The following is a 141,734-nucleotide window of genomic DNA, read 5'->3' on the forward strand; positions in this document are numbered from 1 at the left end:
ACCAGCCCTCGGCCCCAGCTATGGCTAGAAGGAAGTAGTCAGAAAATCCAAAATGACCACAGAGGGGAGGAGGCTGGGGAGTGGGGCTCCACAGGGAGGGCACACAGTGACATTTCACGCAGAGGGTGCCCCAGGAAGGCTCAAAAGCAATCTGTAGGGAAACGGGCTCTGGGCTCAACTCAGTGAGGGAAAACATTGGGTTAACCAAGTTCTTTACTGGAGGACTTCTTGGAACCTCAAATATGCTGATGTGTATTGTGAATCTATAAAAAGGGGACGTCTGGTGCAGCGTTTCCCAAACTTATTTAACCACAGAAACCTTTTTTTGTTTGTTTTTTGGCAGAGAGCTTACTGCACTGCACAGCTTAAAACCCTGAGCTTGAAACCTCAGGTTTCCTACCCTGCACGGGGCCTTGCACTCAGTGCTGGGGACACTGGAATACAAAGACAAGGTCCCTGCTCCCAAGGAGTGCCATCTGTGGAAGGTGGCCACGTGCAGGGTCCCATGGTGGTAAGCCAGTGTGCAGGGCAGCCCTGAAAAGGAGGCAGGGAGCAGGCGAGGAGCTGGAGCTAGAGGACGCTTGGGCTCCCCGGGTGAAAGGGAGGTGCTAGGAAAGTGTGGCAGGACCATTTAGAAGTTGAGAGAGGTGGGGTGGGAAGCAGAGAGGGAAATGTGGACAACTTTCCCCCCTCCAATCTTCTTGCCTTTGAATTGGCCAAGCTGGTTGGTCTCCACTCAAACAGTCATGGGATTGTGGGGGGTGGGCCCTCTATCCCTCCCAGCCCCCACCCTCCACCACATCTATGCTATTCAACTTGGGCTAACATCCAGAAGCCAGGGAATAGCTATTCACAAATTCAGTAATTGGACTCATTAGCACTGACTCAGAAATCTTTTTTTTTTCCTAAGTCTCTCTCTTGGAGAAGCTTTTAAGATCCTTTACATTGGCCGGGCGCGGTGGCTCACGCTTGTAATCCCAGCACTTTGGGAGGCCGAGGCGGGCGGATCACGAGGTCAGGAGATCGAGGCCATCCTGGTTAACACAGTGAAACCCCGTCTCTACTAAAAAATACAAAAAAAATTAGCCGGGCGTGGTGGCGGGCGCCTGTAGTCCCAGCTACTCGGAGAAGCTGAGGCAGGAGAATGGCGTGAACCCGGGAGGCGGAGCTTGCAGTGAGCCGAGATTGTGCCACTGCACTCCAGCCTGGGCGACAGAGCGAGACTCCGTCTCAAAAAAAAAAAAAAAAAAAAAAAGATCCTTTACATTGGTTAATGGAGAGTTTAGGGATGAGGACAGAGCCTCAGCTTTCAGCTCCCCCTGCCCATCTCCCTGGCTCTTCCCAACACATTCAAGGACAAGAGTGATGAGATAATCCATTATCTGTTTTATTAAACACCTAGACATTTCTGGCACGCTTCCCAAACGGGGACCTCAAAATCTACACTCTCCGGCTTTAAGACTCCTAGCATTCAATCTACATTTACTCTCCCATGGGTAGGACAGTCATAACGCTTTCACATAAAATTGCATTGTGAACTGATGGACAAGAACTCTGGGCCAGGAGTCAGGAGGCCCAGGTCCTCATCCTGGCCCAGCGACTCATAAAGTCACGCAACCATGAGCATCACTGCCTCCTGGGCCAAAGTGAGCACAAAGGTCCTCTCTGTGGTGAAATGCCCTTGCATTTGTCTTGTAAGGTAGGAGGGCAGACACCATTGCCTTTGGTCTACAACTGAGGAAACAATATAGGGAGTCAGGTCACTGCTTCAAGGTGACATGGCCAGGCAAGTGGCAGAGCCAGACCTGGGTCTTCACACACTTTCCTCTTCTTGACTGTACTGGTGCAGGTGCTTAGGGTTTGGGGAAAGGTGGGTGGGTAACTGGCCTATTCTTCGGGACTCAAGTTGTGATATCTCTCTGAGAACCCACAGGCTCTATCTTTAGGGCTGAGGTGGGAAGTTCTGAAAGTCAAGCAGACACATCCAGGCATTTGGGCAAGAAACTTCTTCCTTCCAAATCAAAGGTGATATGAAAACGATTATGAGCCCATGGGGGATGAACAGAGGTGAATGGTGGAGGTAGTCTTGAGGATGGCCTAATTCAGTGCTTCCTAAGTGTCAGCCATTCACGGAACCACCGCTATGATTTTTGCTACCTCTCTGGATCTGTGCCCACTTTTACGTTATGTTTTTCTTTAAACTGAGTCACTATTTTTTTTTACAGTTAGCTTTATCCTAGACAGAACATCTATCAAACTACAGGTCAATATGCTAGTCGCATTTTTTATATTATACATTAAATATATAACTACTGAAATAGAAAATATTAATTTGAATACCACCTAAAATCTTCTTGTGAACCAGGGATACACAAATCAGACATTGGCGAACAGTAGTACAGATTTAAATGTGGGAAAACCGAGGCATAGGAAGGAAGAAGGTAAGTTATTTGCTCAAAGACAAAGGCTAAGGTGAGCACCAGGGTCTCTGGACCCTTCAGTAGGGTTTTTCATAGGTCACTGAATGCATCCTTTGGTGCACAGACCAGAAATGACTGTGAATGCATCCAAGACTCATCTGTGAGGCTACCAAGTGGGGGGAAAGATCAGTCACTTACTAGCCATGTATGTGAAATTGCTTGGGAACCTGAACTCCCGCTGGAATTTCTACCTGGAAAGCGTTGCTGATGCTCTATTTTTGTTATCCAACCTCCTGCCCCCTCTGGCCCCTAAGAGGCACCAGTGACTATGTTTTATCTCACCTTAGCCAAAACCTAGTCTTACAACACTCCTTTCCAGTGGGTAGGGGTGTGGGGGAATAGCCCTGCTGGAGGCTTCCAGGCTGGCTCCGAGATGCCCACTTCTGCAGAGGAGGCCAAGGTTCCCTGTGCTCGAGGCGTGTGGTAGGCGTGAGGTTCCTGCTAGCAGGGTGTTCAAGCTGCAGAGGGAGGGGCTGGAGAAAGACTTCAGTCCTGTAACTGTCAGGTCGCTGTGCCCCGGGGCTACAAGAAGAGGTGAGAGCAACTCTTACTCATGCTGTATATTCTTGGATTCCTACTTTGGAGCCAGCACTTCTTCAAGGGCTTGGTTCCTCAGGCATTGTTAACTCCCAACCCCAGTGACTTATGAGTGAGCAGGGTTCTCAGAGCCCTAGAAGGGTAATTCAGGCAACCTTGGGATATTGTCTCTCCTACCAAATCATCAGAGCAGCTACCATTTGTTCAATACCTACTGTGCTGTCAGGCTGTGCTAAGTCCCTTAGTGTCATCTCATTTCATCCTTATGACAACTTAATGAGTTAGGTGCTACCATTACCTTCATTTTAAGAGGTGAAGAAACGGAGGCACAAAGCCATGGAGTCCAAGTTCAGTGACAGTGGGAGTTAAAACTCAGGTTTGACTGGGCGCGGTGGCTCACACCTGTAATCCCAGCACTTTGGGAGGCCGGGGTGGGTGGATCGCCTGAGGTCAGGAGTTCGAAACCAGCCTGGCCAACATGGTGAAACCCAGACTCTACTACAAATACAAAAAATTAGCCGGGTATCGTGGTGGGCACCTGTAATCCCGGCTACTTGAGAGGCTGAGGCAGGAGAATCCCTTGAACCTGGGAGGCAGAGGTTGCAGTGAGCCGAGATCGCGCTATTGCACTCCAGCCTGGGCAACGAGAGTGAAACACCATCTCAAAAACAAAACAAAACAAAACAAAAAAAACTCAGGTTTGTCTGACTCCAAAAGCTGCATTCCTTTTTTTTTTTGAGACAGAGTCTTGCTCTGTCACCCAGGCTGGAGTGCAGTGGCGCGATCTTGGCTCACTGCAAGCTCTGCCTCCCGGGTTCACGCCATTCTCCTGCCTCAGCTTCCCGAGTAGCTGGGACCACAGGGTCCGCACCACGCCCAACTAATTTTTTTTTTTTGTATTTTTAATAGAGACGGGGTTTCACTGTGTTAGCCAGGAGGGTCTCGATCTCCTGACCTCGTGATCCGCCAGTCTCGGCCTCCCAAAGTGCTGGGATTACAGGCGTGAGCCACCGCGCCCGTCCCAAAAGCTGCATTCTTAGCTACCACTGGGGTTGGAAATGACTAGGAGACCAGAGACTACTGCTACCTACTTATCTGTCACAGAGTACTGAGCTCAGGGAATGAACCTGTTGGCTTGGACTTGGGTCTGTACCTGCAGCCTCCATGGAAAAGAGGGCTCGCAGCCTCTCCTGGGCAGCCTCATTTCCCAGAGCAGCTGACTGCCGGTAACATCTCAAGGCCTCTCCCAGATTCCTCTGCACACCAAGGCCTTTCTCATAGCAAATTCCAAGGTGGTACCTGCTCTGTGAGTCCTAAGGAGAAAATGGACAGACGAAAAGATACACACATGCAGGAATGAGGAACTGAAACACTAAGGCAGGAGGAAGGTGAAGTCAGGCATGCCGGGACTTCATCCACGCAGGGTCAAGGCCCAGTCCTGGCCCACCCCATAGCAAAGGATCTCAACTACGAAATGCCAGAGGCTCAGAGCTCACCCAACACAAAGGAGAGGGGGATCCCTCCACCTGGGGAGATTCCAGCCAGGGCAGTGTGGAGGCTTCTCTTGCATAGGCTGGCTGAAAGCATGCACAAGGAAAGCTACCGGAAACACTCAGCCCGGTTATAGGAAACGTGGGAGTCGGGCTCCTACGTTGCCCTGAAACAGCATGGAGGCGAGGGTGGAGGGTTGTCTTCCCAAAGGCCCTGTGCCTTCCTGAATCTCTGCCTGGGAGGGCTGACAGAAAAAGAAACTCTTCTCCTTTAAAAAGCTATGCTCGGCCTGGGCGCAGTGGCTCACACCTGTAATCCCAGCAATTTGGGAGGCCAAGGTGGGCAGATCACGAGGTCAGGAGTTGGAGACCAGTCTGCCCAACATAGTGAAACCCCGTGTCTAAAAATACAAAAAAAATTAGGCGGGTGTGGTGGTGTGCACCTGTAATCCTAACTACTCAGGAGGCTGAGGCAGGAAAATCATGTGAACCCAGGAGGCGGAGGTTGCAGTGTGCCGAGATCGCGCCACTGCACTCCAGCCAGGGCAACAGTGCGAGACTCCGTCTCAAAAAAAAAAAAAAAAAGAAAAAAAAAGCTATGCTCTTTGCCCCAGCTCTGGATCCTTGATTCTCTCTCCTCTCACTGAGAACTATGCTCCTGGGAGGAATAGGAGCAGGTAGAGGCTGGGTGTCCAGCTGCATAGTCAGACTGTCTGTGCTCCCATCACAGACAGGTAAGTGGCCCTACCACTTACCAGCTGTGTTAACTCAGGCACGTGACTCTACCTCATGGTGCCTCAGTTTTCTTACCTATAAAGTGGGATACTAATAGCACCTACCTTATTAGGTTGTTGCAAGGATTAAATACACTATATGAAAAGTGCTTACATTCACTATATGAATCATATTCACTCTCCCAATTAAAAAAACAAAACAAAACACTATTGACTCCCAACCACGGTCCCATTTCTCTTCTACCCTTCACAGTCAAATTTCTGGGAAGAGTTCTACACATTCTCCCCCTGCTTCTATAACACACAGGCCAAAGTCTCTCCAATAAATACGGCAGACTCATGCCTACAGACCAGGTTACAACACAGCAGTGGACACACGTAAGGCCAAAACACCACCCCTGCAACATTGCTCAGTACAAACCCAGAAAGACACAATTCCCTGTGGGGTGGAAGAGTGTTGGGTCTGAGTCCCAACACAGCGTCACACAGCAGGTGACAGATATCCTTTTGTGCATTTCTCCTGCTAGCATGCTGGTCTGATTAAAGCAGGCCAGCATGCCCACAGTCTTGCCCTGTACATGGATGTGCAGACCTGCCCAACTTTGGAAGGCTCTGTGGGGCTCTTTCAAGGCAAGGCAGGTACAGCAGTGGATACTTGTTGGTGACATTGGTCCCCTTTTGACAGCTACTACAGATACTTTGGGCAACACAGAGTAGACAAGGAAAAGCATTCTGATGCCCAAGAGTTCAATGAAGCTATCAGTGTGTTGGCCAGTAAACAAAGGAAGCAGCAGTCCCCTATGTAGGGAGATTACAGTTCACGCATATATTGCTTGATTTAATCCAAGACTCCTGGTCCTTCAAGATGCAACTCAAAAGATATACTGGTCAAATACACTTGAGGAATACAGCAAATTACAGATGGCTTTTTCAGTGATCTACAGTGACATAAAGCTTTGAGACTTCCTGCATTAACTGTTTAACTCAGTATTTCCCAAACTCATCTAATCATTTTTTTTTCCTCTTATGACTTATAAACATCTCAGAGAACTAATGCTTCATGGAACACATCTGAATTGTCTGAATGCTAATGACCCCAGTTCACAGACAACCAGACATCCCCACCTACCCCAAACTGAGCAGTGTTCCCTGTTTACTGTATCCACTTGATGCGTCTTCTGATTTCCCTGGGTTACCATCACTTGTAATGATACGTTTTTCATGTGTACAGGTGTCACAGCACTGTCACACCTGTTAGTTATCTCAGCTAGATTTTGATCCTCACAACCACCCTGTGAAGTACTGGACAGGTAAGGCAAGCATTATTATGCTGATTTTAAAGATAAGGAAACAGGTTTGAATCAAGAAGTGACCATGCCCAGTAGTGTGCTGGTAAATGTCGAACAACTGGCTCTCGAGGAGGGAAAAAGCCCTGTTTTGTGGCATTTAGCAATTTCTGTGGTGCAAATATTCCCACCATAGCAGATTTTAAGCTGCCAACAGCTCTCACAGCCTGGTGCAAGCCAGCTCTGGCGTACTACTGCAACTGCCCAAGGGTCACACAGTAAGTCAGTGAGCGCTAAGGCTTGAAGCCAGGCCAAGGCTCCTATCAAACAATCTCCTAAGCACAGAAGAACTCAGTACCAGTTCCAAAATCACTTCTCTTATCAGGCTTCATCCCCAACATGCTTGTCCACTAGAGATCTCATACCCCATTGTTGGCTGCAAGCCAAAGATATTTCACAGCTCTCTGCTCATCCAGGTAGGGCTCCTTGGTGAAAAGCACCCCGAGGAAAGCTTGGGCCTGTGGTCAAGGAGGAAGGAAAAAAAGGCATCTTGGTCACTTTCAGGTTCCACAGGCCTCAGAGACCTTAAACAGACCCTGCCAAGGGCACTCACCTCTCTCAAGCCTGAGTCTGCAGCCTGCTTCAGCATGGCCACTGCCCTCTGCTGCTCAGGGTTCCACGAAGAGGCTGGGTCTCGTAGTAGGCACCTGGCATAGCGGTACTGAGCCAGGCTGTGGCCCTGGCTGGCAGCCAACTGATAATAAAGGACTGCCTGGGGCAAAGGGAGAAACACCCAGTCGGCTGGCAACTCTGTAAGCATCTTTTGCACTCAGTGAAATTTTTAAAAATTATTTTAATTAAATAATACATAATAATTATAGACTAGTCAGAAAATTCAGATAAGCCAAAACTTAAAAATATAAACCAAAAATAGAAACATAAAATCCCAAGAAATTCAGCCTCCTAAAGATCATTCTTGCTTAAAATTTTAGCGTACAGCTTTGCAAATATCTTCTCACATATATGTGTTAGACATACTCACACACATACATTTTAGACATCTATGCATTTGCACACACATATGTGGGGGGGGCAAAGAGAGAGAGAGACTTAGATCACACTATACTACTTTATAACCTATTTTTTTAACTTTAATAGTACACCATGAATGTCCTTCCCTGACATACAGATCTAGCACATCATTTTAAGGCCCAAATAGATGTAATTAACCAGTTTTCTACTGAAGAAACTTTCAGGTTTTTTTGGGGGTTTTTTTGCCTTCACATACAACTCTAAGAAATACATTCTTATATATAACCTCTTTGTGCTCTTATCCCACTTTTTAAAAATTAATTAATCCATTCATCAAGATGTTATTCTAGGCTGAGGATATAGCTGCAAAGAAGAAAGGCAAAATCTCTGCCCTCCCTGAATTTTGAGTCTAAATTCCTGGAAGTTAGGAGCTTCTTTCTTATTTTTCATTCGCAGCTGGGCTAGAACCAAGTGGAGAAAAGAAGCCAAACTTTCCCCCACCCCTGCCCACTGCTCATTTCTAGACATCAATCTCAGCAGCCCAGCACAGGAGGCGGGCTTGGGGGCAGGGGAATACCTTGCTAATGTCCCTGGGGGTGCCTCTGCCATGCTCATGACACAAGCCCGCATTGTACTGTGCTTTGCTGTAGCCGCTGGCTGCAGCTTTCTGGAAGCAAGAAAAGGCTGCTGTGTGGTCGCCACTCTTCACGTTCTCTGTTCCTGTAAGAAGGCACAGGGCACAAACACAGCTTCCTCAGTGAACTTCCCCACATCCTCAGCCAGGTACCTACAGACTCCTCATCTGATCCTCCTCCCTTTCTTTTTTTGTGCCAGACACTTTACATATATATACATATACATATATATATATATATATTTTTTTTTTTTTTTTTTTTGAGATGGAGTCGCTCTGTTGCCCAGGCTGGAATGCAGTGGCGCAATCTGAGCTCACCACAACCTCCACCTCCTGAGTTCAAACGATTCTCCTGCCTCAGCCTCCCAAGTAGCTGGGTTTACAGATGCCTGACCCCATGCCTGGCTAACTTTTGTATTTTTAGTAGAGATGGGGTTTCACCATGTTGGCCAGGCTCGTCTCAAACTCTTGACCTCAGGTGATCCACCTGCCTTGGCTTCCCAAAGTGTCGGGATCACAGGCGTGAGCCACTGTGCCTGGCCTTTGCATATATTTCTATCTTCTGAATATTTCACTGGTTTGCCATAGACAGCAGTGGGTTCTGCCCTACTATAAACCATTCCTCCTTCTCTTGGTAATAGCACCTAGATTTCCCATTGGGAACAACCCCTCCCCTAGTGCTGTCAATCAATGTGCTTGTGTTCTTCCTAACCACGGAGGTTCTTTCTCAGGAATCTGAACCTTGATCTTGTTGGGACAAGGAGAGAAAACAGCCCTCATAGGTTTATTCTGACAGCAGCATTCTGAAGATACTGTCTATCAGCTGCTGCCTCTTAGGTCTCTGGAGCTTCCCTGATTCCTGTCATTTCTGAGGCTTGGCAGGTCAATAGATCCCAATAGATTCCTTTTGTGTTTAAGTTAGCCAGAGTGGGTTTAGGTTGCTCATAACCAACAAACCCTGACTGATACAAGTGATACTGTTAATCTTGTTTCATGAAGAAATTGGGAGCGGTAATACAGCAGTGTCAAGACCTGAATGCAGGCACGTCCAACTCCAAAGCCCATGCTCTTTTCACCGCCCAAACAAAAAGGAAACAGGAAAGGATCAGGGCACAGCCAATTCTCAACTCAAAGCCTTTGCCTCAACTGTCTGTCCTGCCTGGGATCTCTCTTTCAGCCTCCACCATCAAAGCTCCCATACTGTGTCTGCTCTAGAACCTTCAGACCACACTCAAACTTTAAACACTTTTTTGGCACTTACTTAATATACCAAGCCTTTTTCTACAAACCAAACTGTTTCAAAAGTACAAGTCCTGTCTCCTCAATTAGACTTAAAATCCTGGAGGCAGACGCAGAAAAAGAATGTAGAAGAAATAACTTTGCCTAGGGTGAAGGCGCCATACAAATGCAAAACATGATTATGGCTTATGCTCCTTTTGCGTTCTGCCACCGTGCCAAGCACTTGCTGAATAAATGAATATATGAATGAAGGGATGGGCAAGAAAATTCTGAGAAGAGACTCTTTGCCCATCAAAATCACATAAAGCTAATGAGGGAGAAACCAGGTTCCATTCATCCAGCAGTGAATTAAATAAAGTTGCCTCCCTGCTGCCTGAAAACTCACTGTCCAGGGTTGACAGAGCCCTCTGCCCTTGGGGAGAAGACTCAAGATTGCAAAGGATCCCACCATCCTCCTGTTTCCCACCTGGCTCATTAATATAGCCAGATCCATCTACTCTTCTTGCTCTCTTCTTTCTCTCATCTAGACCATGCCACTGACACGTTTTGTTCAGCCATCACCAACAGCGCCTACCTCGTCTCCTTTTTCCCCTCTGGCAATCCTACAATCCATGTCTGTCTACATGGCAGCCAGAGAGATCTTTGGAAAAGTACATCAGATCATGTGACTGCCCCCTTTCCTGCTCCTGCTTAAAGCCCTCCAAAGACTTCCTGTCTCCCTTAGAAAATCCACACTCTTTACTGTGGCTCCGAAGACCTCACCTGATCTGACCCCTGCCTGCTTTTCTGGCTTTATCTCCTTCCGCCCTTCCCAAGATCTCTAAGCTCCAGCCACACTCACCTTTCTTTTGTTCCTTCAGCAATCAAAATCCAATCCTGCCTCAGGACTTTTGTGCTTACGGTTCCCACCACTTGGAAAGCTCTTTCTCCAGATTGAAACAAAAGTGGCTGTCTTTGTGACAGGTCTTAGATCAAAGGTCTTCTGCTCAGTGAGGACTTCTAAATCAAAAACTGCTCCTTGCTCAAGTCACTAACACATTCCTTTGTTTTATTTTCTTCATAACATCTATCAACATCTGAATTCTCTTTTTGTTTCTCAATTATTGTTTTTCTGCTCCCTGAGAATAAGGACTTTGTCTTGTAAATCACTGTATCCCCAGTACCTAAAATAGGAACTGGCAAAAGATAAATGCTCAATAAATTTGTTGTGAATGAATCCCAGCCTCTTGCCTATCTGCCCACTAGACCCCAATAGATGCTGTGGGAAGTCTGAGTCTCCACATTAGAAGGCCTAAAATGAGCCAAGTTACTGCAAAGAACAGGACAAATAGTGGAAGGGTATTTGGAGTCCCCACATGAGGGTAAGAGGTTCCTGTTCACACATACAGGATCTGCTCCAAACCCCAGGAGCCTGTTCTTTCCTAGGTGTGGCAGAGAATGGTACGTGCCCTCCAAGATTTATTTTTTCCTTCATACACAGTAACTAGTCTCCTCTGTGGCGAGGTGTGGCCATGTGCCTATATTCTGGACAAGGATTTGTGCAACGTCTAGATTAAAGGGAAGGAGTGATCCTTCAGCTTCCCTACCTTGCCCCGTCCAGCTGGCTAGAATATGGACAGGAGGACAGAAGCTGGAATTGCCAAACTGCACCTCAAGATGGGAGCCAGTTTTAAAAATGGCAGGCCACATTTGCATAAGAATGGGTCCCTGCCATGCCAGATTTGGTCTACCTACCTGGGAGAAAATAAAATCTCTCGTTTAAGCCACTCCCTATCCTGACTATATTTGACCTACCTCATACCGTTTCCATTTTCCCACCCTCCTGCCTTGGGGCAGGGTCCATTTGGTTACCCAGGAAGTTGAAAGCGATGGAAACACTGAGCTGGAAGAGCTGCTGAACGGAAGTCACAGCCTCCTCAAGGGAAAGAGTTTTTGATTTATCTTGTTCCTGGGAAAGAAATATAAAAGACTCACCAAGGGATGGTTTACCGGGATTGCCACCTGCCCAAGAGAATGTTATGGGGATCCAGGTGGCCAAATCTGGATAATACCTTTTCACCAGTGGGCTGAGGCTGGGCTGGTTTTGCCTTGGACTCGATGCTACTACTGGCATGCAGGAAGCCAAAATCACTGGGACCTGCAAGGGAAAGGCCGACACCCAGCCAGGGCAAAGGAGAAAGTTGTACTTCTTTTCTCCGACTCTCCCAGTCTACCCAGGCTTTCCAGCCAGCACCCTTGCCAGGAACCGAAATAACCCTGAATCACCTCACAAGGCATGGGACCTCATAGGAGTGCCAATTCCCTTTGCAGCAAACAACGTCCATCTGCCTAGCTCGCCACCACCGCCCCCTGCCTTCTGCTGATTCCATAAGGCAGGGACATACCTTCCTCAGAGGGGTCCTGAGGATGAGCTGCTCTCAAAGAGTTGTGTGAGAAGTTCCGGGGCTGAGCTGAGGCTTCTTCCTGGCCAAGCCTGGGTTCCCTAAGGCCAGTGTGCCTGGGAGCTGGGCCATCAGGGCTGGGGAGGATGTGTTGTCGCAGTGCTGGAAAGAGCCAGCAAGAGTAGTCAGGTCTGGGCCAGGCGCGATGGCTCATGCCTATAATCCCAGCACCTTGGGAAGCCGAGGCGGGTGGATCACCTGAGGTCAGCAGTTCAAGAGAACAGCCTGGCCAACATGGTGAAACCCCATCTGTATTAAAAATACAAAAAATTAGCGGGGTGCAGTGGCACACGCCTGTAATCCCAGCTACTCAGGAGGCTGAGGCAGGAAAATTGCTTGAACCCAGGAGGCGGAGGTTGCAGTGAGCCAAGATCACACCACTGCACTCCAGCCTGGGTGACAGAGCAAGACTCTGTCTCAAAAGAAAAAAAAAGAGTGATCAGGTCAGAAGAGGATCAGTGCAGGCTGCTCGGGCTTGACTGAGTCCTCCCTGAGGTTTTAGAGGCCATAGGAAGAATTTTGAAACTCCTGTGACACTTCCTTCACACTCCTCCTCCTGTTTCCTTGGCTTCCCTCCAGAGGAGTCTAGAGGGGCCTGTATTTGTGCTGATCTCCCACCCTAAGCATCAATCACTCCTCTGCCTAAATTCTTCAGTGGCAGGGAGACATCTACCTTACTCACTGTTGTAGCCCCAGTACCTAGCACTTTCTTTGATAGCAATATTGCTAATGATTATCATCATAATAAGGACAAGAACTAATGCTTAAACTAATGATTACTACACACTTACTATGTGTCAGGCAGTGCCCTAAGTCCTTGACATGTATTAACTCATTTAGTCCTCCCAAGAAACCTATGGGGTAGTTTTATTATTACCCCAATTTATAGATGAAGAAACCAAGGCAGAAGGAAGTTAAAAGTGACTTGTTCAGGGACATAAGACTAGTATGCAGTAATTTTGGGACTTGAACCTCTATAATCTGACTCTAGAGCTTCAACCACTAGGCTATGTTGCCTCTGCACCATGGCACATAATAGGTGCTCAATAAAGATTCCTTTATTGATGAATGACTGAGTGACTGACCAGAGAATAATTTAACTGGTTGAATGTGGGCCAGGAAGCCACACCCAGAATCTAAAGTAGTCTGGACCCTGTGGGCCTCCCTCAGTTGGAGGTGATGGGAGGAAATGGAAAGACACTGAGGGGCAGGTGTGGCCCACGCCCTGGGTGGATAGAACTTCCCCACATTCCTCTTCCTCTGACTTCAGATAGGAAAGGCAAGGAGTCGCTGATGGCTCTTTTCCTGAGGTGTGTCCAGAGACGCTTCCTGGCCCAGAGAAACTCCCAGCCCAGCCCTCCTGTCCCCAGGACTGAGAACTCACAGGAGCATGGGTGCCACAAGGGAGATGAGAGGAAACGGTCCAGGGGACTGTGCCAGGAGCAGTGTTCTACCCGCTGAGGTCCTGCTGGCAGGGATGCCTGGAAGTGGATTTGCCTTGCCAGCTGCAGGGCCAGCACGGCCAGAGTGCCCTGGGAAAGACGGCATGTTTAAGGACACGGTCCTTCACCAGTCAACTCCATCAGACCCTGCCTTACACTCAAACATCACTTCCTCAGGAAATCCAGGTGGGGCAGCTCCCCGACTACAAACTTTCACAACACCCTAACTTCTCTGGAGCCCTGAACACACTGGCATTTAAACAATCATCTCTACAGTTATTTATCTAAGGTCTGTCTCTCCTGTTAGTCTATAAGCACAACATGGGCAGGGACCAAGTATGTTTTACTCACCAATGTATCTCTGGTGCCCAAGTATAGCACAGTGCTAACACACAGTAGGGACCTAATAAGTACAAATTGAATAAATCCTTGATCAAGTGACTAAATAAGCGAAGACTAAGCAGGCAAAAAGATAATGGGGTAGGTTGGCACCTAATTGCAAATATAGCAACAGGTCAGAGTTCCCCATTAGGCTCTCTTTCCAGTCTTGCACAACCCCTCCTTCCACCAACTCCCATTCCCCCAATGAAGTCACCCCAGCACACACACATCTCCACGTGTAAGCTTTGTAAAGCTGTTTCTTCTCTGACAGGTCTGCAGAAGACCTGAGCTAGCTCTTATCCCAGAGACTGCTTGGTTTTCCCTGTCTCTTGTCTCTCCTTATGTTATGCTTAAGAAGGTTGACCCAGGGTCTGGTGCAGTGGCTCATGCCTGTAATCCCAGCACTTGGGAGGCTGAGGCAGGCAGATCACTTGAGGCCAGGAGTTCAAGATTGGCCAACATGGAGAAACTCTGTTCCACTAAAAATACAACAGTTAGCCAGGCATAGTGGGGCACACCTGTAATCCCAACTACTCAGGAGGCTGAGGCACGAAAAATTGCTTGAACCTGGGAGGCAGAGGTTGCAGTGAGCCAGGATCACACCACTGCGCTCCAGCCTAAAAAAACACACAGGTTGACCCAGATACTTACTTGTTGCTCCAGGCACTGCATACAATAGCAAGTAAGACAGACATAATTTCTGCCCTCATGAAGTTTACATCTTGTGTTTAGAAATACAAAACACAACTACAGAGAGAAATACAATAACTACTAGTGATGTTAAATGCCAAGAAGGAAACTAATCAGAGAGCTACACAGAGCATAAGAGGGGTCCTGACAAGACAAGGAGTCAGGGAAAGCCTGTCTGTGGGGGTGACGTGTGGTCTAAGGCCAGAAGAAAAGGCATCAGCATTGTGAAGAACAGAGACAAGTATCTATGGTACTGAGGACAGCTTGCGTGCAGACCCTTTCATATGAGCAGTAGTGACAGAGCACAGGGATGGCATTGGGACTTCTGGAATCCAGGCCCACTTCCTACTTCTCACTATGGGACAGCCCTAGGGCTCAGATCTTCTTTGGCAACATGGGAAAATGCTCCTCTCTTCAGCGTATGATATGGCCTTAGTCCACAGCTCCCCATAGGGGGTAACCTTGTCATGGAGACATTCCAGGCTCAGCTCTGCTGATGACACCAATTTATAGATGTGAAAGCCAAGGGTCACAGAGGTCAAGTCATTTGTCCAAAGTACACAGCATGAAAGCAGCAGGGATGAGCTGTGACAAACATGAGAGTGATGTGTGTGTCAACTTCATTCAGAAGACCTCATAAGCAGAACTTCTACCTGGAACGTTGCCTGAAAAGCAAAGACTCTGCCCTATGAGACCTAGTGTTCACTAGTAAGAATCTGACCTTATAGATCAGGTTCAACAAATATTTATTGAGCAACTATTACGGGCTAGGCTCTGTATTTGATGCAGCAACCAAGCAGTAGAACATGAACTCCAGAGTTAAATCTGGCTCCTCTACTTAACAGGTATCTACGCCTGTCACCTAATATTTCAGAGCCTGAGATTCCTCATCTGTAAAATGAAGGTGATATTTCCCTTGTAAGATTTTTGTAAGGATTACACAAGATAATGCATGTATAATACTTTACATTAATAAATAATGCTATGAGGCTGGGTGTGGTGGCTCACTCCTGTAATCCCAGCACTTTGGGAGGCTGGGACGGGTGGATCACTAGGTCAGGAGTTCAAGACCATCCTGGCCAAAATGGTGAAACCCCGTCTCTACTAAAAACACAAAAATTAGCCAGGCGTGGTGGTGCGTGCCTGTAATCCCAGCTACTTGGGAGGCTGAGGCAGGAGAATTGCTTGAACCCGGGAGACGGAGGTTGAAGTGAGCCGAGATCATGCCACTGCACTTCAGCCTGGGCGACAGAGCAAGACTCTGTCTCAGAAAAAAAAATAATAATTTTAAAATTAAAAAAGTTAAAAAATGATGCAATGTATTATTATTTATTGTAAGATCCATGAAGGCAAGAATATATCTATCTTGTTCTCTGCTATGTCCGTAGTGACTAGCAAAAATTCCTGGCCCAGAGGAGGTGTTACATGTTTACTGAATGAAATGAGGAAAACATACATGGCAGGGGTGGGGAAAGTGGCAATATCTCCTTGAATATGCTCCAATACCATGGGTTACTTGTTAAATGGACACAGTGATTCCCTAGCCCTTGTTCCAGGTTAGGCTGTATACCCATGCAAGATCATTCTCATCTACACTGAAGGTCAAGGACGAGGCTGGGGAAGCCTTACCCAAGATATGGCATCCCATAGGGTATTCGGGGAGACACGGGAAGACATCCACTGGAAGGCATCCTTCCATCCATGGGACCTTGGACCCCCGCTCGTGCCTGGGCCATGGGGACCTGACCTAGATGATGAAATAAGAGGCTGTCAAGTAGGGCCAAAGGGAGACCAGGGACTGGGTGCGGTGGCTTACACCTGTAATCCCAGCAATTTGGGAGGCTGAGGTGGGTGGATCACGAGGTCAGGAGTTCAAGACCAGCCTGGTCAAGATGGTGAAACCCCGTCTCTACTAAAAATATAAAAATTGGCTGGGTGCAGTGGCTCACACTGTAATCTCAGCACTTTGGGAGGCTGAGGCGGGCGGATCATGAGATCAGGAGATCAAGACCATCCTGGCTAACATGGTGAAACCCCGTCTCTACTAAAAATACAAAAAGAATTAGCCAGGCGTGATGGTACATGCCTGAAATCCCAGCTACTTGGGAGGCTGAGGCAGAAGAATCGCTTGAACCCAGGAGACGGAGGTTTCAGTGAGCCAAGATTGCGCCACTGCACTCCAGCCTGGGTGACAGAGCGAGACTCTGTCTCAAAAAAATAAAATAAAATAAAAATTAGCAGGGTGTGGTGACGGATGCCTGTAATCCCAGCTACTCGGGAGACTGAGGCAGAGAATTGCTTCAACCTGGGAGACGGAGGTTGCAGTGAGCCAAGACTGCGCCACTGCGCTCCAGCCTGGGCGACAGAATGAGACCCCGTCTCAAAAAACAAAAAAATTAAAAAAAATAAAAGGGCGACCAGGGGAGGAAATGAGTGGTAAAATGGCAGTATCTTACCTGTCAAGGTTAGGCACAGGAACCAGCAAAGTGGAGGAGGTAGTCTGAGGCCCATCTGGGCTGGTGGACTTAGGAGTCACTCTCCAGAGGCTAGGTCCCAGTGTACGGGGAAGAGCTGTACAGAACAACCAAAACTCAGGCACCTCAACAAGAACCCAGGAATCACTGTCATCTGCCTCAGCAGAGGTTCTTAAACATGGATACACATGGGAATCTTTTGTCTACTACAGATTCTAGGGTAGTACCCCAGAACAAACAAACTAAGATTTCTCAGGGTAGAGCATCACATTTTTTAAAAGCGCCCATGTGATTCTGCTGCTCTCCTGTGGATGCCAACCACTGTTCTAAGATGATCAAACGTTCATACATGTACTCTCACTAATGTTTGGGGCTCTTTGACTCTAAACCTCTCCTCTCTTCACTGGCTATGCCTACTCCATTGGCCCCTAATCCTCTTTCATTCATTCAGTACACCATCTCCGGCCATTGGACTCCTCCCCTTCCCAACAGTCCCACCATCTCCTTGGACTCCACCCTCTTCTAGCTAAGCCCACCCACATCTCAAATTCCAACAGCCCCTGACTTCCCCGCCCTCTTTCAGGCCCCGCCTTCCTTAGCTCTAACCCCGCCCACGATGGCTTCGGCTGTTTCCTCGGGCCCGCCCCCACTCCAGTTCGGTCTTTGCGGCCCAGAGTGACGCTGGTTGCCTGGACGTCCCTTACCTCGGCCCAGGAGTCCCGGGAGGCGCCACATGTCGCTGCCAGCACCACAGACAGCTCGCAGCCGAAAGCGCGAGGCCAAACCTCGGGAGAGCGGCTAGAGAGGCCGCCGCGATGCCCGGAGTGGCCGAATCCCCGAGGAAGCTCGGAGCTGGCCAATTAGAAGGGAGCCCGGCCGGAAAGACGGCGCTGCAGAGAGGAAGTGCAGGGCGGAGGCGTATTCGGTGCCAGCTGGGAGGTGACATGCGGCAAGGGCATGGGGATATGGGCCCAGGCTTCCGTAGGGGATGTCCTTGGCGTTCCCAAGCCGAGGCAGGGGACCGCAGGTGGCGAAGCGAGCCGCCCGGAAGCGGGACCCTTGAGAAGCGGGGCTGGAGCGGCTTCAGGGGAGCAAGAGGACCTTGCAGACCGTGAGGCCGCGAACGAGGAAAGGCTTCCCCAGGCCCTAGGCTTGAGGAGGTGGGAATAACCAGACCCCGTGGGCGGAGGAGAGGACCCCCGGGGTCCCACAAATGAAGCCAGTAGGCCGGGCTTCCGTTCAAGGCCACCTGCCTGAAGAGGCCAGGCCAGGGCCCGACTGCGTAGGCAATGAGAACCGCACAGGGCAAGGCTTTGATTCTGGGTTCTAGCTCCGGCCCAGCTTTATCTCACTGTGCAGCTTCATGCCAACCCCTTACCTTGTCCGGGCCGCAATACGCGCCAGATAGGGTCAAATGGAATGACTGATCTGACAGGCTGAGATTCTTGGGTAGCTCCTTTCAAAATATCTGAGACACCACCCGCGCCCTATTAGAACCCTCGTCTTCAGACGTGGCAAAAGTTATGTATGTGTTTGTTCTTTTGTGGAAAAGAATAGTTCCGGTTGGGTGCAGTGGCTCACGCCTGTAATCCCAGCACTTTGGGAGGCCGAGGCGGGCGGATCACCTGAGGTCAGGAGTTTGAGACCAGCCTGGCTAACATGGTGAAACCCCGTCTCTACTAAAAATACAAAAATTAGCTGCGCGTGGTGGTGGGCGCCTGTAATCCCAGCTACTCTGGAGGCTGAGGCAGGAGAATTGCTTGAACCCGGGAGACGGAGGTTGCAGTGAGCCGAGATCGCGCCTGGGCGACAGAGTGAGACTCCATCTCAAAAAAAAGGAAAAAAAAAAAAAATAGTTCTTTTCACCACACTTGAATCCGTGAAATAACGGAGCTCACATTCAAGTGTAGTAAGATGTTTAGATTTCCTCCCTATCCCCTTCCTCCAGGTATGTGACTTTAAGGTGGGTGGAAGTCGCTACCTGGGGTAAAAGTGTACTGGGGGCACTTCTAGACCGAGGCATGTGGCTTGAAAGTTGTATTAATATGTTAAACAACTTTTTTTTTCTTTTGAGACGGATTCTCTGTCGCCCAGGCTGGAGTGCAATGGTGTGATCTCGGCTCACTGCAACCTCCGCCTCCCAGGTTCAAGCGATTCTCTTGCCTCAGCCTCCCAAGTAGCTGATATTACAGGCGCCCGCTACCACATCCTGCTAATTTTTGTATTTTTAGTAGAGACGGGGTTTCACCATGTTGGCCAGGCTGGTCTCGAACTCCTGGACCTCAGCTGTTCCTCCTGCCTTGGCCTCCCAAAGTGCTGGGATTACAGGCTTGAGCCACCGCGCCTGGCCGTTAAAGAACTTTTGAGCCATATATCAGCCTGTCCTAGGATCTGAGAAGACAGATGAGGAAAGAGCATTTGTGGCCTCCAGGACCACGGTCCAGTGGATTAGTAATGGGCTTTGGAGTCCCACAAATCTAGGTTGGAATCACAGCTTGCTTACTTCATAGGTATGTTATCTTGTGCAGGTTGCTTAACCACACTAAGTCTCAAGAGCTTCATCTGTAAAATAGGGAAAATACCTCATGCAATTGTTGTGAGGTTTAAATAAAATAATGTGTTATAAATGTTTAACTTGGTGTTTCGGGTATACCCTTCAAAAAATAAAAAATAAATAAATAAAAATGTTTAGCATAGTTCCTGGCACATAGTAAAAGCCCAGTAAGTGTAAGTTGCTATTAATTATAGTAGTAGGAGAGGTAAGTAGGCAAGTGTAATAGATTAGATTCCCATAGAAGCATGAGCAATGGGTTGTGGGATCCCTAGGAAGGCTTCAGAAAAGTAGTTGCATTTGAGCAGGGCCTTTAAATATGAATAAGAGCTTGCTGGATGGAGAAGGAAGAAAGGCATTTCAAGCGGAGGAAACAATAAATAAAGGCCCAGAAGTTTGAATGTTGGGCAGCTATTCAGAAATAGCCTCGCTTGGGGATTTGGGACGGCAACCTTTCACATTCCTTGTGTTGCTGTCCCCAAAATAAAGTAACAAACGAGTATGCTGGTTCAGCTGTGTTCTTCCTCCTGTGTCTTTTGTACCCTCCTTCCTTTCAGACTATCCATAGTTTGTGTCATTTCTCAAGGCTCAGCCCAATCCCAGCTCTTCAGTGTAGACTCCTCAACTGTTTGAGCCCTCCCTGCTCCCTACTTTTCCCAGTTCCTATAGCACTTACTTTCTTACTACACAGTTTAGCAGTAATTATATGCTGTCTTGGTATTTATCTCATTTGTGTAACTCTAGCCTTCCCAGTTCTCTCCTTTGAGGACAGGAATAGCATTTTCCTATTCCGTGTCCCACATAGGGCTTGACGTAAATTGTCAGCCCAAAGAATATGTCCAAACAATCCCTGTTGACAGAACATCTTGTACTAATGATTATTACAGCCAGGGGTACCAGACCCCAGCCAGGGATTTACTGATTTGAGTGGAAATGTATTCATTGCACATACAAACATTCATTGAGGGCTCTCCCTGTTTGAAGCTAGTTGAAAAGTTTTGAAGGAGAGACTAGGACATCTGTCCCCATGTATAGAATGGCATTATGGCATCTCTTGTCCCCATAAACGGAGACATCAGCAGACCACTTGTGTGAGGGTAGATGGCGAGGGTGGCTGGAGCCCACAGCAGATCACCTGTTCAGTGCAGGTCACGGGAGCACTGTTGGTTGAATGGCAGCTGCCTCAACTGCCAGACCCCAAACTCTGTGGTTTTGGATTGTGGCTCAGTCCCTCTACACAGTCCCTCAAGTTGACTCAATCCCTCCACAAAGGTAAACTGACATTGGGAACCTATTGCCTGCTATCCAGTTAATCACCTTTCATGATGACTACACATGCCATTGTGTACTTTGTGTACTCTCACTACAGTGAGTATTCTAGATACTTGTTGCCTTCATTTTTGTAGGCATTCTTAATTTGCATTAATCAAATATATGATAGCTTATTTAGTGCTAAAGGATATGCTAAGTACATAACAATTTTAAAATGTGGATATGGGCTGGGCGCAGTGCCTCACGCCTGTAATCCCAGCACTTTGGGAGGCCGAGGTGGGTGGTTCACGAGGCCAGGAGTTCAAGACCAGCCTGGCCAACATGGTGAAACCCCATCTCTACTAAAAAAAATACAAAAAATTAGCCAGGCCTGGTGGTGCGCATCTGTAACCCCAGCCATTTGGGAGGCTGAGGCAGGAGAATCGCTTGAACCCAGGAAGCAGAGGTTGCAGTAAGCCAAGATCGCGCCATTGCACTCTAGCCTGGGCGACAGAGCAAGACTCTGTCTTGAGGAAAAATTAAAAAAAAAAAAGATCATGGATGTGGTCCTTGCCCTCACAGAAAATGGCCTAGGAGTGCAAACAAAGTCAGTAGGCAATTAAAATACAGAGTGGTGTTTTAGTTACTTATTGCAGCATAACAAACACCCCAAAATTGAGCGGCTTAAAACAATCATTATCTCTCACAGTTCTGCAAATTGACTGGGCTCAGCTGGGCAATTCTGCTGGTCTCACTTGGGGTCTGTCATGAGGTTGTAGTCAGACGGCAGTCATATGAAGACTCAAGTAGGGCATTGGAAAGGCTGGGCCTCTTTCTCCATGTAGTCTCAGGTCCCGTCTGCTCCACATGACCTCTCCAGCTGTGTCGCTGAACTTCTTACACAGTGGCTCAGAGCTTCCAAAAGTACACAAGTGGAAGCTGGCAGGAACTGGCATAGCATCACTTCTGCACTCTGTTGGTTAAAGCAACTCACAGGGTCAGCCCAGAATCAGTGTGGGAGGGGAAAACACAAGGTCACAAATACTGGGAAGTAGACTTTGGAGACAAGCAAGTGCTGTGGTGAAGAAAGTACAGAGTGCTATGGGAACACCCAGGGAAGGCCCATAACCTAGGCATAGAAGTCAGGAAGACTTCCTGGAAGCAGTGATGCTAAATTAACCTGAATCATGAGGCCTGGAAACTAACCAGGTGAAGAAGAGGAAAAGAAACCCAGTTCAGGCAGGGAACACAGCTGATAAAAAGTTCCAGAGAGGCAAAGAAAACACAATTTAAGATCACTGTAGCTGGAGCCGGGAGGGAGGCATGGAGTCATGGCGATGGGGTGGTGATAGGCCTTTAGTCCGGAGAGGTAAATAGCGGAAGGTCATAACGCCTTGTAAGCCCGTAAAACGTTTGGACTCTGTCCTGAAGGCACCGGCCATCTAGGAAGGGTTTTGGCAGGGGAGTGACCAGGCCAGAGGGATCCAAGAAAGGCTATTGGCTGCTGTGTTAGTGGGGGTCAAGCCCTCATTTTCACCCTGTCCCTTCTAGGCCAGTGACCTCACCTTCAGCACTGAGAAAGCTGAGTCATCACCTCAGCACTAATACTAGTACTAGCTCTTCTTGCTTTTGCTTTTTATTAGTGGGATTTTGTTTTTATTTATTTTTTATTTTTTTAGATGGAGTCTTGCTCTGTCGCCCAGGCTGGAGTGCAGTGGTGCAATCTCAGCCCATGGCAACCTCTGCTTCCTGGGTTCAAGCAATTCTACTGCCTCAGCCTCCTGAGTAGTTGGGATCACACACCCAGCTAATTTTTGTATTTTTAGTAGAGACGGAGTTTTGCCATGCTGGCCAGGCTGTTCTCGAACTCCTGACCTCAGGAGAGGAGGTCTGACCAAAGTGCTGAGATTATGGGTGTGAACCACCGCACCTGGCTGGGATTTTTCTTATAAAACAGTGCAAATGCCTTTATACAAATTTTTTTGTTTTAATTGCTTTTTAAAGAACATATCATAGAAAACCTACCTGGTAGGGATCTGGACATGGGGTTGGTCGGGGTCAATTTATTTTATTTTATTTTATTTTATTTTTTGAGTTGGAGTTTCGCTCTTGTTGCCCAGGCTGGAGTGCAATGGCACGATCTCGGCTCACCGCAACCTCCACCTCCTGGGTTCTAGCGATTCTCTTGCCTCAGCCTCCCAGGTTGCTGGGATTACAGGCATGCACCACCACACCCAGCTAATTTTTGTATTTTTAGTAGAGACAGGGTTTCACCATGTTGGTCAGGCTGGTCTCGAACTCCCGACCTTAGATGATCCGCCCGCCTCGGCCTCCCAAAGTGCTGGGATTATAGGTGTGAGCCACCACACCCAGCCAGGGATCGATTTATACTTAAGTGTGACGTATATTAAGGAAGAGCCCACTGGCAGGGAGCATAGAGCAAGCCAAGCTCAGTGGATTTGACCCCTCAGATAAATAATGGTCGTCGAAAAGCTCCTACTCTAGTAAAAAGTCAAATAATACTAAAGGCTTATATCAAAAGACAGCAGACCTCTGCCACACGCTCTCTACCCTCTAATCCTGCTCTCTAGAGTCAATTATTTTCAACTCTGTGAAGTGTCAGAAAGCAGCACAGGAGAACAGGGGTTCTAGAATTGAATTGTCTAGCATCCAACACAGCTGTCTCCCTTAGCAGCTGGGTTATCTTGGTCAAGTTCATTATAATATCTTTTCCCTCAGTTTCTTCATCTGTATGATGGGAATGATAATTGTATTCTTCTTATGAGATGACACAGTTAAACTGCTGGGCACATGGTCTATAAATGGTAGCTGTATTTGATGATGACGAAGAAGAATCTAACTTAATAGCAGCTGTGAGTACACCTAGATGTTAGCTGCACACTAAACAAATAAATGTAAGGCATGTTTATGATTTGGTGGAAATGACAAGAACACAGTCTCAGTTGGAGAGGTCTGTCTCTTCCCTTTGTCCTAAGGCTAAACTCTGTTTGTTCTCAGTCCCATTTCCTTCCTGTCCCTTTTAGAACTTTGTCTCTATAATTATCCTGACCCTCATGCCAAAGCATACATCTTTCTCCTACCTTTTTTCTTTCCGCCTGTGAAATATACACAGGCCTTTCCAATCTTAGGGGAAAAACCCTTTACTTGATCCTCCTGCCCTTTTCAGCTACCATTCTGTTTCTTTCTCCCTACTGCCAGATTTCTTAATTAAGTAACACATATGCTACCTTCCATTTCTGCATGACTCCTTCACTTTTCAGCCTTGTCTCCCAGCTTCCATCTCTGTTCTTCTGATACAGGGGTCACTAGGGTCATCAAAGACCACCTCATTAACCACCAGTGGACCTTTGCTCAATCAGACACCTTGACCCAGAGCACTTGACTCAGTTGACCATCCACTCCTTGAATCTTACACACAAAACCTCATCATCTGCTTCCATTTTTCTGCTATTGTATAGTTTCCCCAAGCCACCCAGGAAAAGAATCTTGAACTCATTGTTGGCTCAACTCTTCCTTCTCTGCCCTCCCCAATACTAGTTTTCTGTTTTCTTTTTTTCCTCTGGTTCAGGTTTTCTCATGACCCCACACTAGTTTTGACTCTTACTTCAAGTATTAGAAACTCATTGAAGCTAGCTTTCGAAAAAGTTTTATCAGGGTATGGAAGAGTGGACAGGACATTTAATGAACCCCAAGGGCAAGAGACAGCTGGGACCCAGGAAAGACCAGAATTATGGACTCAGGAGGCAACAAAGTGAGCCCTTTCTCTCTGGCTTTCTGTCTGGATTTCTCATGATCTGCTCAGACACCCCAAAGGTGTCAGACACTCCCATACCCAGCTAGTCACTGGATCCTGTCAAAATCACCTTCTTTTGCATCAGACCCTTAAATCTGTCTCCTCTTCAGCTTCCCGGGTCTCTACATCTCTCTAGCAGTGCTTCTTCCTCCTTCTGACCCCGAGTACCAGCATTGTCCAGAGGTCCATTCTTTCCCTATTGCTCTTAAACTCCCTCTGTCCTGTTGACTCTTAAATGAAAATACAGTGGTTAAGAGCTTGGGTTCTGGAGTCCTGATAATCAGGGTTTGAATCCTCCACCACTTTCTCAGTTGTGTGCACTTTGGGAAGTTACTTGAATTTTTTGAGCTTCACTTCCTCATCTGTGAAATGGAGCACATGTAAAGTGCTTAGTTAGCACAGTGCCTGGCACACAGAAAGAACTCAAAATGGTGACTATCATTAGCCTTACCTTTGTCCTCTTTCCTGAGTTCCAGTTCAGTCCTCCACCACCTGCTAGATTTATCCATTAGATGTCATGCTGTGACCTCAGATGCACCTGTCAGAATTCCCCAGATGCTAGTGGAGGATGCAGCTTTCTGATAGCTGGAGGGTGGGAAGACTTGAAAAGGCAGGTGGTCCCATCGGATCCTCAAAGGAACCCCCTACCTGGCCTCAGCCAGGCCTCAGCAGAGAAGGCCCTGAAGAACAGCTCCCAGAAGCCTCCAAACCCTATGCTGGCTGACTCTTGGGTTCTAGGAGGGCAGGCAGAGCTGTCATTACGAGAGCAAATGGAGGATGTGAATTCAACCTTTAAAAAAAGCCCCAGGTGGTGAAGGGAGGTGTAGCAGGATCAGTGAAGTTTGGAAGCAGGTGAGAAAGGTGAGAGCAACACCCTCAGGGCGCTGAGCTGAGTTTAGGCTGGGGCCTCCCTCAAGCACTGGGGATTTGGCAGCATGGAAGTCAGAGATGCTCCTGTTTTTAGCTGAGCTGTTGCAGGTCCCCTTTGCCGCCCTTGTGAACATTCCTCATTAAGTGCCAGGTGTGGCCCCTCAGCCCTGCTCTCCCTACCTCCTCTCTGCTCTTGGGTGGTGGCAGTCCTATTGGCAGGAACCCAGGAGGGACGGGGCCGTACTCTACCCAGCACAGAACTGGAGTCATGAGGGTCGGAGGTAGGTAATCTCACAGCTGTTTTCTCCAGGCAGTGTGACCAAGTGGTTCAGAGCTCTGGCTCTGAATCGGAATGTGTGTGCGCCTGTTCGAATCTCGCTTCTGCTTTTACTCTTTTTTTGACACTAGGCAAGTTGTTTAAATTCTTTTTGTCTCATCTGTATAATGGGGATGATAATAGGCCTCTCTAATAGTTGTGAGTTTTAGTTAGATAATGCAGGTAAAGCACTTAGCTTAGTCCATCTATGCCACTTGGAGCCAAGGGCCCTGTCCTTGTAGGAACAACCACCCCCATTGCTGTCTTCACCCCATCTGTGTTGTCCTCTGTTCACATATCCATCTCTGCCTTTGAACTACAAGCTCCATTAAGTCAGAGATTGAATTGTATGAGTCTGTGTCTCTAGTGCCCAACACAGGACGTAGCATATAGAAGAGCTTAATAAATGAATGTTTACTGTTGGAAGGAACTGGTGAAACAATGTAGAAGACCCAGGATTCCCTCTGGCCTGAGTCCCACCATCCCCTCTGGGTCATTTACCACAAATGGAGAGCCTAGGCCAGTCATGTCCTGGGGACTGAGGATACAGAAGTGAATGAGATAGGCTGGGCTCCTGGCCTCATGGAGTGAATTGTCCAGGGGGTGATGGACAGTAAACATAACAAAACTGATGATACATTTCAATTAGGAAGGTTGCTAGGAAGGAGAAGGTGGGCTGCTATGAGAGCATAGAGCAGAGGAACTATATTTTGGGCAGAAATGAATCGGGAAGAATTTCCTGGACAATGTGACAAGTAAATTGAGGCCCAAAGAAAGGGCAGGCTGGGTTGAAGCAGAAGGTGGAAAAGAGCCATCCAGGCAGAGGGGACAGCAGATGCAAAGGTCCTGAGGCAGATAGGAACTAGGCTGCTCAGTGGAAGTCAAGGTTAATGCGGCTGGAACCCAGTGATGGAAGGGATCAGTGACCTCTCCAAGGCTGCAGAGCTAGGAGCATGGCTTGTAAGAGCCGTGTAGGCTATGATGAGAATTTGAATCTTTATCCCTGATTATAATAGCTAACATTTATACAAATCGTATGTATATGTGCACTGTGTTTATTTCGCATGGTTTCTCATTTACTTTTCACAGCCTCCCTGGGAGACTGGTGCTATTATTCCCATTTTACAGATGATGAAATGCTGGCTCAGGGAGGTAAATTTCTTCAAGGTCACATAATTGACGGTGGCAGAGTTGATTTGGACCCAGATATCAGGATCCAACGCCTGCCCCTTTAGGCCCTGCGTGGCCCAGCTTAAGAGCTAAGTGCAGACTTGGATCCGCAGTACACGTTATTCAAGGCCTAGGTTCCTCTTTCGCCGCCTCCCTTCCCCCGGATTGGGGAAGGCAGGTGCAGTTTCGCCCTGACCAGAGGAGCGCCCCGGCGGCAGGCTTGACTGCCTGCGGAGACGGCCCCAGAATCGCCCGGGGCCGGGCCGCACCCACGTGACGGCCCCGCGGCTGAGCTGCCGAGCACCGCCGCAGTGCAGTGGGCGCGGGCGTGTGCGCGCTCCTGCTGCTGCCGCGGCTGTGAAATCTGGAGGGAACCGACCCCAGACGGCGGCCCGGGGCCTGGGAGGGAGGGCGCCCCTCCGCGCCCGGCAGGGGGCTCTCTCTCCCCACGATCCCGGGGCCGAGCCCGAAGCTCCATTGCCTGCATCACGTTCTCTCCAGCCTTGAGGGGGAAAGCAGCATTCATTTCTGATTAAAAATGACTGTGTTTAATGGGCTTCATTCTTTATTTCTTGCTGTCCTCTCCCAGGGCTAGAAAGAGGCGGAAAGCGACGCTGAGAATCCATTCCAAACGAGCAGCCAAGAGGAGACGCGGCAGCTCCCAGATGTTGATGTTTTGTTTTTTGACATAAATCTTTGCACTCATATGGGAGTTTTCATTGATTCATGTTCCCATCTGCTGAATTTCCTTTTATTTATTTAATATGGCTTTGGGGGGAAATCTTGCTCCGAGGCTCTGGAGGAACAATAACTGTGGCAACTGTTGCACCCCACCCCCCAATCCCAAAAACCTTGGCTGCTGGGCGAGGGAAATTTAGTGGCATCCTGCGCTCATGCCCTCATCTTGGAGGCAAGCGCTCTGGGCATGCGTTTACGTGGCTGTTCTACTTGGGGCCTGCCCGAGGCTGTAAACCCAAGAAAGAAACAGCATGAGAGAGCCGGGGATCATTGAGTCTCTGTTCCTCATCCTTCCTGCCCACCCACAGCACCGTGTTTCCTTCATGCTAAAACACACTTACTCCCTTTTTAACAACTTGGACATCAGGAAACATCTAACAGCGGATGTATTAAGTGTGTTAAAAGCATATCCTCCTCCCCCCACTCATTCTGCACACCCCCATCCCACTAGTGAATCTTAGCAATGAAGAACTTCAGCTCTGGAGTCAGACTGCCTGGGCTTGAATCCTGACTCCACTTTCTCTAATGAATTCTTGAGCAAGCTAACTTCTCTGAACCTGGGATTCGTCATCTGTAAAATGAGGATAATAACTATCCCTTTCTCAGATATAGGTACATTTTACCAATGAGGAAACTGAGGCTGAGAGTAATTCAGAGATTTGCCCAACTAGGGCAGAGCTAGGAAACACCTCCTAGATCTTTCTGATCCTCACCCTATCCTACCACCTCTCCTACACCCACAACTCCCTATGTATCTCACATCCAGTCCACCCTTCTCTGCATGTACTACATGGGACTGTCTTTGCAGGACAGGATATGGCTGGACATCTAAGACTCTATAAATTGGTTCTAAGCTTACCCTGTGGGTGCACATACCCTTAACCCTTCAACTGGAATTGGAATTTCCATACACGGTAAGCAGTCAGGATGCCTTTGCATGTGCTTAGTATCTTATGGGAAGTAAGCCCTCAAAATATGTTTATTCAAGAAAATTTGAGGCTGGGCGCGGTGGCTCACACCTGTAATCCCAGCGTTTTGGGAGGTTGAGGTGGGCAGATCACTTGAGCTCAGGAGTTTGAAGCCAGCCTGGCCAACATGGTAAAACTCCGCCTCTATTAAAAATAAAAAAAAAATTAGCCCAGTGTGGTAGCGCACACTTGTAATCCCAGCTACTTGGGAGGCTGAGGCAGGAGAATTGCTTGAACCCGGGAGATGGAGGTTGCAGTGCACCAACATCGTGCCACTGCACTGCAGCCTGGGCGACAGAGTGAGACACCATCTCAAAAAAAAGAGAGAGAGAAAAAAAAATTTGATGGTGTAGAAGGGCATTTCTGCTCACATTGCCCAAAACCACCTAGAAATGAAATTATTGCCTTCTTGAACTAAAGCCTACTCATTGGTTCCATGATTTATCATTGAGGTTGCCATGAGATAGAAAAGAAGGGGAAATTATTAATCAAAGTAAGCAGGAAAGAAATAACTCCAGAAATAATGGGAGGTGGGTGAGTAATACATTGTAGCAAAATGGCTAATTATCCACCAACATCCATTCTCTCCTTCTTCCACGGTATTAGAATTCAGCTGGGATGTGGCTGTCCAGTCAGGGTCTACTTTTTCTAGCCTTTCACAAAGATAAGAGTAAGTTTAAAAAAAAAAAACTCAAAAGAATATGTACAGTATGATCCCATTCACTTATATTTCAAAAATAGGCAAGACTAAATTATATTATTTAGAAATCCATATATGGGTAACAAAACTACAAAGAAAGAAAGGGAACGTTCTTACAGATATATATGTAATAGATATATATAAATATATTATAGGTTCATATACATGTTTTAGACATCTTCTGTATATATGTTATATTTCACAATTACCTTTTTAAGATGTTACTTACCTGGCCAGGTGTGGTGGCTCACACCTGTAATCCCAGCACTTTGGGCGCCCAAGGCGGGTGGATCATCTGAGGTCAGGAGTTCGAGACCAGCCTGGCCAATATGGCGAAACCCCATCTCAACTAAAAATACAAAAATTTGCCGGGCGTGGTGGCGCACGTCTATAATCCCAGCTACTTGGGAGGCTGCGGCAGGAGAATAGCTTGAACCTGGGAGGCGGAGGTTGCAGTGAGCCAAGATCCACCATTGCACTCCATGCTGGGTGACAAAAGTGAAACTCTGTCTCAAAAAAAAAAGAAAAGAAAAAAGAAAATGTTACTTACCTTATAGGGTTATGTGGGAACTGAATGAGGTGATGCATTTGTAAGGCTCGAAGCTTAACTGCTTGGTGCATTGTAGGTACTCAATGGAAACAACTTTTTTCATTTATTATTTTTTATTTTTTTAATTATTTCATTATTTTACAGATGGGGGTCTCAGTTTGTTGCCCAGGCTGGAGTGCAGTGGCATGATGATAGCTTACTGCAGACTCGAACTCCTGGGCTCAAGAGATTCTCCCTCCTCAGCCTTTGCAGTAGCCGGGACTATAGGCACATGCCTCTGCCCCTGGCTGGCAGTAACTCTTCATGTTGAGGGAAGGATTTGAGGCCTTGAAGAAGGCCACATAATTAGCCAATGATAAGATTTTAAAAAGGTCCTACTTTTTTCTATGAAAGACATTGACTTCAAATATATATATATATACACACACACACATACACACACACACACACACACACACACACATATATGGTTTTTTTGAGAAGGAGTCTTGCTCTTTCACCCAGGCTGGAGTGCAGTGGTGTGATCTCAGCTCACTGCAACCTCTGCCTCCCAGGTTCAAACGATTATCCTCCCTCAGCTTCCCAAACAGCTGGGATTACAGGCATGTGCCACCACGCCCAGCTAATTTTTTTTTTCACTTTTAGTAGAGACGGGTTTCACCATGTTGGCCAGGCTGGTCTCGAACTCCTGACCTCAGGTGATCCACTTGCCTCGGCCTTCCAAAGTGCTGGGATTATAGGTGTGAGCCACTGTGCCTGGCTGACTTCCTATATTTGTGTATATAAGTGTGTGTGGATAGGGGTGGTGATTATTGATTGATTTAGGGTTAATTGATGGTCACAAACTTAGTGAAGACTTGAAAAATTTCACCCTTCCCTTCAGAGAAGACACAGAGGAGAAAAGGAAAATTGCTTGACTAGAGGAAGCCTGCCCCTGGATGAGAAGAGGTAAGAGCAGTGAGGATAGAATTATATTTGTGCTGGCTCCATATGAGAGGCCCAGGCAGGAGGCTCCATCCCCTGGATGTCCCACCTACATCCTCTTGGGTGCATCATGCTTCCTGCAGTGTTGATGAGGCCTCAGAAGTCAGCACAGGCGACAGTGGGATGGCCCAGACCCAGCTCAGCGATGCTGAGGGAAGCTATTCTGCTGACTGTGTGCCCTAAGGCACCGTGGAAGCAGCCAAGAGCGAGAGCAGTCACCAAGCCAAAAGGCACTGGGATCAGCCAGGGAGACCAGGAAAACCTGGCCAGAGTCTTCCAGCCAGGCCATGCCAACAGAGCTGTGCACCTCTGGATGCCATGCCCCAGGGTCTCAGAGCCAAGACTACTCTGCTCAGTCTTGGTCATCAGCTCCTAGAGGTGCCTCCCCAAGGGGAGCCCAGTCTGGGGCCATGGGGATGGCCTCCTTTCCCTACCATAGTTTCTTGATTTCCACACTGTGGGCTGATACATTTTGTTGTGCAATGGAAGCCATGGGGATAAGGGGGGTTAAATGCTGCTCCCACTGCTTACACTGTGGATTCTTGGGCTAGAGGCTCCTTAAGATTTTTCCCTTCTACTCTGATCCCTTCTAGTTAATCCAGTTCAGTCATTCAGTTCACTCTATATCAGGCCGGGCGTGGTGGCTCATGCCTGTAATCCCAGCACTTTGGGAGGCCGAGGCTGGTGCATCACCTAAGGTCAGGAGTTCAAGACCAGCCTGGCCAACATGGTGAAATCCCGCCTCTACCAAAAAATATAAGAAATTAGCCAGGCATGGTGACGCGCGCCTGTAATCCCAGCTGCTCTGGAGGCTGAGGCAGGAGAATCGCTTAAACCTTGAGGCGAGGTTGTAGCGAGCTGAGATCACACCACTGCCCTCCAGCCTGGGTGACAGAGCGAGATTCTGTCTCAAAAAAAAAAAATTCACCCCGTATCTACTGGGCACGTGTAAGGTCAAGGTGCTTTTTCTTTTCTTTTCTTTTCTTTTCTTTTCTTTTCTTTTCTTTTCTTTTCTTTTCTTTTCTTTCTTTCTTTATTTTTTGAGACAGAGTCTTGCTCTCATCCAGGCTGGAGTGCAGTGGCACAATCTCAGCTCACTGCAGCCTCAACCTCCCAGACTCAATCTATCCTCCTGCATCAGCCTCCCAGGTAGCGGGGACTACAGGCACGTGCGCCACCACACCCAGCTAATTTTTTATTTTTTTGTAGAGATGGGTTTTTGACATGTTGCCCAGGCCTCAGCCTCCCAAAGTGCTGAGATTACAGGCATGAGCCACCATGCCCAGCCTCAAGGCGCTTTTTCCAAATGCTAGCATTATGATGATGAAGAAGGAAGATATGGGCCCTGCCCTCATGGAGTTTACAGTCTATGGGAAAAGAGGTGCAGGATAAGCCATTACAATTATGACGTATGTTACAAAAAGTAAAAGGCTCAGAGATCTATGGAAAAGAATCAATACGAAGCTTAACATTGTTTAGCAATGTTTCTCAGAATATGGTCCCTGGACCACTTGCATCAGTGGTATCTGAGGTACTTGTTGAAAATTCAGGTCCTGGGCATCATGCCAGATATACTGAATCCAAAGCTCTGAATGTGGGGCCTAAGGAACTTGCTTTTTTAAAAAATTTAGAGGCCGGGCGCAGTGGCTCACGCTTGTAATCCTAGCACTTTGGGAGGCCGAGGCGGGCGGATCACGAGGTCAGGAGATCGGGACCACAGTGAAACCCCGTCTCTGCTAAAAATACAAAAAATTAGCCGGGCCTGGTGACGGGCGCCTGTAGTCCCAGCTACTTGGAGAGGCTGAGGCAGGAGAATGGCGTGAACCCGGGAGGCGGAGCTTGCAGTGAGCCGAGATTGCGCCACTGCACTCCAGCCTGGGCGACAGAGCGAGACTCCATCTCAAAATAAATAAATAAATAAATAAATAAATAAATAAATAAATAAATAAAATTTAGGTAAAATCTGCATAACAAAAAATTAGCCATTAAAAGTATACACTTCAGTGGCATTTAGTACATTCACAATGTTGTACAATCATCGTCTCTATCTAGTTCCAAAACATTTTATCATCTCCCAAAGAAACTCCTGACTCATTAAGCAGTAACTCCCATTCTCCCTTCGCCCCATCCCCTGGTGACCACTAACCTTCTTTCTATCTGTATGAATTGACCTTTTCTGGATATTGCATAGAAATGAAATCATACACTACATGATCTTTTGCGTCTAGCTTCCTTCACTTAACAATGTTTTCAAGGTTCATCCACGTTGTAGCATATATCAGTACTTCATTTGTTTTTATTGCTAAATAATATTCTATTGTGTGGATATACCGCATTTTGTTTATCCATTCATCCATTGATGGATATTTGGGTTGTTTCCATCTTCTGGCTATTGTGAATATTGCTACTGTGAATATTTATATACAAGTGTTTGTTTGAGTACCTACTTTCAAGTCTCTTGGGTATACCCCTACGAATGAAATTTGCTGGGTCATACGGCAATTCTATGTTTAGCATTTTAAAGAACCACCAACTGTTTTCCACAGTGGCTGTACCATTTTATGTTCCCATCAGGAAGGCCCAAGGGTTTCAGTGTCCCCACATTCTTGCCAATACTTGTTCTTTTCCTTAATTATAGCCATCACAGTGGGTATAAAGTGGTATCTCATTGTAATTTTGATGTGCATTTCTCTAATGACTAATGATGTTGAGCATCTTTTCATGTACTTTTTGGCCATTTGTATGTCTTCTTTAGAGAAATGTCTGTTCAAGTCCTTTGCTCTTTTAAAAAATTGAGTTATCTAGGCCAGGCATGGTGCTCACACCTGCAATCCCAGCACTTAGGGAGGCCGAAGAGTGTGGATCACTTGAGCCCAAGAGTTTGAGACCAGCACCAGCCGGGGCAACATGGCAAAACCCCATCTCTACGAAAAAATACAAAAAATTAGCCTGGCATGGTGGCACCTGTAATCCCAGCTACTCAGGAGGCTGAGTTGGGAGGATCACTTGAGCCCCAGGAAGGTTGAGGCTGCAGTGAGCTGTGATCTTGCCACTGTACTGTACACTGGGTGACAGAGTGAGACCTTGTCTCAAAAAAAAAAAAAAAAGGATTGTCTTTTTGTTATCAAATTATAAGAGTCCTCTATATATTCTGGATACTAGAAGTTTATTGGATATGTGATTTGCAAATTGACAAATGAAGTGAAAAGTGTCTTTTCACTTTCTTTAACATGTTCTCTGATGCATGAAAGTTTTTAATTTTGCTGAAGTCCAGTGTATCCATGCTTACTTTTTGTTGCATGTGGTTTTGATATCATGTTTAAGAAACCATTGCCAGGCCGGGCATGGTGCCTCATGCCTGTAATCCCAGCACTTTGGGAGGCTGAGGCGGACGGATCACCTAAGGTCTGGAGTTCAAGACCAGCCTGGCCAACATGGTGGAACCCCGTCTCTACTAAAAAATACAAAAATTAGCCGGGCATGGTGGCCAGCGCTTATTCCCAGCTACTAGGGAGGCAGAGGCAGGAGAATCATTTGAACCGAGGAGGCGGATGGTGCAGTGAGCTGAGATTGAGCCATTGCAGTCAAGCCTGGGGGACGGAAGCAAGACTTCTCTCAAAAAAAAAAAAAGAAAAAAAAAACCATTGCCAAATCCAAAATCATGAATATTTACCCTTATGTTTTCTCCTAAAGGTTTTATAGTTTTTGCTCTTACATTTAGGTGTTTGATACATAATGAGTTCAAAATTTTTGTTTGTTTTTTGTTTTTGTTTTAGGCCACTAAGTTTGTGGTAATTTGTTACATAGCAATAGAAAGCTAATACAGGACCAGAGCAAGAAAAGTTTCTGAAGCTATTGCAGGTACGATATAAGCTGCTTTCCTGCTTGGGCCTTATGACCCAGCAGATTCAACAGTGCTCCAAGCATCTATTGCAGATAGGAATGCTGGCGAACCATCTGGGAATCCCTAATAGAGGAATCACGATGTAGACTCCTAGAGTTTTTTTATTGCAGCTGTGCCTTTTTATACAAATAACTCATTCACACTTTGAAAAAAAAACACAGCTCCTGGGCTTGTTCATGGGCTCTGGTGGAGACAAAATGCCTGACCTAGGACGCCAAGTGAACATGTAGCATTTACCCATTTATCATAAGGGGTATTTTAAAGATGAACAGCCAGATGGAAGAGACGGATAGGGCAAGCCATGTGGGAAGGGGCATAGAGCTTTCATACATCTCTAGGCATGCCACCTTCCCTCCAAGTTTCTTCATGTGTTCAGCTATCCAGAAGCTACTTAGTGAGTTAATATTTGTATATGGTATGAGGTAAGGGGTCCAACTTTCTTCTTTGTTCTTCTTTCTTTCTCCTTCTTCTTCCTTCTTCTTCTTCCTTCTTCTTTCTCCTCTTCCTCCTCCTCTTCCTTCTTCTTCTCCTCCTTCTTCTTCCTTTTTTTTATGTGGATATCCAGTTGTCCCAGCACTATTTGTTGAAGACACTATTCTTTGCCCATTGAATGCTCTTGGCACCCTTGTCAAAAATCAATTGACCCCATAGCTGTATTAGTATATTTTTGGACTCTCAATTCTATTCCCTTGATATATATCTCTATCCTTTATGCTACTATCACACTATTTTGATTACTGTAGCTTTGTAATACGTTTTGAAATCAGGAAGTGTAAGTCTTCCAGCTTTGTTCTTCTTTTTCAAGATTGCTTTGGCTGTTTGGGGTCCCCTGCAATTCCATATGAATTTGAGGATTGGCTTTTCCATTTCTGCATTGAGTCAAAAGCTCTGAAGGTAAAGCCAAGGAATCTGCTTTTTTAAAAAAAAATAAGTTTTGATTGTGAGTAAAATACACACAACATAAATTTTACCATTTTAACCATTTTCAAATGTACAGTTAAGTACATTCACATTTTTATGCAGTCAATACCCAGAACTTTTTCATCTTGCAAAACTGAAACTATACCCATTAAACAACCCCCCTTTTCCTCCTACCCCTGGAACCTGATAACCACTATTCTACTTTCTGTCTCTATGAGTTGGACTACTCTAGGTACTTCATATAAGTGGAATCATATAGTAGTTGTCTTTTTGTGACTGGCTTATTTCACTAATGTCCTCCATGTTGTAGTTTCATCCATGTTGTAGCATGTGTTTGAATTTCCTTTCTTTTTAGGGTTGAATAATATTCCATTGTATGGACATACCACATTTTTTTACCTATTCAGCTATCAAGGAACATTTGAGTTGCTTCCACTTTGGCTATTGTTGAATAATGCCGTTATAAACATGGGCACACAAGTATCTCCTCAAGGCCCTGCTTTCAATTATTTTGAATGTATATCCAGAAGTAAAATTACTGGATCATATGTAATTCAATTTTTAACTTTCTGAGGAACCAATGTACTATTTTCCATAGCAGCTGTACCATTTTATCCTTCCACAAAAGCTTCAGTTTTCCACATCCTCACTTTTTTTCTTCCTTCTTTTTTTTTTTTTTTTTTGAGATGGAGTCTCACTCAGCCACCCAGGCTGGAGTATAGTGGCGCGATCTCGGCTCACTACAACCACGGTCTCCCAGGATCAAGTGATTCTCCTGTCTCAGCCTCCCGAGTAGCTGGGATTACAGGCACCCGCCATCATGCCTGGCTAATTTTTGTATTTTGGTAGAGACAGGGTTTCACCATGTTGGCCAGGCTGGCCTTGAACTCCTGACCTCAGGTGATCCACCTGCCTCAGCCTCCCAAAGTGCTAGGATTACAGGTGTGAGCCACAGCCCCCAGCTTCTTTCTTTCTCTTTTTTTTAGGGGGGGATAGTGTGTGGTGATATTGCATTGTGGTTTTGATTTCTGCATAGGAATCTGCCTTTTTAAATGAACTTTTTATTTTGGAATAATTTTGGATTTACAGAAAAGTTACAAAGATAGTACAGAGAGTTCCTGCACATCTTTCATTTGGTTTCCATTTCCCCTAATGTTATCATCTTACATTACAATGGCACTTTGACAAAACTTGGAATCTGCTTTGTACTAAGCACATGCGTGCTCACACATACAAGTGCATATCACTTATACTCATCATTTATTTATTTATTTGAGACAGGCTCTTATTCTGTCACCCAGGCTGGAGTGCAGGGTGTGATCTCAGCTCACTGCAACCCCCACCTGCCAGGCTCAAGTGATCCTCGTGCCTCAGCCTCCTGAGTAGTCGGGACTACATGCGCATGCTACCACACCCAGCTAGTTTTTTGTATTTTTCTGTAGAGACAGAGTTTTGCCATGTTGCCCAGGCTGGTCTCGAACTCTAGGGATCCACCCACCTTGGCCTCCCAAAGTGATGGGATTACCGGCATGAGCCATTGCGCCTGGCCGTGATTCTTACTTGCACTACAGTTTGAGAGCCACTAATCTAGGGATCAGAAAAGTCCTTCCAGGGAAATACATTTCAGCTGTTACTTGAAAGATGTGCATGAGTGAGTAAAAGGAACAGTGTGTGATCCAGGCAAAGGAAACAAACTGTGCCAAAGCCTGGGGGTAATAAAGAACTTGGAACATTTAAGGATAATCATAATAGCAGTAATAGTAATTTATTGACACTTACCATATGCCAAACACTGGTAAGCACTTTAGAACATTATTTTACTTAATTTTTCACAACAATCCTATAAAGTGGAAAATACGATCATTTCTATCTTATAGATGAGGTGACAGAATTGAAAGAAGTAACTTGCCCAAGGCCACACAACTGTAATGTGACAAAAGCAAATTTGAACTTAGGTCTTTCTTTCCTGATTCCTTTTCTCCCACTAGGCCCCAGTAAATTTTATTCACCTGCTTGCAGCAAGAAGCAAAACATTAAATATGTGGCTTTTCCTCCTTCTGGTCTACTCTTCCCACTCTCTTTTCCAGACTTCTCATCCTTCAGGGTTCAGAGAGGTCTTCCCATTCCAAAGCTATTCCTTAATGTTATTCTCTCTCATTGCATTGAAGTCTAAATTAATGAATAAATATAAATAAACAGCCTTAGCAACAATTTGCAATTATATATTCATTCATGCATTTATTTATTTAATGCCTATCTTTCCTGCTGTACTGTAAACTTCAGAAGGCAAGGATCCAAGCTGTCTGGTTCACCTAGTACCAGGAGATGCTTACTAAGCATTTGGTTTTGTTTTTTTTTTTTTGAGATGGAGTCTCGCTTTGTCATTCAGGCTGGAGTGCAGTGGCACCATCTTGGCTTACTGCAACTTCTGCCTCCTGGGTTCAAGCGTTTCTCCTTGCTTCAGCCTCCTGAGCAGCTGAGATTATAGGCACCTGCCACCATGCCCAGCTAATTTTTGTATTTTTTAGTTGAGATGGGGTTTTGCCATGTTGGCCAGGCTGGTCTTGAACTCCTGACCTCAGGTGATCCGCCCACCTCCGCCTTCCAAAGTGCTGGGATTACAGGTGTGAGCCACTGTGCCTGGCCTAAGTATTTGTTGAATAAATGAAGAAAGATAGGAACTCAAACATGTTTTGGATGTTGAATGAGTGACTTTTATTTTTGAGAAAGAAAAAAATCAAATGGGTTGTTGAATATCATTTAAGATATGAACCATAGGTTCCCTTTTTCTCTAGCAAAAACCTCAACATTGCTGTGCATGGTGGTTTATGCCTGTAATCCCAGCATTTTGGGAGGCCAAGGCAGGCGATCGGTTGAACTCAGGAGTCTGAGACAGCCTGGGCACTGTGGTGAAACTCCTTTAGAAAAACAAAACAAAATAGAAACAATTAGCGGGGTGTGATGGCACAGGCCTGTAGTCCCAGCTACTCTGGAGGCTGAGGTGGCAGGATCACCTGAGCCAGGGAGGTGGAGGCTGCAGTCACACGAGATCATGCCACTGCACTCCAGCCTGGGTGACACAGGGAGACCTTGTCTCAAAACAAACAAAAACCCTCAACCTTGTTTATCCAACTGTCATACCCCATAGAAAGTGACAGTGGTTTTGATTCCCTGGAGAGACTGACCCGAGTCTGACTGACCTGAGAAACATCTCTTTGTTGAGAAGTTCAGATCTGAAGACGGGGGTGGGAAGTCTCTATTCCTGACGCAAAAGGTCAAGAGTATCATCAAGAAGAAAATACCATCCTAACAACTTCATAAAGTCAACTGGCTGCAAGGAGGCAAGGGGGCAAGTGACCTCCCCAGGTCTTTTTCTACTCTGGGGTTCTGCTTTCCAGAATAGCACCAGAGTGCTAGCAGAGTGACCATGCTGTAAGTGAAGGCTAACTGCTCCCTACTTCCTCTGGCTCCCCCATTGTTAAATTAGCTTTATGTCAATATCACATCAGCAGCTGGGATGAATTATTGAAGCTCATTCACTGCAGTGAGCCCGGGTTCCACTTGCTTTATGAAATGGAAGTGAATGTGACCATATTATTTCTATTTGTCTTGTTGCAGTCAGTACATCTTCAGTCTGTTGTTAATATGAAGGGACTCAGCCCTGGCAGGCAGATAATCCCAGCCTCTGCTTCTCATAAGAGCTACAGAGATAAGCATAGTGGGAGTGTCAGAGCACATAAAGCGGGAGGGGAGGAGTTCAGGAACACATCTGCTGGCTCCAAACTCACAGGGGCTCTTAGTTATCACAATTTACATGGTAGTCCCCAACACCTATTCATACACACATAAGCACAGTCAACACACACATACACACATATATGCATATGTACATTCAGAGTCTTAAAGCCACACTCACCAGGGGCCCAGGAACAAAAATGTGGAGGGTGCCAACATTTTAAAGAATTATTTTCTCAAAGATTGTGCACATTTTAAAGCCTTCTCCTCCCCCCACCTTCAGCACCAGTCCTTCTCTAGAAGTGCTGGCTAGCTTGCCCCTGACTCTTGGCAGAGATGGCTGACCTGGAATGTCTAAGGTCATGAACAGGGAACCCATTTGTAGGAGGCTCCTGTGTGCATGTGGAAGAGCAGTCTTTCCTCTCTGCTCCCCTCCAACTCCCTCCTGAACTGATGTATGCCTGACTTTCAAGATATATTTCTGTTGCTTGGCCCAGATGCCAAAATTATCTGTTATAGCTCTGCATCTATCCATATACACTTGCACTGACATTCACAGTCACAAACATGCAGTCACACTCCTACACGCCCATGCTCACACACACACACTACATACCCAGAGCCAGGCCTCCTAGCCATATGGATTGGTTTGAAGGCTAATAAGAAAGCCTCCTGATCCTATCTGCTGGTCATAAGCCTCTCAAAGATTCCACCATTAAATATTTATCATTTTGGGAGTACTCAGCTAAGAATTAAGACCTCCAGTCAAGGCAACACACCATAAAGTTTTCATCCAACATTTTGGCAGGAGCCTACTTCTACCCAGAAACTTCTTTCTCCTTGACTAGCTGACTCTTACTCATTCTTCAGGTCTGACCCAAACTCCCCTGCTCACCCTCAACCCCTTACTATTGAGGGATGGTAAGTTCCCCTATTATCCATGCTCATTACTCTCTGTCATTTTCCTTCCGTGCACTGATTAAACCTGTAATTAAATGATTATTTATGTGATCACATTTATATGGTTTGTGGCCCCAATAGAAAGAGAACTCCAGTTGGTTAGGAGTTGCCTTTCTCTCTGTTCTTCACTATACCCCCAGGGCTAGCACAATGCCTGGCAAAGAATTGATGTTCAATAAAACTTAAATGGCTGGGCACGGTGGCTCCCGCCTGTAATCCCAGTACTTTGGGAGGCTGAGGCGGGTGGATCACGTGAGGTCAGGAGTTTGAGACCAGCCTGGCCAACATGGAGAAACCCCGTCTCTACTAAAAATACAAAATTAGCTGGGCATGGTGGCACATACCTGTAATCCCAGCTACTAGGGAGGCTGAGGCAGGAGAATCACTTGAACCTGGGAGGCCTAGGTTGCAGTGAGCCGAGATCACACCATTGCACTCCAGCCTGGGCAATAAGAGCGAAACTCCATCTCAAAAAATAATAATAATAATTAATTTTTAAAAATGAAGTTGGATGGTTTGCGGAAAGGACATTAGAGAAGAAGGAAAACAGACAGAAAATGTCAGAACAGATGGTTCCAAATCCTTCTGATCTTGGGCCTCTGAATAACCAGTATCTTCCTTTCTCACCTGCCAGGGTGACACCATGTAACTCTCCTGGGGCATGTTAAGATGCCCAGCAGAGGCCAGGTGCGGTGGCTCAAGCATGTAATCCCAGCACTTTGGGAGGCTGAGGCAGGTGGATCACTTGAGGTCAGGAGTTCAAGACCAGCCTGGTCAACATGGCAAAACCGCCTCTACTAAAAATACAAAAATTAGCCAGGCATGGTGGCACGCACCTGTTGTCCCAGCTACTTGGGAGGCTGAGGCACACGAATCACTTGAACCCAGGAGGTGGAGGTTGCAGTGAGCCAACATCATGCCACTGCACTCCAGCCTGGGTGACACAATGAGACTCCGTCTCAAAAAAAAAAAAGATGCCCAGTAGAACTACACAGGGACAGCACTAGGATTGAAGCAGACCGAAACTTCTCAGCTGGAGGAAACAGGCTCGACGGGCATCCTGGCCTGGTCTGGCTCTGCACTTTTCCAGAATGTGACTAAGAGCTCATAGTTCTAGACCAAGCTTTGTGTGAGGAACCTTCTATTCCAGATGTTTTCTGGTAATTAAGATGGGAGATGTTTGTTGCCAAGAACATATGGTATTGATAATAATAACAAAAATCCTATCAGCTACCATTTATAGAAAGCTTACTATATGCCAGGCACTGGGCTAAGCACTTTATATATAGTTACACCTAATTAATTAATCCTCACAACCATCTTGAGAGAAAAATGTCCTACTATTTCCATTTTGAGAGTAAGTAATTTGCCCAACATCACACAACTGGGAAGCAACTGAGCCAGGACAGGACTCTGAAGCCAAGCTTTTAACCAGCAGGATAGGCTGCCTTCAATTTAAGCCCCGAGGAGATACCAGACCACCTCATACTCACTCAACAGATATAAAGTGGTGCCCTTTAATGGACTTGGGATTTATTTGCAATCTTAGAAGCTGCCACTATTCCCTTATCTTAGAACCACCAGGACCTGGCTCCTGATTCCTGGAGTCACAGAAGAGAGGTGCCAAAACATCTGGAATTGCAGGAGGAAGCAAATACAGGCAGCTGGAAGGCAACTGATCCTTGGCCTTCTACAGCAAAATACTCGTGGGTCCCTGGCCCTCCTGCTTGGAAGATGGGACCACTTTGAATCTTTTCCCTCTGTATTTCTCTTCTCCCAGTGATGATCATGCAGGCTCATTTCTGAATGATGATGGTCTTGAGGCAGGTGACAAGTAAGCCACAAAGGGCCACATAAACCATGACCAGCCAGTGTGAGAGAGACGCTGCCACTGAAGGTGGGCCCTATTTACTTGGGGCTGCACTCGCGGCCTTCTGTACAGCCACTTGCAGGAAGTGAGAGCTCCAAGCTTTTGACATCGGGTCATGGTGTCTTCTGTTCCCCTCTCTTCCCTGTGCACTGACTTCAGCTTTGTCCCTTTAATGATTCTGAGTCTGACCTCCATGGCTTCAAATTAGGTCTGGAATCATTTTAAGACTACTACGGGACGGATGCGGTGGCTCATGCCTGTAATCCCAGCACTTTGGGAGGCCGAGGCCGGCAGATCACCTGAGGTTGGAGGTTCGAGATGAGGCTGACCAACATGGAGAAACCCCGTCTCTACTAAAAATACAAAATTGGCTGGTGTGGTGGCGCATGCCTGTAATCCCAGCTACTCAAGAGGCTGAGGCAAGAGAATTGCTTGAACCCGGGAGGCAGAGGTTGCAGTGAGCTGAGATCGTGCCATTGCACTCCAGCCTGGGCAACGAGAGCAAAACTCCATCTCAAAAAAAAAAAAAAAAAAAAAGGCCCCAGACTCATGCCACTTAAACTTGGTCTGAAAGAGATACTTCCTGGCTCATCCTTTCAACCTGCATTTATTGTGGTGTTATCTCTCTAGTCTGTGGACTCCTAAAGGGCGGGTTTGTATTGAATATGGTCAATTGGCATGCATCCTCTATTCTTATTTTCTTCTAATGTGTTACAGGGACTGGGGAGCTAGAATACATTTCCATGACTCCCTTACAATTAGGCACACTTGTATGACTGGAAGACAGAAAGGAGGAAGATGACTTCTTTCTGCTATTTTGGGCTTTCTGTTGGCAAGCAGGATCCTGGAGACATGGGGTTTTCCTGCAACAGCCATTCAGCTTCCTGATCTCTGCTTTCTAATTCCTGGATGGCAGATCTCTGACAATGTGTTCTTTAACTCAACAGTTACAGTAGTGGCCTTTTGATTCCCCATCTTACTAATCATGCCAAACATATTCGCCCTCCTGTTGCAGTTTTAGGAAGTCCATTCCACAACTCTTTTCAATGATTGTGTAAGCACTAATTCTCTACACTAAGTTCTCCTCAGTTCAAAATACCTAGAGTAGTTTGTTTTCCTGCACTGAACCAGGCCCTCAAATAGTTGTGAAATGACTCCTTGGAGAAACAAAGAAAAAAAAAGTCAGTGTTGTGTTGGAGAGAAAAGATTTCTTTTCTCATCCACTTCTAGGTTCATGGCCAAGATTCCAATAATAAAAAACAGATTAAGAAGAGAAAGGTATGCAAATGTATTTAGTATAAGATTTACATGACACAGGAGCCTTCATAAGGAAATGAAGACCCCCCAAAACAGGAAAACTTGTGTATTTATTTAGGCTTAGGTTTGAGGAAGAGTAGAAGTGGTCACTCATGCAGAAGTGTGATAGGACAAAAGGGGTGTGATCTAATGGTAATAAACTGCGGGTGGGGGACTTAGCAAGTCCTGTTCAGATTCTTCTGTCTTCAAGAACAAGGAAGTCCCTTTTCTTCAGTATAGGGAGGTTATCTCTGGAATGAGGATTTCATGACTTACTTCAGGAAAGAAAGGAGGGAGAAGGTCAGAGAGTGACCTTCCCAGTTTCTTTTCTTTTCTTTTTTTTGAGATGGAGTTGCACTCTGTCGCCTAGGGTGGAGTGCAGTGGTGCAATCTCGGCTCACTGCAACCTCTGCCTCCTGGGTTCAAGTAATTCTCCTGCCTCAGCCTCCCAAGTAGCTGGGATTACAGGTGCCCGCCTCCATGCCCGGCTAATTTTTTTTTTGTATTTTTAGTAGAGACGGGGTTTCACCATGTTGTCCAAGCTGGTCTTGAACTCCTGACCTCAGGTGATCCACCAGCCTCAGCCTCCCAAAGTGCTGGGATTACAGGCATGAGCCACTGCGCCTGGCCAACCTTCCCAGGTTTTATGGCCTGCTTCAGGAAAGAAGGGAGAGGGAAAGGTGAGAGTGGTTCTCCTGCCTCTGCTGTTTTTTCACATGCCAAGTTGCCATATTTTGGAGTACAGTATCCTGAACCCCATCATTCTCCTGTCTGAAACTTTCCCAAGAGGCTTCACAAAAACTGAGTTGGAAGATTATTGCATAACCCATTGAACCATCTCTCAGTTCCAGGAATAACTCAGTCCAGTTAAATAGTTAACAGTTGTATCTTATTCCAGTTGTTAGCTGGTATTGCAGTCGGGCTTCTGCCAAAGTTAGGCCTCTATGTAGTGTAATCAATCAGGCATTTAACAAGAGGCATTTCCAGACAAACAATAGAAAAACAAACATTAACAATTAGAGCAACCCATAAACTCAGTTTTTGAGTCTGGAAGACAGCCAGTCAAAAAAATTTCTAGATTTGAGCTCAAAGCATCTTGAGATGGTAGAATGGGGACAGGCAGTGAAGGACAAGCTGACAGATTTTCCTGGTTTGCAGTTTGCATGAGGTGTTTGGGGAACTTTCTGAGTAGCACATAGAGCAACAGGTACAAAAATTGTTCATATATGGCTGTTGTGATTTCTCTAAAGTCTATATGAAGTTGTCCAGCTTTAGCTTGCACGGCTTTGGGAAAAGGGCAGTTTTAATTTTTAGTTATTCTCAGTCACAAGGTGGGAGAAAAATTGGAAATTGTTTGGAGAGTGATAACCAGATATTGGAGGAAACTAGAATAATTTAAGATCAAGTCCAGATTATAGGTAGATAACAAAACCTCAGGGCCAGGCGCGGTAGCTCACACCTATAATCCCAGCACTTTGGGAGGCTGAGGTGGCTGGATCACGAGGTCAGGAGATCAAGACCATCCTGGCTAACACGGTGAAACCCTGTCTCTACTAAAAAACACAAAAAATTAGCCAAGCATGGTGGCGGGCGCCTGTAGTCCCAGCTACTCGGGAGGCTGAGGCAGAAGAATGGCGTGAACCCAGGAGGTGGAGCTTGCAGTGAGCCGAGATCGTGCCACTGCACTCCAGCCTGGGCGACAGATCAAACAACTCCGTCTCAAACAACAACAACAACAAAACAAAACAAAACCTCAAAAACATGAACAGGACTAGAATTCAATAATAGATACACTTTAGTTTTCTTCTGAAATGTAATTTTTAAACCTACAGTCACCTCTGTTTCTACCAAAGATGATCAAAATAAGATGAATTTGTTTGCAAAATAGGCCCAATCTCATTAAACTTAACCTGATTATTTGCATAAGTGCAGCAAAACAGTGATTGCCATATAGGCTCATTTAAGTTTGCTTTGCTGGAATTTTTCATAAGGAATCTCAAATTGGACTTTTAAAACCCTACTCAAGTCTAGGAAGCCAAACCAATGATTTCTCATCATACTTTGCCTATAATACCTATAGATTTTTGTGAATTCCTCTCTTTTTTTTTTGAGACGGAGTCTCGCTCTTGTTGCCCAGGCTGAAGTGCAATGGCACGATGGCACAATCTCGGCTCACTGCAACCTCCGCCTCTCGGGTTCGAGCAATTCTCCTGCCTCAGCCTCCCCAGTAGCTGGGATTACAGGCGCCTGCCACCGTGCCTGGCTAATTTTTGTATTTTTAGTAGAGACGGGGTTTCACCATATTTGCCAGGCTGGTCTCGAACTCCTGACCTCAGGTGATCTGCCGCCCTCGGTCTCCCAAAGTGCTAGGATTACAGGTGTGTGCACCTGGCCGGATTCCACTCTTCTTGAAGTCCCCAAAATACCCTGAGTTTCCTGGGCCTGTCAAAAAGTGGCATTACTTACTTACCTGTAAGGCAACCATATAGGGGAACCATGTAAGGGAACCATGTATGCAGACTACCAAGCCAGTTTTTCCTAAGGGGCTTTACTAGATCAATAAAGTCAGCCTTAGCCGGGCGCAGTGGCTCACGCTTGTAATCCTAGCACTTTGGGAGGCCGAGGCGGGCGGATCACGAGGTCAGGAGATCGAGACCACGGTGAAACCCCGTCTCCACTAAAAATACAAAAAATTAGCCGGGCGTGGTGGCAGGCGCCTGTAGTCCCAGCTACTCGGGGAGGCTGAGGCAGGAGAATGGCGTGAACCTGGGAGGCGGAGCTTGCAGTGAGCCGAGATCGCGCCACTGCACTCCAGCCTGGGCGACAGAGCGAGACTCCATCTCAAAAAAAAAAAAAAAAAACAACAACAAAAAAACAAACAAACAAAAAAAACAAATAAAGTCAGCCTTAGTTCTTTAAAGTATTCTGGTTATATCTGAAAATAGGCATTCCAGTCAAAGCCTTGGTAATATAGCCAATATTTCCAATGTGTTCTGCTACAAGGGGAACAGATTATTTTTGAACTTATGCAAATAACTATATTGCCATAAAAATAAGGATACTCACTAATAGTTTCTGAATTCTGGAGGAATCAGGAAAGGATACTAATAGTTTCTGAATTCTGGAGGAATCAGGAAAGGAGAAAAAGTAATGACGTCAATTCTGTTTATAAAAATATGCTTTACCAAGTGGCTTTAAGCTATAGATAGCTTAAAAGTGAAAAAAAAAAAAAGTTCTTAAATATGGAAAACAAAACATTAAAGAACCAGCAATGTTTCAGACAAAAAGTCATCCCCCAAATCATCCTCATTAGTTTATTCAGTCCCATGTAATCAAATCTTGTTCTGTTTGATCTTGCTTAGCAGTTTCATGAATTTATCAGTTTCTTCATTAGAGTTTTGGAAATTCTTACCTAGTGCAATGCTATGATTTTTAAGTTATCAGAAACCTGAACCTGCATTCTATTCCAGGGTACTTGTCAAAATCTTTTTCATGAATGTCCTTGAAGAAGAAGCAATTTTGGACAATAGTTGATTGCAAATACTTTCAGACAAGAATAAAAGTAAAACAACTGTCTGTGAATAACAACAACAACAACAAAAAACCGGCCATGGTTAAAAATATGAGAGTTCATTATAATAATAACAAAATTGATGAAGAATTTTTTTTTTTTTTGAGACAGAGTCTCGCTCTGTTGCCCAGGCTGGAGTGCAGTGGTGCGATATCCGCTTACTGCAAGCTCTGCCTCCCGGGTTCACGCCATTCTCCTGCCTCAGCCTCCCGAGTAGCTGGGACTACAGGTGCCCACCACTGCACGTGGCTAATTTTTTGTATTTTTAGTAGAGACAGGGTTTCACTGTGTTAGCCAGGATGGTCTCGATCTCCTGACCTCATGATCCACCCGCCACGGCCTCCCAAAGTGCTGGGATTACAGGCATGAGCCACCGTGTCTGGCCTGATGAAGAAATTTGATTATTCCTGTGGAATAAAACATTTTAACATAACTAAAATTATGACTGAAAACATTATATGATAACATATCAGATTTTTAAGAATTTTATACAGTTTTTGGAACACCTATTAATAATATATCCATACAGATATAATTCAAAGAATGTTAAACATCATTTCTTAGTTGACAATGTTTCCCATGTAAATTTAACATGTCAAATAAGCCAAATTATGGCTCATGCCTGTAATCCCAACACTTTGGGAGGCCAAGGTGGGAGGATCACAAGGTCAGGAGATCGAGACCATCCTGGCAAACAAAGTGAAACCCCATCTCTACTAAAAATACAGAAAATTAGCTGGGCGAGGTGGTGGGCGCCTGTAGTCTCAGCTACTTGGGAGGCTGAAGCAGGAGAATGGCGTGAACCCAGGAAGTGGAGCTTGCAGTGAGCCCAGATCGTGCCACCGCACTCCAGCCTGGGTGACAGAGTGAGACTCCATCTCAAAAAACAAAACAAAACAAAAACAAACAAACAAAAAAACACAAATAAGCCAAATTAGTTTAATATCTCTCTTTTTATAAGGTGAGAAAATAAATTATTTTGAGATATTCCAGAGGCCCTCTAAAAGCTCCTAAATTTAGATCGAGGTCAAAAAGATTTAATTTAGAATTTGATTTGGGGAAGTTTGTCAATAATATCAAAAGGTGTAAAACTCTTGATTAAATCAGGTTATTTGTTATCTATTTAATCAAAGTGGCAACAAAATATTTTAAAGGCAAGTACAGAAGGTTACATAGTTTTAAAAACAAATCTTTAGTTCTTTTAATAGAGAGAACTCCATTTTCTTAAGTAATCAAAGACCTAGTAGAGACCATGTGAAGCACCAAAAATTATTTTGATAGCTCACAAAACCTTTGTTTTCTATGCCAATTACTTAAAAGGTAAAGAAAAAACTTTTCATAATCTCTTATCAAAAGCAAACTAATATACCCCGCATCAAAAAAACTTTGTCTTGAGGCCAGGCGCGGTGGCTCACGCTTGTAATCCTAGCACTTTGGGAGGCCGAGGCGGGCGGATCACGAGGTCAGGAGATCGAGACCACGGTGAAACCCCGTCTCTACTAAAAATACAAAAAATTAGCCGGGTGTGGTGGCGGGCGCCTGTAGTCCCAGCTACTTGTTGAGGCTGAGGCAGGAGAATGGCGTGAACCCAGGAGGCGGAGCTTGCAGTGAGCCGAGATCGCGCCACTGCACTCCAGCCTGGGTGACAGAGCGAGACTCAGTCTCAAAAAAAAAAAAAACAAAAAAAACCCTTTGTCTTTATTATCTTTTTTTTTTTTTTTTTATGGTGAGACAGAGATTTACTCTTGTTACCCAGGCTGAAGTGCAATGGCACGATCTCAGTTCACTGCATCCTCCGCTTCCCAGGTTCAAGCGATTCTCCTGCCTCAGCCTCCTGAGTAGCTGGGATTACAGGCATGTGTCACCACGCCCGGCTAATTTTTGTATTTTTAGTAGAGACGGGGTTTCACTGTGTTACCCAGGCTGATCTCGAACTCCTGACCTCAGGTAATCCACCCGCCTTGGCCTCCCAAAGTGCTGGGACTACAGGCGTGAGCCACTGCGCCAGGCCAAAACTTTGTCTTTGACAGAGGAGACCAAATTCTAGTTTTGCATCAGTGTACTATTAATACTAAGGCTAATTTTAAAAATGTCTTCTGAATAAATCTATCCAGTCTCGGATAGCTTTGATTACACCAGATAAGACTCCTTTCCTAAGATTTCCTTCCTCAAACCCATTACAACCTTTAAAAAATATCCATAAAGCCGGCCGCGGTGGCTCATGTCTGCAATTCCAGCACTTTGGGAGGCTGAGGTGGGTAGATCACAAGGTCAGCCATTTGAGACCAACCTGGCCAACATGGTGAAACCCCTTCTCTACCAAAAAAATACAAAATGAGCCGGGTGTGGTGGCACACCACCTGTAGTCCCAGCTACTTGGGAGGCTGAGGCAGAAGAATCGCTTGTACCCGGGAGGCGGAGGTTGCAGTGAGCTGAGATCATGCCACTGCACTACAGCCTGGGTGACGGAGTGAGACTCCATCTCAAAAAAAAAAAAAAAAAATATATATATATATATATCCATCAACATTTCTTTCCCTACATTTTTCTCTTTCTCATTCTGGGAAGATCAGTCATTCTACTTTATGACAGAATTAATTACTCGTTTTTCCCCTAACAGAAAAACACATCCTCATGCCTTATAATTTTCCTTACCAAAAATGTATCTTATTTTCCTTGCATTATTTGCATACAGAGTTGTTACACTTATAATTTCTAATAGTTTTAACTCCATATATTAATTTGAATTTTAAATTTCAGTATCCTTAATTTATAGTGAAAACTAAGAAGTAAGCAATTGTGAACTGTCACATACCAACATTCTGCAGATTAACACCATTTCATAATTTCTAGAAATACATGCATCTCCATAATACAGTCTTTCAATGTGGCACAGGACATTTTTACTGTGACCCGAATATATTTCGTTCTTCTGAAATAAGAAGCAAAAGTAGATAAACTCATGTTCAGCGATTAATGTTTCAGCATTATATCTTACATAGAAATGACCCATCTGATAAATGTTTGTTACTCAATTTAATTTAGTATAACTTTAAGCTTTGAAGTTGCCAAAAAAATTTTGGAATTATTTTTAACTGGAAATGTTTTATAAAACATAACTGTTGTTGGAAAAGATTATTTATAAGCTTTTATCCCACTTATATCTCATTTAATTCACTTGTTCTTAACAATTATGCTTGAATTAAATTGCTCATGAAAATTTCATGAGACATTAAACAAAGCTAGCCACCATCTTAAGTTATTTTTCTTGTTGACAAATTAGGCAAGTATCAAAAATACCACAGAAGCAAAGAAACTAAAAGTTAAATATATAAGTGGAGATAATATAAGCTTGTTTGACTAGTAAACCCAAGTGGAAAAAAATGTATGTCTGCATTATATTTAATGCTAACAATTCTGAAGACATTTCTGATTTTCTTTTACCAACAATTTAAAAACTAATCTTATTTCTTGAAAATTTACCCAAGTTGGCCAGGCGTGGTGGCTCATGCCTGTAATCCCAGCACTTTCGGAGGCTAAGGCGGGCAGTTCGTGAGGTCAGGAGTTCAAGACCAGCCTGGCCAACATAGTGAAACCCTGTCTCTACTAAAAACACAAAAAATTAGCTGGGCTTGGTGGCAGGCACCTGTAATTCCAGCTACTTGGGAGGCTGAGGCAGGAGAGTCGCTTGAACCCAGGAGGCAGAGGTTGCAGTGAGCTGAGATAGCGCCATTGCACTCCAGCCTGGGCAGCAAGAGTGAAACTCTGTCAAAAAAAAAAAAAAAAAGAAGGAAAAAAAGAGAGAAAGAAAGAAAGAGAGAGAGAAAGAAAGAAAGAAAAAGAGAAAGAGAGAGGAAAGGAAGGAAGGAAGGAAGGAAGGAAGGAAGGAAGGAAGGAAGGAAGGAAGGAAATTTACCCAAGTCATGTAAACTCAAAAAAGCTTGGGGTTAGTTTCTGTTTCTTTCTTTTTTTTCAGAGAGAGAGAGAGAGAGATGAGGCCACTATGTTGCCCAGGCTGGTCTTGAACTATTGGACTCAAGGAATCCTCCAAGAGATTCTCCTGCCTCAGCTTCTGAAGTAGCTGAGACTGCAGCATCATGCTACTACACCTGGCTTAGACTCTACATTTCTGAGAGTTTTAGGAATACTTTATACAAGCACTCATTTATTTCCAGACCAATTTGAATAGAATTCCTTTAAGGAACTTTATAAATAAATGTGATAATACTATCCAGAGGTAGAATAAATACTAGCTATGCATAACATACAAATACACATACATATGTAAACATATGGACAGATGGCAAAGATCTTACAGCTTTTTTTTTTTTTTTTTTGAGACGAAGTCTCGCTCTGTCATCAGGCTGGAGTGCAGTGGCACAATCTTGGCTCACTGCAACCTCTACCTCCCTGGTTCAAGCGATTCTCCTGCCTCAGCCTCCCGAGTAGCTGGGACTACAGGCGCATGCCACCACACCCAGCTAATTTTTGTATTTTTAGTAGAGACGGGGTTTCACCATGTTGGCCAGGATGGTCTCGATCTCTTGACCTCGTGATCCGCCCACCTTGGCCTCCCAAAGTGCTGAGATTACAGGCATAAGCCACTGTACCCGGCCGATCTTACAGCTTTTAACATGTTAGCCTTGTGCCAGGTACAATAATTCAAAACACACTAATTTATAAAATAAATGGCTAGATCTAAATTGTGGTTTTGGCAGGTGTAACAAGTTAAGATTACCTTCTCAGTTGTCTAAAGTTTTTCACTAATATTTGTGGAAAAGACTTTCAAGATTTTTTACTTACCTGGTTTCAAATAGCTCCTTTTTTTTTTTTTTTTTCTGATGACAATTCCCTCCCTGAAGTTTGTATTCCAAAAGGTAGCTATTAGGTTCTAAAGAAGACAGGGTAGAAAATTTACAACTCAATGGCACAGAAAAAGAATGCAAGTTTTGGAGACATATTTGTCTATCATCAGAGGTTAATCTTATGGAGGCTGTGGACTAATTTTAGATGAGTGATTGAGGAGACATCTAGTGGCTATCGGCCTCCAAAGCCCATCTAAGTAGACAAACATCCATTTTTTGATTCCAAATAGTATTTTTCCTTCTCTCTTTTAGCCTCAAGTGGTTACTTTCAGGAGTCTCTGAGTCTCTTGAGAGCCAGAGACCTAAAGTTCAAGTAATTGAGGCTCTGGAAAGGGAAGGGAGAAGGGTGTCATATCAAGAATTCAAGGGAACTGAAAGACCAAAGCAAAAGGGGGAAGGAAAAGCAGAAGTAAATGGAAAGAAGAGGTCTTAGAGGAGCTAGTCTGGGGGGATCTTCAGCTTCCCAAGAGGCAATGAAGCTCAAGAAAGAAGAAGATGGAGAGAGTTAGCAGAAAATATAGTCAGAAGGAGTTTGGGAAGGGGGTGAAGGGTCAGTAAACTGAGAAGTTCCCACGAGAAAAGCAGGGTTCAATAGACAGAACAGAAATGCCTTAAAATATATATATTCTGGGCCAGGCACAGTGGCTCACGCCTGTAATGCCAACACTTTGGGAGGCCGAGGGGGGCAGATCACGAGGTCAGGAGATCGAGACTATCCTGGCTAACACCGTGAAACCCCATCTCTACTAAAAATACAAAAAAAAAAAAAATTAGTTGCGCATGGTGGTGGGCACTTGTAGTCCCAGCTACTTGGGAGGCTGAGGCAGGACACTGGCATGAACCCAGGAAGTGGAGCTTGCAGTGAGCCGAGATTGCACCACTGCACTCCAGCCTGGGCGACAGAGCAAGACTCCGTCTCAAACAACAACAACAACAACAACAACAAAATATATATATATATTCTGGGCCGGGCATGGTGGCTCACACTTGTAATCCCAGCATTTTGGGAGACCAAAGCAGGTGAATCACTTGAGGTCAGGAGTTCAAGACCAGCCTGGCCAACATGGTGAAACCCCGTCTCTACTAAAAATACAAAAATTAGCCAGGCGTGGTGGTGCACCCCTGTAGTCCTACCTACTCAGGAGGCTGAGGTATGAGAATCGCTTGAACCTGGGAAGTGGAGGTTGCAGTGAGCCAAGATCATGCCACTGTACTGCAACCTGGGCAACAGATTGAGAACTTGTCTCAAATATATATATATATATATATATTCTGAATATCAACTTTTTTTTTTTTTTTTATGAGATGGAGTCTCACTCTGTCACCCAGGCTGGAGTGCAGTGGCGTGATCTCGGCTCACTGCAAGCTCCACCTCCCAGGTTCACACCATTCTCCCGCCTCAGCCTCCCAAGTAGCTGGGACTACAGGGGCCTGCCACCATCATGCCCAGCTAATTTTTTTTTTTTTTTTTGTATTTTTAATAGACACAGGGTTTCACAGTGTTAGCCAGGATGGTCTTGATCTCCTTACCCTGATCTCATTATACGCCCGCATCAGCCTCCCAAAGTACTGGGATTATAGGTGTGAGCCACCACGCCCAGCCTATCAACTTTCAATTAAACCAAATTCCCACCATAGAGCTATTTATTTATTTATTTATTTATTTATTTTTATTTTGAGATGGAATCTCACTCCATCGCCCAGGCTGAAGTACAGTGGCGCAATCTGGGCTCACTGCAAGCTCCGCCTCCCGAGTTCATGCTATTCTCCTGCCTCAGCCTCCCGAGTAGCTGGGACTATAGGCACCCGCCACCATGCCTGGCTAATTTTTTGTATTTTTAGTAAAGACGGGGTTTTAGCGTGTTAGCCAGGATGGTCTCGATCTCCTGACCTCGTGATCCACCCGCCTCAGCCTCTCAAAGTGTTGGGATTACAGGTGTGAGCCACTGCGCCCAGCCGAGCTATTTAAAAAACAAATTAAATCACGCCTGTAATCCCAGCACTTTGGGAGGCCAAGACGGGCGGATCATGAGGTCAGGAGATGGAGACCATCCTGGCTAACACGGTGAAACCCCGTCTCTACTAAAAATACAAAAAATTAGCCAGGCGTGGTGGCAGGCGCCTGTAGTCCCAGCTACTCCTGCCTGGACGACAGAGCGAGACTCCGTCTCAAAAAAAAAAAAAAAAAAAAATTAAAATTAAAAAATAAACAAATTAAAAACTTTCAAGTATCCTTTTTCTTATTTTAATCAAAGACAGCAATCAAGTGACTGAGAACCAAAACCAGTAAGTCTTTCTTTGTTTTTTTTTTTTGTTTGTTTTTTGTTTTTTTTTCTGAGACAGAGTCTTGCTCTGTTGCCCAGGCTGGAGTGCAGTGGCACCATCTCGGCTCACTGCAACCTCTGCCTCCTGGGTTCAAGTGATTCTCGTGCTGCAGCTTCCCAAGTAGCTGGTACTACAGATGCACGCTTCTATGCCTGGCTAATTTTTGTATTTTTAGTAGAGATGAGGTTTCACCATGTTGGCCAGGATGGTCTCGATCTCCTGACCACAAGCAATCCACCTGTCTTGGCCCCCCAAAGTGCTGAGATTACGGGCGTGAGCCACTGTGCCTGGCCCAAAACCAATAAGTATTTTATGACTTAACCATGGATGAAAGAGATGTCCTCAAAAGAGGGTACAAAAAGATTCAGTCCTCCCAAGATCCAGAACCACCCCCAAAGATAGCCTAAAGAAAACAAAGGCCTTCAGAGCCACAGGTGGTAAAGGATGGTGTTTGTGAAAATGGTTTCTCCAATTTCCCATGAAATGTAGAAATGTAGGACACTTCCAGTCACATACCCACTAATCTGTGACACCAAACTGGTGCGACTGGGATGGAACTTTCCCAGCAGTAACCAAACAATGAAGATTAAAAGGAGGAAAGCTGGGCCGGGTGCAGTGGCTCCCAGCACTTTGGGAGGCCGAGGCGGGTGGATCACCTGAGGTCAGGAGTTCAAGACCAGCCTGGCCAACATGGTGAAACCCCATCTCTACCAAAAAAATACAAAAAATTAGCTAGGTGTGGTGACGCGTGTCTGTAATCCCAGCTACTTGGGATGTTGAGGCAGGAGAATCGCTTGAATCCAGGAGGTGGAGGTTGCAGTGAGCCGAGATCGTGCCATTGTACTCCAGCCTGGGTGACAGAGCAAGACTCTGTTTCAAAAAAAAAAAAAAAGGAAAAAAATGAGGAAAACCCCTAATGGATGGACTGGGATTCCTTTTCCTTTTCTTTTTTTCTTTTTTCTTTTTTTTTTTTTTGAGACAGAGTCTCGCTCTGTTGCCCAGGCTGGAGTGCAGTGGCACGATCTCGGTTCACTGCAACCTCTGCCTCCAAGGTTCAAGCAATTCTCCTGCCTCAGCCTCCTGAGTAGCTAGGATTTCAGGCGCGCACCACCACACCCTGCTAATTTTTGTATTTTTAGTAGAGATGGGGTTTCACCATGTGGGTCAGGCTGGTCTTGAACTGCTGACCTTGTGATCTGCCCACCTCGGCCTCCCAAAGTTCTGGGATTACAGGAGTGAGCCACCGGGCCTGGCCAGACTGAGATTTCTTATTAAGAGTGGACAGGCAAGCAGAAGTATGATTGGACAAAGGAGGTATAGTCTAGTGGTAGTAAACTGGAGAAAACTTAGCAAGTTCTCTTTGTTGGAATTCTACTTAGTAACTCTGTGTAACTTGAGGACAAGGATGCTCCTTTCCTCTGGGTATGGGGAGGATACCTCTGGAATTAGGGTTTTATATTCTACCTCAGGAGAAAAGGAGGAAGATGGTCAGAGGTTTTTGGCCCACTTCCGGGAAGAAGGGAGAGGGACAGGTGGGAATGACCTTCCTGCTTCTGCTGTTTTCTCAAATGTCAAGTTGCCACATTTTGGTGTAGTGTATCCTGAACCCATCACCAGTATGGTGATAGGTAGGAGGCCAGTTAAGCAAACACAAAAACACATTATCACAAATCAGCTTCTCATACTAACAACCAGTAAGCATTCCCATTCAGAATATAACAAAGACATCCAAATTAATCAAATCATACATATTAAATACATGTAGTTCTTTGTATATCAGTTATATCTCAATAAAGACGTTTAAAACAACAAATTCCAAAAGAGAGAGAGGCAAGGACAGAGCAGACAGGTAGGCAGGCAAAGAAATAGACTTGTATTTTAAGAGCTTAAATAGAGGGGATAGAGAGGCAAACAAACACACAGTTCAAACGTAGGAGTTCAGAAGTCAGCTATAGAGTTACTGTTGAATGTGAATTAATGTGTGTGTTCCTCAGACACACACACACACACATATACACATACACACAGCATGACAGAATTCTCTTTGCTAGTTTGAAAAATTCAGCCCTTTTTTCACTATGATGGCCCCAAATGGGATGAAGAATAATGTAGAAGGTGAAAAAATGTATGTGTATTAGGAGGATAAGAATCAAAGTGAAGTGATAAGACGTCAGTGAAAGAAGGAAAAATGGAGTAGGAACAATGCAGGAAGGACTGGAAGCTGGTGGGAGGGTAAAATGAGAGTGAACTTAAGTTGAAAGGAAGGAAGGAGGTAAAGGAAGGGGTGTTTGAGGAACAATTAGGCAAGAAAGCCGGCTTCCTCACTCCTGGATAACTTACTCTCTATTGTACAGTACCTGGAATATAGTAGGCATTAGATAAACATTGAACAGAAGAACAAAGTCAGGGAGGCTAGGGGAAGCAGGATCAAACAGGGTAAGGTATGTGTGTAGTAATAACTACTAACATTCACTGAGTTTTACCATAAGCTGTACACCCAGCTAACCACTTTACATGATTTATCACTTTCAATCCTCACCAACACTCTATGAGGTAATTCACAGTATCCCCATTTAATAGATGAAGAAACGGAGGCTCAGATAGTTCAAGTAACTCATCCAAGGTCACCTGAGTAGTAAGTGGCAGAGTCAGGATTTAAATGTTGACTTGTCCGACTTCCAAACCAGTGTTTCTCACCACTATATTAAATGTATTCCTAGCCAGGCACAGTGGCTCATGCCTGTAATCCCAGCACTTTGGGATGCTAAAGCGAGCGGATTATTTGAGGTCAGGAGTTTGAGACCAGCCTGGCCAACATGGTGAAACCTGTCTCTAGTGAAATAAAAAAATTAGCCAGGCATGGAGGCGCGCAGCTCTAATCCCAGCTACTCAGGAGGCTAAGGCAGGAGAATCACTTGAACCTGGGAGGCAGAGGTTGCAGTGAGCTGAGATGGCGCCACTGCACTCCAATCTGGGTGACAGAGTGAGACTCCGTCTCAAAAAAAAAAAAAAAAAAATTCCCCTTTGAGTAAAGGGTAGGTCTATGCCCCTCTCCCTTACCACCCCATACACATAAAAGTTTGGCGAGGACCACAAAAGACATGGTCCCAAACGTAGCCTATTGGTGAGGAGAGTACTAGGAGAAGAGGAATGGGGGCAGGCTCCCGGGCTGAGGAAGGACCATATTAAAGCCTCATCTTCAACAACACAGAGAAAAACAATTTGAAACTTAATCATCTCCCAGAATGATGATCCCTCCCCGCAGCGGGGAGCACATTAGCAGAGCTGAGAAATGATAATTCAGCAGCCCCCAACCCAGCAGGGAAGGAAAGAGAGGAGGAGGGAGGAGAGCTGGAGGAAAACAGAAACAGAGGCACAGAGAAAGATGGGGAACGCGGGGAGAGGCAAGGCCTGACCTCTCGTGGCTCTTCTTCCTGCCCAAATCTGAGACAGGGTTCCAGGAAAGTGGTCTGGTGGCACTTGGCCCTTCAATTGTGCCCAGATAGGGCAGGGGTCAAGGTGCTCCCTAGGTCAGTTCTCAGCACCGATGGATCCCCACGTCCGGAGCTGCATCCAAGCTCATCCGGCCCAGGCGTGGTTTAGTGGTCTTAGCCTGGTTGGGGGAAAGCTCCCGAGCCACCAGCGCTGGCTCTGAGCACCCGCTTGTCCGATGGCACCTAGGCGAATCAGCGGTCCGTCAGGACCCGAGGTGCTGGACAGCTCCCGGTCCCAGAAACGGTTCTCTGGAGTCCACCAGAGAGGTGGGGCGAGGCTGCCCCCGCGCCGCGGCAGTCCCCACCCTCCGGAGAAGCGCGAAGGCTGCTGGGAGCTCCTGGGGAAAGGGCTCGGGGTCGTGAAAGGGTCCGGATGGAGATCTGGTGGGGACCTTGAGCCTGGAGCCCCGGGGGCAACTTCTCCAGACGCATTCCTTCCTTCTGAGTCCAGACCCCTTCACTCCCCACACCACCCCCCGCTGGGGACAATGGCGCCTTCAGCCCCCAGAGATGAATGGGGCCTTTGAGAGCCGCACGCCACGGGGTCAGCGGCGGCCACCGGGTCCCCGGTGGGGGGGGGGGGGGCTGCCCAGCCTCCCGATCAAGGAGACTCTGGCCAGGGAGAGTGGGGAGCTCTTCGGGGAAGAAAGGAATCCCATGGTCCCTTTCTTAGAGACTAGTGGGCCCCGGAGAAGAGATTCATCTGGATCAAGCAGTTCCTGGTAAAGAAGGATTTTAAGGGGGTGGGGAGGGAGGAACCCCTGCTACCTGTGGCAGTGAAGGGGAGATTCTGCGCCCCTTCCTCAGGAGGCAGCAAAGCCAGCTACCAAGCTTTTGCTACCTCTTCTCACTCCACCCTCCATCCCGCTGGATTCCCTAAATCGGGGTCCCACCCTCAGTTTGCATGGGGCAGCTCCCCGTTTCTCTCGGTCCCTTCATCGGGGGCTGTCCCTAAGGCTTGGTCCCTCCTTCCTGCTCCTGTCTCCCCTCCACTTCTTGCACTGCAAGCCTACCCAGTTTCTATGGAAACAGGCTGGGAAGGCACTGCCAGGAGGCCAAGGCCACTACAGCTCTTAGGGGGAGGGGAAGATAGAAATGGAAAGAGAGACACAGGAGGCGAGTTCTGGTCATTCCCTGAAGCGGGTAGAGATCTGTTGGGAGTGAGACTTCACTGACAGAGGGGTGGGGCAGAAGGAGAGGTGTGATTAAGTGATGTGACTGAGACAGAGTCGAGGGGCTGCTACTCATTCCCCCAATTCCCAGTGCTCCAGACATCTAGACAAGCCTCCTCAGAGGGGAAAGTGGTGGATGAAGAAGGAAAAGAGACCGGTAGTACCAAGAGCTCTGCCCATTTCTAACTTATGTGAGGCTCTATCCTTTTACCCTTCCTGGGGACAGGCCCACTTGAGAGGAGGTCTCCAGGGAACTAGAAGGCTCCCAAGAAATGGGAGGGAAAATTGGAGTGCGGTGTGAGTGGTCAGGGATGGTCAGGAATCTCCCCTAGGAAGGTGAGCTAGAGGTGGGCAGAGGCCTCGGAATGTCAGCCACTTCTTTGGTACCCCTCTCTGGCACCTCCACTGAGGAGTTGGTAGGGGGCTGGAGACTGTCAGCTTCCTCCCCTCTGTTCATCCCATCAGAACGTTGGGCTATGAGAAAACAAAAGTGGCCTAGTGGGGGTTGGGTGCAGAGAAAGGGAGATAAGCCTAAGGCAAGAAGGGCCAGAAGAGGGGTGGGTGAGTGAGTGAGTGCAGATGCTTGTGGCTAGGGCAGGGAGGGAGCTTCTTAGAAGCTTCATTTGCCAGCTCCTGGGAAGTGATCCCCAGCCCTCACCCTCTCCTGATGCTCCCACTTAAGGCAAAGCTGCCCCTTGGACAGGAACTATTGGAAATCTCAGAGTCCTGGGAGATTGTGCTGTGGGGGATTCCTTGGAAAGGGGCCCTCTAGGTTATCAGAATGTTCAGCAAAGCTTCCCTGGGGGAGAGGGGTAGTGAAACAGGTACCCTGGAGCCTAGGGTTTCCTGGATCTGAGCCATCGGCTCTCCTTCAACCATAGTCCCCAGAACAGTCGTCTTGGTGTTTGCTTATTTTGGTTATTTTTTGATCAGATATTTTGGCACTGAGCACACTGCCTCCTGTTGCCATGGCAGCCGTGACAGGGGCTGAGGCACCGTGAGAAAAATACCAAAATTAATGAGTGAGCGAAAGTGCAGCCGAGAGAAAAACAAGGTTAAAAAAAGAGTTAAAACAGTAATGAAAACAGGCTTTCCAGCTCCACAGCAGAGCAACTGCTGAGGCCTCCCCTGAGCAGCAGCCCCCACCCAGCCTAGGGCTCCTGGCATCTCCCAGACCTCAAGGCAGGACTCACTTGGCTTCCCCCACCCAGCTCATCACTGACCCAGCAACAGCCACTTGGGGACCACCCTAGGCACAACAGTAGATCAGCTCCAGCAGTACATCAGCTTCCATCTCAGGTAGTATCCTGCCTCCCAGAACAGCTTGTCATCTCCTAGACAATAGAGTCTCAGCCACAGCCCCCACACAACAATGGTCCAGCAAAATTACCAGGAAATGGCCTCCTAGCTACACCCAAGCTTTAAAGTTATAGCTGCAGGCATCCCAGCTAGAGTCCAGCACACAGTAACAGCCCAGCCACAATCCTGAGCAACAGCATCTTAGCTATAGCCAATCCCCAGTATGCTGTCATCACAGCTACAGCTCCAGGACCAATAGCAGCTCAGCTACAGTCCTATACACAACAGTAGCTCTGCTCCTATCCCAGGTAACAGCCTGTCTCCCAGGTACAGGCTCCTGGCAACAGCCTCTCATCTCCTAGGACCTAGGCAATGGATCCAGCTACAGTCCCATCTACATCAGATTAACAGGGAACAGCTTCTCAGCTATAGCCAGTCTCAGGTGTGCCAGCCTCATATCTATAGCTTCAGGCCCAACAGCTTATCAGTTACAGCCGTCCCTCAACATGCACACACACACCCATACACACACAGCTTGGCGATAGTTTCTCAGGTAATCTTATTGGCTATAGCCTAGGCACACCAGCATCAGAGCACTGCAACAGTGTCCCAAGTACAATCAGAGGCAGCAGCCTTGGTGTTACAGTTCCAGGCCCTACAGAATCCTAGTTCACTTAGCCACAGCCCATCCCAGGTATATGGACATCACAGCAAGCACCCCAACCATTCCCATACCCGGCATCACCCTGATTCCAATCCCTGGCCACAGTCTCAGCTGGAACTCAGGCACCATCAGTTTCAGGAGCCTCCCCCAATGCTTCACTTGCCAAGCAGGTCCTCCTCCCACTTTGGTACAGGGCCAAAAGTCTGACTTCTCTCCTCTTCAAACGCCACCTCCCTTGCTCCCCAACCATCCTCCCAGTCCCTGCTTGCTCACCTGCCCTCCTTCCTGGGGGAAAAAGGTCCCAATTCTCATATCTACATTGCCCCTGACTCAGGGGCACAGAGCCCAGCCTGGCAGCTGGGGTAGGAGGCGCTGGGGAGCAGGGAGAAGAGTAGGCACACCCTGGTGCTGCTGCTCTGGCCCAGTTCTGCTCCTACCACTTGGTGCAGAATTTGAGTTTGATGGTGGCGGAGCAGGGAGGATGGAGGCGAACATCTGGGAGATTAGCATTTCCTGCCCAGCTCTGCGGCTGCTGATCCTGCTCAGCCCTGAGCAAGGGAGGAGAACAGAGGAGCCTTTGAATGGCTCCCAGCAAGCAGACCGGGGAGGGTTTGCTGCACTGGGCAGCGGGCACACGCTGGGGGCAGGGAGACCGGGGCAGCTCTTCTGCGGAAGATTTCTTCTCTCTGGGCCACTGATTCCCTCCTCAGAGCTGTGCTCAATGATGTAGAGAGTGTGAGCTTTCTAGAGACAGAAAGAAGCTACTTACAGGACAGACCCACCCCCCTCTTTCACCAGATTACCCAATCTCCCATCTAGAGCCCCGCCCCTGGGCTCCTGGGCCTGAGGGATAGAGCAGGGCCTAGGCCAGAAAAGGAGTCCAGTTAAGCGGGGCTGCTCTGGGAGAGATCTTGGACAGAGTTTGCTTGCCCTCTTAGCTAGCCAGAGATTCCACTTTTATCCTGAAGAGCATCCCACCGAGACAGGCAAGAGCTGAGAAGAGAAGGAAGTAGAAGAAAGAGGAAAGGCACAGAAGAGTGGTAGGAACAGGAAAATGGGGAAGGACAGAGATGGGGAGTCAGAGGCGATGGCAAAAAGAGGCCCAGCAACTGGTCATCCCATAAGGAGAGCATTTCCTCACCCAGCACTAGGCCTGGCTAGGGATAACCTTCCTCATTCTTTTGACCTAGAACATTATGCCTGGGCCTGCAGGCGAAGAAGGCAGGAGGTCCTGTTGAACTGGGACACTTGGCAGCCTGGGTTACCAAACCGCAAGCGCAGGAGAGGGAGTTCCCAAGCTGCTCAGAGACCTCTAGATGGCGCCAGAGAGCCAGAGCTGAATGGGAGAAACCGAGTATTGGTGTGAGACACTGCGTGTGACACCGTGTGTGATTTGGTGAGTGTGATAGGGAGCGTGTGGCACTGCAAGGGCGTGTGACACAGGCCGTGACACTGGGCGGCCTCGCGGGGCAGGGACCCGGTGACTGTATACTGTAAGTCACTGGCAAATACGTGTGGCCGCAGCACTACGCCGCCCAGAGGGCAGGTGATCAGGGGACCCTCGAATAGCCTAAGCTCAGGAGCAGCACTTCGTCTTCACGCTTGTGTATCTTCCCCACCCTCACTCTAGAGCCCCCGGGTGCCATTAGCCTCCTCCTCCCACGGTCCCCTCCATAGCCCCACCCCCACGGCTTGCTGCGGCCACCGAGGCTGACCGCTCTGCGGCTTCGGCCGGAGGGGGAGGGGTGAACTTTCCCCGAGCGCAGCGGGAAGGGAGGGCCACACAGGGCGATCCGGGATCTGGGCGGGAAAAGGGTGGATATGGAGGAGCAGGTGCCCAGGGAAGAAGGCGCTTCCCTTGCCTCGACTTCCCAGCGGGCAGACAGAGCTAGGGACAGGTGTTTGAGTAGGGTAAGGAGGGGAATCCAGGAGCAGTCCTAGATGGAGGCTTGGGTGGGATAAGTGTAAGGTGAAGCGCAGAGGAGGGGACGGCCTGTGTACTGGGCCTCGGGCGGTAAAGAGATGGCAAAGGGAGGGGTCCAGGCTTTGGGGAGCGGTGCTCGGGGTCCCCTCCCAGCCGGACCAGAGCGGTCCCGAGCTCCACCTCCCGGCCGGAGAGGGGGGGCGGGAGGCGGGCGGGCCGGGAGGGAGGGGGGAGGGAGGGGGCGGGCCGGGCTGTGCGCTCCGCTCTCTGCTGGCTCCGCCGCCGCCGCCGCCGCCGCCGCCTCACACACTCGGGGAGCGGGAGCGCGGCGCGGACGCAAAGCCGCCGGGCTGCTGCGCCCAGAGCCAGCCGGAGCCGGAGCCCGAACCGCAGCGCCAGCCCCAGCCGTGCGGAGCCGCAGCCCGGGCCGGGGCCGGCGGCGGCTCATGGACAGCGGGGCAGGCGGCCGGCGCTGCCCGGAGGCGGGTAAGGATCTGGCGGCGGTGGAGGCAGCAGCGGCTTGGGGCCCGAAGCGGTCACGGCCGGCGGGAGCTGAGGGAGGGGCGCTCGGCGGAGCGAGGCCGCGGGGGCCCAGCCCGAGCTCGGCGCCAGGGGGCTGAGGTGGGGGCGGCTGGGATCCCAGAGTGGGGGATGCGGCCGAGGGATTCCGGCCTCCCAGGTCTGCGGCGAGAAGCCGAGGGAGGGGAGGGGGTGCTGAGCAGAACCCCAGTCCCCGCGTCCCGAACCTGGGCGCGCTCGGAGAGACGGAGATAGGGAGACTCCAGGAGCGCGCGGCGTGGAGGATGGGTTTGGGGAAGCGCGCGGCCCCCAGTTTGGTGGGGGTCTCCCGGAGGACGGAGCAAGCAAAGACCCTTGTCCACAACACATACATACACACTTGTTGGGCAACTAGCTCGGCTCACTCAGCCGCTTCCAGCTTCCAGCGGGCACCCAGAGGGCCAGACCGTGGACATATATACACATATACATACATCCGTACATATGTGCACACAGACATACCTCCCGCACACCAGCGCCCACTGGGGCACCGTCACCAGCTCAGAATCCGCTTCAGTGTCTGCACGATCAGCAGCACCGACACACAACCCGTGGCTTTCCAGAGCAATAACACAACCGGGTGTGACACCCCGCGACGTGGACACACAAACACAATCTCGTGCCCTCATGTACGAGCGTCACAGCCACAGTTCACTACATGAACCCTCAAAACCTAGCCACCCCCCACATTCCTTTAAGGAACACACCCTAACATATATCATCTTACCCACTTCTTGGCCAGAACATAGGTACACAGCACAGGTCTCCTTGCACCCCTCTACTGCACCCACACAAACACACAACCCAGTATCTCAGCACACGCTTGATGGCACACACCCTAACACAGGAAGTGGCACCTACAGCAGCGCCTCACGGTCACAAACACAGAATACACTGCTTCACCCATCTTAACACTGGGTGTCACACACACCTCAAACCAACAGTGTCACATTACATTACACCCTGCAGCGCATACACACAAACACACACACTCCGTTCCTCTCCCTCGGAGTCCAGATTCAGGCAGAAGAAGCCGCCGGGGTCGCTCGGCGAGCCCCAAGCGCCCCGCCACGTTAATCGCGACATTATTACTGTAAATATCGGCACAGCGGGAAGCCTGGGCCGGCCTGCCGGCTTCCCAGTCGGCGCCTCCCCAACCCCCACTCCCAGGCCGAACCGGCCGGTGTTCCGGAAACAAGCTGGACCTGGCTGGCCAAGCCATCCCGCCTCCCCGGAGCTCCGGGGCCCCAGGTTCCTTTGTAGAGGGTGCTAGCCCGGGACGGTGATTGCGACCCTCTTCCAGCCATTTAGCTGAGTTTTCTGAGCCATCTGGGTCTCCAGCACACCTGGGTCCCACACACCTTGGTGGGTCCCGCACACCTGGGTTCGTCTCACACCTGGGCGCCTCCTCCGCCTGGTCCCCGCTGTAGGCCAGTGTGTGCGCGGGCAGGCCCTGGAGCCAGAAGGGAAACCGCGGCAGGCACAGGAGCAGAATTTGTAGGCGAGGTGGTCTCGCACCCCTTCCCCCCCAGCTACCCTCTGTAAGTCAGAATTCTGGCCTCAGTTTCCCCAACAGTGGTCGGCTACTATTTCTTCTGCCAGGAAAGACTGGGGGCGGCACTGAGGCCTTGGAGAATTGAGCGTAGGGAAAAACCCCCCTCCGCTCGCCACGAGAGGGTCGGTTTTATGAGAATGTCTCCGCCTAGCCGGGTTCGCGGCTTTGTGATTCCGGCGCCGGCTCCCTCCCCGCCCCCTCCCGGCGCCCGCTGCGCTGCTCGAGCCGGCGCCGGCTTGCGGGGGACCCTAGGCCGAGGCCGGAGATGCCGGGGAGGAGGGATTCCCCGCGGTGGCCTGGGTGCGGGGGGCGCAAGGGCTCCCCCCACTAGCCGAGGCGGGTTCTCACCACGCCGCGCCCTAGCCTTGCCTTGGGTTCCTGGAGGCTGGGCGCTGCCGGGGTGGGGGTGGGGCCACCAGAGCCCAAGAAACTGCCGCCGTCCCCCCCGCCACCCCCGAATCCCCACAACACACACACACACTCGGCGTCCTCTGGGAGGAGTCGCTCCGCGCGCTGGGTGTGTGCTGGGAGCGCCCGCAGACCAAGGCGGTGCGGACTGGGGCTGCTCGGGTCGGCAGAGTCCAGGACTTCGTGCAGGAAGACGCCAAGAGCCTTCTAGCACCTGCTCTGGGTCAACCCTCGGGAGTTGCCAGGGAAGGGGCCGCCCAGAAAGTTTTTATGACAAGCCGGAGGTCTAGCTGCGTTTGGGGTGGGGGGCGCGGGAGTAGGTGTGTGTTACTTTATTGACCTTAAGGTCTGGGGGAATTGGAACCTGTAATTACAACTAGACTAGGGCATGGGGTGGAATCGAGGGGAAAGGCAGACTGGCCCCCAGAGGTGGCCAGAGGCAGTGTGATAGGGAGGCAAGTCTGGATTCAGTTCTGGCCGCATTTAGTTTTTACCCCTTCTCCTACCCACCTCCAATTCTCAATTCCAAAAGGGACTTCAGCTGGAAGTGGGTGTCTTGCTGGTCTGCCATCTTCTTAGCAGAGGGGCTGCTACTGTGGCTACTTCTGCAGGGGAACTGGGCAAGTGATAGTAAGCTAATTGCTGGGAAGAAGGGGGTTGAAGGGCCAGTAGGCGGCCGCGAGTGTGGGGGAGGAGCTAAGTGGGAATCAGGGTTCGGGGAGGGGTGTGGGGAAAGAAGAAGGTGAGGGCTGCCCCTGCCGTGAGCAAGGATAGTTGGTGCAGAGATTCTGTTCAACAATGTATTGAGCACCTTTTATCTGCCAGGGCCCATGGTGGGTGGTGAGGATGCAGTAGTAAGAGACATACCGTCATTGCCTTCATAGGACTTACCAACCAGAGAGGGATTGGCTTGTTTATTCATCGAACCAAGGGGCACCCACTGTGTGCCTGATGCTGGAAATAAAATGATCTATTCAGCAATTGGAAGGCTTAGAGAAAAAATGATTTGTCCTTTACATGTAATGTAAATAGACCTTCATGTAATAGACCTTATAGGCATGAGATCTCATTTAATTCTCCCAAATAATTTCAAGAGGCAGGATTCATTATTTCCATTTCACAGTATGGAAACAGGTTCAGAAAAGTAAATTCACTTGGTTAATGTCACACAGCTAGGAAGTGGTGGAGCGAGGGTTCTAACCCCAACAATCTGACATGCAGGTGCCCAGAAGCCCTGCAGAGGCTAATAGAGGGTTGTGGGAGAGAGGGGAGAGGAGCTGAGGTCTGCACACTTGCTCTCTGTGGGAGGCTTCTGTTCAGCTCCACCCCACGCAACCCCATTTGCTTCCCCTCTCCTCCGACAGTCCGTTTGTCCCTTGGTGTTTTGTGCCTGCGGCAGTGACCGTTGTGTAACAGTGCTGGGGCGAGGGTGGGGAGTCAGAGCTGACCTGGCTACTGGGACAGTGGTGGCTGCCTCTGTGTGTTTTTTCTCTGGCCACAGCACTCAGCAAAATGGACCTTGGTCCCCGGGGTGGGCTGGAAATGAAGTTTCCGGGTGAACCCTCACCTCTGTTCTCCCTTCCCAGATGTTGACACAGACGGTATTTTCTTCAGCTTTTCTGGGACTCTGTCCCCTCCTTATCCCTTACTCCTACACCCCTGATGGGACTTCTGCTCCTCTATCTGAGGGACATGGGTCCCTGTGTCTGTTCCCCCTCAGGCTCTGGCTTCTCAGGGTCCTGGGTGCCCATGTCACTGGGGGGAGGTAGGGCACCGTTGCCCAGGAAGGCAGCCAGGGCATGGGGAAGGGCAGATAAGGCGCTGCATGTATCAAAGGCTGCTGTGTGGGACTAATGACTCCCAGTGCCCAACTGCTGGGGACAAAGTTCAGAGATGGTGGGAGCAGGGGTGAGGGAAGGCCTCCTTATTGCTGCTCCTGCCCTTCCAGGCCACCCTGGCTCTCTCCCTGCATCTCTACGGGCCCCTGGGTGAACAGCAGCAGCCTAGGAAGCCTGGGCTTGTTCATTCCTTGACCCTTAGGCCCACTGTTTCTTATTCCCTCCTTACTGGGCAAGGTTGGCAGTCCAGGAATGGTGGGGAGGCGGGTGTGACATAACAGGCATCAGATTCTAGCCTCAGATATTTCTGTTCCTTTCCCCCAGACCCTGGGATGTGAAGAGGCATTCTTATTTCTCAAGTCCTGGTTCTTTCACATACTACTTCTGTGACTTAAGACAGTTTATTCTTTCTCAGCCCCCATTTGATCATCTGTAGTATGGGAAGGAGTGTAATAATAAATACTACCCATTTCAGAGGGTTGGGAGGAAAGAGATCACGTGTGTAAAATGCTTAGTACTGAGTAAAATCTTAGTGTTTGCTGAGATGATGATGATGATGAGTGATTATGATGGCAAAGGTGATGATAAAAGTTTGTGGGGGCTGGGCGCAGTGGCTTACGCCTGTAATCCCAGCACTTTGGGAGGCAGACGCAGGTGGATCATGAGGTCAGGAGATCGAGACCATCCTGGCTAACATGGTGAAACCCTGTCTCTACTAAAAATACAAAAAAAAAAAAAAAAAAATTTAGCTGGGCGTGGTGGCACGCGCCTGTAGTCCCAGCTACTTGGGAGGCTGAGGCAGGGGAATTGCTTGAACCCTGGAGGCGGAAGTTGCAGTGAGGCTAGATCGCACCACTGCACTCCAGCCTGGCGACGGAGTGAGACTGTCTCAAAAAAAAAAAAAAAAAGAGTTTGCAGGACCTCAGGCTCATTCTTAACTCCCTGGAATTATCTCAAAGTTGTACCCAGATGGTCGACCATTGCATCACAATTGCTTGGGGGTTTCTCTAGGTCCCACCTCCTGAATAAAGATTCCTAAGGGTGGGGCCAGATAATCCTCATTTTGAAGAAACTCTCCAGATGCTTGAAGGGCCTAGGCCCTCTTCAACTCCTTTCCCCACTGTGAGCAACTCTCCCCCAACCCTCTTTTCGCCACATTCCTCCTACTTTCTGGGACCTTTCCCCGGCCCCGCCATCCCATACCTTCCTTGAGTTGGATATTATCCTGTGGTTCTCCTTCTCTTTCCAATTCAGAGGTTAGATACCACAGTCCTTAACTGGTTCTTTTGCTGGTTGAAGGTAAGGCAACTCCTCAGGGTGAGAAAGAGCATGTGGGGGGCGGAGGTAGTCTCATAAGCATGTGTGCCTGTTCTGCCTAGGAGGTTTGAAAGGTTATAGGGCCTCAGGTTGTGACTGTGAGATGGAGGAAGCCTGAGGTAGGGGCTTAATTCGTAGCTCTTGGAGTGGCCACACATCGTTTGCCCTGACTGCTGCCAGATCATGGCCCCCTGAATTAGCAGCTAAAATTTGTGAACAGTCATTTTTCCTGGAAAAATCTGCACCATGGTTTTATAAAATTCTTGAAGGAGGATGTGACCACAAAAGATTAACTATCTTAAATATCCTTGATCTGGAGAGAACAGAGGCAAACAGTGACTGCCTTATTTATTCTCTTGGTCAGGTTTAGGGTAATTCCCGTGGGCTTCCCACATAACGCCTCACCTGCCAAGACTTTTGTAGAGAATTGGGGTGCAGTGATACCACCTTGTATATGCAGAGGAGGATGGCAGCAGGATACAGTCCCATAAGAAAATGAGGTTCTCTGGTGATGGTCCTTTGGGGATGTGTTTGGGTTGGGGTTGAAGTAGTCAGATGAGCCTTGTGCCAGGTCCATGCAGGTGGAGGGGAGGTGGCTGGAGGGGGGTGGTGGTGGATCCAAATGGAGTACAGATAAATTCCTGCTTCCTTTAAAGAGATTAAGATTGCAACGGGAACAAACATTCACACCAATCTGATAACGCCACACACACTTTAGGGAGGGGCCTGTGCTTGGGGAAGGCCATAGAGAGGAGGGGAAGTGTTTGATTTATCTAAGGACTCTGTGCATTCAGCAAACATTTGCTGAGAGTCTACTATGTGCCCTAAACAGAGAAGACTTACATTTTACCCCAGGAAGTTCTCAGTGGCATAGGGGAATCGGGCAAGTGAGAAAGTAAAAGAGCAGTGGTCACACAGCAAAGTACCAGGAAAGGCTAAGCCCAGAGAGCCAAAATAACAACAGTCATTCAAGAGCTGCCGAGTGCCCACTGTGTGCCAGGTCCAGGGCTAAGCCCTGAGGAGGTAGGAGCAAACAAAGTAGAAACTCTCCTGCTTTCTGCTCACCATCTAGGAGCAAAGACAGACAATTAACACATTTTCCAAACAGGTACACAACTACAATTGTGCTAAATGCTTTGAAGGAGTCCTTTGTTGAGTACCCACATTTAGCCCACAGTATCTCAAACACCCTAGGAAATAGGTAGTATTATCCCCATTTTACAGATAAGGAAGCTGAGGCACTAAATCTTTGCTTCAGGTCATGCAGCCAGGAAGTGAGCAGCTGGGTTTGCCTGAGACTGTCTGATGCCACAGCCCTTGCTCTTCTCCACCCTGCTGACCTACATTCGCCAAATGGTATACAGAAGCAACCAAACAAAATGAACAAATAGTCATTGGGTTAGAAGCACTGTCATGGCAGATTGGACCAGTCTTGTTTACTTCTGCATCCCTGTGCCCAGGACAGAGCCTGGCGTATTGTAAATGCCCGATAAACATTTGTTGAATGCATGACTGAGTCCCTACAGTGTACCCAGATGTGCAAAGGTGCATTGTTAGGGGGCAGGGGATGAGTGAGTGTACAGAATACTGTCCCTTCCTTCATGGTGCTTTGCATTTGCCTGGAAAGGCAGAGAACTCAGGAATAGGTGCACAATACTGAAGCTGAACAACACAGGCGGGCGGTGTCCCAGTCAGCCCCATGATTCATTGCCTTGGGATTGGAGCAGACAATAAGCGGCTGTGAGTTGGAGGAAGAAGAGGTCACCGTGGGCAGGAGAGGACTGTGAAGGTTTCCTGGAGGGCCAGAGCCTGCCCTCAGCGGGATTGATGTGGGGTGGGTGTTCCAGGTGCGGGAGAGGTATTCCAGGTAAAAGTGAGGAAGTGGGGAAAGGAGACTGAACCAGAAGCCTCTAAAGAAACTGCTGATCCAAAGATTTTGGATTTGAATAAAGGAGGGACTGGCCATGATTTTGTTGGAGAGGAGGGATCATTCAAGACAGACAGTAGCTGGGTCTAGCTGGGATCTGCAAATGCATGACCTCAAAGCCAGGGGAGATGGGCAGAAGAAGGGGGTTATTGTTGTGATGGGGGTGCAGCTTGTGGTTGACTAGGGCAGAGGTTGGGAGAGGCAGGTGTGAAGTAGGGGCTGGATATATGGAGATAGATGTCAAATAAGAGCCAAATGTTCATCCAGAGACCAGAGGGTGTGGGGTGGGGGAGTGGCCAGGGAAAGGCTGGTGGTGTCATTATCATTGGCAGCTCTGTCCCAGTTAGACCTGCTGGGCTCCCTGTTGCTAAGGACAGGCCAGGGCAGCTCCCAATGCCAACTCCAGGGCTAGTCAGCCCTGACCACAGTTCTGACCGCAATCTTGACCTGTGTTCCCTTGTACGCACCTGCCCATGGCAGTAGGAGGGAGAGGAGAGGAGCCCTAGCAACTGTGCATGTTCCTGTGTGCACGCTCTGGGGCATGTGTGCACACTCTGTGACCTGTGTGCACGTTCTGGGGCATATGTGTTGGGGGAAAGTCGGGGAAGGCTAACACCTACTCCTCAACCCTAACCATTTTCACAAGCCTTGCCCAATTCAAGCTGGCCTTTTATGGGGGTGGAGAATACTGGGCACCGTGGGTGATTGTCAGAAAAAGAGGATTTGAGATGTCGTACCTCATGCATATGCACTGACTTGGCATCTCAGAATAAAGAGAACTGAGACATCATCCCCTCTCCCTCCAGCCAACCTTAATGGAGCCCAGTGTGACAAGTCAAGGTCCCAGGGTCTGGGGTGTGTAAGGACGTACTTGTGTCTCTTTCCTACCATGCATGTGGGGAGGGGTGCTCCAATTGGGGATGCTCGAGGCCTCACCCTTCCACTGGCTCTCTCTCCCTATCTCAGTATCAAGGTAATTACCATCGGTGACTAAGGCAGGATGCTCGTGAGAAGGAGGTGTTGGGTGAAGCACAGAGCAGAGAGCAGGGAGGAAAAGAAGGAAAGAGGGCGGGCAGCCGGGCTTGGGCCCAGGGAGTGTCAGGTGGGTGAGGGTGTTCCATGGGCGGGAGTTGCTCTAGGCATGCCAGGCCTCTTACTGGCTCCTCCAGCTGGGGAAGACACTGCTGCTACAGCCAGCTGTGGATGAGATTCAGGGATCTGAGTTTCTGGAATCGGGGTTCTGTGCTGGGACTGACTGCTCTTGTGGAGAATTGTGTGTCAGTGGGAGAGGGTGAGTATGGGGCCAGCTCTGGGCAGCTCAGGACCAGGCTTCTCTTCCCAGCTCATGGCCTCTGTTTTGCCTCTTCCCCTTGCAGCCCTCCTGATTCTGGGGCCTGCCAGGATGGGGCCCCTGAGGCACAGCCCAGGCCCTGGGGGGCAACGGCTACTGCTGCCCTGCATGCTGCTAGCACTGCTGCTCCTGCTGGCTCCATCCCCAGGCCATGCCACTCGGGTAGTGTACAAGGTGCCGGAGGAACAGCCACCCAACACCCTTATTGGGAGCCTCGCAGCCGACTATGGTTTTCCAGATGTGGGGCACCTGTACAAACTAGAGGTGGGTGCCCCATACCTTCGTGTGGATGGCAAGACAGGTGACATTTTCACCACCGAGACCTCCATCGACCGTGAGGGGCTCCGTGAATGCCAGAACCAGCTCCCTGGTGATCCCTGCATCCTGGAGTTTGAGGTGTCTATCACAGACCTCGTGCAGAATGGCAGCCCCCGGCTGCTAGAGGGCCAGATAGAAGTACAAGACATCAATGACAACACACCCAACTTCGCCTCACCAGTCATCACTCTGGCCATCCCTGAGAACACCAACATCGGCTCACTCTTCCCCATCCCGCTGGCTTCAGACCGTGATGCTGGTCCCAATGGTGTGGCATCCTATGAGCTGCAGGCTGGGCCTGAGGCCCAGGAGCTATTTGGGCTGCAGGTGGCAGAGGACCAGGAGGAGAAGCAACCACAGCTCATTGTGATGGGCAACCTGGACCGTGAGCGCTGGGACTCCTACGACCTCACCATCAAGGTGCAGGATGGCGGCAGCCCCCCACGCGCCAGCAGTGCCCTGCTTCGTGTCACCGTGCTCGACACCAATGACAACGCCCCCAAGTTTGAGCGGCCCTCCTATGAGGCCGAACTATCTGAGAATAGCCCCATAGGCCACTCGGTCATCCAGGTGAGAGCCCCCCTCCGTATAACTGTCAGGGTGACCCACCATTAGAGATGGGAGCCCACCCAACCAGGTGGGAGTTCCCTTCACTTAGGGGAAAAACTGCCAGAATACTGTAGTGAGACCCCTTCTCCCCAAAGTCAGCCAGGGGAGTCTTTCCCACCCCACCCCAGCAGGTGATATTACTTTCCTCTATCAGGCTACTTAGGTGACAGTGAAATAGCATATGAACAGTTTCCCCTGACCCCTAAGGCAGACTCAAGCTGGGGAAACCTCTGAGAAGTGAAACTCCCGTGCTAATCAAGTAGATCCTTCTCTGCCAGCCGGGTGAGCTGAGTTGGAACAAAGGAATCACCGTTTATCCAGGTAGAATCTCTCCTGAGATGAGAGTATCTTCCCAACCAGGGACAATTTCCCTTTAGCCAGATAAGGTTTTCCTGAAGCTGGAGGATATAGCCTCATTTTGCCTCTTCCTGACAAAGTCAAATGAGATCATTTTAGCCAGGTGGGACCCTCAGAGTTCTGAAAAAACATACTGGGGTGTCTGTATACCTGCCTCCTCCCCTAGGCATGGGGTGCCCATAGGTGTGGGATGCTTGGCACAGTGGGGTTCAGTGGGGGGTCAATTTCCTCTGTTGAAGTTCTCAGCACCCCTCTCCATGGGAACTGCCCCAGGCGCTGGGCAGCTTGGTGGGGCTGGGGCCTGGGAGGGAGCAAAGAAAGCGTCTCTGCAGACAGGTGGGTGTATCTCCCGCTGTCATCTCAGCTCTGGCCTCCTGCCAGCCCCAGCTCCTTTCTCCTTCCCCATGGGCTGAAGATGCCTCTCTCTTTGATGTGAGGGAGCTGAGGAGGCTCAGCCTGCCCTGGACACCGTTACCCATCCTGGAAAACCCTTAGTCCTAGGTCCTCAAGCTGAAGTGGGAGATGGGTGGGAGTTTCAGCCTTTTTTTTTTTTTTTTAGAGCCTGGTGGACTGGGACCTGGAAAAGAGACTGAGAAAGAAAAGGGAGACAGACAGTCAGGGATAGCAAATAATAATAGCCTAGGTGCCAGGCACCGTTCTAAACACATGATGTGTATTATATCATTTAATCCTTACAGTACAAGGTAAGCATTATCCCCATTTTGCAGATGAGAAACCGAGCCCAAACAGATTAGAAAACTCGCCTGATATCCTACAGCTAATGAGTTCAGAGTCCACCTTTGCCACAGCCAAGAGTCTGGCTTCAGAGCCTAGGTGTGTAACAGCTTTACCACCTCCCAGTGAGGTGAAGCGGAAGAGTAGGGCAGAGAGTAAGCAGAGAGGTCAGCAGGGCTGAAAAGAGAGGATGGAAGAAAACAGGCTGTGGGAAAGGGGCAGAATCAGAACTGAGCAAGGATAGAAAGGAGACAGAAGCCAAGAGTCACAGACAGAGACAAAGAGAAGTAAGACAAGAGGCAGATAAGAAGCTGGAAGACCAATCTAGAGGCAAGGGAGACTGGGGATCCTCATCATAAAGTTGGTGACAGGTAGACTGGGGTGAGGGGAGGAGAAACTGCTAGGGTTTGGCACTCAGAGATGTAAACAGAGACCAGGGTACCTGGGGAACTGTTGCCCAGGAGTCTTCACTGTAGAAAAAGCCCAGGCAGGGATAGCTGGAGTTCCCATTCCCAAGGAGGAGAGGACTGACAGTGGCTTGAGGACTCACTAGGTGCAGTGCCCACTACTGCATTAGTGCTGATTTTTCAGAGGCAGGTGGGTAGGAGGGTAGACGGTTGGACAGACAAAAAGAAATACATGCTATTTAGGGAGCACTTTCCCTGTGCCAGGCAGTATCAGGCATTTTTACCTGTATTATCCCATTTGATGCTCACCACAGTTCTGTGAAATAGGTTACATTATTATCCCCATTTCACACATTCATAGACTGAGGCTTAGGGAGGTTAAATAATTGGCCCAAGGTCACGTAGTTACTTGGGAAGTGGTATAACTGGGATTTGAACCCAGGACTCTTCTGTTTTGTTACCCCAGAGACTCTGCCAAGTTATGCTTATTCTCCCCTCACTCCCCACAGCCGTCACATTCTGTCTGGCTGTGACCTAACTCCAGCCCTCATGTTTCTCCCTGCCCAGTAGTACCCCGTGGCCATTCCCACCTGGGTCCTCTTGCCCCATTACCAACCGTGTTTGTATAGAGTTGAGTCGAGTGCGCGTCGGACTTGGCGTGGGAGGGCGTGCCCACTGACTGCAAAGGGACAGACAGTTCATTGTTTGATGCTGGGAGCCCAGCCCACTGCCAGCAGGCTCTGTGGCCTGCATCAACCCCTCCCTCCTGGCTGCAGGCTCAGGCCGGATTCCTCACATTGGTGCCTCGCCAGCCAGTGCCAGCCAGGAGGAGAAGTTGCTGCTGAAACAGGTTTCCCCGGTTTGACAGAGCGGTGGCTGGGGCCCGGCCTGGAGGGCTTCTCTGACCCACAACCCTACCTGACTTCTTTCAAAAGAAATCCCCCGACCTGGGGCCTTCAGGTGGGCATGTGAGTCTTTACTCATGTGTGCAAACACACATATGCACAAACACATACACCTTCTCACACAAAAATCACACATAATCACACATTCTGACACAATCATACACATACAAACACATATACCTTCTCACACAAAAATATCACACTTAATCACACATTCTGACACAATCATACACATACATATGTGCACGCATGCATGTAGTGCACATTCACACGGGCACACACACCACCTCCACTACTTGCACCTCTCCATCTCTTCAGGAGGGTTCAGGCAGGGTTCATTGGTGAAATGGCTTCCCTAGTTCTATTGGATCCTCACCCTCTCCTGGTATTTTTGTGGACCCATACAGCAATGACAAGTGAAGTTTAATTCTGCCCTGTCCCATCTCCAATAGTTGCCTGTAGCACTGTTGAGGATTTGCAGGCTGCATCTGGGCTCTTCAGGAAAACAGGTTAGTAATGCCTGCCAGAGAGTCCGAATTGGGAAAAGGCAGTACACACATGGCTTCTGGAAAGGGAGCGATGTTGGATTGGCTGTGTCTGCCATGCTTGTTGGAAAGGACATTGGCAGCATATGTGCCCCTTTATTTGCTATCCCTGATCTAAACCATCTCTGTTCTCCTTGTTTTTCTCTCCTGCCCCATAGGTGAAGGCCAATGACTCAGACCAAGGTGCCAATGCAGAGATTGAATATACATTCCACCAGGCGCCCGAGGTTGTGAGGCGTCTTCTTCGACTGGACAGGAACACTGGACTTATCACTGTTCAGGGCCCGGTGGACCGTGAGGACCTAAGCACCCTGCGCTTCTCAGTGCTTGCTAAGGACCGAGGCACCAACCCCAAGAGTGCCCGTGCTCAGGTGGTTGTGACCGTGAAGGACATGAATGACAATGCCCCCACCATTGAGATCCGGGGCATAGGGCTAGTGACTCATCAAGATGGGATGGCTAACATCTCAGAGGATGTGGCAGAGGAGACAGCTGTGGCCCTGGTGCAGGTGTCTGACCGAGATGAGGGAGAGAATGCAGCTGTCACCTGTGTGGTGGCAGGTGATGTGCCCTTCCAGCTGCGCCAGGCCAGTGAGACAGGCAGTGACAGCAAGAAGAAGTATTTCCTGCAGACTACCACCCCCCTGGACTACGAGAAGGTCAAAGACTACACCATTGAGATTGTGGCTGTGGACTCTGGCAACCCCCCACTCTCCAGCACCAACTCCCTCAAGGTGCAGGTGGTGGACGTCAATGACAACGCACCTGTCTTCACTCAGACTGTCACTGAGGTCGCCTTCCCGGAAAACAACAAGCCTGGTGAAGTGATTGCCGAGATCACTGCCAGTGATGCTGACTCTGGCTCTAATGCTGAGCTGGTTTACTCTCTGGAGCCTGAGCCGGCTGCTAAGGGCCTCTTCACCATCTCACCCGAGACTGGAGAGATCCAGGTGAAGACATCCCTGGATCGGGAACAGCGGGAGAGCTATGAGTTGAAGGTGGTGGCAGCTGACCGGGGCAGCCCTAGCCTCCAGGGCACAGCCACTGTCCTTGTCAATGTGCTGGACTGCAATGACAATGACCCCAAATTTATGCTGAGTGGCTACAACTTCTCAGTGATGGAGAACATGCCAGCGCTGAGTCCAGTGGGCATGGTGACTGTCATTGATGGAGACAAGGGGGAGAATGCCCAGGTGCAGCTCTCAGTGGAGCAGGACAACGGTGACTTTGTTATCCAGAATGGCACAGGCACCATCCTATCCAGCCTGAGCTTCGATCGAGAGCAACAAAGCACCTACACCTTCCAGCTGAAGGCGGTGGATGGTGGCGTCCCACCTCGCTCAGCTTATGTTGGTGTCACCATCAATGTGCTGGACGAGAATGACAACGCACCCTATATCACTGCCCCTTCTAACACCTCTCACCGGCTGCTGACCCCCCAGACACGTCTTGGTGAGACGGTCAGCCAGGTGGCAGCTGAGGACTTTGACTCTGGTGTCAATGCTGAGCTGATCTACAGCATTGCAGGTGGCAATCCTTACGGACTCTTCCAGATTGGGTCACATTCAGGTGCCATCACCCTGGAGAAGGAGATTGAGCGGCGCCACCATGGGCTACACCGCCTGGTGGTAAAGGTCAGTGACCGCGGCAAGCCCCCACGCTATGGCACAGCCTTGGTCCATCTTTATGTCAATGAGACTCTGGCCAACCGCACGCTGCTGGAGACCCTACTGGGCCACAGCCTGGACACGCCGCTGGATATTGACATTGCTGGGGATCCAGAATATGAGCGCTCCAAGCAGCGTGGCAACATTCTCTTTGGTGTGGTGGCCGGTGTGGTGGCCGTGGCCTTGCTCATCGCCCTGGCGGTTCTTGTGCGCTACTGCCGACAGCGGGAAGCCAAAAGTGGTTACCAGGCTGGTAAGAAGGAGACCAAGGACCTGTATGCTCCCAAGCCCAGTGGCAAGGCCTCCAAGGGAAACAAAAGCAAGGGCAAGAAGAGCAAGTCCCCAAAGCCCGTGAAGCCAGTGGAGGACGAGGATGAGGCCGGGCTGCAGAAGTCCCTCAAGTTCAACCTGATGAGCGATGCCCCTGGGGACAGTCCCCGCATCCACCTGCCCCTCAACTACCCACCAGGCAGCCCTGACCTGGGCCGCCATTACCGCTCTAACTCCCCACTGCCTTCCATCCAGCTGCAGCCCCAGTCACCCTCCGCCTCCAAGAAGCACCAGGTGGTACAGGACCTGCCACCTGCAAACACATTCGTGGGCACCGGGGACACCACGTCCACGGGCTCTGAGCAGTACTCCGACTACAGCTACCGCACCAACCCCCCCAAATACCCCAGCAAGCAGGTAGGCCAGCCCTTTCAGCTCAGCACACCCCGGCCCCTACCCCACCCCTACCATGGAGCCATCTGGACCGAGGTGTGGGAGTGATGGAGCAGGTTTACTGTGCCTGCCCGTGTGGGGGCCAGCCTGAGCCAGCAGTGGGAGGTGGGGCCTTAGTAATAACACCGCTGCCTCACCCAGGCACAGGGATTAGGCTGAGTGAAGATTAAGGGAGGGTGTGCTCTGTGGTCTCCTCCCTGCCCTCTCCCCACTGGGGAGAGACCTGTGATTTGCCAAGTCCCCGGACCCTGGACCAGCTACTGGGCCTTGTGGGTTGGGGGTGGTGGGCAGGTGAGCATAGGTGGGGAGGGAAATGGGGAAGAAGTCTACTCCAAACCTAGGTCTGTATGTGAGACCAGCCCTAGGTGCTTCTCTAGGAGGGAAACCGGGAGACCTGGGGTCCTGTGGATAACTGAGTGGGGAGTCTGCCAGGGGAGGGGACCTCCCCATTGTGCCTTCTGTGTGTATTGTGCATTAACCTCTTCCTCACCACTAGGCTTCTGGGGCTGGGTCCCACATGCCCTTGACCCTGACAATAAAGTTTTCTATTTTTGGAGTTTTGGTTTCTTATTTTCTGGAACTGAGAGAAGCAGCGAGAGAGACTGGAAGCAGCCCTTTGTCCTCAGGTCCTACCTCAATTTCCCCTTCCCTTCTCTTTGCCTCTTGCCACATCCTAGACCTGCCCACTGTATCCCACACTATCTTAGCCTACCATCTTGCCATCCACCCCCATGTCCCTATCCATGTCTGGGAAAGTGGCCTTCTGACCAGCCTTCAAATGGAGGTGTCTGGCAATGTGTCCCCTTGCCCCATGTCTGTAGGGTTTTCTTCCTAAGAATGACCCAGAAAGGGCAGGTAGAGCTATACCCAAGTCCTGCCCCATCTGAGGCTTGATTTTTCCAATCTGCTCAAACAGTTGCCTCTGACAGACCTCAGACTGGAGCACCTGGCAGGGAGTAGCATTCAGCCTTCCTTCCTGCCTTGGGTGAAGGCAGAGAACCTCTTGATTACACCAGCCACCTTCCCCCAGGGCAAGTCCTTCCCTCAAGTCCCTTCCCCAGCCTCTTCATCCCAACAACACTCAACACCCAGCAATTAGCTGGCCCTCCCCTGTGTCTCCCCACCATGATCACCAGCCGGGGCTGCAGGGAGCGGGGCCCAGGGGGAGACATGGGGAATTCCTAAGTTATTTGCATTGACCTGCCCTGCCACCCCCACTCTTAGGGGGTTCCCTGCTCATGAGCAGAGGCTTCCTAGTTCTGCCTTCTGCCTGTGATGCTACCTCCCTCCCCTCTTTCCACTCCTTGCTCTGGCCACCCTGGGTTGCTTGCTCGCACTCTCTCTCTCTCCGTCTCTCACTTCTTGCTCTCCTGGGTCTGCCCTGTCTCTGGTTGTACGTGAGTTGGAGGAAGGCTAAATATTGGCTGAGGGGCCTCAGGCCCTGGGGGAGTCTCCGAGGCCAGAGGCAAACTATCTCCATGGTGACTAAAGAGGCTTGAGACACTCCCAAGAGGACCGAGGTGCCAGCTATCTCCTCTGATGCCACCCACAAATTCCCCCAATGCCCTGGGGGGCCCCCAAAGTAAAAACTCCTGGGGTCCTTGGAGGGGTGGGGCCTGGGGAAGTGAGATCTAACCATATCGTGACCTCCAGCAACTCCTGACCTCCCATTCTTTCTCCTCCTTTTCTGTCCTTGCTGGCATTCCTTCCATCTTTCTCCTATTCCTTTAGCGTCTTCATCTCTTTTTCTTTCCCATGATCTGAGGGATTGTCTCTTACTCAGCTCTAATCCAACCTAACCCATCCGTGGAGCCACACTGAATGTCTTCTCCCAACATTCAGATACAACCAAACCACACCACCTGTTGTCATCATCAACACACATAGGCCAAGTTTCCACTGAGTACTCAGCATGGTACTAGACCCTGATGAAAAAATGGCCATACTTGTACAAGACAGACAAGTGAACGATGAGGCAATTGAGAGTCTTAAGAGTCGAATGAAAGTGCCCTACTAAAGCTTTTCCCAACTTATTCAATGAAACTACTTCTACTGCTACTGCTCACTTCCTTTTTTTTTTTTTTTTTTGAGATGGAGTTTCGCTCTTGTTGCCCAGGCTGTAGTGCAATGGCACCATCTCAGCTCATTGCAACCTCTGCCTCCCGGGTTCAAGCAATTCTCCTGCCTCACCCTCCCAAGTAGCTGGGATTACAGGCATGTGCCACCATGCCCAGCTAATTTTGTATTTTTAGTAGAGACAGGGTTTCTCCATGTTGGTCAGGCTGGCCTTGAACTCTTGACCTCAGGCAATCTGCCCGCGGTGGCCTCCCAAAGTGCTGGGATTACAGGCATGAGCCACCGTGCCCAGCACTCACTTCTGTTTTTTGAGTCCTTACTAGGTGTGAGGTACCATGCTAAGCACTTTGTGCGAATTAGTTCAATCAGTGCTCATAACTCTTTATGATATGGGTCATTTTAATATTAATTTTGCAGAAGTGAAAACTAAATAGTGATGCAGCCAAATTCAAACACAAAGCAGGCGGGTCTCCTATTATCTATTATGCTATAAAAAAGGGGTTCTGTGGTGAAGTTAGTTTTGGTAGTAAGAAATTCAGGATCACATTAGCCTATTAAAGGCTCTGCAGAGTCCTCCAAAAAAGGGGGAACCTGTTAGACTTCGTTTAACTTTTTTTTTTTTTTTTTTGAGACAGGGTCTTGCTCTGTCACCTAGGCTGGAGTGCAGTGGCGCAATCTTGGCTCACTGCAACCTCTGCCTCCTGAGCTCAAGCGATCCTCCTGTGTAGCTGGGACTACAGGCGTGCACCACCACACCTGGCTAGTTTTTGTAATTTCTGTAGAGACCGGGTTTTGCCATGTTGCCCAGGCTGGTCTCAACTCCTGGGCTCAAGCGATCTGCCCACCTCAGCCTCCCAAAGTGCTGGGATGACAGGTGTGAGCTGCTGTGCCCAGCCCCAATTTTGTTTACCTCTTGAGTTTTCTGAATTTATTTCACCATATTGCCCCTCCCTTCCTTTGACAAGCACAGTATGCGAAAACTTGCACAAGACATGGAAATGGGCCTCTGTAAGGAGAAAGTCAGCTTGTCAGTGATGAGCAGGATTAGGGCAGGAGGGTCCCCTGCCTCCTCACAGGGTCACCATGTGAGCAAACTCCTGCGGCAGGAGTGAGCCAAGTTGGAGGCAGGAAAAGGGCAGAAAAAGGAATATTCTGGCAAGAAGAGGGGCATAAGAGAAAGCTGAAAGATGAGACTGGAAGAACTGTAGGTTGTAGAGGACATAGGTGCCTTACCAAAAGTTCTTCAGAAGGAACTAGTCCCTGAAAGCTCATGAGTGTTTTAGATGAACTGAGTTTTAGAAAGTGCACTGGAATATACGGTAGGCTTAAAAGGGCATAGAGATGAAGGTACAGGACTGAACTTCTAAGAGTTGGACTATGATGGTGGCAATGGGGGTGATGGATGGATGGATTTGGCCAAGGTTAGGGAGAAAGGACCCACAGGATTCAAGGGATAATTGGATATGGGGTAGGGATGGGGAATGAGGGGAGAGCTACCAGGATTCCCAGGTAGACATCAGCCTTCTGAGTCTGGGTGATAGGATAGTGATGAGATCATTGCCCATACAGAAGCTAATTGAAGAAGCATTTGGTTTCAGACATGTTGAATCTTAAGGGCCAGTAGGCAGAGCCAATTGGAAATAATCAGCAAGTGTCTAGAGCTTCAGTTTGAGAGAGATTTTTTGATCTGGGCTTTTATAATTTGATAGTCATAAAATTAGAGGGAACATTAAGTGTTGGGTATAACCCAACCCTCCATTTTACGGAAAAGAATCATGGGAAAAGAGACCAAGTGACTTGCTTAGTAGGCAGGACCGAAGCCTTCAATTACCAGGTATGGGTTCTGCAAGGAGGTGGGACTGCTGGCCAGTATCTTGAAAGAAAACTGGAAAGAGAAGCACCAACACCTACACCAGGTGGACTACACTCCTTTATAGCCTCCCGGCCCCAAACATCCATGTCAGTTTTGGGGACCTTATCAGTCATCACCCAGACCCTTCAGTGTTTTAGATCAATACAAGGATTCCAAGAATGGTCGCTTATTCCTGAAGATGAGGTGGGAGCCATCTTCAGGAATAGGGATAGTGGGGAGGCAGTTCTGGGCTACCACAGCAGCTCCAAAACTCCTGTCCTGACAGCCTCTTCCACCCTAGCTGCCTTGAATGGGGCTATTAGGAGGGTAAGTCTACAAAGCCAGGGCCACCTCCCCTGGCCATCTTCATAACCTCCTATCCAGAGTTATAGAGTAAGACAAAGCACTGCCAAAGTCTTGGAGGATGGGAAGGAGCTTAGAGACTCATCAGCAGGGCCCTGGGCTTAGCTGTTTTCACCCCTGGCCTCCAGGGGCCCTGGGTCTGCGCCCTCCACAACTCCTAATTTCTGGTTGGCAGGAAAATCTGTGGCAGTCCCAAGTGGGTATTTGGGTGGCTGGCTGGTTGTGCCAAGTGCCAAGCTGAGGTTGCCAGGTTCCAGGGCTGATCATTAACCTGTGGCAGGCATACAAGGGCTGCTGGCTGGGAGCAGCCTGTCACGGTTCCACTCCCCCGACCCCTAGTCCCCAGTCCAAGCCTCCAAGTCTGGCTCCTCATGCCAGCAGCCCTCCCAGAAGCTCCTTCCTATTTCCTGGAAGGAGTCTCCCTTCGAGACCAGCTTTCCTAATCCCTAATGGGTGCCATGCCCTCCCCCCATGTCCAGGCTCCTGGCAGAGCCCTACCCTCTCCAGTGAATATTCTATTTCCTGATAGGGAGGACTGCGGAGTTCCCATGTTCTGCTTTGTCCCCTTCCCCCAGGTGCCCTGGTTTGTTATCAGGCTCCTCCCTTTTTTTTCCACTCCCAGGCCTCTCTGGAGGGGAGTGAAGTGGGGATGAGGGGATGAGGGGCTGAGTGGGAGGGGCCACAGCAGGGAGTCTTCAGACTGCTGCAACATCACAAACCAGGGATGAGGAACAGAGGATAAGAAAAGAAAGATTGTCCCCTCATTTGGAAGGAGGCAGTGGCAAGAGCAGTGAGACAGGTGAGGAGCTGGAGTTTGGAGGGTGCTGTTTGGAAATGAGGGAACTAACTGTTCTGGTATTGGTGAGCCATTTGGGAGTTAGGAGTCTGCTTCTTTTAGGAAGTTGTTCGAGAAACTGCAGGCTATGCTGGTGTTTAGAGGCTGAGCTGGAATTAGGGGAATCAGGTGGTATTATGTTACTCTGGTATTGGGCTCTACACTGTATTACAGGTCATTCTGGGATTAAAGGGAGGCTGTGCCAATATTGGGAAGCTGGGTTAGAACTAGAAGGGTTGTGCTATAACAAGCGGTTGCACTGGATGAGGGTTATTGGGGTAGCATAGGGGCTATAATAACGCTGGGGCCTGCGCTGTATTGGGACTTCCAGTATGCGGACTTGGCTGTACTAGGAGCGGTCCTAGAACTCAGGAGCTGTCTTTCACTGGGGCCTGTGCTTTCGGGAGGAATGTGCTGTGCTGGGGCCTGGATCTCTTCTTGGTTGCTGTTGAGGCCTGAGTAGGATGGTGCTTGGCTTGTACTAGGGCCTGGTATGGTGGTGGGCCCTGTGGGCAAGCTGGCTGGTCAGTAGTGACAATCTCTCTTCCTGCAGTTACCTCACCGCCGCGTCACCTTCTCGGCCACCAGCCAGGCCCAGGAGCTGCAGGACCCATCCCAGCACAGTTACTATGACAGTGGCCTGGAGGAGTCTGAGACGCCATCCAGCAAGTCATCCTCAGGGCCTCGACTCGGTCCCCTGGCCCTGCCTGAGGATCACTATGAGCGCACCACCCCTGACGGCAGCATAGGAGAGATGGAGCACCCCGAGAATGGTGAGGCGCAGCACCATGGTCAGGGCACCCCAGGAATGAGTGGAAGCCTGGGAATGGTGACAAGGCCTTAAACAAATCATCTATGTATTGAGTTATTATGTGCTCAGTCATCATCACTGTGCTGAGTGCTTTCAGGTATACACGCATTTAATCCCCAGAACCACTCTGTGATCTGAGAACTTTGTGGCACCCACTTTACAATGGAGGAAACTGAGGCTTAGAGAGGTTAAGTCACTTGCCCAAAGTCATACATCTAGAAAGTGACAGACCTGGGAGGGATTCAAACCCAGGTTTCTCTGACTCCAAAGCTGTTGCATTCGGCACCATGTTTACACGGCCACCTGGGAACAGGGACCCTGAGTGTGGTGGCCAGAAAGCTCCCGTAATGGTGAGGAAACCTTGAGAAGGTGGGTGGTGGTCCTCTAAGGTTGGAAAGGCCTTGAGAATAGAGATTGGGCCCTGGATGCTACAGGGGGCTCAGAGAACGGAGTGACATATGCTGGGGTGAGGAGTGGGAGAAGGTTTGGCACCTCTTTGAGGAAGACTGCGGCAGGAGGTCTGGTGAAGAGAAAGGCCTGTCTAGAGGGATTTGGAGGGTGATGGCAAAAGGGAGGTGTGAGCCGGAGCAGAGGTCGGTGTGGGAAAGGATGGTGAGGTGTGCTGTCAGTAAGTGTGTGTGCAGTGCGTGTGCGTGTGTGAAGGCATCCATGGCAGCCTGTGGAGGGGGAGAGTGAACGAGCTAACCCCTGAGATGGAAAGACTCTTTAAGTTGGAGCTGTCCTCAGGTCTCACCCACTCCCTCAACTCAAAGCCTCCTCTCTCCACAAAGGATGGGAGGTTTCACTCCCCTACCTCAGGCACAGGGCCCTTGTCTAACCTCCCAGGCCCTAGGTCTCAGAGTGTCCTCCACCCCCACCCCACCCCTCCATGCTCGATCTCATGCCCGTCTCGTCCTTTTTGTGCCCGCGCAGAGCCGGCTGGCCGGAGCAGGCCCTGAGGCAGAGTGCCAGGTATGTGGGAACTGCTCTGGGGTCTGGGGTCTGTGGGACTCTGCCCAGCACCCAGCCTCGCCCACCCAGTGCCCATGCTCTGCTCTGAGCCATGTTGCGTCCCCCAACTCTGCTCTGAGCTGTAGAGCCTTGGCACTTTGAGGGTTAACAACAGAGCTGTCCCCTCCTCACCTGGCACTGGCAGGAGGCCAAGCCAGAGTGGGTGGTGCCAGGGGAGCCCCTGTCCCAGGCAGTATTGCTCAGCCATGTCCCTGGGGGGTGGGGGGGTCACTGCCTGGTGCTGTCCCTGAGCAAGGGCAGGACAGGGACAGCTGTGACAGGAAGTACTCAAGGCCCAGCCGTTCCCATGGAGACCCCCGCTGCCCAGCAACTACACCGGCTACTGCTGATGTCAGGCAGCCAACTCCTGTTCCCGTGGGTGTTCTGGGCAGGGAGCCGGGACAAGGCCAGGGGTGGTGGCTGGTTTAGGGGCCAGAGTGAGGTGGGGAGGGGCTGCATGAGCGTGCTTGTGGATGTGAGTGTGGGCCTCTATGTGAATACCCCGCATAGAAGCTCGTCCCTTCCCCCTGGCTTTAAAGCAAGGTCTCGCTGGAGGAGGGTGGGTTCAGGACCACCGGGAGCACGTGAGGCTTGAGGGGGTTCTGAAGGAAGCAATGTGCCCAATTTCATCTGAGGATAGAGGTGCCCACTGTAGTAGATATGTGCATCCATGCCTATCTGTGTGTGTAAGAGAGGGAGAGAGAGAGAGAGATTGATTGCGTCAATCAATTCAATGAGGATGGGGGTTTCCTCAACCCCACCTAAGGATAGATTTGCACGTTTAAGTCTGTCTGGAGATAGATGAGGCAGTGTGTAGATGAGTGTGTGTTTGTGCACCTGTCTGAGGGCAGATTTGGGTGTGTAAGAAGAGCACTGTGGGGTAGGTGACGCTGGAAGGAATGTGTCTATTTAGGGCTTGGTGGCTTATGCTTGTAATTCCAACACTCTGGGAGGCTGAGGCAGGCAGATTGCTTGAACTCAGGAGTTCAAGACCAGCCTGGGCAACATGGCTTAAACCCCATCTCTACAAAAAAAAACAAAAAATTAGCCAGGCATGGTAGTGCACGCCTGTAGTCCCAGCTCCTCGGGAGTCTGAGGTGGGAGGATCGTGGGAGTCTGAGGTGGGAGGATCGCCTGAGTCTGGGAAATTGAGGCTGCAGTGAGCCAAGATCACACCACTGCACTCCAGCCTGGGTGACAGGAGTGAGACCCTGTCTTGAAAAAAAAAAGGATAAGTCCGGGTGCAGTGGCTCATGCTTGTAATCCCAACACTTTGGGAGGTCAAGGTGGGTGGATCACCTGAGGTCAGGAGTTCAAGACCAGCCTGGTCAACCTGGTGAAACCCCATCTCTACTAAAAATCCAAAAATTAACCAGATATGGTGGTGGGCGCCTGTAATCCCAGCTACTCGGGAGGCTGAGGCAAAAGAATTGCTTGAACCTGGGAGATGGAGGTTGCAGTAAGCCGAGATTGCGCCATTGCACTCCAACCTGGGTGACAAGAGCAAGACTCCATCTCAAAACAAAGAAAAAGAAAAAAGATAGATTGTGTGTGTGTGTGTGTGTGTGTGTGTGCGTGTGCATGTGCGTGTGTACAGTAGGCCAGTAGGTCAATGGTGGGAGGGCATGTGTCTATTCGAGGGTGTGTGTGCCTGTGAATTCAGTGGTCAGGAAGGGGCGCATACTCCTGTCCTGAGGTGGGGTGTAGATGCCAGTGGGAGGCCATGAAGCAGAGCTTTGCAGAGGCTGTAGGTCTGACAATTGTCCTTCCCCGCTCCCTCCCACAGACCTTCGCCCTTTGCCTGATGTCGCCATGACAGGCACATGTACCCGGGAGTGCAGTGAGTTTGGCCACTCTGACACATGCTGGATGCCTGGCCAGTCATCTCCCAGCCGCCGGACCAAGAGCAGCGCCCTCAAACTCTCCACCTTCGTGCCTTACCAGGACCGAGGAGGGCAGGAGCCTGCGGGCGCCGGCAGCCCCAGCCCCCCGGAAGACCGGAACACCAAAACGGCCCCCGTGCGCCTCCTGCCCTCCTACAGTGCCTTCTCCCACAGTAGCCATGATTCCTGCAAGGACTCGGCCACCTTGGAGGAAATCCCCCTGACCCAGACCTCGGACTTCCCACCCGCAGCCACACCGGCATCTGCCCAGACGGCCAAGCGCGAGATCTACCTGTGAGCCCCCTACTGGCCGGCCGGCCCCCCTCCCCGAGCCGCCAGCCAGCTCCCAAATGGGCCCATTCCAGGGCCTCACTCTCGACCCCTTCAGCGTGGACTTCCTGGCCAGGGCCCCAAGTGGGGGTATCACTGACCTCATGACCACGCTGGCCCTTCTCCCATGCAGGGTCCAGGTCCTCTCCCCTCATTTCCATCTCCCAGCCCCCAGGGGCCCCTTCCCCTTTATGGGGCTTCCAGCTGATGCCCAAGAGGGCTCCTCTACAATGACTGGGCTCCTTCCCTTGACTTCCAGGGAGCACCCCCTCGATTTGGGCAGATGGTGCAGTCAAGGGTGGGCAGCATACTTCTAACTCATTGTTTCCCTCATGGCCGACCAGGGCAGGGATAGCACGCCCAATTTTAGCCCTGAAGCAGGGCTGAACTGGGGAGCCCCTTTCCCTGGGAGCTCCCAGAGGAAACTCTTGACCACTAGGGGCTCCCTGAAGGGCTTTTGTTACCAAAGGTGGGGTAGGGACGGGGGTGGGAGTGGAGCGGAGGCCTCGTCTTCCCGTGCTGCTCCTGGACTGGCCCACCTGCCTGCCACATGCCCACGCCTAGTCCCATCTGGGCCCCCCTTCCCTGCTGGTCATGCAGTGTCTGTATATAAGGACCTTGGAATGACGTCCCCATTTCTGCCTGATTTGCAACTTTTCTTGTTGATGTTGTGTTGTCTTGGGGGACCCCTCTGGGGGGGGACCTGCCCTGTGCCCCCTCCTCCCTGCCGCAGTGCCCCCCAACCCAGGCCTCTATTGTTCCATGTTGTAAATACCCCTGGGGCCATGGTGGGATGGGGGTGCAGGCCAGGGAAACAACGGGTGGGTGGGGGTGGGGACGGGGGTAACATTTGCCTATCAGCAGAGCTGGGCTTTTATTTAATTTTTTTTAAAAATACAAATCTCTATTTTTTTGGAACTGTTGCGCTGTGCCCTGGGGGGATCCCCGCTCAGGCTGGCCTCCCACATCCAGATGAGCATCACAGAGGGGCCCTGAGACTGTGGGGGGCAGCTGGACAGGGGTGGGATGACTGTGCCTCTGGCCTGGTTGGGTGAGTTGAGAGCAGGAAGGTTTGCTCAGGGGGCGGCTGGGTGCTGCTCCCGATATAGGGGCCTGCATCCTGCCCCCTCCCTGCCCTCTCAACCCCCAGCCCCTGCCATGACTGACCCGTCAGCCTGTAAAACCACCATTGCCTTGATCTCAGGGGGTGGGAGGGCTGCCTCAGGGCACCCTGGGCTCCAGGCCCCCTTCTTCCAGTTGGGCTTCCCTTTGCCAGAGTCAGGGGTCCCATGGGGAAGGGGGTAGGAGGTTGGGGGGCAGAGAAGCCCAGTCAGCCATGATGAGGTGGAGTTCTCTTCTTCACCTCAGGGGGCCAGGGTGTAAGGGGCGTCCTGCAGAGCCCCCGTCTCCCACTGTGGCCATCTCAAAGCCTCAGCCCCTCTTCCTTCCAGAAACCCCCACTGCCTTGGCCCATACCTCTCCAGCTCCCTAGGGGCCCAGGCTGGGAGGCTGGAGACTCAGGGTATGGCCCTTGCTTGACTTAGTCTAAGCTTGGGGAGGTGGTCCAAGATTGGGAGGGGTGGGTACAGGCTGCGGGGTCATCTGGTGCCTTTGGGAGCTGTGCTGCTGGGGTCTTGACTCCTGTACCCCAGAGACCCCACCCCCACCCCGGAAAAGCCAGGGGGCTGAAGAATCACCCTATTTCTCTGCCCCTTACCCCCAACTTGGCTTGGGGTGACAGTGCTAGGAAGGAGAGCATTGTTAGGCTGGTAGCCCCGGCATACGAAGCCCTTCTATGGAGGGGAAGGGGTAGAATGGGATGGGGTGGCAGCAGCCAGGTCTAGGGGTTGGCCAAAGGCTCCTTTCCCTTGGGGAGGCCCAGGAAATGGGCTGGGGGCTTGTTAAAGAGACAGCTCCTTTCCCCTGCACAAATGGGGCAGGTGCAATAGTCTTGGAGTTGGTAGTATTGGGTGCCCAGCTGGTGGAACAGAGGCCTCAAGGATTGTCCTGGGTGCTGGAGGTCAGGATTCAGGCAAGAAGATTGTATGAGGCCCATTTGCATGGTGGAGATGGTGGTCCAGACTGGCGGCATTCCTGGGGTCAGTGGACTCCCACTGGAAGCCCCTAGTGGCCTGGGTACCCTGCCCTGGTCTTAGAGACCCCTGAGCACTGAGCGGAAGAGCAGAGGAGCATTTTGCACAATGGAGAAGCCAGAAGAAAGAGGGTGGCCCAGATGGCTGGGAGGGCTGAGAAGCCCTTCCCACAGGCAAAGACAGAGCCCCCAGCCCCCTGGTTGGGGCCAGGGCACTGAGTCTGTCACCAACTGGGCACTGGAGAGATGAAACCAAAGGTGGGCAGGGGTTGGCGACAGCACTGGGGACTATCCCTGTGGGTCCTAGGTCTGTGAAGCCCCTCCCCAATGCCTGTGTCGCGTACAGTTTTATGTACCAATAGGCGACATTTGGCCAGAGGAGAGCCCCCCCAAAACCCAGCCTGACCCAGTCTGTGTCTTCCTAGAGGGGACCTAGTCGGTCCCCATTCCCCTACTTCAGGACATGTCTCTCCGTAGGGGGAGGGTATATGGGGACATATTTCTCTCCTAGGGTCCCTGAAGCATGTTTCACATCCTGGGGTGGGGGGAAGTTCTCTGGGCATCCCTCACCTCTGGGGGCTCTCTAGGCCCTATCTCTCCCCTTGGGAGTCTCCGGGGGACATGTGTTCTCGCTGAGGACCACGGGAGCATGTCTCCCCCGATTACCCAGGCTCTCAGGGGAGCCTGTTTTCCTCCCAGGGTTCCTGGGAGTACTTAAGGCAAGTCAGTTTCGGGCCATGTCTCTTCCCAGGGAAGGGGGCTATCTCTGAAGCACGTCTGGGAAGGGATGTTTCTGGCCCTGCCCCAATCTCTCCTATGGGGGTTTCTCTGCCCTGCAGCACTTTAGGATGAGGCTGGGCATCTCTGAGTTGTCTTTTCTCCTAGGAGCCCTGGGATACCTCTCTCTCCCGAGGGTAGGGCCTCTGGAGCCATTTCTTCCCTGGGTCGGGGCTGTCTCCGGGTGTTGGGAAGGCTTGTGTTGGCCATGAGAAAGTCTCTTAAGGGGCGTCTCCACTGGGGACTTCTCTGGGAGGGGGGACTGTGTCTCGCCCATGGGGTTTCGGGCGGGTGTGTCTGCCCATGGGGAGGGGAGACTGTGTCTCCTCGGGTTATCTAGTGGGGAGGGGGGCCGTGTCTCTCTCGTGTGTAGGGGGGTGGGGGTCGGGGTGGGGGGTTTTGGGCGCGTCGGGTGCCCACATTGGGGTCGTGTTTTTCTTGGTTCGTGCCACTTCCCACCGCCTCGCTCCTCCCGGGAAGGGCCCCCGCCCCGCCCCGCCCCTCCCCTCCCCACCCCACCCCATCCCTGGCGCTGCGAGCACAATCCCGTTGATTTGTAATGATTTCTGTCTCTTTCTGTCTTTCTCTTTCTCTGACCCCCCACCCCCACCCCCGCCGCGAGCATGCGCAGGCACCGCCCCTACCCCCTCCGGTTCGGTTCGTTTCCGGTTTGTTTGCTGAGCTGTCAATGAAAGACCCGTGTAATTATTCCCGAGCTTTACAATAAAAGTGTGAAAACCGGACCCCACTCAGCTTCTTCCGGGTCCTCGGGCCTGCGTCCCGTGGAGAGTGGGAGATAAATCTGGAGGGACAAGAGACGCGAGGGACAAGAGACTGAGACCCGCACTGGTATTAATCGGGGATGGGGTCGAGCTGAAGCGTTCTGAGGACAGACCCCTAGTCCATACACCTCAAAGTGACCCCTGCCGGATCCTCTGGGCCCGACCTGCTGTGGGCACCCCTTCCCCTCAAGAACTCAGGTGCAGGATGGGGTGGGAGGTGACCGCAGGGGAGGTTTTGTGCTGCGCTGCCTTCTTCCCAGGGCGCCCCCAGGACGTGCAGTCGTTCCTGGGTGTATCCATTCCCGCTCCCCACTCTTTGGCAACGAGTGTGAATTGCGGAACTGGATGGGATAAGGGGCGGGAGACATCTGTCTGTCTGTCGCGTTCTCCCACGCTCAGGAACGAGGGTTGGAAGTCGATTTAGGGGAAAGGAACCGAAAAGGTCTCAGCCTCGGTCTCCGACTGCGCTCCCCTCCCCCCTTCCGGGCTCGACCGGCCCCGGCCTCCTCCGTCCGGCTCTCGGGTAAACACCGGCTCCGGAGAGGTCGGAAAACAGAGACCGGATCAGCCGGTTCCTGGCCCCGCCTCCCGGGGCGCTGCTCCCTCCTCCGCCCCTCCCCACCCCCACACCCGCCCCGCGTCGCGCGCTTTCGCTCGGCCCGCGTCCTAGCTCCCTAGGCCGGTACTGTGTGGGCCTCGCTCCGGACCCGGGGGTCGGTCCAGCCGCTGGGATTAGCCGACCGCAGGGACTAATCCCGGATGAGCCTCGTGTAAACCCGGATCGACAGCGGGGACGGCGGGGGTTGCTGGCACCCCTTCATCCGTTCCCAGACGCGGAGCATCGCGGGGCATAGAGCCCGCCCCGAGGCTCCTTGCTGCTTTCTGAGAGACCCGAGTTGGATCTGCAGTTGGGGGCGGGGCGGGGCAGGAGATGAAGAAGGCAGGGCCGGGATCTAACGCGCCGAGAGCCTGGCCGGGGGGTGACAGGGTGTGCGGCGGAAAGGCAGAGATATCTTGGGCAGTATTTGAATCTACCGGGTTAGGTCAGCTCCCTACTCAGTCTGCAACCGAAGCCCCCTACCTATCCTCCAGTTACAGAATCACAGACCCTCCCCCTACCAGTGGCTGTGGCAACCCTTTCCTAAACCTTTGGCCTCACCTCATTAGGAGAGGCGCTGAATCAGCGGGGGAGGGCCTCGCATTGTCTCCACCCCTGACTTGACCCCACAGTGGAGGGTGAGGAGTTCCTTCTGTTAAGCCCTAGCCCAGGAAAAGATGTCTGGAGTTAAGGAAGTTGGAGGAGATGTGGTGGCCGACTGGGTACCAGAATCCTGTCACTGGTTGTTTAACTCATTCTACAAACATTTCCTGAGCCTCTCCCATGTGCCAGACCGGCACAGGGTACTGGACCCCAAGAATGACACACAGTCTCTGTGGGAAAGGCAGACAGGTAAACAATGACCACATCTTGTGTTCGGCCCTGCCTTGAGCCGGAAATTCTGGCAGGATACCTAAAGGCGCTGTCCTCTCCAAAGTCTAGAGGCTTCCTGGAAGGGGTGGTGCCAGAGCTGAGTTTCAAAGGGTAGGTGAGGGATAGGCTACTGAGGAAGGGGTCAGCCTTGCAGGCTGAGGAGGATTGTGTGCCAGGGTCTGGAGGTGGAGGAGGAGGTGAGGTGGCTCAGGAGGGCAGGAGAAGTTGGAGAAGAAGGCAGGGGCCAGAACTAAGGACCTGCTGGTCAACTTAAAGTGCTTGGATTGAGGGGTTGGAGTGGAGCCATTTACAGATTTTAAGCCTGTAAAAGAAAAGGTCAGATTTACATTCTTCCAGATTCTGTGTTCCTCCCTTCCCTGCCCCAGCTTTCTCTGAGGATGCCTGGATTGGGAGTGGAGATACACAGGCAGACAGGAAGAGGAACCAGGTGCAGTTTAGGCTGGTTAACAATGGTCCCTGGCTGGTTGCAGTGGCTCACACCTGTAATCCCAGCACTTTAGGAGGCCAAGGTGGGCGGATCATGAGGTCAGGAGTTCGAAACCAGCCTGGCCAACAAGGGGAAACCCCATCTCTACTAAAAATATCAAAATTAGCTGGGCATGGTGGTGCGTACCTGTAATCCCAGCTACTTGGGAGGCTGAGGCAGGAGAATCATTTGAACCTGGGAGGCAGAGGTTGCAGTGAGCCAAGATTGCGCCACTGCACTCCAGCCTGGGCAACAGAGCCAGACTCCATCTCGGAAAACAAACAGAAGAATGGTCCCCACTTTCCATCAAACTTGGAGTCAGAGAGACCTACATTAGAAATTTGGCTGTACTTATTTCTAGTGGCATGACCTTGGGTAGGTGGCTGAGCCTCAGTTTCTTCCTCTGTAAGGTGGGGATAATAGTGCTTACCATCACCAAGGGTTATTGTGGGGCTTCGATGAGATAATTTTTCCACTTTTTTATTTATCACACGTCTAACACCTACTAAGTGGCAGGCACTGTGTCAGGTGCTAGCATTATGGTGCTGAATAAGACAGGCATGATGCCTACTCTCTGTCTCTGGGAACTTGCATTCTAGAGGAAAAGACAGACAATAAACAAATAAATGAGATAATTATAGATTGTGTTAAAGTGCTGTGAAGGAAACAAACAGTGGGACAAGAAGGAGGATAACTGGAGGTGGGGGAGGGGAGGGGACTGCTTTAACCAGCCTGGCCAGGGAAGCTTCCCTGAGGAAACCTGAAGGTTGGCCAGTGTACTCCAGCCTGGTGACAAGGTGAGACCCTGTCTCAAAAAAGAGAAAAAAAAAAGAAAATAACCCTGAAGTTTTAGAGCTTGGCAAAGAACATTCCAGATACAAGGAAACTGCAGGGAAATTGCCTTCAAAGGCCCTGAGGTAGGAGAAAAGAGCATAGCCACAGTACTCTAAGATGCTAAGCTTCCTCAGGGCAGTTACCTGGGTCTCTTTTCTTCTAACCTTCTGGTCAAAGTGAGTAGAAATGGAGGGGAGTTGGCTGGGTGCGGTGGCTCACGCCTGTAATCTCAGCACTTTGGGAGGCTGAGGCGGGCAGTTCGAGACCAGCCTGATCAACATGGAAAAACCTCGTCTCTACTAAAAAAAAAAAAAATACAGCCGGGTGTGGTGGCTCATGCCTGTAATCCCAGCACTTTGGGAGGCCAGTGCGGGCAGATCACGAGGTCAGGTGATCGAGACCATCCTGGCTAACATGGTGAAACCCGGTCTCTACTAAAAATACAAAAAAATTAGCCAGGCATGGTGGCGGGCGCCTGTGGTCCCAGCTACTCGGGAGGCTGAGGCAGGAGAATGGCGTGAACCCGGAAGCTCATTGCGGAGCTTTCAATGAGCCGAGATTGTGCCACTGCACTCCAGCCTGGGCAACAGAGCGAGACTCCATCTCAAAAAAAAAAAAAAAAAAATTAGCCGAGCATGGTTGTGCATGCCAGTAATCCCAGCTACTTGGGAGGCTGAGGCAGGAGAATCACTTGAACCTGGAAGGCGGAGGTTGCGGTGAGCTGAGATCGCACCATTGCACTCCTACCTGGGCAACAAGATTGAAACTCGGTCTCAAGAAAAAAGAAATGGAGGGGAGTTTCCATCCTGCTGGGCCAACCCCCTTCCCCTCCAACCCCATCCCCTAGAGTAATATTGGGGAGATGTGGGCTTCATCAGTCAGCCCATCTGTCCAGCTTAATCTTCCAGCTGTTCTATAGCTGCCCCCAACCCCCCTCCCAGTTTCAGGACAGGTCTCAGCCTGCTCTTTTCCCAGTGGGTTCTGGGGTTCCTAGTCCTCTTGGGCAAGAGGGGCAGGTTAGGGCCCCTCCAGAATCTGCCAGTCCAGATCCTGGATGAAACAGAATTTAGTATCTGACCTGCAGGGCCCAAGGGGTGGATGTTTCCCAGATGAAGATGACCAAGTGGTTTAGGGGCTTAGGCCTTTTGGAGTTTCCCGCTTGGCCTGGGTCTCACTTCATGGAGGCGGCCTGGATCCCTGTCTGATTCCCCCTCAAAGAATGCTTCCTGGAACATGGATACATTTCACACACAGCCGCCCGCCCCTGCTGCAGAGCGCACACAGCTCCTCTCACACACACTCACCATCCAGCTGCACCGTGCGTCTCCATGGCAACCAGTAGGCCTGGTCCACGGATGTTAGAAATAAGTGCCAGAGGAAGAGGAGAGAGGGAGGGAGAGGGAGAACGGAGAAAGAGAAATAAAGAGACTTAGAAAGATAACCTCCCAAGGAGAGCTCTACCCTTTCCTTACAACCCTGCCAGGAAGACATGAGTGGATTCGGGCCGTGAGGGTGGAGCAGCTCAGGGTGGGGACTAAGCAGTAGATTAGGGGCTGTCTGGACACAGGGAATGAGGCACAGTGGGCAGTAAGGAGTGGGCAGAATCAAGGGAACTTTCTTGACAGTCTGTAGTCTTGGGATAAGAATACTTGGTCTAGGTGAAAAAGGCAGATGGGGGTGGGTGGGTAGGGGTGGGAGACTTGGGGAAGCTACTTTCTCTTCTTCCCGGCCTAATTGGCTGTTCGGGCCGAAACCACCTCTTAGTCATTTAGTCTAATCGGAATTGTTCCGGAGAAGACAGTGGGGGAGGGGAAGGAGAAGCAGGAGTGTGAAGGGGGAGGGTGGGTGGAGACAAAGCTGGGTGAAGGTGGGGGTGGGAGTTCCTTCCACCACCTGCCATCCATTCTATCGCCACCCAGTGGATGGGGTGGGCTGTGACTATACAGGCTGATGGGTCTCTCTAACAGCCTCCCAGCTGCCACTAGCACCCCCTCACGCCCACTTGCTTTTTACTCTGCCCCTTCTCGTCTGTCTCCATGTATCTCTGTCTCTAGCTCTAGCTCTCACTCTCACTCTCTCCTGTTCACCCTGCCTAGCTCCTCACCTTCCTTTCTCCCCTTCGTGGGAGTCTCCTGACCTCTGGCCACTAATATTTGTATATGGAACAGATAAAGGATATGGGATTGCTGATCTAGGCCGATCCACTGGGGAGTGGAGGAGGAGCAGGGGGAGGGGATTATACTTAGAGGAGCCCTGTCTTTGGGGAGAAAGAGAGAGTAGGGTGGACGCTGGCCTGGCACGACTCCCCTTCACATACCCACACAGGTCAGGGTGTGTTTGTGTGTGAGTTTGGTCTGGAGCTGGACGGGCTGACTGTCTCAGACAAGTTACTTAACCTCTCTGTGCATCACTTTTTGTAACTATGAGATGAGGATAATACATTCCAAAAATGCAGTGTGGATTTAAGGTGAGAATGCACGTAAGTTGCTTAGCATGGTATATTGTAAGGGCTCAATAAATGGCAGCTTTTATCATCACTCCAGACTCTTGTCCTTCCTCCGGGGTCCTTCTGGAGCCAGGACAGCTGCACCTTCCAATCCCCTCCTCCTGCCGCTGCTTCTCCATTCTTGGGGGCCCAAATTGCCTCTCAGTTCCTGGACCCTCCCCCTTGCCTGGCTCCCAGGGCTACTCACTATGGTGTCCCTGTGTAGGGGGTGAGGCTGGGATCCTGCCTTCTGCCCACAAGGTCTGGAGGGACACACTTCTCCAGCTTAGGGTCTGTTTTTCCCTTCTCTGCAGGCCTCAGAGGCGAGGAAAGGGGACAGCCATAAATGATTTAGGGGAAGCGTACTTGCTGAGGGGGACAATAAGGGATGAGCAGCGTCCAGAAACCTAAATATTTCATGGGGCTGCAGCGCTGGGAAGGGCAAAGTCCCTGAGCTGTGTTTGTGCATATGCGCGTGACTCCATGTGGCTTGGAGCTGTTCCATATGCCCAATGCCCTCCTTACCCCCCAACCCTCAAAATGCTACACTCAGGAAAGCTGCTCTCGTGAACCCTTTCCTGGCCAAGATCCCTCCAAAACCTTCCCAGGGCATGTATATTTCATTTCTTATAGCTGTAGTAGTTCTTACGGCTTTTAGGCTGTATGTTTACACAGTCATGTCTTTTTTTGCCCCTGTGTTCAGGGCCCCCCGCCCCCATAGGGACAAAAAAAGGCATGACTCCCAAGGACTGGTACCCTTAATCCTCATTCCCTCTGCCTTATCAGGAGACCCCTGTAGCTAGAGAAAGCTGGTGGGTTGGGAGCAGAGGCAGAGGTTGGGGTGGTAGGGAGGAGGTCGAGGTCTCCTGAGTTTATGTCTCTGTCATGGTTGACTAAGGAGGAAGGTGTCCAGCAGAACAGGTGGGAATGAGGGGGACAGCATCCGAGTCTAGTGGCTTTCATGCCCCCTGCTTGCAGATGAGCTGGGGGACTGTCTCTGCCAAACCTCTGTCTCAGGGTAGTTCCTGTAGGGCTGCTGTCTATGACCCTTTCCTGACAACATATCTAAGTAAGGGAATAGAAGGTATCCCTTTCCATCTTGGTCACAGGTCCCCCTTGTCCCTTTCCTTGACCGTATTCCAATCTATGATTATTTAATCTTGTTGAGCCTTCAATTTCTGCCTCTTCCCACTAGAATAAAAGTTTACAGGAGGCCAGAACCTTGTTTAACTTATTTACCACCACCAAAAATATTTGTTGCATGAATAAATGAATGAGTGAATGGAAGGAATTCTGCTTGGAGATTCTGTAGCCAGAGCAAGATAAGGGAGGGAGAAGGAGGGCAGGCTCCAGATGAGTAGGGCTGTAGGTGAGAACTGTGGTGAAAAGAGGGAAAGAGGGTTAGATGGTGAAGAGAGTGGGTGGGATGGGTTGGGAGGGACGATGGGGAAGAGGAGAGACCTGGGATGCAAGTAGATGGAGCTAGAACCAGGAGGCATGGACTTTAGGGGAAGGGATTCAGGTCCCCAGAGGCGCCAGAGGCAGGGGCTTTGGGTAGGAGGAGGGCAAACCTGGAATAGGGAGTCAAGGACAGGGTGTGTCCTTGGCAAGGGCAAGGGGAAACCTGAAATTCAGGTCCGGGGCCACAGTGAGTAGAGTGCAGGGACCCACCAAGAGCAGCTGAGTCATAAAGATTTCCCAGGGCCTGCTGGTACCACCAATGTCCCTACAACCACTCTCATCCCCAGATCTCCTCCCCTTGCCTTTCTAAGCCCATAAACAGGAAATGCCCCAGGCTGGGCTGGCCAGGCCGCCCTTATAGAAAGAGCCAGGGATCCTCCTCTGGCTGGGAAGGGTGCACAAAGACACAGGGGCTCCTGACCCTTTGATTACCCATCCTCTACCCAGGGAGGCCCCTGTGGAAGCCTCCGTCTTCCCAAATCAAAGGTGATGGCAATATTAACTCATTAGCACTAAGCCCCTAGAGGAAACTGGATTTGAGGGTTAATCTTTTCACAGGGCCCCACCTTGTTGCTTGGCCCTTTCCTCAGCCCAGGGACTTCCTGAGAAGGCAGGCAAGGGACAGGAAAGATAGCCTGGAGGTTGGGGGGTGGGGAGATTCCCCTGAGAAGCAGTGTCTCCCCAGAATTGGGCAGAGTGATTATGTGTGCAGGGGTGGGGGTGGGGGTGAGGGAGCAGAGGAGATTGGAGGTGTGCACCTGCAGTGGTTGTCATGGTAACCTGGCCCAAGGCAGTGGCCTCTCCCCCAAAGCCCTGTAAAGCTTGGAACACAAGAGTGGACACACACACACACACACACACACGCACACAGACGGTTTTGCAGAACTCTACTTCTGGGTTCTCTCTACTCCTCAGCTGCCCCTCTTCTCTCTACTTCTCTGGGTGAGGCTGACACGAGGGAGGGGGCTGTGGGAAGAGGATGTGTCAGGGTGCCAGCAAGGGGGAGGCCCTCCACAAGGTGGGTAGGGGGTGTGCTTCGCAAATGTGTGGGTTGGTGTGGGATTATGTGTGCAGCGTAGCTGGGTGGTGTCCTCGTATCCACAGAGGACATGTATATACCCAGGTGACCCAGCCCCAGTCCTTCAGTCAGACCACACAGGAGAGGGATTTGGGAGGGATGATTATTAACAAAGACAACCATAATCACAGTTATCCTTAATTGAGAGTTTATTAAATTCCAGCTATGTGGTTGTGGTAAACATTTTACAGGCAGTGTCTCATTTGATTCTCACAACAATAGTACAAGGTAGGAACTATTAGCCCCATTTACAGATGAGAAAACTGAGATTCTAAGAGGTTAAGTAACTTGTTTCAGGTCAAGGAGCTGGAAAGAGACAGTCCAAGACTCTGTAGGAGGGGAGGAGGCACAGGACAGGGGTGCCAGCTGCTGAGGCCACTAGTCCTGTTCCCAGGCCCCAGGGCTCACTCATGCCCATGTGTCCCCATGCTTCCTGGCAGGACTGGTCTGGTGCCATGCCAAGAGGCAGAGCTTGGGAACTTCAGATCCTGGTGCCTGCCTGGACTGGGCCAGGCTGGTCTGGGGCAGCCGAGGGCACCTGTGAGAGTGCGGGGGTACACCAAACAGCGGGCATCATGATTGGCACGAGCCAGGGGAGCGGCTGGCAGCCTTGTTCCTGGTAAACACGAGGAGAGGTTACTTCACAAGGAAACAGTAATTAACTTTAATTAGCACCTTGCATCTCAGAATATTATTAACATCTCAATTTCTCTAATCAAGACAGCAGGAGAGGGGCGGCATCTGCTTTGCTGACTCCTTCCTGGCCATGCTCCCTGGCTTGGCTTGGGTTCTTGGCCGGCCCCCACCCCCTGGAAGGCTCCCAGGAGTACCTCCTCAGAGGCGAGTTGCCAAGGGGAACCTGGGCTGAAGGGCAGAGAGCAGGTACGGGCCAGGGACACACCAGCCAGCCCCAGCAGATGCAGGGCAGCAGGGCAGGGGCAGGGCTCTTTACCTGCCACCTTATCTTTCCAAATAGATTCTAAGTACCGAGGGGTGCTTAGAGCAAATAGACTCTAAGCACCGAGGACAGCGAGGCTTCTGTTCCCAATCCCATGAATACACATAATATAGCCTTGCTATTTTCCCTTCCTCTCTTTCTCCCTTACCCCTTTCCTCCCTTACCCCTTTCCTCCCTCCCTTCTTTCCTTTCTTTGTTCCTTCTCTTCCCTCCTTCCCCCTTCCCTCCTCTCTCTCTCCCTTCTTTGAGCTAACCTCCTTTTCTTTTTCCCACTCTCTCCCTCATGCTCCCTGTCCTCCCCACTGGAATTCTCCATTTTAACAAGCATTTATTAAGCAGACCTTACAGGACAGGGGCCCTGCTCCCACAACTGGGGATACAGTAATGGGCACAGGATAAATCCTGCCCTTGGGGAGTTTAGAATCCCACAGGGGAGATAAGGCTGGAGTATAAAGAACTCTGATCTGGGCTTCATACTGATAGGCATCATAATGGCTGGGCAGATAAGGGGCTGAGGGGTTGTAGGAGGGAGGGGGACATGGGAGGGACCAGAGCCCTAGTTGTGGGGCACCAAGGCACGTGGAGGGCAGCAGGATCCAGAGGCAGCGAGGGCACTTGGTGCTGTTCAGCCCTCTTTAGAAGGCCATCACAAGGGAAGTCCCTGAGGGTGCAGAAAATGACTCTCTTCATTATACCCACCCTCAATGGCTATTAACCCTGCCACGTGTCTGATATTAATAACTGACTGTCCTCCTTGGTCTAATTACAGCGGCCTGCTGCTTGCACAATTTGTTATTTATTTGGCAGTGTCCTCGGGGCTATCTCCCTAGTCCATCCAATTTGTATTTATTGAGCACCTACTATGCCTGGAGGGCTGGGTCTGCTCTGGAGTAGGCTTCCAGTGCTGGAGCTCCTCTCTACAGAGACTGGAGGGATAAGGAGAGAGCTGCCTACAGGCCTGGGCATTTCAGAAAAACAAAACAAAACAAAACCACAACACACACACACACACACACACAGAGAAACTTGGCAGTGTCAGCAGGAGGTTCCCCGTAGGGAAGAGTCTGGTTCCACATTGGCCTCATCGGCACCCCTGCCCTGCTGCCGTACTTGTGCCTACAGTGTCATCTTTGGGCACCTCCCCCAACTCCATCTCTATTTTTATACCATTTAGACGATAGTGTCGGAAGACTAAAGTCCAACTATAAATCTTGTCCAACATTAACCCAGAGGGCAGGTTATATGTTCAGCGGAGACCCCAATCTCAAACCCACCTAGTTGGGAGGGCACACACCATTTGATTTTATTATTTGCCTTGGTTCAGAAAACTGATCCCACATCAAGTTGCCAGGTGCAAAGTGGGACAGGTTATATCTGACCACACAGCTAATGTGGGCCACAGAACAGGGATGGGCATTTGCTTTTCCTTTGCTGTCACTCTATTCCCCAGTTATGATCGACTTTCCTAGAGGCCTACAAGATTTTACTTATTTAATTCTCATAGTAAACCTTAAAAAGTGGGAATTATTATGCCCATCTTACAGTTGGGGGAACAAGACAAAGAGATGAAGTCACATAGCTGGTAAGAAAGTGAAAGCATGGCGGGACAAGAACTGCTGGGATCACTTCCTCAGTTTTGATCTCTACACTTTATTGGAGGACCTCCATCCTCCTGGAGCTTGAGCGTTGGGGAGGGGCGATGCTGGGCATGGCCCCTGACCTTAAGGAAAATCACTTGCCAGTTAGAAACTCTAGCTCTTGGCCAGGCGTGGTAGCTCATGCCTATAATCCCAGCACTTTGGAAGGCCGAGGCAGGTGGATCACCTGAGGTCAGGAGTTGGAGACCAGCCTGGCCAACATGATGAAACCCCATCTCTACTAAAAAGACAAAATTTAGCTGGGCGTGGTGGCAGGCGCCTGTAGTCCCAGCTACTCGGGAGGCTGAGGCAGGAGTATCACTTGAACCCAGGAGGTACAGGCTGCAGTGAGCCAAGATCGCACCACTGCACTCCAGCCTGGGTGACAGAGAGAGACTCCATCTCAGGAAAAAAAAAAAAGAAAACAAGAAATTCTAGCTCTCATTCTCCCTCTCCCTCTCCAGCTCCTCCCCACCTCCAGCCCCAGCTCCAGCTCCTCAGGGTGGGGGGGCTGGGCCTCTATAATTGTATAGTAGTCCGCACAAGGCAGGGAAGAATCTGAAGTTTCCAAAGGCCTTTTTGATGTTGATGATTATGGTGATGACGAGGCTGCACGTCTCCTACAAAGACTGGGGCCTTTCTTTGTTTCTCTCTCCATCGAGGTCTCTCTCTCTCTCTCTCTCTGCCCTGAGAACTGGTGTTGTCAGAAGACCAGCATTTGCTCCTCCTTTGGGGAGGAAGGCGAGGGACTTGGCCAAAGTGAAAGCTGGGGAGTCAGCTCCACGTCACCTTCCCGGCGCTGGGCTTGGGGAAGCGCTGATGTGATCATTAGCATAACATTTGCATAAGGAACAATTGAGGAGATTGGAGTTGAGCCTCAGAGGAAACACCTGCAAAGGACAGTGAATGAAAGCTTCTCCTACCCCCAACCCTGAGATGTTTCCTACAAACCCCCCAGGATTGGGGAGGATGGCAGGAACCCAATGTGACTAAAGATGATGATGATTGGTTGTAATTCCCAGAGTGCCTACTAAGTGCCAGGCACTGAAGTGAATGTTCTATTTCTCTTGATAAAATGTACACCCAGGGTGGTACATTTTATAAGCCCCATTTTACAGAGGAGGAAGCTGAGGCTCAGCTTCCCACCCCAGTCATACAGACTATGTTAGTGGTATGGCTGGGCTTTGGAATCAGGTCGTGTGACTCAGTGCCTTCCACCTGTCACAGTGGGGCAGGGTGCTCTGGGCTCACCTTAGGGACCAAGATCCAGCCCAAAGACAGGCTCCAGCACACAGACACACATGCTCATGCACACATGCACAGCGGCTCTGCCTCTCCTCCGCCCTGCTTCTGGAGGCAGAAGAGTTGGCTGACTTGGCCCATAACCAAGTTAGCCAAGATCCAATTAACTAGTTAGCGCAGGCAGAGCTGGGGGCAGGCAGGGCGTGCAGGAGAGCAGGACGGATGGGTCGGGTAATGTGCAGAGACAGCCAGAGACAGTGGCTCCACTCTAACCTGATAAGCAGCTACCAGCATCAATATGCCCCGCCTGGCAGGCTGAGCAGCCTGGATCTGGGGTGGCTGGTGGGGGTGCTGGGTCAGCCTCTGATCCTCGTACCCCACCACACACACAGTCAATTCACAGCCCCTCAGCCTCTGGCCTCCCCTGAGCAACCCTCACTCCTACTCTGTCTCCTTCCAGGGCTGGGAGGCAGGCAGCTTCTGGGAGATATATTTTCATCCAAATTAGGCCAAAGTAGAAAGCTGGGAATATCTGTCATTGTGCAAGAAAGGTATGGATGCAACAACCACCTCGAGGTGGGAAGGTGGGGGCAAAGCTGCTGGAGGAGTTAATGGGGGAGGTGAGGATAACAATAGCCACTATTTATGGAGTTTGCTGCACCAGGCATGGTGCAAACCATTTATATGTACTATCAGGTACTATTAGAATCCCCATTTTGTAGATGAGATAACTGAGGCTTAGAGCAGTTTAGAAACTTGCTCAAGATCATATATCTGTCAAGCTGCTGCCTCAGGTTCAAAAGTGCCACACTTCAGACCACCCCTGAAATTAAGTCTAGGACTACCAGTATTACCGATAACAATCCTACTTGCTTTGGTATATCACCTTAGAGTTTTCAAAGGCTTTTTGGATTTATGCTGACGACAGGCCCATAAAGTAGATGCTTTCTTTCTAACGTCCATTTGACAGATAAATGAAATTGAGGCTTGGAGAGGCAATGTGACTTGTCCCAAGCCTCACAAGTGGTAAGTAACAGTCAGCATGAACCCAAGGCTGGGTCTTTCTTTCTTTCTTCTTTTGAGATGGAGTTTCATTCTGTCGCCCAGGCTGGAGTGCAGTGCTGCGATCTCGGCTCACTGCAACCTCCGCCTCCCGGGTTCAAGCGATTCTCCTGCCTCAGCCTCCTGAGTAGCTGGGACTACAGGTGTGCACCACCATGCCCAGCTAATTTTTATATTTTTAGTAGAGATGGGGTTTCACCATGTTGGCCAGGATCGTCTCGATCTCTTGACCTTGTGATCCACCCGCCTCGGCCTCCCAAAGTGCTGGGATTACAGGCATGAGCCACAGCGCCCAGCCTTGGGCCAGGTCTTTCTAACTTCTAGTCTAGTACTGTTGAGAATACAATGGAAAAAGAAAAAAAAAAATCCCATCCCGAAGTCAAGGTGGGTCATGTATCTATTTAGTTGCTTATCACAAGCTTATTGGAAGCCAACTGTGTGCAAGATACCATGCTGGGCATGGTCATTCAGGGGTGGAGAAAGCAAATGGCTTCTTGCCTTTATGGAGCAGATGGAGAGGAAAGCCCTGAAATTCGGTGTTTGGGGACTTGGGGCTGCCTTGGTCAGGGGATTCCAGGCAATGAAAAGCCAAAGAACGTTATCCTTTCTTTGCCTCTTACGGCACCAGACCATCTCTGGTTTGATTTCCTCGTGTTTTTCAGAAGCTGCACCTAAAGTCAAGAAAGTTAAGTAACTTCTCAAGGTCACACACAGAGACAGAAATGCAAACCAGTTCTCCTGGCTTTAAAGCTCCTTTCCTGTCAGCCTGGAGCTCCCTATTAATGGCAGGATGGGGACTTCCTAACTCTACAAGCTCTAAGTTCTGTCTGATGTCTTCTCACTACCCAATAGTGAAGGAAGAGATGCTGTGCCACCCATGCCCAGATGAAGGGTCTCCATTTTCCTTAATCTGTGCTCTGGTAGGAGAATCCACTGAATTCTTGCTGCTTTGGGTAATCTGGGGCTTTGGGGTCAGGAGCTGGGAGGTGCACGTTGACCACGGCAGAACAAGAGGAAGGCCTACACCTGTGTGGGACGTAGCATTTGGGCCATTCTGCAAGAATGTGTGTGCACATCTGTATTGCTCTCTGTTTCTCTGATACCAGCACTAGAAGGGTTAAGACGTCCTAGCCCAGGGGATGGAGAAGTTGTCTGCACAGGAAGCTTCTCTCCCAGTCCCAAAGGCCTGGGGGAGGGGGAAGGGGAGCGATTTTCTCATCTCTTTCCCAGGCTCCTCAGCCTCTCTGGGGACCCAGCTACATGCCGGAGAGGTGGCCCTTGACCCATCCCCCTCCAGAGGCCCTCCCCAGCCCGAGGAAAGTCTGATCCCGCACAGGGCGCTGGGGCACTGGGAGAGTGGGACCCCTCCCAACTTCCTCACCTCGTTTTTTCCCACCATCTCACTTATTCCTTATTAGTGCCTACCCCACTCCTGTCCCATATGCACCATATTCAGACCCTGAACTTCTTCCCCCACCCCAGCTCCAGGCCCTCAGTTCCCTTTTCCAGCCCCCGCATTTGTAATCTTCTAAAAATAAAAGCCTGTGATTCAAGTAGGCAACTCCGGAAATATACAATCCAGCCCAGGCATCCGTTGGGTGGAGGACAAGGAAGGGCCCACATACAGAGAAATACCCAGACCCAGCTCACCGCCCCAGGTAAACACAGGAACACAGTTTGTTCCTGAGGAGAAATAAGGAAATAAGGCAGGGGGAGGAGAATACTGCCAGGTGGAGCTCTTGAACTAAGGTCCCTAGCAAAAGAGTCTGAGGTCTCCTCGTGGCCTCCTGTCTGTCACCATAAGCCATTGTTCCCTCCTACTTTCTCAGCAATGGCTCAGAGAAGTGGGGGCTGCTTCCCCCAGCCACCAGCCCTGACCATCTAGAGTCTGGACCAAAATCTTTGGAAATCCAGGCAGCTTTGGGCCCTATCCCTTGGAGGGCGTCCTGTTCCCAGGGATGTGGAAGCGGGCCACTTCGGGCACAGCTGTTCAGAGGCATATATTCCCCATCCCCATTGCCTCCTTCCGCACCCTGGCCAGCCCTGAGGGCAAAGGGAATCCAGGAGCTGTATCATCTAAGATTCCCCATAGGTTTCCACGGAAAGGGAGGCTCTCCAGTAGTCTGAAGGGACTCCAGCCCCGACCTGGGCCACGTTCTCAGCGTGACAGAAATACCAGGATCAAATCACCCTGGACTTTGGAGACAGTCATTCCCATACTGGGCCATATGGACTTCCTGGCTGGAATTTGTGTAACTGCTCAATCATAGTACATTTGGGGACCTCACGAACTATAGTAATAATTGATTAGAAGAATTATGGTTAACATTTTTCAAGCACTTACTATGTGCCAGACCTGGGCCAAATACTTCACATGCATCATTCTCACTTGGTCCTGTCAGGAACTTCCTTTTATCACCCCTAACTTCTGGGTAAGGAAACTGAGGCCCAGATCACTCACAGAGCTGGCCCTAGGTCACACCAGTAAATAGCAAAGCTGAGACTTGAACTCAGGTCTGCTTGACTCCACAGCCTTTTCCCCTTAACCTCTGTGCCTGTGCCAGGGCATGATGATCTGGAACCCTGCTGAGAGACATCTGAAAAGCAACTGTGGTCTCAGGCTCAGGTGGGCACCACTCATGTCCTGGGGATAGAAGTCTACTGGGAAGCTGAGGTTTCTTTCTACGCCACATGGAAGAGTCAGCGGGCATGACATACGGGGTCAGACGATCCCTGGCTCCTTCCACACCCCACTGCAGAGCCTCAGGAAGGCAGCAGCGGCCAGCTGTAGGGTCTCTGGGAAGTTGCCCCGTCAGCCTCATCCCTAGCTCCTCATCCCCAGCTGACTGGCATCCTGACTGCCAGCCTACAGGCCTGACTGGCCCTTGCTAACCCCAGCCATGCAGCCTTCCAGACAGCAGAAGTCTCATTTTCTTCCATTTCCTTCTCAGGGAGGAGGGAAGGGGTGCTGGGCAGGGCAGGCAGCCTGGGCAGGGCCCCACCCACAGCATTGTCAAGGAGACAAAGAACTGACCAGAACCTGCCCCTCTTGTCAGCATCTTTGGGTCTCTTCCGAGCCTTTGTCAGCCCAGCACTTCTGCTGTTCCCCCACATCTGGCTTTTGCATCCTAGGGAAGAATCAGCTCCTCCTCTTAGGCCCACAGGAGCTGTCCAGCTCTTCCTATACATGAGCAATCCCCCTCAAGAGCATATATTTTGAATTACAGCCTTTTTTGGTTTAGACAAAATTTATCATATGCAAATTAGGTGGTGTGCCTGGAGGATCCCACCATTAAAGTATATGTATATATGTTGAGTGTAGCAGGGGTCACTCAAGGGACCCCTTAGACATGTTGCCCATGATAATAATCATGCTAACATTGCCAGCTACCATTTATTATTAACCACAAGCCTGACACACTGTGCCAAGCCCTTTACATGCATTCTTTTTTTTTTTTTTTTTTTTTGAGATGGAGTCTCACTCTGTCACCCAGGCTGGAGTGCAATGGCACAATCTCAGCTCACTGCAACCTCCACCTTCCGGGTTCAAGTGATTCTCCTGCCTCAGCCTCCCAAGTAGCTGGGATTACAGGCATGCACCACCACACCTGGCTAATTTTGTATTTTTAGTAGAGACGGGGTTTCTCCATGTTGGTCAGGCTGGTCTCAAACTCCCGACCTCAGATCCACCTGCCTCGGCCTCCCAAAGTGCTGGGATTACAGGTGTGAGCCACTGTGCCTGGCCTCATGCATTCTTATTTAATACTCAACAACTTTATGAGTTAGGTGATGCTTGTCTTCACTTTACAGAGGAGAAAACTGAGACCAAAGTCTCAGTAAGTAGATGAGCCAGGATTTGAATCCAGACCTATAGCATGTAGGGCTTTCTCTTTTCCCTCCCTCCCTTCCTTCCTTCTTTCCTTCCTTCCTTCCTTCCTTCCTTCCTTCCTTCCTTCCTTCCTTCTTTCCTCCCTCCCTCCCTTCCTCCTTCCCTCCCTCCTCCCTCTTATTTTTCTTTCCTTCCTTTCTCTTTCTTTCTTTCTTTCTTTCTTTCTTTCTTTCTTTCTTTCTTTCTTTCTTTCTTTCTTTCTCTCTTCTTTCCTTTCTTCCTTTCTTTCTTTCTTTCTTTCTCTCTTCTTTCCTTTCTTCCTTTCTTTCTTCCTTTTCTTGCTTTTTTTTTTTTTGAGACAGGGTCTTGCTCTGTTGCTCAGGCTGGAGTGCAGTGACACCACCATAACTCACTGTAGCCTTGACCCCCCCCCCCCGCCCCGCCCCACCCCAGGCTCAAGAGATCTTCCTGCCTCGGGCTCCCAAATAGCTGGGACCACAGGCATGCGCCACCACACCCAGCTAATTTTTAAAATTTTTGTAGCAAGACAGAATCTTGCTATATTGCCCAGTCTGGTCTTGAACTCCTGGACTCAAGCAATCCTCCTGCCTCAGCCTCCCAAAGTGCTAGGATTACAGGCATGAGCCACTGTGCACGGCCACATGGGCTTTCTTGTGGTCATTCTGCTCTTGGCTGGTTGGCCCTTGTGCATGCCCCACTAGTGCACATGCCCATCTGATAAAGTTGGTAGCATTTCCTGAAACTCTAAAACTGCTCCAGGCAGTTCTGAGGAGATAAGACATGTCCTGCAACCTGGGTTGGGCTTTGCTTTAAGCCTCTAATTGGCTGCTAGCCAGCACCCGCCTGACTCTACCAAACTCTTCTGATCAATAACTAGTGGATGCTTTTACACTCGTGAAGCATGGTTAAGTCCATCTCATTATGGCAACTCCTGATAGTTTCCCCCACCAAAGAATCCCTTCACCTCTTTCATGTTTGTCAGTTGAGCTACTAATTTATATGCTCCCTTTGTCCTTTGCTTTTAGGTCCTCCCTGATCCTCCCTCCCACTGTGACCTTGGGGGTCCAGGATAAATTCCATTAAAACTCCTGCTCCCTGTTCTTACCAGGATGGCCTTGATACATAAATTTAACTCTAGCCCCACTGTCTGTCTATCCTGTTATCTCTTTCTTAATATTACTTTGGTCTTATTCCTCCTGCTCCTCCTCTGACTGTCTCTGGTGTCTCGATCACTGCCTCCCTCCCCTGAGCCAATGCCACGGAACCGCCCAACATGTGTAAGTGTGACTGCCTGGAAAATGTAACCTTCAGAGAGCCTGAAGTTGAGTGACAGTAAACAGAACCTTGGAGACCCAGACATCATCTAGGGTTTACATGGACTCAGCGGCAGAGACTTGGAAACAAGGCAAGATGAGAGAGAGGGAGGGATGGGGATGATCAAAAGAATGAGCTGGAGGGAAAAGTGGGAACTAGGGAGAAGTAATATTGATTCAACCAGGCCACAGAATCCTTGCTGTCAATGAGAGAAGGGCCTTCAGAGATGAGCTAGTCCAGGAGTGGCAAGGATGTCATGAGCTAATGTTGAATGATGAGTAGCAGCTTCCTGGAATGCATCCTGAAAAGAGAGTGCCGTAGTTGATTAGCAGTGTCTGCCATGGGCATTGGATGAGAAATGGTGGCATGTGTGTTAGGATTTACCTCCTTGATCTAATTCAACCTCTTCACTGTAGTACAACCCAGGAGTCTGCAGGGAAGGGACTTGTCCAAGGTTTTCACAGCGAGTTGCAGGCAGATCTCAAAGCTTTTGCGATCTCCTGAAACCCAGGTGGAATTTGCAAAACTAGATATTGACAAGGGACTCAGGGAGAGTGGTGAGTTTCAGAAGCCCTAAGTGTGGGATAACTAGAAAAGGAGCTCCCACTCTGAGCTGTGGAGAAAAATGTGGATGCATTGCAGACCAGACACCGGTGGGTGCTTGGTTCTCACGGAGTGATCAGTTATCTGGATCTGCCCAGCACCCTGGATACCTTTTTCACCTTTTTCCTCCCAGGGAGAAAAAGGAAACCCCTTAGAGCAGAGGCTTTGGCTCTCTCTAGACAAAGGGTGGAGAACTCAGTGAGGAAGAGAAGAGGAGGGAAAATGGTCCTGGGCTGGGATGGCACCCTTAGGGGCAGAGCCACTGACTATGTGGCAATGGAAAGGGCCCTGAAAGAAGGTGGCAGGTAGGAGGAGCTGAAAGGCAGGAGGCACCTGTGTGTTGGTGTGTGGGCCAGGGAAGAAGAAGGAGCCTCCAGGTGACAAGAGCTGCAGAATGGGGATAATGATACCCTGACAAAGCAGCAGAGCTTGGAGCCCAGCCCAGCCGGGGGTCTGGAACAGCTAAGCCACAATGCACCACTCACAGGTGGAGGATGTGGGCCAGTGGGTGGGATGGAGGTGGGGGCTGAGGTGGCCCAGGACCAGTGCAGCCTTGGAGGTTTGCTCCAGAGCTTTTGTCTCTGTTGTTCTTCCCTTCTCTTTCTTTCCCATCCCATCTCTTACTTTCTTTTTTCTTCCTCCCTCAACCCTCTATACCACAGAGTCTCCACTGGGAGTTGAAATAGGGGAGTAGTGAGAGTGGCGGTGACAGAAAGATCTGGAAGCTGCTTTAATTCAGATCATCTGCCTAACGCTATGAAAAGGAACTAGGTTGCAAGTGTCCCAACAGCAGAGAATCAGATCTGGATACCACACCCAGTTTTTCACAAGACCTAACTGAGATCTAGAAGGTGAAGAACTCCCCAGTGTCAGTGTCATGGTCAGACAGTCAAGTCTCCCATCTTCCTTCCTTGTCTCTGTGACCTAACCTGATCTTACCCCAGGATCCCAAGGTGGGCACGTAACTGGACCTGGTCAATCTGTGTCTTCCATCTCCAGGACACGGTGACTCATTAAAAGTTAATTTGGCTGGGCGCGGTGGCTCACGCCTGTAATTCCAGCACTTTGGGAGGCCGAGGCGGGTGAATCACAAGGTTAGGAGTTCGAGACCAGCCTAACCAATATAGTGAAACCCCATCTCTACTAAGAATAGGAAAATTAGGTGGGCATGGTGGCGGGTGCCTGTAATCCCAGCTACTCGGGAGGCTGAGGCAGGAGAATTGCTTGAACCCAGGAGGTGGAGGTTGTGGTGAGCCGAGATCGCGCCACTGCACTCCAGCCTGGGCAACAGAGCAAGACTCCGTCTCAAAAAAAAAAAAAAAAAAAGTTAATCCAATAATATTAGTAGTGGATCTTTTGCCGAACTATTGAAAGATGAGTGGGTTCTTTCTGTCAGGTTTGCCACACTGGTCAGTGTAAGACTGGAGCTTCTTAAACTGCTTGGAAAGTGGCTATCAGAGAGTAAAGCTAACACAATGGAGAGAGACCCAAAAGTTGGAGTGAGGCAGATGCCAGGTGATAACGTCTGAGCGCCTGGATTCAGCTATGCCTGAAGTCTATTCTTGTGCTTTTCAGTTATGTGAGCAAAAAAGCTTAAGCCAGTTTGAGTTGTATTTCTGTCATTTGCATCTAAGAGACTCTAAGTCCACTTAGAGAAACAGAGGGAGAGAGGCTGGGTGCGATGGCCCACGCCTGTAATCCCAGCACTTTGGGAGGCCGAGGTGGGTGGATCACCTGAGGTCAGGAGTTCAAGACCAGGCTGGCCAACATGGTGAAACCCCATCTCTACTTTAAAAATACAAAATAATTAGCTAGGCGTTGTGGCGCATGCCTGTAGTACCAGCTACTCAGGAGGCCAAGGCAGGAGAATTGCTTGAACCCAGGAGGCGGAGGTTGCAGTGAGCCGATAATCGCGCCACTGCACTCCAGCCTGGGCAACAGAGTAAGACTCTGTCTCAAAAAAAAAAAAAAAAGAGAGAAGAAACAGAGGGAGAGAAAGACAACCTAGAGAGAGACACAACTACAGGGATGAGGACTGAGTCTGATGGGAAAGCAGGTGTGCATGGGGGTGGGGTGGTCCTTTAGGATCACTGAACTGACATTTAACAGTGAAGCAGGCATAACAGAACTTATTGGAAAGAACACACAGCCAAAGATGATTTTCCAGATGGGCCAGTCTGAGGTTTCATGAAAGCTTTTTTGCTGCTACATAGGCTGTCTGTCTGTGTAATGACAGTAGTCCATCTGAGCTTCCAGTCTGCACAGGGTGTGGGTCTACTTGGGGTGGGGAGGAAGACAAGGTCATTGGAGTTTATCTGAACAGTCAGCAATCAGTTGCAACCAATGTCCCTACTAACAACTCATCATGTAATCCTTGCTCCAAGACCAATCTTTATCTGTCTATCTACCTATCTATCTATCTATAGACAGGGCGTCGCTCTGTCACCCAGGCTGGAGTGCAGTAGTGCGATCATGGTTCACTGAAGCCTCGAACTCCTGGACTCAAGCAATTCTCCCACTTCAGCCTCCAGAGTAGCTAGGACTGCAGTTACCTGCCACCATGGCTTGCTAATTCATTCCTTCCTTTTCCTTCCTTCCTTCCTTCCTTCCTTCCTTCCTTCCTTCCTTCCTTCCTCCCTTCCTTTTTTTTTTTTTTGATGGAGTTTGGCTCTGTCACCCAGGCTGGATGCAGTGGCGCCATCTCGGCTCACTGCAACCTCCGCCTCCCAGGTTCAAGCAATTATTCTGCCTCAACCTCCCAAGTAGCTGGGATTACAGGTGCACACCACCACACCCTACTAATTTTTGTATTTTTAGTAGAGATGGGGTTTCACCATATTGGCCAGGCTGGTCTGGAACTCCTGACCTCAAGTGATCTGCCTGCCTCGGCCTCCCAAATTGCTGGGATTACAGGCGTGAGTCACCACACCCGGCCACCTCTGGCTAACTTTTGTACTTTTAGTTGAGACAGGGTTTTGCTGTGTTGGCCAGGCTGGTCTCGAACTACTGGCCTCAAGTGATCCACCTGCCTTGGCCTCCCAGAGTGCTGGGATTATAGGTATGAGGCACCACGCCCGGCCAATTTCTTTTTTAATTGTAGAGATGAGGTTTCCCTATGTTACCCAGGCTGTTCTTGAACTCCTGGGCTCAAGCAATCCTCCTGGCTCAGCCTCCCAAGTAGCTGGGATTACAGGCGTGTGCCACCATGCCCTGCTAATTTTGTGTTTTTAGTAGAGACAGGGTTTCTCCATGTTGGCTAGGATGGTCTCAAACTCCTGACCTCAGGTGATCCACCCGCCTTAGCCTCCCAAACTGTTGGGATTACAGGCATGAGCCACCGCACCCAGCGCTCCTCCTTTCTCACAGCTACATAGTCGTTCAGTTTATTTATCTAGTCCCTTACTGATGGACATTTAGTTTGTTTCTGATATTTTGCTTTGCAAATAAGAACATCTAATATACGTTGTGCACACGTATGAGTGTTTCTTGAGGATTTATTCCTAGAAGAGAGATTGCTGGCTCAAAATATGTATGAATTTTTCATTTTGAAAAATACTGCCAAGTTGAAGTGGATAACTTTTTTCTGTGAAGGAGCCCTCCATCCCTAGGGCTGAACCAGTGATGAAAGCCACCCCAGGTAGAAAGAGCATGGACTTTCCATTCAGATGTATTTGGGTTCAAATCCCAGTTCTGCCACCTTTTTCCTGTGTGACCTTGGTTAAGTCACTTAACCTCTCTGATTTTCTGTTTCCTTAACTGCCCAATGGAGATTGTAAGAGCTGCCTCACAAAGCTGTTGCAAGGATCAAATAGCATCTTGTAGGTCAAGCCTCTAGCATGGGCCTGGTACGAAGTAGGCTCTTGGCCCATGTTAGTTTCCATTCCGTGACTGAACCCTTTCCTGCATCCATCATGGAAGACAAGCTCTGGGGAGTGGCTGGGGAAGGTGATTTATTAATGAATGTCACACAGAAGTCAGGACTCCACGGTGGCTCCTTCTAAAGATCACCTCTAAAGGCAACTCTTAGAGGTAAGGACCATTTCAAGTAAAGTTGTAAGGATCTGCTTTTGAGAACACAGCCTAGGGTGCCGACGGAGATCAGACCTCACTGGAGGACCTCTTCCTAAATGATCCCTTCACCCCAGACACTGCCCTCCATGCCTCAGTCTCTGCAGAAGAGGAGAAAGAGAATCCTCCTCGGCTGGGCGCGGTGGCTCACGCCTGTAATCCCAGCACTTTGGGAGGCCGAGGCGGGCGGATCACGAGGTCAGGAGATCGAGACCATCCTGGCTAACAAGGTGAAACCCCGTCTCTACTACAAAATACAAAAAAAATTAGCTGGGTGTGGTGGCAGGCGCCTGTAGTCCCAGCTACTTGGGAGGCTGAGGCAGGAGAATGGCATGAGCCTGGGAGGCGGAGCTTGCAGTGAGCCGTGATCGCGCCACTGCACTCCAGCCGGGGCAACAGAGCGAGACTCCGTCTCAAAAAAAAAAAAAGAGCATCCTCCTCAACAAGAGGAGGGTGGCTGGCTTTTACACAGAGAGTGGCTAGACTGGTCTCTTCGCAGAGAATAGAACCAGAAAACAGATATCAGACAGACAGGCAGCAGGGTGGCATTTCTGTCTTGGACACACAGCATAAGTGTGAGGGAAGCAGCAGGGTGCCCCACCGGAGGTCCCCACCCAGGATGGCCTATCCATCTCCCTGTCTTGGTTCAGGGCGAGAGGTCTGGAAATCCTTTGGAGGTAGTGGCCAGATTGCATCCATAGTCCCAGCCAGACCCTCAGCAATGCCAAGAGCCTCTTAGCTGCAGGTCAGTGTGCTCCACTGTCTCTAGGCCACTGCCCCACCTTCAGGGCTATAGTTTCTTTCTTCTGGAAACCACACGAGACATGAGAATCCCAGACTGGGCTGCCCTTCCTGGAAGAGGACATGTGTGTGAGCCCAGCAGCCACTGTGATGGGGCCCGAGGTGGTGATATTGGCAAAAAAAAAGGGGGAGCTGAGCAGCATGGTGACAGCAGTGGTGACAAGGCCTCCAGCACATATAGCCATGATGAGTGACACTCAGTAGGGTAGGCTGTGGTACCTTTATCCAGAGTCTAAATGCTTGCTTTCAGTTCCACCTCCATATATTACATGCTGTGTGGCCTGGGGACAGTAGCTTTCCCTTTCTGACCTCGGTTTCTTCATCAGTAAAATGAAGATGCTAATACCACCTGTCCTGTCTTCCTCACTGTCTCCAGCCAGCAGGTGACTTTAACATGCCACGAGGCAAGAGTGAATTCAGGTGGAGGTACTTTGCTAAAAGCAGCCCAGGTAGGAGGAGATGACTGAGTAGAACTGGCTGTGTTATCCTCAGAATGATTTCTTGCTTCCCCAGGAGACTCCTGTTGCTGTGACGATTTTTCCTGGTTCTCAGTCCCTGGACTCTGGGGTAGCTGAGATTTTCTGGCTCTCGCCTCACATAGCATCTCACAGTGATGTCCTGGCTTCCTGCCCAGGCCCCACTCACCAGTTCTGGTGCTGACCCTGCAGGACCTAGCTCCCTCCCAGCCAGCCTAGAGATAGGGCCCAGGCTCATTGGAAGGAACAACAGGAGACTTGCCTGAAAGCCGAATGTTCTACCCAACAGGACCTGATTATGGTGGCCAAGGGGCTGTACCTGAGCAGTCTCACCCAAGGGACACTTCTCAGGGGTTAGGAGAGTTTCAGCCCTGTGTTTACACATGATTCTAGGCTGAGGAGGAGAGAAAAAGCAGGGTGGGGGGTGGCAGATTAGGCAAGGGAATGTGTCCCCTAGATGGTCCCTTAGCTCACAGTGGAAGTGGGCTCTAGAGTGCCTTGCCCATGCCCTCTTCATGCTCTAGAGAGGTGGGCAAAGGATAAAGTAGGCGACTACCCAGGAGAACCAGCCTCCAGATTGAGATTGGAGATGATGGCCACTCAGTCCCCTCCATTGCAAAAAGAATAAAAGAAAGGAGTGGGATTGGCCAGTGCTTGCAAATAAACAGGAGGGGGCAGTGTTGGGGTGATGACCTCCATCCGGCGAGGGTCAGGAAGGGAGCTGTCCTTTACTGGGCACCCAGGAGCTGCACCTGCACAATTTCATTCATTCTCACGACCAGCTTGCTAGGTAGGCACTATCTCCCTGGCTCCATTTGGCAAATGAAAAGGATGAAGGCCTGAGAGGTCAAGTTACACTGCTAGGAAGAGGTTGACCTGGAGTGGAAACCCAGGACTGCCTGTCTGACTGCTGAATGGGTGCTTTGCATTCCTTACCTGCCCTCCCAGGGCTCCAGACCGTCCCTCCTGCACATCCGCCTCTCCCAGGCCGTGCCTCCATGTCCCCAGGCCCCTCCAACAGCTCCATCTCCCGAGAGCTCCTTGAATCTCCTCACTCACTCCTCACTCTTGCTTCCTCTTTGGAATCCAGCCACAGGCTTTTTTCTTCCATCTGAGGGAGAGAAAATGGTCTCGTTCCCCACCCCCCAGGTCTTTCCATCCTCTCATCCATCCAAACCTAAGCATCTCTCTCTCCTCCCCTCCCCCCTCTTTTTTTTTTTTCTTCTTTCTGTTTATCCATCACTAGAATCCACCCCCCTTCCCTCTTGCCTGTAGGTTCTGTGGCTATAATCAAATCATAACTTTTATTAAATTTAAGATTACTTTTTAATGGAATCAATTTCTTGTGTGGTGCTTCTCTGCCTGCCCGCGGGCTCTGCCGGCCCTGCGCTCAGCATCCCCACCCGCACAGTTGTCTCTGCCGCTGGCGTTTCTGGCTAAGCTGCCTCTGAAGGAGGGGCAGGTCTGCCATCCCTAAACACACACAGAGAAACACACACACACAGCACACACTCCCACACACACACCAAGATGCACCTTCCTGCGAGGCCCAGACACACAGCCGCCAAGCCCCAGGTGCCCACGCTGAGCGGCAGGGAGTGGGAGAGGGGCAGGGGCAGGAGGAGAGAGCTGCAGAGAGAAAGACTGAGGGTGCAAAACAAACGCGGAGCCGAGCAGACATTTCTCAGCCTGTTAATTTCCTACAGTTCTGTTTTCCAGCCTCAGAAACAAGCTAGTTTCTGCCAGTCCACCCCCTTCCCTCTGACTGCATTGTGCAGCTGGTGAGCAGAGAGAAGTTACAGGGAGGAGGGGGTTCCAGAGAAGCGAAGAGACTCAGGTTTTCGTACGATTTATCAAAGTACAGGCAAGATGCAGAGACGCTTCTGAAGCTGTGACCCCAAAAAGAAGCTCAACTGGGAGATTTGCAGGCTGGACCAGTCTAACCCTACAGGTCTGGGCTTCAGGAAGAAGGGAACCTGGGGGTGCTGCAGGGAATGCTTTGGAGGTAGGAGAGAAAAGAAAGAGGGGTTGGAGGGTCACTTTGATGGAGGGAGCAGAGGTTGGGGAGAGGTATTGGGGGGGTTCTCAAGATGAGCTCATGGGGGGCCTGTAGATGAGAATTTGCAGACTCAGCAAAGACTTGGCCGCCTCCTTGAGGCATTGGGATGGCTCTGGGCTCTGTTCCAGCTTTTCTGGGAGTATCCCTGGACAGTCTTAGGTAGACAGGAGATCATGGGTGCGCAGGTGGATCTGAGGCCTGAGGGTGGCCCCCCTTGGCCCACTACACTGTCCTCAGCACACATTGTTAGTAAACTGAGTGTCAGGCGGGAGACCTCATATTCATCCAGGTACATGTTGCAAAGCTCAGTGAATAAGAGCACAGCCTTTGGAATCAGAGAGGTCCACAAATCTAGACTCTGAAGCTTTCTAACTGTGTGACCTTGAACAAGTGACCTAACTTCTCTGAGCCTGTTTCCTACTCTGAAATAAGGATTCAGTAAAGTGACACATGTGGAACATCTAGCGTAAAGCCTGATAGAGTAAGAGTTCAAGTGGATTGCTAATATTTGTATTATATCTTCTAAGCACCAACCAAATGCACACACATAGCCCATGATCCCCCGTGCCTAGGTTGATTGGGACCAGGCAGGCCTCCGCTCTTGCATTAAATTCAGGCTGGGACCAGAGACCATGTGAGTGACAGATCCCAGGATTGGAATTCAGGACACGGCAGGGCTCTTCTCCCTCCTTCAGGTGGAAGAGTGGCTGAAGGGCTTGTCAGGAGAAGAGGTGAGGGACTGATGAAGGCCCCTGGGTACTGAAGGCCAAACTCCCTTCTTCACCCCTGATTTTCAGGAAGCAATGAACCTGAAGCTGGGTTTCCTTTAGGGCAGAATAAAGGGAAATCATCCTGTGGCCAATTCCTGCCCTGCAACCTCTGATAGCCTCCTGTTGGCTTGGGGGACTTTAGAGGGCTCTGACATCCTTAGACAAGGCCTAGAGAAGGGGGTCTATAAAGATTTAATTTGGCACAGGGCATGAGTGCCCTTTCTATCCCTCCTGTCCTTTAACCCTAGGGGGTAGGAAAAAACTCAAGAATGCAAACAAGGGGCAAAACTGGAAAAGGCTGGTTCTGGTAGTGAAACCCCTCATGTACCCAAACTGGGGAGCAGATGCCAACATGGCTATAGTCACAGTACAATCAGGATTGGTGGCTCCGCCCCATCAGGCTGTACTTTGGAGCCCAGCAGCTTCCTTGGAGAGAGGGACAGCTGGAGCCTCCTCTCCCAGGCAAGAACTCACCTCTCATCTTTCTATTACCCCTAAAATGAGGCTGTTTCAACGGGCTCAGCAACTCCCCCGGTTTGACCCCTGACACGAGCATGCCTGCTGAGTCTACATCTGGACTTATAGACTTGTAGAGTCTTATCTGGGCCTGGATGTTCCCGCAGGACAATTACGAGTCATGCATACAGAGCTTTGCTGCCCAAGGGAACTATCTGAGGGCTGAGTATTATTTACTTCAACTCTCCTTTGACAAGACACCTGAGGCCCAGATGGGGAAAGTCACACAGGACTGTGATGGGGCCTGATCGAGATCTCCTGAATCTTCCCAGTGCTGCTTGCTGTGCTTTGTGGCCCTTCCTCTGGCTGTAACTGTAACCCCACCTATACCTTAGGTTGCACGTGCTCACACAGCACTTACCATGAGCCACCCTCTGAGGCAGGTACTATTATGATTCCCATTTTACAGCTGGGGAGGCTGAGGCTCAGAGAGGTTAAATACTTCCCTAAGCTAGTATGTGGTCAAGCTAGAATTTGAAACCAGAATGTCCTGCCCCAGAATATAGACTCCTAACCACTGGGCTGTGCTATCTCTCTTCTCTGGAAGCTTCACCTGTACCTGGACACATTTACCTTCACTTTCCTCTTCTCCTGTCCTTAGCTTTCACCACCACCTTCACAATTTCTCATTTCAGGCTAAGCCAGATAATCACCCCAGACCCAAGGGCAGGCTCAGCACTACTATCAAAATCCCTTTTCCTTTTATCTTCTCCATCACCATCTTAGCCTTATCGCGTTCACTATCATGATCAACTTCACCATTTATAAAGTCTGTAACTGCAAATGACTGTGTACCTATAGACCAATGCAGATCTAACCCCTGCCTTGGGATGGGAGGATGGGGCTTACAGTCAAACCAAACAGCAGTTTAAGCCACATATACTCCTCCCTTTGTAAGTAAAGGTACGAAACCAGAATGTGGAAGGCAGTCTTCTTCTTAAGAAATTTTTCTGCAATAAAATGGAGGTGGTGAAGGAGAAGTTTCAAACAGCCAAAGAGTGCCTGCTGAGGGAAATTAATCAATGGCCAAGAAGATTGTTGTCATCTTTCAATATCTATAAGAAATAACGAGCCTCCAGAGAGGGGGCTAGAGCTCCAAGGGAACAGAAGACCAGTGGGTACTCTGTCCAACTCATGCCTCTAAGGAGCTACAGGAGGAAGATGGAGCCATAGGCAGCTTCCACCCCTTTGGGTGGTGGCCAACACCCATCTCCCCAGCCACAGTATTTCTCACAGCCCCTGGAAGCCAGAAGCAAGCAACACCGCCCAGGAGTTTTAAAACTGATTCTTCCCTTAAGCACAAATCCCACCCACCTCCCAACCCAATGAGTTTGCTGGTTGGTTGTCCATGAGTGTTGGCTGCCAGAGGTGCCATCATCCAGCACAGGATCTGCAGGAAAGAGGGCAATGGCTTCCCGGACCAGAGTCTCCACCCAGAATTCCAGCCAAGGCCCCAGAGCTCCCAGGACCTGGAGAATTTTTTCCTCCTGGTTGTGTTTGGAATTGGCTGGTTTTCTGGGCACCAGGCCCAGCTCAGTTTAATTTTTGTTTATTTTTATGTACAGATTCTCTTCTGTTTGGGGATGAGCTTTGTGTAAATTATTATTATTTATATGATAAAGAATAAATCACACCAAATAAAAAAACCCACAATCTCTTTTTCTCAATAGAATTACTAAATTAGGGGCTGAAAGGAACAGCCGATATGCTGGGGTTTGGTTTCAGCAAGGCTTTGGACATGGATTCTCGCAAAATGTCTTAGTAAATGGGCTCTGTTATCCTGGATTTGATGCTACCCATAGTCCGCAGAGGCATAAGGGGCCTCCCGGAAGGACGGCAGTGGTTCAGGCCTAAGGGTGGCTTCCTGGCCCTCCAGACATCCCACCCCTGGAGAGATGAGTCGGTCATTTTGAAGTGATTCACTAACTCAGAATGGGGAAAAAAAGGGAAAACAGGAGTTGGGGATTCTTGCCAGAACATGATCAAATGCCCTGAACTGGGAGGGGGGGTAGGGTTCATAGGAGTTACTTGAATAGTGGCATTATTACATCAGGGAAAATGAGCCAATCATTTCTTTGCCTATTCATTAAATTTGCATGCTAAGACTCTATTGGTTGCAATGAAATGAGTCAGGAGGCAGGGATGCAGATGGGCAGAGGACCAGCTGGGCCTGGAAAGTGTCCCCAAGTGGCCCCCATCCCAGCCAGGGTAGGAAGACCAATTCACCAAAAATACTGCACCCTCACCCCCTACCATCCACCCTTGGATAAAATTCTGTTTGGGAACTAGAGAAAGACACACCCAGGGCAAGGAATCCATCCTGGGGCTAATATCCTAAAGACCAGATACAGGAAAAAGTCAGCAATAGTTGTTTTTGTTTGTTTGTTTTTGTTATTTTTGTTGTTGTTGTTTTAAATCTCCTAGGACCTCAGGCTACCAGAGATTTTTTTTTTTTTTTTTTTTTTGACGAAATTTCGCTCTTGTTGCCCAGGCTAGAGTTCAATGGCACAATCTCTGCTCACCACAACCTCCGCCTCCCGGGTTCAAATGATTGTCCTGCCTCAGCCTCACGAGTAGCTGGGATTACAGGCATGCGCCACCACGCCTGGCTAATTTTGTATTTTTAGTAGGGATGGGGTTTCTCCATGTTGGCCAGGCTGGTCTCAAACTCTCGACCTCAGGTGATTCGGCTGCCTCAGCCTCCCAAAGTGCTGGGATTACAGGCGTGAGCCACCACACCCGACCTGCTACCAGAGAGTTTTAAAAAACATCTAGGCTGGGCGTGGTGGCTCATGCCTGTAATCCCAGCACGTTGGGAGGCCGAGGTGGACGGATCACTTGAGTTCAAGAGTTGGAGACCAGTCTGGCCAACATGGTGAAACCTTGACTCTATTAAAAATACAAGAAATTAGCTGGGCATGGTGGCATATGCCTGTAATCCCAGCTACTCAGGAGGCCGAGGCAGGAGAATCGTTTGAACCCGGGAGGCGGAAGTTGCAGTGAGCTGAGATCCCACCACTGCACTCTAGCCTGGGCCACAGAGCGAAACTCAGTCTCAAACAAACAAACAAATAACCATACACACACAGAAAAACATCTGGCACCATTGCCTATCAGCTTTTTCTCAAACTGTGTCCTCTTCCTAGAATGGACTTCTCCTATCTTCCCACCTAAGTCCTACCTTTGTGTCTTGGCACAGCTATGGCCATCGTTGTGGTGGGGTCCCAGAGCAGGGACTCTGGCGTCTCCTCTTGAGCTTGAAAATCTGCTCTGCCACTTAATAGCTGTGGAAAATTTGTGCAACTCACTTAGTTGCCCTGAGCCTTAGTCTCCCCATCTGTAAATGGGATAATAATAGCAATCACACATACCCAGAGGCTTAGAGTGAGGATTAAATCAGAAAGGTCACATGTAAAACGTGCTTACACAGTAAGTGCTCTATTAAAGTGGTAGTTATTTAGAATGATACTCTAGTAAGCTATCCCAGAGCTCCCCAACTGGGAATTAACTGTGTCCCACTCTGACATGTACCTTGGGAACACAGGGATTCCACCTTTAGGGTTTCCGACTAAATCATTTTTCACAGTCTCCCCTGAATCAGCTATTATGTAATGAATCTGGCAGTCCCTAGCCAAGCTTTGCACTTTGTAGGTGCTTGTTAAGACAATAAATGCTTGTTTAAAATGTTGCCCACCTAGTCAAATTCCCAAACCCTGTAAAATCCCACTAAATTCTAATCTATTTGTCCTGCGTCCCACACAATGCCTGGTTCAGCCACTTCCAGTAGAGTGGGAAATGAGGAGCAGTGGAAGATGGGCTGGGGCCCCAGGAGGAGAGGGGAGATAAGAGGTGGGAAATAAATGGAGCCTGTAAGGGGTTTTACTGTGTCCAGGCCACATGGATCTATCTGTTTTCACTGCCCCTCCATAGGGCACTTTAAATTCCACCCTCGTCTTTAATTAACCAATGGCTGACCTGAGACATGTCTGCTTGTGCACGTCCTCATCCAGCCAGAGGAGGTGTATATTGATTAGCTAGACTAGGGCAATGAACTGTACAGGCTCTGGATTGCCTAACAGGCCCCTTGAGAGGTGGTCCTTGTGGGTAAGGGAGGTCTCTGAGTCACCGTGGGTACTCATGCACTTGCCCATGAATAGCCATACATTTATATGTGTATGTTTGTGGGTAAATACTGGCCCTTTTATCTTGGTGTGTATTCAGGAATTCATTCATTTGTTCATTTATTATTTATTGAGGCCCTACTGTGGGCTAGCACAATGTTGAAGCTAGAATGTGGTAGTCGCTAAGGCAAAATTCTTGCCCATACTGAGCTTTTTTTCTAGCGAGTGGAAAGAGTAACAGTAAACAAGCAAAGAAATTAACAATTTAGTTTTAGATTGTGAAAGTGCTGTAAAAATAATAAAACAAGATAAAGGGATAGAGAGCAACAGTGCATGTAGAGGGAGCTCCTTTAGGACAAGTGGTTTGGGTCAAGACCTAAATGATGAGAACAAATCAGCCTCAGAAAAAATCTGGAAACAGAGCATTCCAGGCAGAGGTGCACAGCAAGTGCAAAAGCTCGGAAGAATTGCTTTGGGCCAGTGACTCTAGGGATCTGTGTCATTCTGAGGCAAATGTCAATCAGCTTTTATTGCACGTACACATTTGTATCTTTCCATTGCTGTTAGAATCATGCCAACCTCCTCACTGAGACCTACAGTCTTACAACCCCACCCACTGGCCTCCAATCCCATTGGCTTCTTCAGGTCCTTGAATAAGACGGGCTCCCTCCTGCCACAGGATCTTTGCACAGTCTGATCCCATCACCCTGCATACTGTTTCCTCCCCTCTTTCGGGAGTTAAATCCTCTTTTCTTTCTTTTCTTTTTTCTTTTCTTTTCTTTTCTTTTCTTTTCTTTCTTTCTCTTCCTTTCTTTCCTTCTTTCCTTCCTTCCTTCCTTCCTTCCTTCTCTTTCTTTCTTTCTCTTTTTCCTTTCCTCTCTTCTCCCCTCCCCTCTCCTCCCCTCCCCTCCCCTCTCCTCCCCTCCCCTCCCCTCTCTCTTCTTTCCTCTCTTCTCTTCTTGCCCAGGCTGGAGTGCAATGGCATGATCTCGGCTCACCGCAACCTCTGCCTCCCAGGTTCAAGGAATTCTCCTGCCTCAGACTCCTGAGTAGCTGGGACTACAGGCATGCGCCACCACACTCGGCTAATTTTGCATTTTTAGTAGAGATGTGGTTTCTCCATGTTGGTCAGGCTGGTCTCAAACTCCTGACCTCAGGTGATCTGCCCACATTGGCCTCCCAAAGTGCTGGGATTACAGGCGTGAGCCACCGTGCCTGGCCTTTTTTTTTTTTTTTTTTTTGAGATGGAGTCTCACTCTGTCACCCAGGCTGGAGTCCAGTGGCACAATCTCTGTTCACTACAATCTCCACCTCCCAGGTTCAAGTGATTCTCCTGCCTCAGCCTCTTGAGTAGCTGGGACTACAGGCATGTGCCACCACGCCCGGCTAACTTTTGTATTTTAGTAGAGATGAGGTTTCACCATGTTGGCCAGGGTGGTCTTGAACCCGTGACCTCAGGTGATCCACCCACCTCAGCCTCCCAAAGTGTTGGGATTACAGGCGTGAGCCACTGTGCCTGGCCAAATCCTACTTTCTTTAGCTCTCAGGAAGCCTGCGGTAGGTCACCCTTCTACCTTCCACACTAGATCAGTTTCCTTTGTTAGATGCTTTCATATTACCAAGTTCCTATAGTCAACTTCTTATCTTACTTAGTAATTATGCATTATCTTATCTGATATTAGTACCTGACTTCCCACCAGAATTACAACCCTCTGAGAAAGCTGGTTATATGAGATTTTTTTGTTTGTTTTTTGAGACATACTCACTCTGTTGCCCAGGCTGAAGTACAGTGGCCCGATCTTGGCTCACTGGAACTTCTGCCTCCCAGGTTCAAACGATTCTTGTGTTTCAGCCTCGAGAGTAGCTGGGACTAGAGGTGCCCACCACCAGGACAAAGCTAATTTTTGTATTTTTAGTAGAGACAGAGTCTCACCATGTTGGACAGGTTGGCCTTGAACTCCTGGCCTCAAGTGATACACCTGCCTTGGCCCCCCAAAGTGCTGGGATTACAGGCATGAGTCACATTCTCAGCCTGAGGGCTGGTTATCTTGTCTGTATAACTTATCTGTATCCCCTGTATACAAGGGAATATATTGACAGCCTTCAAATGCATTCTATGTTCAATATATTCAATATATTCAGTATATTCAAAATATTCAATATATTCCCTCAGGGGAATATACTGGCAGCCTTCAAATTCCACGAGGCTGTCACATTGCAGAGGAAGACCACGTTAACATAGGAGCAGGGAGGTGAAGAAGTGGGTTGTTAAGGAGAAGTGGGTGGGGTTCCTTCTAAGGAAGGTATTATAAGAATGAGAAGTTTCAGGGGTAGAACAGGTGCCTTAGGAGGTAGTGAGTTCCCTGTCCTTGGGGGTCTGTAAGCAGACAGGAGAATAGAGGGAGGTGCCCCAGGGAGTCTTCATGTAAGCATCAAGGTTCTGTGATTAGTAGTCCACCAGCTGACCAGGTCCTTCAACCCCAACGCAGCTGTAAAAATGGGAGCCCCAGGTGCTGAGTGGTGCTGGGTCTGACCCAGTGAGATAAGCGTCTGACTTAAGGAACTTGGGGGTGGACAGGGTCGTTCCCAGCTTCAGACTCCATCAGGGACTCTAAGTGGCTGCTGCTCCCCCTCCTTTCTGCCTAGCTCTGAAAGGGCTAGGAAGGAGAGAAAGCGGCGGGTGGGGGTGGGAGGAGGAGCTTCCGCACGTCTTAAGTGGCTCCCCAGCTGGAGCTATGGTGCATATTTTAAGTGGAGTTTACAGACAATGGATCTCTCTAGGGCTTGGAGGGGAAGGAAGCAGAAATTCAGGACCATTCTGTGAATTCCCAAGTTCTTTGTGTCCATTGTGTGGGGAACAATGCTGTTTGTTCGGCACATTCACTCAAGATGGGGAGTGGGGGGAGATGGTTAGGCCCCAGTGTTCCGAGGTTCTTCGAGGGGCGGGGCTGCTCAGGGAAGGGGTGGATGGAAGCTGGAGGGGCTGGGGGTGAGCCTTAAGGGAGGTGAGGATTCCAAGTATGGTTGTGTGGGTTTGAGCTCTAGGACAGCTCTCTTTAGTAGAAATATTACTTCCCCCCTACACCTCTCCACCCTTCTCCAGAGATTCTAATCCTCAGAGGCTTCTGACCTTGATGTGTTGTCCAAAGGGTTGGGTTGGGCGGCTGAGGAGGAGTGAAGCTGTCTGTTCACCAGGTAACCTTGGACAAACCACTGCCTCCCGGAGGCCTCACCCTCTTGCTCTATTTCCACAGTTGAAGGGCCAGCTAGAGATGGTCTCTCACAGCCACAAAATTAGGTCCCCTCCGTACCACATCCTCAATCTCACCAAGCCTGGGCTCCTTCCTGACTCTCATCCAGTAAGTTCACAATCTTGGTTGCCAGTGGAGGCTGTATATCCCCAGAGGGAGGGAAATGAGAGATGAGGCCAATGTAGGGCCTAGAACCTCGCTAATAAGAAAATCTCCACTTACTGGTTAGTTAGCAGCTGCTGGACACTGTGCATACATTCTCTTATAGGGCCTGGGATTAAAAGTTCTGCTCCTAGCCAGGCACAGTGGTACTGCACACCTGTAGTCCCAGCTTCTTGGGAGGCTGAGGTGGGAGGATTGATTGAGCCCAGGAGTTCGAGAACAGCCTGGGCAACATAGCAAGACCCTGTCTGTTAAAAAAAAAGAAGTCCCATAGCTGGGTCACCTTAACCACCTTAACATCTCTGAGCCTCAGTTTCCTCTCTGTAGGATAAACTAGATATAATAATAATAATAATATCTACCTCACTGGGCTGTTATGAGGATTAAATGAGATACTACATCTCAAGCACTGTCTCTGGAAGGGTGGTAGAGCTTATAAATATTGGTCATATACCTATATATAATTAATATCTCCATTTTTCATATATGAAAAGCAAGTCTTGGAGAAGGTAGGCATCACACAGTGAATAAATTAGGGCATGATAATTCAAATCCAAGCTGGTTGATTCTGAAGCTGAGTTGCTGACCATTGCTCAGTGCCTCCTGCAGAGATGGGATTGATGCCTGTCCTGACTTTCCAACAGCACCTGCCAATGGTCCAAAAGCCAAGTTTCCTTCTCCCAGCAGGAGAAGTTGCACTGTTTAACCAGGGCTGGAGTCTGAGACTCCCCTCTAGCCCTTCCCACAATCCTACTGTAAATTAGAGTCCCCTCACTCCCCAGTGACCTCTGCAAGGTAGTGTCTTGTGCTGGAGGGGCACCAGAGTTAGGGACAGGAGCAGCCTCAGTACTCCTGGGCTGAGTTCCAGAGCCCAGTTGTTGCACTTGGCCTCTGAGCTACAGTTTGGCTGGTGGCTGGAGACCTGGTCCTGGAGGCTGGGACCTGGCCCTGCTGTGCTTGGAGCCATAAGGCCATCAGACAGCCTGGCTAGGTCTTGGATCTCCACAGAGATACAGCTGGGAGAGGCACAGATCCATGAACTGAGACAGATCTGGGAATGAGAATAGACACTGGAGCCTTGGGGCTGGGGGGTCCACAGGTTGGCAGAAGGCACTAAGCCATGGCTCCTTCTTATTCCTGTCCTACCCCTCATCCACCTTAGTCCTACTCTTTCCATCCATTTCTCTCTTTCTGGTTTTGGGTTCTCCATTGAATGAGAAGAGGAAGAAAAAAAGGGAGAGAACTGGGGGAAGGGGTGTCCACTTTGCCAATGTGAAGCAGCTCTTGTTCTATGAATGAAGGTGATGTGAGTTCAGGGTGGAGGAAGGGGGGTGGAAGGAAGTGCTGGGTAGGGCAGCCTGGGATGGGGTTGCCATGGGAACGGCAGCCTGTCAGGAGCCCTGCCTTCAAAGCTGAGGTGCGTGTGTTGCAGGTTCCTGGGGGAGGCGGGTGGTGTATGTGTGTCTGGGGTGGGGAAGCAGCTCTGATGTAAGCCCCCTGGGACTCCAGCTCCTGGATTCCAGATCAAAACCTTAACCTGGGTGGGAGGCAGCATCATGCGATGCTTCCTGGCAGACACCCCTCAGCCTCAAACCCTTTTCTGTGGAATGTAAGGCAGGGATGCGGGTGGAATCAACCCTGGGGGGAGGCGGGCTGTGATGGAAGTTGTCTGCCAACACTACCCCCTTCATTTCAAATGGGTCAGGAGGGAAAGGGGCTCTTACTGGGTGGAGGGGAGTTATGGGGAAAGAGGGGGTTTGCTTCATCCTCTAGGCCTCGGTTAGGGGCCAGGCTCCACAATGACAGTTTCCTGAGGCATCTGGCTTCAATTCCTCAGAGAGCTTGGAACCTAGGAATAGGGCTCAGAGGGAAGGAAGCCCACTGAGCTGTTTGTGAGATCTCCAGCTGCCCTCACTCTCACCCCACACCGCCGCCACCATGACCTTCTGGCCACTAGGGGGGGGCCATGGCCCAGCATCCAGGGGGTTGAGGGACAGGTCAGTCCAGAGACCCAAGGTGGCCCAGTGAGGCAGCGTGGCTGAGATGTAGCCTCAGTGGCATTTGCCTTTCATGAGGTTGGCCCAGCTCATCCAGGCCCCAGCAAAACCTGAGGGCCTTTAGAGGGCACTCAACACCCTGGCACTGCCAATTCAGTCCCACCTTCTCAGCTGCCCAGGCAGACCTTTCCAGAGACCACCAGCCAATTCAAAACAGCTCTCAAGTGCCTACTACTCGCCAGCACTGTGCCAGGCATTGCCAGAGATTTTGAATCTAATGGGGGAGATGGACACTAACAGAGGCTTAAAACACATTCACCGAAGTCAGGAAAACCTGGGCTTGAATCCTCAGTTTACTATTTCTAACTGGGTGAGTGACCTTGTGCAAGTTACTTAATTTGTGTCTCAGTTTCCTTATCTGTAAAATGATAATAGTACTGGAGATGCAGGGAGCTGTGAGGAGGATTAAATGAGAAAGCATGCTTAAAGCCTTTGCTGCAGCATTTGACACACAGGAAACCCTCACTAAAGGGAACTATTGTTAGTAGGTGAACCAAGGTGCTGAGTACTAGCGTGGAGGTAGAAGCAAAGTGATGAGCAGTCCTGGAGAAAATAAAAATTCAATCTGGGCTGGGCATGGTGGCTCATACCTCCTAGAACTTTGGGAGGCCAAGGCAGGAGGATTGTTTGAGTCCAGGAATTCAAGACCAGCCTGGGTGACATAGAGAGATCCTGTCTCTACAAAAAAAAATTAAAAATTAGCTGGGCATGATGGCACATGCGTATGGTCCCAGCTGCTCAGGAGGCTGAGGTGGGAGGATTGCTTGAGCCCAGGAGGTCGAGGCTGCAGTAGGCCATGATCATGCCTCTGCACTCCAGCCAGGATGATGGAGTGAGTCCTTAAAAAGAAGAAGAAGAAGGAGGGCTGGGCGTGGTGGCTCACGCCTGTAATCCCAGCACTTTGGGAGGCCGAGGTGGGCATTATCACCTGAGGTCAGAAGTTTGAGACCAGCCTGGCCAACATGGTGAAACCCTGCCTCAACTAAAAATACAAAAATTAGCCGAGCATGATGGTGGGTGCCTGTAATCCCAGCTACTTGGGGAGGCTGAGGTGGGAGAATCACTTGAACCCAGGAGGCAGAGGTTGCAGTGAGCCGAGCCTGCACCACTGCACTCCAGCCTGGTGACAGGGTGAGACTCCATCTCAAAAAAAAAAAAAAAAAAGAAAGAAAATTAAATGTGTTGAGATGATCAGGGAGGGCTTCTTGGATGTGGTGCCTGATATGGGCCTGAAGGAAAGACAATATTTCTATAGCAGGGTTGGTAAGGGCTGTAGCAGGTAGAAGGAACTCCAGGAGGAAAGGCATTTAGGAACCTTACTTTATTTCATTCTTGCAGCACAAAATGGCGGCCCTATGTCTCCCCCCGGGGCGTCTCTCTCCTACATCCCTATTTCCAGAGGTTCTCCCACCCACCTGGAACCCTGCCTTGGGCTCCCTCCTCCTGCTCCTCCTCCTCTTCCTTTCTCTTTCACTCCCACTCCTGTTCATCTTCTTCTTCCTCCTTCCTTCTTCCCCTAGAGAAGCCAGCTCAGAGAGAGCACATTTCATAAACAGTGACCACTGCCCTATGAGTGCCTGGACCAGTAGCTCTCACCCAGGGGTGGTTTTGCCCCCCACGGGACATTTGGCAATGTCTGGGGACATTGGTTCTCACAACTGGGGGTGGGGGGATGCTGCTAGCTTCTAGTGGGTAGAGGCCAGGGATGCAACTAAACAACCTACGGTGCACAGGTCAGCCCGCACAACAAAGAAGCACCTGGTCCGAAATGTCAATAGTGCTGAGAATATAGTGCGGAGAATGCCAATAGAAACCTTGGCTTAGGCAGAGAACCGCAGCTGGGGAGAAATGCAGCCCCCTGCCCCGGGATCCTCCAAAACCCTACCCCAGGAGTCTCTGATCCCCTTCCTCAGTCTCTTCCCATCTTCTAGTTCAACCCTCAGTGTCCCCTGGCCTCATACTACCCACCACTCCTGCGCCTCTGCCCCCTCTCCTAGGGTCTTGTCCCCGCTCTTATCCTCTCCCACCGCAAGGGCTGTGGAAGGCCTGTCAGGCAGGAGTCAGCCTGCGGCTGCACGAGGCTTCGGAGACCGAGCTGCCTGCTGCACTCGGTGCTGCCTGTCCACTGATTGGCCGAGGCTGCCGTTTCCATGGTGATCTTCGGCAAAGCCCAGGCCCCCCCACCCCCTTAGCCCCCGCGACAGGCCCTATTCAGTGGCGAGAGCAGCGACAGTCAGGTTAATAAAACAGGAGCCGCGTGAGGAGCCGGGCTGTGGGCCGAGGTCCCAGCGTGGTGGCCTGGCCGGAGGAGAGGGGGACGGATGGGGGCAGGGAGCGAGGAGCTTGCTTGCTGCCCAGTCTCCGCCCTCCCCGACTCTGCCAACTGCAGGTTCTGGGGCTGCACCAGCTCTCGGGGACTTGGGGTTCGTCTCCTGGAATGCACCTTCCCATAGTGGCCTCTGGGGGCAGTGTCCCCTCCCCCATGGGTTCCACTGGGCTCCTCTAATCAGAAGGATTGGAGTTCTGGGGCTGGGGCTGGGTAAGGGGAGAGATGGAGATGGGGTAAAGAAGAAAAATGTCAAGGAAAGACTAGAATGGGAATCGGGCGGGAGACTGGGGTGAGATGGGGATGGGTGGGAGTGGAGTCCAGGTTGGGGATGGAGAAATGAAAAGGGGAATGAGGAAGGAGGTGGGAATGAGGCCAGGGGGAGGAAGGGATGAGTTGGAGGAAATGGAAGGTAGAGACCTGCGCGTGGAGAAGAGGCTGGGATGCGGAGAGGGAGGGAGCTGGTGGAAGGTGCAAGGTGGAGAGGGGCATGGGATGCAGGAAGAAAGCGGAGATGAGAAATTGGGATGGGAGCTAAGATTGAGTGAGATGAAGAAGGATGGTGTGGGAGAGAGAGAGGGTGGTTAAGAAGGGTGCGATGAGGGAGAGAGTGTCTGGGAGATAGGCACAGCCTCTGACTGGCTCACCTCTATGCTCAGCACAAGTGCTCAGGAAGTGTGTGCTTGTCACATAGTCCATGCTCACACATGTTTGTGGAATGAATGAGGTGGGAAATGCTGGGCTGTAGCGGGAGAACTTCCCTGCTGGAATCAATGCCACACCTCTTCCTCAATATCAACACTGAGTGCGCACAGTGGAGTGTGTGCCAAACTCCTTCATGGATGACCTCATTTAGTACTTTCAATAATCCTTTGAGGCAGGCACTATTACTATTTGACAGAGAGGTTGAGTAACTTCCCCAAAGTCACACAGCTCTGATTCTTGCCTCAGATACAGTGGACATATGGTCAGCTTCTGTGTCTGGACCTGAGTATTTCTGGCTGAAGACCCAAACCATGCAGACTGGTGATTGGGGAGGGCAGGGAGTTCTGTGTCACAAGAGCCCAAGAATGGAGCCTGGTTATGGTGCTGAGTGGAGTGGCAGGCTCCTGGATCACCATCCATGACTGTTTTCCTGGCTGGTGGAGATGCTAGGTCTGCTATTGCTTGGTGCATCATTGTAGTTGCAGTTCCATATGACAGATGCAGAGACCCTTAGGAATTCTCAAATGCTGTCCCTGAGGTCATTCATTTTGAGACAACGGGGAAGCCCAGAGCAGGTGCCCCAAGGTGTGGAGTGGAAAGGGCTTTGAAATAAAATAGTATAGTCCAGTTCTGCCGTCTGTGTTGTGGCCTTATGCAGATGATTTAATTTCCCCAAGCCTCAGTTTTTCCGTCTATAAAATGGAGACAATAGTACCACCTAGGGTGATGATACAGATTACAGTGAGATGATATCTATGTAACAACTGGCACAGAGAAAGTTCTCAGGAAATGTGGTTCCCTTCTCGCCAGGGTGCCTTTGCAGGTTCTTCTGTTTCTCCTTCTGGGAAGTGTGTGATCCATCACTCCAGGACCCAGAGGGGAGAAGGAGAAAGAAAGGACTCCTGTCTCCCTGCATCTGTGTTGTCACCACACCCAGAGGACTCAACGTGAGAGGGGGAAACTAGACTTTATAGGCTTAGAAAAAGAAGCAGAATGGGTAGGTCCCATGCAGTGAGGATGCTTTTTTTTTTTTGTCTCCTCAGAAGGGGTTGATAGATCCAGGCTGAAGGAATGAGGTGGGGTTCACACCCCATAACTTCTCCCTCCACTCTAGCCCTTCCCACCCCCAGCCTGAGCAAGGGAGGACCACTGAGAGAGGCCAAGCCTCTGAACCAGAGCCAGAGCCTCTCTATCCCAGGCCGACCAGCTGGCTGCTGCCCTTCCAGCCTGCTTGTGGCCAGTCGGGCCAGGCCAGTGGCTAGGAGCCCAGGCCTGGAAGGGCAGAGGCGGCTGCAGCAACCTGAGCACTCGATAAACCATTAATTCTTAATAAACGACAGGCTGTGCATTATTTAACAATAATGATACTTTCTGTTCCATTATAGATTAAAACACCGGCCTCTTCTTATTAATCCTGCGTTTCAAAAGCTTGTAAATCCTGCACAGCCGGAAGAGATAAAAGCCGGCTCATCCCCATCCCAGGGCTGACATGCTTGCACTGACAGTGGCTCAGCGGCTCGACTTGTGTATGCACACGCGTGTGCTCTGGGCCCACCCACCACCCAGCTGCACCGACAGCTGCAGGTGCGGGGCTACCGCCACTCTCCACCTTAGCTGTGCTCTCCCTCCCTCAATCGCCTCTCATTTTTGTTTTTCTTCCTCAGCATTTTTCTCTGATTTTTTTCCCTTTTTCAGTTTATCTGTTCTTCTCTATCTTGCTTCTTCCTCTCTTTGTATCTCCCTGTATTCTCTGTTTCTTCTTCCTCCTTTTCCAATCTCCCCCTTTCTCTCTCTCTCTCTCTCACACACAGAGGTACATACATCACCTGCCTCTCCATCACCTGACTCTCCTTCATCTTCACACCATTCAACCAAACAAGCCTGCAATATGCACAGACTCTATCTCCATATGGTCTTTGCTTTTTTCAGGGGTCCTCAGAGGGATGGGGTGGGGAGAAGGAAGATAATTCCATAGAGAAGGAAAAGAAGGAGGAACACAGAGAAGAAAGGCAGAAGCAGAAAACCTGAGACTAAACAGGCTGAATAGTTTCGGAGCCCTCTTGGCAGACTCTGAGAGCCACACAGAGAGCACCTAGTGCAATCCTCAGTAGATGCTCAAAACCCTTCTGTATTGCCCTCAGGCTCTATTTGCATACTCCCAGGGACAGGGAGCTCACTGCCTATGGAGGCAGCCTTTTATATTACTGCAAAGAGAGCTTCTTCAGTAGGAGTTCATATTCACTTTCAGCCGTCCTTTGACAAATGCCAGACCTTTGGAAATCTGAAGGCTGCCATTCCAGCTTCGTGATGACACCTTCGGTCTCAAGCTAACCTTCCCCATCCTTCCTCCAGGCCTCATGTGTCAGTGGGCTGAGCCCTTCCTTCATCCTAGTTCCCCTGCTCAGTGACACCGGGGTGTGTCAGAGAACCAGTAAAGGTGGCTCCAATGCTGACCACAGTTCTTCCTGTGGTGCAGCCGGAACAGAGGCCAGCTAGGCCCTCCTCCCATCTGGGGATCAGAAACCATTACTGAAGGTTTGAGAAGAAAAATCACACTGACCTTGAATGTCTCTCCCAAGGTCATTGCAATAAATAATATCTGTTGTCATTTATTGAACTTTTACTACAGAGTAGGTGCCCTGTTTACATCCCTTATCTTGTTTAATCCCATAAGAGTTGTTCCATTATTATTCCATTTTGCAGATGAAGTAACACTTGGAGTGATTAAGTTAACTTGGCCATGGTCACACCGCTAAGTAAGTGGTGAAGTCAGAATTTGAACCTGGTACTGACTCTGAAGCCCTTGCTTTTAATCTGTGGATGTTCTCCCCAGCTATTTGGAAACAGAAGTGGTTTTTTTAGTCAAGTGGGCCCCCAAAGTCAGAGAGACTGCTGTCCGTGAAGCTAAAACATGTTCTTCAGGATTGGACTAATGGTTTCCCACCATGGGCTTTCCAGGTGGGGGTAGAGCTGGGGTAGGGATCTCTGGCATTTCGGTTTATACTTGCTGGATGTTTCTTTAGGTCGAGGAGGAAGATAGTGTTCATAACACTTACTGAATATTCCATCTGCCAGGTTCTATTAATCTCTTTTAATCTTCACCATGACTCTGTGCAGTGGATGCTAGCCCCATTTTAAAGAGTAGCAAACTGAGGTTCCAAGAGGTTAAGTCGCTGGCATTTATGCTTATAGCTCATGAGTTTTGGAGCTTGTCTGTGATGTTTCCTAAGAGGAGATGAAACGGAACACTTACTTTTATGGAATGAGGCGTTGGCTGGATTTTTTTTAGAAAGGGCAGGTGTGTGTGTGTGTTTGTGTGTGTGTAGGGTAAATGGGAGAGGAATAATCTTCAAGAAACACAGAATTGGGGAGGGGAGCTGAGTGGCTTTCTTCTTTTTTTGAAATGCACAAATGGGAAATTTAACTTGATCCCTTGTGGCTTCTGGGCCAACCCCTGAGTGAAGTCGGATCACTTTTGCAAAGGAAAATTTTATCCATTTTTTGGCTTTTATGGGGCTTCCTCAATGAGCAAAACCTCTCCTGTTGGTGCTTAGAGAGGATTTCTCTGCTTGGCCTACAGTGATGCCGTGTAATCTCCCAAAAAATATGGTGCTAATATCCGCCGGGTTAGGGTTAGTTATTTTTATGTCTTTGTCATTTTGTTTCTCGGCAGCTCTTTCTGCTGCCTGGAAAGGACGCGGCGAACACTTTATTTCCAGAGTCATATTTTTTAATTTGATCAAAGCAAATTTCACTTGTTCTCTGTATAAATTATTTAACTCATTTCTTTTAGGTTAAATGTCTCAATAGAAAGATAGAAAGTCTTTCCATCACATTTTCCTCCAGGATTTTAATCAGCTCCTGTAGACTGTATGAACTTCTTTCTCAGTCCTCCATCCTTCTCTGTCTTAAGTCTCTCTCCCTTCCTCCCTCTCTCTCCCTATCTGCTCTTCTCCGGCCTCTGCCCCCAACTCCTCCTGAGTCCTGGGGCTCAGCCCCAGCCTCCATTCCCTTATGGCTCTGGGTGGGGAGAATGGGGGCAACTTGAACATGCAGGGCTTTAGGAGCACACACCAACCCCCTTCAGTTGGATGAGTTACCAAAGGCACCCTTCCTCTGAGCTGACCCAGCCCACAGCCCTGACAGCAGCGTCAGGGCTCAATGGCAGGCCCTGCTTGTCCCCCTCAGCCAGATCTCTGTGCACAACCACAAGCTGCTGCTCCTGCCTCTGCCAAGACCTGTGCCTGCCCCCCCCCACCCAACTCCCATTTCCCCTCTAGGGCTGCAGTCTCAGGCTGAATTTAAACGTAGCAGCCTCTCCCCAAATTCCAGCTGTTTCCTAATAAAAATTCCATCCTACTCAATCAATGCTCCTTGTCACAGGCCAGGTTTCTTTGTGTCTTATTTCACTCTGGTCTAGTTCCCTCGGTCCCAGGGCTCCTCAGGCAGACCCCTCCTCCTCAGAGGCTTGAAGCCTCCCTCTAGCGCAGGGCTGGGGGTAGGAGAACCGGACAGAGGTTTTGGGGTTAAGTGGGGTGCTACAGAGGACTCCCTCCAGGGATGGGCTTGGGCTCTGTGGGCGGGGGGCCCTGCCTCCCACCTTGGCAGCCCCATCTCTGGCCCCAGGCACTGTCAAGGGAACAGAAAGCAGCAGGGCAAGCTCATTACTCGTGAACACTCTTCCTTCCCTCATATCACATTGTTTCAGCCAAGAACAAATCTCCAGTGGGAATTCCCTTTCGTCTTACTTTTAAAATATACAGTAATTAACAAACTAATGCTATTAACTGCAACAACGAGGAAATTACAATAAAATCGCTGCAGAGTCCACAAGCAGTGGGTGTAGGGACGGGTGGGTCCTGGCCCTGTGTGGAGGGGAGGGACCCAGTCTGGGCCCAGGTGTTATCATCTCAGCCACAGCAGGACCCTCTCAGGCTGAGAAACTTCTGCCAGGGCTGGTGAGTCCTCTGCAGGTCAAGCCAGGGCTTGGACACAGCTACTGCATTTCCTGTGCAGGAAGAGTCAGGATCCCGGTCATTCTTCCAGCCCCGGAGGTTTGCTCTTTTATGAAACACTTAAATAATAGAGCTGTGGCCCAGTACTGACCTGGGCATGTCTGTGAGGACATGGCCCCTGCTTCAGGGTCACCGTAGGTTCCGACAAGGCCTCCAGAGGATGAGGCTCAAAGAAAGCCTCGGGGAGGGACTGCTGTGCCTCCGCTCCCTCCTTCTCTGGTCCTGCGGAAGCATCTTCAGGGGCTCCCTGACCATCCTTCTGCCTTCCTTCCAGCACAGTCAGGCTGTGCCTCCCTTCCTGGGGGAGGTTTTACTCAGGTACAGCTAAAGATATCAGGAAGGACTAGGCTTGTTGTTGCCTGATTGCCTGGAAGTCTGTTTCCAGTCTGACTTCAGTCTTTCATGCTGTAGTCCTCTGTAATTTCCTCTGGTGAGTTCCCAGCAAACCCAGTTGATAAATTCCAGGGGTCTCTCCCACTCTTGCCTCTTTCCCTCAGGTTTTACAATCTCCCTGTCAGTTCTTAAATCCTCTTCCCCCATCAGGGAGCCATGGTCACCAGAAAGAGCAACCTGTTCTCATTCTCCCTCTCTAAACTTTCTCCCAGTGGCCACTCATCGCCTTGCATACCAACAAATGTCTGCTCAGAAGTTTAGAAGTTCTGTTCAGATACCCACAGAGAAGCTGCATGCTTATCCCATTTTACAGATGAGGAAAACAAGGCTCAGAGAGGTTAAGTGGCTTGTTTGAGATCACACAGCCAGGCAGAAGCATCATCAGGACTAGAACTGTGGTTATGTTTTCCACAGGTTCCCACCTTCCTTGTCTCTTCTTGGCTCTTACGGGAACAGATACTCCAGGGGAGAAGAGATAAACCTGGCTTTCCTTTATCTCCGTGGCCATGCTGGCCTGTGGAGGTGAACAAAAAATAAAAAGATAGCTCATTTCATGTTTCTCATTATAGCAGCCAGCATTATGAATTGTGCTATCATAATGCAGATTGTATACCCGGGGAAACTGAGGCTTGGAGAAGCACAGAGCTTTGCTCAAGGTCACAGGGCTGGTGGTGACCAGAGTCAGAACTTAAACCCAGTCCTGTCTGCCTGCAGAGCCCACCTCTGCCCTTAGCCACTCGCCTGAAGGGTAAGACCCAGCCCGACTTGAAGTCCAGCTGGGCTAAGTGTGGAGTCCAAGAACCTCATTAGGAGTGAAGCTGCCACATGTGTCAAAACCCCTGCCAGCCCCAGTGCAACTTGCAGCACACAGTGTAAACATCCTTACTAATTCACCAAACTCAATCACGTTACCGGGATGGATTTTCCCATCATTACTCCTGAGTGAGTGACAACCTGCTCAGACACTTGCCTTTCCCACTGCCTTGGGAGAGTCTCAGAAATCAGAAAGCTTCACTCCCTAAGTTGATTTCAACTTGTCCTAAAGTCATTTTAATTGGTGAAGCGTCAGAGGCAATTTGGGTGACTTTCTGAGAGCCCCTTCTCACTAGCACTGGGCTGGCGGGGAGCGGGGCTCGAATGCTACCTCCACCCTTGGTGGGCACTTTCCCCTCTGCTGATTGGTCAGGAGGCTGTGCTCTGTGCTTTATTTTCCTGTTTCTTGCTGAAGTTCCTCCGGCTGGTTCCTGAGGATAACAAGATTCATTTTCTCAATGGCTCTGACAGATAGGATTGTTATTGTTATTACACTCATATACCACCTTTCCTCCGAGGAGCTTAAGGCGCTTTACAAATTTGAAAATTATCTAATAATCTTCCAGCAACCCTGAGAGAGGGGGAGAAGCCGCAGTTAGAGGCACTGCAGTGCAGCCAAAGGGTGCCCACCCTCCTCGCCCCGACCAGGGAGGACGGGCTTGTGGCCACGTTTGGGCTGCGGACACTTGGGGCTTGAGGCCTCCCGTGGCTCCTGCTGAATAAGGAAGAGGGAGATGCCTTGCTGGGAGGAGAGAGAGAGAGGAAGGGAGGAAGGAAGAGAAGAAGGGAGGAAGGAAGAGAGGAAGGGAGGAAGGAAGAGAAGAAGGGAGGAAGGAAGAGAGGAAGGGAGGGAGACAGACCCAGCTCCAAAGGACAAAATCCAGTGGGAGGGAGCTCAGGCAAGGAGAGTTTTCTTTAAAGACACAAGAAATGAGAGGAAGCAGGAGGCTCCCAGGGGCTTGCGGGTAGGAGAGCTGAAATTCAAAATGGAAATCTACCAAAGCAGCAACTAGGCTGGTTGCAAAGGACCCAGCTCAGGCATGAGAACATGGGCAGAAATATCAAGAGAACTCAAATTGCAAATTTAGGTGGTTGCTCTGAGGTGGGTGTGGGAAGCCTCTGTGGGCCTCCTTTTTTTTTTTCATCTGTGAGCTGAGAGGTATGGCATTAGGTCTCTGCTAGCCTGACATCCTATGATTCTGTCTTCCTTAAAATTTCCTCTTGCCAGAGGTGCCCATAGTAATTGCAGCACCTTTACTAAGCGTGAAGGGAAAGCTACTATCAAAGTGACAGAAGGGCTCGACTGCATTGCCATTATTTTCTTGAGAAGAAGGTGTGCAAGACACCGCCTTATTTGAGGCTGTCCTTTTGGGATTAGGGATTTTGATGGTTCTAGGCAGTAGCCTTTTGGGAACCAAGTATGGCATTATGGTTAAGAGCTGGTCTCTGAGATCAGACAAACATGGTGACCTTGAGCAAATGACACAACCACTCGGACCCTCAGTTTCCTTGTCTTTTCAAGAATAATGATCATGATGACCTGAGGATGCTGTAAGGATGAACTGAGAGGATGTGTATAAAGTGCTTGGCGCAGTGCCTGGCACAGCCAACCATGAAGCTGAAGATGAGAAGAAGAGAATATAGATGCTGGCAGTAGGGTTTCTTCTAAACACCTGTCCTCCCTCAAGGGCTAGGACAGCGCTGGTAAGATTCAGGGGAAATTAGCAGGCTGGGGATTCAGGTGGGAAGGATGAGGCAGGGTTGAAGACCTGGCATGATGGCCTCTGAGGCATCTATTCTTCATCCTCTCTCTGCACCAGGACCACCAGATCATGGCTGTTATCCTAATTCTCTTCACTGCCTTTTCCACTGCCCTGTCTTCCCCTGCAGCTATGCCTGGTGCTAGAGTTGCATCATGAGCCCAGCCTCTAGAAAAGGCCTGTGGTTCCCCCTCTGCTTTGGCCAGTGTCGGGGGCCTTGCTGAGGGGCCCAAGGGAGGACATTAGGAGGTAAAGGTGGTTCTATAGACTGGAGTCTGAAAGGCAGATTGCAGAGTAAGAACAGTGAGCTGGAGAGAAGACAGAGGAGCTGTGGAGGGTGGAGAGAGAATGCAAGACAAGGAGGCCCTTGTAGTTCTCTCATTCTATGGAAATGAGATGCAGTAAGTACTCACTAGATGGGAACTATTATTAATACATATTTCTAAAAAATAATTAAGAAATTCCAAAACGTTCAGTTCTCCAAGATGCTGTGGAGCTGGTATCATTCATTCATTATCACTTAGGCATTCATTCAACAAATATTTATTAAGCACTGACTCTGTGTCAGACCCTATGCTAGCCACTGGAGTACAACGATGAGCAAAAACAGACATGAACCCTGCCCTCACAGAGCTTACAGTCTAGTAACGGAGAGAGACCTTGAATAGGCAAATGTACGAATGAAATAACTTTAAGGCCAGGTGTGGTGGCTCATGTTTGGAATCTCAGCACTTTGGGAGGCTGAGGCAGGTGGATCGATCACCTGAGGTCAGGAGTTTGAGTTTGAGACCAGCCTGGCCAACGTGGCAAAACTCCGCCTCTACTAAAAATACAAAAAATATTAGCTAAGCATGGTGGTGCCCGCCTGTAGTCCCAGCTACTTGGGAGGCTGAGGCAGGAGAATCACTTGAACCTGGGAGGCAGAGGTTGCAGTGAGCTGAGATCGTTCCATTGCACTCCAGCCTAGGTGACAGAGCAAAACTCCATCTTAATAATAATAATAATAATAATAATAATAATATGAAAAAACATTAAATGTGCTTTATTTCATCATGTATTTAACAGTATCTGGGAGAGCAAAACTGAGGGGACCAACCCTAGAGGGCTGGCCAGGTAAAACCTCCCTGTGGAAGGTTAAGATCTAAAGGCCAGATGGGGGCCACCCCGGTGGCTCACGACTGTAATCCCAGCACTTTGGGAGGCTGAGGCAGGTGGATCACCTGAGGTCAGGAGTTTGAGAGCAGCCTGGCCCACATGGGGAAACCTCGTCTCTACTAAAAATACGAAAATTAGCCAGGCATGGTGTGCACCTGTAATCCCAGCTACTCAGGAGACTGAGTCAGAATTGCTTGAACCTGGGAGGCGGAGGTTGCAGTAAGTCCAGATTGAGCCACTACACTCCAGCCTGGGTGACAGTCAGACTCCATCTCAAAAATAAATAAATAAATAAATAAAAAATAAAGGTCGGATGGGAACTGTCCAGCCACAGATTGAAGAGGGAGGGCAGAAGGGACAGTGATACAGAGACCAATGGGCAGGGTCAGCAGGGTGTGGGCCATGTAGGGCCTTGGAAGAAGGTAAAACTTTTTTTTTTTTTTTTTTTTACTCTTAAGTGCAATGGGAAGTTACTGAAGGGGAATGATTTGGGTTTTTCCATGATCCCCCTGGTTTTTGAATGAAGAATGGAATGGGGAGGGGGATAGGAGTAGAAGTCACAAGACCATTGAGCAGGTACAGAGTGGTGAGCCTCACATAATTTCTACCCTCCACTCAGTCAGGGTCTAGAATACAGTGATTCTCAATGTTGGTTAAGCATTAGAATCACTCAGTGAGTTTTAAGAATGCTGATGCCTAGGCTGCACCCAGACCACTTAAATCAGGGTCTCTGAAGCTAGGACCCCGCATCAGTCCTTTCTGAAGCTCCCCAGATGATTCCAATGTACTGTCCCAACACAATCTCTATCTCCAAGAAGAGGGGGAAGGGAATTCCTTTGACTGAGCACCTACTATGTGTCTGTGGCTATGCCAGTTTAATTTGCTTACATTAGTTCAGTGAATCCCCACCACAACTGTGAGAGATGGGCATTATTGTACCTACTTTATGGATGGGGAAACTGAGACTCAAAGTATTTTGCTTCCCTTCCCCTTGGCCTTGAGAAAGTCACTTAAGCCTCTTTGAAATTCAGTTTGTATAAATTGGAGATAATTTCTATTCCATAGAATTGTCAGGAGAATTAAACAAGGCAGGGCTGCCTACATCTGGAACATATTAAGAGTACAATAGATTGTAACTATTATTAGCAGAGCCCCAGGCCCCAGAGTTAGTAAGAGGCAGAGGCAGACTATGAGCCACCGTACTGCACTGTCCCCCATCGCACAGCTGCCAGCTCCACGGAAGGAGGCTGAATTCTGGCTTGTTCCTGTGGATTCCCTGTGAGTCTCAGTCCAGGTACAAGGATCAGAGCACCCTTACCATACCTCCAAGTCAGCATCTACACCAGACACTCTGCCACACGGTTGCAGTTTTAGTAGGCCATCTCTGCTTTTCTCTGAATTATGATTCCCTTTCACAAATAGGGGCAAGTGGCTTGCCCAAAGGCATAAACTAAGTTAAAGACAGCTAGGGATGAGGGCAGTTTTCCTGCCTAAGACATTTTCCTCTTCCACAAGGGAGTAGAGGGGAAGATGAGGCTTATCGCATTGGGGGAGCTATTATTAATATATCTTTTTAAAAATAATTAAGAAATTCCAAAACATCCAGCCCTCTAAGATACTGTGGAGCTGATATCATTGATTCATTATCATTTATTCATTCATATCACTAGAGCTAGTGCTGGGGCACCAAGAAGGGTGGGTGGTCTGAGAGCAAAGGCCAGGGACAAGGCACTTCCCAGCGCTGGTGATGGTTCCAGCAGACCCTGGGTGGACCCAGCACTATGAGAGCTCCCACTGCTATCCCTCATCCCAGAGAGGACCCCCAGCTGGAGCTCAGACATTTTTGTCTAGGTCTACTCTGCCCATGCTGGGGACCCTGTGGGTCCCCCAGCCATGTCAGTAGAACAGAGTGACTATGAACACAGGCTCTGAAGTCAGGAAGATGTAAACTTCAATCCCAGCCCTGACTCTTTTGAGCTGCAATACCTAGTATAGGTCTC

At 49.7% G+C, this 141,734-nt stretch overlaps 2 protein-coding genes and 3 long non-coding RNA genes across 6 annotated transcripts; 2 read left to right on the forward strand and 3 right to left on the reverse strand.

Moving 5' to 3' along the window:
* Positions 1–1,366: 1,366 nt before the first annotated feature.
* Positions 1,367–17,705, reverse strand: DELE1 (DAP3 binding cell death enhancer 1). The gene is made up of 13 exons (XM_055285839.2): positions 17,565–17,705; positions 16,843–16,957; positions 16,016–16,133; positions 13,258–13,405; positions 11,817–11,975; positions 11,484–11,569; positions 11,284–11,380; positions 8,137–8,279; positions 7,141–7,299; positions 6,953–7,045; positions 4,171–4,330; positions 2,763–3,002; positions 1,367–2,011 (listed from the first exon to the last, which is right to left on the reverse strand). Exons 1-12 carry the CDS (start codon positions 17,593–17,595, stop codon positions 2,764–2,766), a joined length of 1,548 nt encoding a protein of 515 aa, XP_055141814.1. The 5' UTR covers positions 17,596–17,705; the 3' UTR covers positions 1,367–2,011; position 2,763.
* On the forward strand, positions 17,687–19,923 carry LOC134737107 (uncharacterized). Its single transcript, XR_010121694.1, has 2 exons — positions 17,687–18,020; positions 18,955–19,923. It is a non-coding gene; the product is annotated as an uncharacterized lncRNA (long non-coding RNA).
* A 1,626-nt stretch (positions 19,924–21,549) lies between these two features.
* Positions 21,550–58,142, reverse strand: LOC129486245 (uncharacterized). Its single transcript, XR_008658905.2, has 3 exons — positions 57,636–58,142; positions 29,468–29,744; positions 21,550–21,635 (listed from the first exon to the last, which is right to left on the reverse strand). It is a non-coding gene; the product is annotated as an uncharacterized lncRNA (long non-coding RNA).
* On the reverse strand, positions 35,167–46,158 carry LOC134737106 (uncharacterized). Its single transcript, XR_010121692.1, has 2 exons — positions 37,607–46,158; positions 35,167–35,585 (listed from the first exon to the last, which is right to left on the reverse strand). It is a non-coding gene; the product is annotated as an uncharacterized lncRNA (long non-coding RNA).
* Positions 58,143–63,076: 4,934 nt separating the features above from the next.
* On the forward strand, positions 63,077–90,765 carry PCDH1 (protocadherin 1). Of its 2 annotated transcripts, XM_055285831.2 has the most exons (5): positions 63,077–63,258; positions 71,752–72,614; positions 75,761–77,956; positions 83,672–83,891; positions 86,727–90,765. In XM_055285831.2, exons 1-5 carry the CDS (start codon positions 63,219–63,221, stop codon positions 87,119–87,121), a joined length of 3,714 nt encoding a protein of 1,237 aa, XP_055141806.1. In that variant the 5' UTR covers positions 63,077–63,218; the 3' UTR covers positions 87,122–90,765. The 2 variants fall into 2 exon arrangements, with proteins under 2 accessions (XP_055141806.1, XP_055141807.1); XM_055285832.2 differs by lacking the exons at positions 63,077–63,258; positions 83,672–83,891; positions 86,727–90,765 and adding an exon at positions 71,556–71,666 and having other exon boundaries at positions 75,761–78,548.
* The last annotated feature ends 50,969 nt before the right edge of the window (positions 90,766–141,734 follow it).

Source organism: Symphalangus syndactylus, chromosome 7 (genome assembly GCF_028878055.3).
Source record: "Symphalangus syndactylus isolate Jambi chromosome 7, NHGRI_mSymSyn1-v2.1_pri, whole genome shotgun sequence".
Lineage (NCBI taxonomy): Eukaryota > Metazoa > Chordata > Mammalia > Primates > Hylobatidae > Symphalangus > Symphalangus syndactylus.

Coding starts and splice junctions, on each gene's coding strand:
- DELE1 (XM_055285839.2), bottom strand. CDS start 17,595: ATGTGGCGCCTCCCGGGACTCCTGGGCCGAG. Junction 11,381..11,483: donor CTCAGCCCACTGGTGAAAAG/GTATTATCCAGA, acceptor TTTCTTTCCCAG/GAACAAGATAAATCAAAAAC. Junction 7,046..7,140: donor CAGACTCAGGCTTGAGAGAG/GTGAGTGCCCTT, acceptor CCTTGACCACAG/GCCCAAGCTTTCCTCGGGGT.
- PCDH1 (XM_055285831.2), top strand. CDS start 63,219: ATGGACAGCGGGGCAGGCGGCCGGCGCTGCCCGGAGGCGG. Junction 77,957..83,671: donor CCAAATACCCCAGCAAGCAG/GTAGGCCAGCCC, acceptor CTCTTCCTGCAG/TTACCTCACCGCCGCGTCAC. Junction 83,892..86,726: donor GATGGAGCACCCCGAGAATG/GTGAGGCGCAGC, acceptor TCCCTCCCACAG/ACCTTCGCCCTTTGCCTGAT.